We start from the raw sequence: 120316 nt of genomic DNA, 5'->3' as shown, positions 1-120316 counted from the left end.
TTATCACAACTTTAAATTTTATTAACCAGAAATGAAAATATTGGCACTCATACCTTGCCTCGTTGCAACTCGGGCTCACTGGAAATATGTCTGCCTACATTTCTGCAAAACATGAAATACGTTGCTCTAGGTACATTTTTCTGAATTTGTCAGATGACACGTCCACAGCAGGCACTATACACTGTATAATTTTTCTCCATTGCAGATATGGTTTTCGCAATGCTGTACCGGGTGAGCTACCGAGCGAGTTTACTTTAACATGTGAGATGATAAAATGTATGTAAAAGTGTTTTGAGGACATGACAGTATTGTGCAAGGAACCACTTGAAAAATTAAGCCTTTATTTATCGATAATCCACCCCAGTAATCATAATTTGTGTGAAAAGGAACAGAAGTCGTTGGTGTTTTGCTGCCTCTAGTGTTCATTTCACCTGGAAACTGCAGTAAAATGTATGTATCATGTATTTCTAATGAGCCTGGGTTGCCTTTATAATATTAATTTATCTATATCTAATTTATCTTAGCAACTTTTCTGCTCCACAGAAGAAACTATGTCACACGGATTTGGGTCAAATGGTAACTTCCCTTTATCTAGCCAAAATGCCAAACTGACCCATCTTTATTTGATGGTATTTATGAGTCACTAATTGAATTAATTTGTTTTATTACTGTTTCATGTGGTGCTCTAAAACTTACTGTATTATTGACAAAGCTGGATGTCCAGTTAACATTTACCTCTCAGCATTGTATTTGTCCGTTTTGTACAGCAAGGAAAATGTTAGCAAACCAAAATTTAGTGAATGTTATTTTTATATAATTTATATCATTTTATTTTGTTTACCTAGAACAGATGCTTTGGTATTTGTATATTTGTAATTAGTGGTAAAGTCAACATGAAATCAAAACTGACCCTGTTATTTTTTCACACGTTGAAAAATAAATACGACCTCACGTCGTGTCAATCACGTTTACACACTGTCTCCGAAACTTTCGTCCGTCATAAAAAAATCAGATCAGGTTCGAGTTTCTGCGTTTTCGCATGCGTAGCAAGCATTTTGATAGGAAAGGGTGACGAATATGAGAAATACGAAAAACGCATACGAAAATTTCGGACTCGGTGTGCAAGGACCTTTACTATGAACATTTCATCAGAACATCAGAAAAATAACTTAGTTCACCAACATTACACAGTACAACAGCCAAATAGCTAACAGACTTGCTAAAATCTTGGCAGTAGTTTAAATAATTGAACGGCAGTTAATGTAAAAACTTTTACAGAAATAAAACCAAATAACAGCAGTGAAATAACCATTTATTATTATTACTTGATCGTCAGCCTCCAGATCCTGGTCAAAAAGCTTCCTGAAAAACTCACATTTAGCTGAAACCTGGAAAATATATCACATTATGGCAGTAAAATGAGAGATGTGACTTTGTCAAAGCGATTATACCTTAAACCAAATTCACACCATTTAGTTGACGTGCATTGTCATCAAACACTGTTATGGCTTAAAAATCTTCACTTCTATCATGCAACAAGACTGTAACATGTGCAGTGAGTTTATAACTTGTATGTAATGGTTGGAAACATAATAAAGAGCTTGGGCTCGTGGAAAAGAGGTGTATTAATAGAGAGTGGTGATGGAAAAGAAAAGAGAATGAAACTGGAGATATGGAGTGTGGTGGAGATCTGATCTCTGATTCAGAGTTCACGTTTCGGCCGCCGCACACACCTGTCATCACACACCACACAGGACAGAGTTAATACACCGACCGACAAGGAACAAGCTTGTTAATGCTGTTACCTCAACATGACGAACAAAGACAGGTCAACGGTTACATCAGTAATTAGTCATTAGCTGTTGTGAATCTGTAATGTGAGTACTAGACAGAGAGAAGAAGAGCAGCCTGAATATAGAGCCATTTCCACTGAGATATAAAAAATAAACCAAAGCAGACCATTTATTGGGGGAAAAGTAAAGAAAGAAGAAAATGCTCAAAAAAGCTGCATTTATTTGATATTTGAAAAACACAGTAAACAGTAAATATTACCAATTTTCTATTTGAATATATTTCCAAATTGAACTTATTCCTGTGATGCAAAGCTGAATTTCCAGCATCGTTACTCCAGTCTTCAGTGTCACATGATCCTTCAGAAATCATTCTAATATGCTGATTTGCTGCTCAAGAAACATTGGTAACACTTTATTTTGATGGTCCCTTTTGAACATTCTGTTGACACTAAGTAATGTTGCAACTACTTGTCAACAAACTCTCATAAGAGTATTAGTAGACTGTCTGCTTCATATCTACTAACTCCTTATTGTGTTGGTCTCCCAACAGATATTCTACTGACTATAAGTAACTTTGCAAGAACGTGTCAACTTAATCTAACCCTAACCCTACCAGTCTACTAATACACTACTAACAGAGAGTCAGTAGAGTCAGTAGAAATGTAGGTGCAACATTACTTATAGTCAATAGAATGTGTTAAAGGGACCATCAAAATAAAGTGAAACCGAAACATTTATTATTATTATTATTATTATTATTCAAAACAGTCGTTCTGCTTCATATTTTTGTCTGGGCTACAATACATTTCTTTCAGAATTCTTTGATTAATAAAATTTTTTTTTTTTTTTTTTTTTTTAAACTTACTTGAAATAGAAATCTTTTGTGACATTATAAGACTTCACCATCTCACTGAATGTGTGAAAACATCTCGTACCTTTTCCTACGACACAGCCGGTCTTTCTGTTCAGCTTGTAGCTCGACTCGACGCCCCAGCCTCTCCTTCTTTATCTGTAATTATAGAGCAGCATTTCAAGTCAATATCTGAAAGAACGACCACAGCGTTCAGCTCAAGTGATGAAGCGCCTCATTACAGTGCATTGTGTGTTAACAGAAGACACGCCATCATGAGCAGTAATAATACATCTCATTGTCTGTTTAACGTATAGAGACAAATGTAGAGGATCTGCTGAGAAATCTCCTGCTGCATAGGTTTACTATATTTTAATGGAATTGTTCACCCAAAATTTGCTTAAATGTACTCATCCAAGATGTAGATGAGTTTGTTTCTTCAAGGGAACAGATTTGGAGAAATGTAGCATTACGTCACTTGCTCAGCAGTGGATCCTCTGCAGTGAATGGGTGCCGTCAGAATGAGAGTCCAAACAGCTGATAAAAACATCACAACCCACATATCATGGACTTGCATTTTGGCCAAAAGCGACTGTATAAAACTAAAATGCGTTAATGATGGATTTGTTTCTTGCAGACACACAGCTTTTCACTTCACAAGATGTTCATTGATGGACTGGAGTGGTGTGGATTGCTTGTGGATTACTGTCATGGTTTTATACTAAAATAACCAAAACTGAAATGAAAATTTATCAAATTTATAGACATTTTTAAAAAAATTACAAAAACACAAAAATTACAAAAAAAAAAAAAAAAAGTATGAAACGTATCAGAAGTTCAAGAGAAAGAAGCTATTTTTAGAAATGGTAATAGTTTGTTTGACAGGATAGAACTAGACAGGATAGGATTTAGGATTATTTGTAATTGAATCTAATGTTTTAATGCATTCTGTATACACAAATAACCTACACTGATCTATATTTCATACACATTTATTCTCATGAAGACCTGCGGACTATTCTGTGTCTTTCATCAGTTGAAATCATGTATTCTCTGCGAGATGAAGGCTTCAGCCAATCATAACATACATTCTTCTCCCAGAATGACGTACAGGAAAAACATTTCCATTGAGCAAGCACCTGTTGTCCTGTTTCCAGCACCTGTGCACCTGCTGACAGGTAAAGTTATGTGATGTTCTACAGAAATGACTGAACTTTGGACCAATGAAACCTCACTGGGGGTCACGTTATTTAAACATACAGTAGCATGAACCTTTTATAGGCCTATGTATGCCCTTTATAAATGATTTTTTCAATTTTAGAAGCAAGATTAACATTTAACAGCTTGTTATCAGAGCAGTAAAAGCTACATATCCTAGAATTTTTTTCTGAACATTATACTTTAAAAAAGTAGCATTTATGCAGTTGGAACATGATTTCATTGCGGTGTTTGATGCATTTCATCAGTTCACACTTAACAGTAAATGGAAAATGCTTATGCTCCGCGCCAAAATATTTCATAGGTTAGAAATTGCTTTTGGCAAGGACAACGTGTATAAATGCTGGAAGTGAATCCATTAAACAGCAGAACGTCATGTGAATTCATTCTGAATTCAGGAGACAATTCACATGGAAAACCCACATTTCTGGTACTTCTGGTTCCAGTGGAAACAGAGGAGCCTCTTTCCTCGGCATAAAAAACAAACAAACATACAAACTACAAAACTCAGTGCAAAATCATGTTTTAGCAAAGAAAATAAAACAAAACAAGTATTAAATCAATAGATACTTACATGATAGCGCCATGATGTGTGTATAAATGAGTGATTAACATCTAGCTGTCACCTTAAGGTAACGTTTTAACTTTTGGCATTACAAATAAGTTAATAAAGAGATATTGCTTTTACTTCCAGTTCATTACACAGCTAATGGCAGGTTGAGCACATTGCATTGTGGGATACAGTACATAGCACAGTGCGCTTATACACTGAACACTTTGGCAAATGTGGTGCTGCAGCATTTTGTCCATACAGACAATGTGCATACTGTTTATTAAATATGAACTACATACTGCGGAAAAAGGTAGTGTGCTATTCTGAACATTGTGCCTGATGAAGACCTGAGGGTCGAAAGCAGCTATTTTCACTCCCTTTTATTCTGAACATAACCTTTGACAATATTAAGTAACCAAACACTAAATACTATGCAGTATATACACCTTATAGTGCCTATAGAACTCTTTAATTGTTTACTCAAAGTGATGACACACTAGGTATACAACAAATGTTTAAACAGCAGTATGCTACAGTCACATGACACTATATTAAAAGTGTGTTTAATTCAAATCTTGTACAGTTGGAAATAAATAAAGGCTGAAAAGCATACTTTTGTAGTATTCTTACTATTTCCACCATGCAAAGATATGACAGAAATAGTATGCTACTCTAAATTCAACAATATTTTGCACTGTAAAGCCTGACATATGAAATTTATTTATTAATGGAACAGTAAATTAAACCATTAAAACATTTTTGATAAGCTGAAATAAGTTTGCAAATGTACTTTTGGTTGAGTGTTATATTTATTTGATACATCGGGCTTTTATTTATTCAGAGGCTCAGAAACCAAAAAAATATGCATTTTGGCGCAGTTGCTGATATTTATATTTAGAGATTTTATGCTAGTTTCTAAACATATAATGCAATGCAATACAATGATGATTGAGAGATGAACAAACACACATTCCTCAAAAGCCTGATGATCATATTTGAGACTCACATTTTAGCATGATTGTTTTTAAAAAATGATGCATGGATAATCAAGCATAAGTTGTTTCAGTCTAATTAGTGTTCATCTTGAAATATGACTAACAATATAAAAGTTATGTTAACTTTATAAAAATCAGTGAAGATTTCACAACAAAAAGACATGTGAACTACAAGCTGAGGCTGGACATTTTTGTAATCATACTAAAAGATAATAAATGCTGATAATGATAATAATTCTAAATGATAATTAATGATGACTTGGGGCAACTTTACCCTGGACGCATTTCTCCACGTAATTCTTTGTCTTCTCTTCACTATACGTCAATAAAGGAAGCGTGCATGGCAACAAAAATAAAAAAAGCTATAAACAAAACGATAATTGATCAGGATTTGCAAACGGACAGAATGACACTTGCAAGTAAGAGAAGTAGAAAATTTATTGCAGTATTTGTTCCATCAGAGGCATGTGGGTCCCTTTACATTGAGCAGGGCGACCTGTAATCGCAAATCTCCTTCGACACAGCCCTCCTCACAGACACTGCATGCTATACACAATAAATTACAGCCACACGGTGCTATCGTACAAAATGGACGAACAGCTCAACAGAGAAAATCATCGTCATCAGCCAGTAAAGAAGGAGCTAAGCTATAGAAAGCCGCTTGACGCTAAGAAATCCGAAAGGAAAATGGAAAAAAAATAAAAGGAAGAAAAAAAGTAAAAAGATTCAACAAACTAATTCAACATTCAGTATATATTTAAATTTCTTTTATAGATATAAACAATATTTTTATGTTAAACTATGATACACTGGGAGTAGAAATCAAACAACCAGAAATCTGCTGCACAACAGCGAAGGAGCACCCATACAATGTTTCTCCAAACATTTTATTCCTGCGATACGACGATGCACTCTGGCGCAGAGGTCCAAACGTCACCGCCAGACCCAGAGTGCATCAGAGAGAGAAAGAGTCTGTAGTGTAGAAGAGCCGCTCGTGTTTGTGTGTGTTTGGCTGACCCAGGAGATGTTTGGCTGACAGGCATGTTGGTATATGGGAGAGACGATGAGAGAGTGTGAGTGTGAGTGTGTGTGTGTGTGTGTGTGTGTGTGTGATGCATTAGGCTGAGAGGATCCGAGATGGGAGGTATGTATTATTAGCTGGAGTTCCTGTCCTTGGCAGCGTAGAGTGACCGTAGAGTCTGCGCCACTTTGTGGTTGAGCTTGTTGCCACTGGTGAGTGTGATTTTTTTGTAGATGATGTCAGTCTCTCTGATGGTGTCCACCCAAGGTACCAGCTTGCGTCCGTCGCGCCGCTTGGCCTCGGTCCAGGAGCTGGAGTACGATCCCGCCATCCAGTGGATGCTGTAACCGTCGCTGTTCCTCTGGATCACGCGTGCGATCTGCGGCCGGTCTCGGTATTTGGGGCAGTGGATGGCGATGATGTCCAGTGCGCTGATGGACTCGTTCATGTTTGTCGACAGCAGGTCCGCCGAGTCTGCCGCACGCCTCCCGCGTCGAGACGCCTGTGAGGAGAGACACAGAAACAAAACATGAGCAATGACTGGTCAGACGCTCTCCAACTTGTCTACTGGCACTAACAATTTATTTGAATGTGCCCTTATTACATTTATTATTATACAGGGTTTCTGCAGGTTTTATGAAGGTAAATTTAAGAATATTTGTGACCCTGGAGCACAAAACCAGTCTTAAGTCGCTGGGGTATATTTGTAGCAATAGCCAAAAATACACCTTATGGGTCAAAATTATAGATTTTTCTTTCATGCCAAAAATCATTAGTATATTAAGTAAAGATCATGTTCCACGAAGATATTTTGTAAATGTACTACTGTAAATATATCAAAACGTCGTTTTTGATTAGTAATATGCGTTGCTAAGAATTCATTCGGACAACTTTAAAGGCGATTTTCTCAATATTTAGATTTTTTTGCACCCTCAGATTCCAGATTTTGCGAGGCGCAATGTGATGTATACAAACAACGCTTCACACAATATCGTTCATGTAGCATCTAATGTCAGACCTTTCAGACATATTTGCATTGCACTGGCACGTTCACCAGTACTGGTGTGTAACAATTAGTTTACCTGCTGTTAAGAGAACGCAGTGTTTAACTGAACAATCTGCTGAACGATCGGGCCAGTGCTGCTTCCTCAAGAAAATATCATTCTCGCGTGTTTTAAGCCTTGTCGGTTTAAACTTTAAAGTGTTTTAAGCCATTCAAAAGTGAGTCAGTGTGAAAGAGATTTCAGTGCAGTACTCGTGCGCTGTGACAATATGTCTGTTACATATTTTTTAACTAAAGTGGAAATCACTTCACTAAATAATGCAAACTTGACTGACTGCTTCACTTCCACTTTAAGACCCGCAGAAACCCTGCTACAATAATACCAGCAAACTGTGATTACACAGCAACTAACATTGAACCAAAATGTACTCTGTAAAAATTGATTTTTCAAAGTTGTAAATAAAAGATTATTGGAGTATGTTTTACAAGAGAATACTATTTCAGACTTTCCATTTAATTTTGCATTTAATTTTTACACAGAATAAGCTACTAAGAGGATTGGACTGGGTTATTAAGGGTGTGTTATATTGACCAAAAAAATTGGTTTATTGTTTGTTTGTTAACTTGTTTATTGAGCCGTTATATAAAATCAATATCACATTTGTAATCGTGCAGATATTTGGGAAAAACAGTTTGCTTGTGTGACAAAACTCATACAGGAGTATTTTTGCCACCATATGTGGCATTTATGTACCCTATATGTCTGCATGCTACTAGGCTACATTGAAAGCATGCACTCTCAAGGTGTGTTTTATTTGTTTTTTTGCAAAGTGAGTGACATACTTAATGTCAGCTGATAATGTCGGCAATGTCAGCTAATTTCATTTCTGATATTACTCTAGACTACACATATGGCACAGCCCTCTAGGTTGACAGTCAGAGGTCTGGCTGTGTTGTATTGTTTTGCGTTCTCTCACCCCTGGTGTCCTCTCCTCTCCGTCACTGTCCTCATACTCGGAGTCAACAGTGTGGTGGTTTCGGGGGCTTGTGGCTGCTCCCCCCAGCAGTGCCGTAATGGCTTTATTCCTCACGTTTGCACTCGACTCTCCCTCCTCGTCCTCTTCGTCAGGGTCCAGGTGCTCCATCAGCAACTTAAACTGAGAATCAAACAGTGTAAATCAGCAATTCTCAACATTTTCACACAAAGGTCCCCCATTCTCCAACACAATAATTCTTCAAGCACTTCTGCTGTTTTCAAGTGATTTTATTAACAGAAATTGGAATGCCTATATATATATATATATATATATATATATAATTAATTAAAACAATGATCATTACTGGCAAATTTCTTATAATTATTAAAAACAAACAAAAACAAAATATTACTAACAATATAAATATAATATATTTACATTAAGTTTGATTGCTTTAAAATATTATTATTATTATTATTATATTCTAATAATATATTGAAGTAATTCTTCAACAAATATTCTTATGATTACTATTAAAACAATGTTAAATAATATTACTAACAATATAAATATAACATTCCATAACACTTCTTGAAGAAAATTTGTAAAAAACTTACATCGAGGAACTGTTTGACGATCTTCCTCTTCAGCTCGTAGGTCATCTCGTCACGAATCTCATCATTCTGGAGGAAGTCGATGGTCTGCCGTGGACTGAAGTTGACCGATGACTTCCTGTTGACGGCTTTATCGTACACCTTCGCCGACTCTGTAGGAGAGTACTTCTGAATTTTGCTGCATTGGAAGAGAGCAGAATAAAGACAGTAAATATAAAACCTGAAGAGAACAACAATCATTTCAGGGTTGCTGAGATGCATGATGGGTGTTTGTTACCTGTCCGAGAAGCCATAGAGGTTCTTGAGGTGTTGTTTGAGCACCAGCAGTAACAGTATGCCTTGTGATGCCCTAGCAAAGTCCAGGAGAGATGTTGTGTCGTCAGGGAGACGCTCCATAACAGCATCAGCATCCTCAAGGTCAGACTCAGAATCTGACTCTGACTGCCTGGCGCCCTCCGTGGGCTTGGGCTTCCTCACCCGCTGCCCCTCCTCATTCTCCTCATAATCATCATTGTCATACTCTTCATTTCCGCTGTTCCTTTCTCTTTCCTCGTCCTGCTCTCCCCTCTCCTCCTCTGAACCGTTCTGCTGCTGCTGCTGTTGATGTTGCTGTTGATGTTGATGTTGATGATGATGATGATGATGATGATGCCGCCGCCGCCGCCGTCTCCTTTTTCTGCTCTTCCTGCCTGGAACCTTAACGAGAGACTGGGTACAACAATAGCCCGTTTAGAAGTCATGGAGGAACTACGGTCACAACCATCAGCGCATTAACATGACCATCCATGTTTAATAAACAACCGTGTGTTAAATACCGTCATAACAGAGGTTACTTACATATATAAACCTACATATACATTTACATGTATAAACTTACAGCAGTAATTGGAGTAATTGCAAGAATGGAGAATGTGTTGTTTTAAAATCTAAATTAGGTTTTTGGTGCAAAAAAACTGTGATCATTTATCAATTAAAAAAAATCTACCATTCAATATGACTGTTCAAATATAATAATAATAATCATCACAATAATAAATTATTATATATTATAAAAAAATCATTGAAGATATAAATTACTAAAATAACATTGTACTGTAAAGTAAACAAGTATTAATTATAATTGTATTTTACAGAACAGAGAAATTGATTAAATGCTCATACCATTCTCTTTTGGGTAAAAATAGGAAAATTAATGTAATGAATAAATACTTCTCTGTATTTATAACGTACACAAGTTTTTCTCCTGTGTTTTACCACCTCAAGTAGTTTTCATTAATGCACAAAATACACCTCATTATCATGTTCTAACATTGTTATATTTATTACAAAACTTTTATGCCCTTAATTTTGTGCTAATTTTTCTGCGTGGTATTAAAAATGTTATTGAATATCGATATTTTTCAAGGTATCTTATCAAAGTTTCAGTATTACAGTCTAATTACAATACTAATATTTATTCTTCACTTTTAATCGTTGCACATTATAAGTGACCCAAACACAAAGTACATACAGAGATGAGTTTGTTTGCCGCTCTGAGACACTAAAAACACAGGATCATGAGCTGCTTGTGTGTAAATGAACAAAGTGCTGCACTTCACTCGAAAAGCAATTCATGTGGGTCATACTTCAGGTTGGAAAATATGGAAATCCATATGAATATGGGGTGGGACCATATCCCTGATTATAAGAGGATATCATGCATTTTAGTTTTTAGCCTTATAAGACTATCAAGACCATTTTTATCTTTTTGAGTTTTAAAATTAATTGGGCCATTTGTGCTACTATGTACTATGTAAACATCATCTTCCCATTGCAAATGGTCAACAGCGCTTTGTTACGCTCAAACACAGAAATGTGAGTTTGCACTGCTCCATCCTTCAAACACAGCTGCTTCGTAAAGCTGGATTACACAGCGACAGGCTCACAAAACAATCAGTGCTGAAATGTGCTACACCAGTGGTCTCAAACTCAATTCCTGGAGGGCTACAGCTCTGCAGAGTTTAGCTCCAACCAGCTCCAAATCACACCTGCTTGGAAGTTTCTAGTGATCCTGAAGAACTTGATTAGCTGGATCAGATGTGTTGGAACAAAACTGTGCAGAGCTGTGGCCCTCCAGGAATTGAGTTTGAGACCAATGTGCTACACAAACGGTTATGGTTAGACACAAGCACTTGAGAGCACGCTTACCTCTTTAAATGTCTGCAGCAGGTTGCTGCCTGACACAGACAGTGTGATGTCTATATGATGCATGATGAACAGCGGCTCCTCCTGAGACTGATAGGGGAAGTATGCCAGATTATCAGCGATGAACAACAGCATGTTCACCTCAATCTTCTGCTCGGACACAGAGAGACAGACAGATGGAAAAGGTCAGTCTCAACATCACAACAAAGAGCCAGCGTCAGGAAGAGAAAGACACACAAAGAGCGCTAACCGAGCTGTCGTCGAACAGATTGAGCAGAGAGATGAGGAACGCTCGCCGGTGTTGTCTGTTTGCGCGGACCATGCTGTAGAGGTGGGAACATTGAGCAGAATTGGACTCGTCCTGACGGAAACCACGGACCACGGATCCTGCTGATCCCAAGATGGCCTGCTGCACTTGGTACGACATCTTCATCCCTGCTACAGCCTTCATCTGTAGAGTAATTAAAGTTATATGATTTAATAGTAATTCAATTAAATGATGCAATAAAGCAATTTAGCGTTCAGGTTGGTTTAAGCTGGATGTTTCACGGTATAATGTGGTTTTCCACTGTACATTCTTACATTCACAGCTTCGATGTGTTTGACCAGTAGGAATGGTGAACCAGAATTATACAATTTATGAATAAAATAATGATACTGCATGAGACACATATGGCAAGGTGTGTGGACTGGTGCTCACATGGATGAATCCAGTGTATTTCTTATCAATTTCCACCAGCTGCTGGTCCGCTTTGTTCCTCATGGTGGGCTCTGGGTCTGTCCCCATGGCGATCAGATATGGCACACACTGTGATTGGAAGGAGGAAGGAAAAGTGACAGGTTCTGCAGCCAAGGCTGTGACAGTGACGAGTGTGACCGTGATTCTTTTTTTTTTTTTTTTTTACATTTTCTGGATTGTGGAAAACAAAACAAAAATCTATAGAATGGAAATAAAAATCCAAAATGTTGTTCTTTTGAACTTTCTATTCGTGTTTCCATCAAAATATTAGCACTGAAAATAAATATTTCTTGACCAGCTAATCAGCATATTAGAATGATTTCTGAAGGATCATGTGACACTGAAGACTGGAGTAATGATGCTGAAAATTCAGCATCAATTTTATAGCATTACTGTTTTTACTTCATTTTTGATCAAATACTTTGAAAAATCATACCGACGGTTTTGGTGTTGCAATTATAACAAGGAAAAACAAAATAACATGCAAAGATTAATGATTTTTCTTTGCAGGACTAGTGATGACATTGACAATGGGTTTATAATGTCACTGTTGTTGTATAGGGGAGTGTGTACCTGTACGGGATGTATGAGTCCCTGGCTGAGGGTCAGAGCGATGACATTGAGGGCAAAGTGTCGCACGCTGGACTGCGTGTGGAAGAAAGACTCCAGCACCTGCTTCAAATAGAGCTGCATAATGGAACTGCTCATACCAGAAGAGATGTCACCCATCTCCTTCAGATCTTCCTGCTTTGACATTTTTTGCCCTGAAAAGATAGAAACACAACAAGCTTTCTTTAGGGGTGGTACAGAGTTTATAGAGATTTATGGAGTTTGACAATCCAAGTTTCTAGTTTGGCCCAAGTTTTCTGCTGTTAGTGTAGTGAATGTTATTAATCTCAAAATCATACTAGCAATTTTAAAAATGTTGAGCCTACAATGTCATGGTCACTCACACTCTCTGTCAGCCTCCTGCATGCGAGAGTCCTCCTCCTGGAGATACATCTGGAGGTTTTTCAACACCTGGATCTTCAGCGTGATGGAGCACCGCTTATCAGACAGAAGCCCGTTATACAGAGACTTCACCTCTGGAACGAACATCTGACTTGGGTGCATGATGAGCAGGAAACCTACAGAACACGAGAAGGAAAATTGAATTTTTTTAATTTTTTTTTTATTATTATTCAGGAATTAAAATATGTATGAAATCATTTAGAGAACTGGTTCTGTAACAAAATTCTGAGAAAATACACAATTATGCATCTAAGGTATTAAGCATTACACAGTTCTTCTTCTGAAATGTTGTTAGTGTTAAGTAAAATTAAACTATTAAGCACTATTTTCAGTCATTTAAATAAACCTGAAATATAATACAAATATTTAGATGGAAAAAAAGCAAAGGAAAATTAGAAACATTGCCTTGGCAATTAACAAATAATTTTTAGTTGAAGTACTAAAATAAACTAAAATTGAAATAAATCTTAATTAAAGCTATATAGAAATAAAAAAAAAACAATAAATGAAAAGCATATAACAAAATTAATAAAACTTAAAAAAATAAAAAAGGAAAATATAAAAATAAAAGCTCATTTAAAATATGAATAAATACTATAATAGTATATTAAAAATATGAAAACAACAATGAATGTTTCATCGTACCCAACCCAATGATGGCTTTGCATCTAACTTCTTCATCCTCATGATTGGTGAAGTACAGTAATGATTCCAAAACCTTCTCCTTTATTACAACCTGTCAATGCCAGTGCAAAATTCCATGTTTAAATAAAGCAAGTTTCAGCTAAACATACCAAATTAGGCAACACTTTATTTTAAGGTGTCCTTGTAACAAGTTACATGTACTTACTATAATAATAACAACAATAAGTTATGCATAATTACATGCAAGTAACCCTAAGCCGAAACCTAATCCTAAACATACAGTAAGTACATGTAGTTAATTAATATTCTTCAGTACTTAAATGAATAATTACACTGTAACAAGAACGCCTTAAAATAAAGTGTAAGCTCAAGTTAAACTAAAATCATAAAATATCACAGTAATAAAATTGAAAATAAAACAAAATGGGCAATCTTAGAAAGATTTCATAAAATTAATCATTTTAAATAATATCTTTAGATTTAAAAAACCCACTTATAACAAGCAATCTTGGGTTTCAGAAAGCTAAATATGTACATATAATGCAAAAATTAATTATTCATAATTATTATTATTATCATCATCATCATCATCATCTTACAAAGCATCTCAAGTCTTGTTTCAATGTAATTTTTGTTTGTTAATGCTAATGAGCTAAAGTTAAAGAGCAAATAACTACATGGCAATCACAGCTGCGTGTAAACCACATGCAGGTTTATGTATAATGGCATAATTACGTATCAGGAAAGGTTGCGATACCTTAGTGGCGCCCTTGAACTGCTCGAGGTCAAAGTCAAAGTGTCTGCAGAGAGCTCCCACAGTGAAGAGAGATCTGAGCAGGGCTGCTTTGGTGGCAGCCAGAGCCATGCTGTTCGTACCCTCCTGATGCTGTATCTTTAGCTTAGTTAGAGCCCCATAATAACGGTTAAAACAGGCCCATACAAACTTATAATTATGAGTCACTTTATTCACTATCGCACCCAAACAGCTCACACAGTACTGGACAACCTGTGCGAAAAGAAAGAGAGAAAGAACTTAGTGGGGATGTGCAGAAATAGGATGCAAAAGTGTATCTGTAACTACATGTCATCAAATGAACAACCAGTCAGTAGGTTAAGCTAATTTAAGATTAATGAACCATATAAATGAATATCACACAAATCACACTAGAATCATTACTGTCTTTTAAGTAAATTAAATATTAATTCAGCTATTTGAATTACGTATATGAGTGGGTGTGAGCAGGTCACTTACGGTCATGCCATATTTTAAGATGAGCTTCATCAGGTCTTCTTCAATGGTGGTCAGGAAACTCTCGCTAGGGTGATCCATCAGAGGAACCACAAGCTCCAGGATCTTCGCAACATTACAAATCACCATGAAGTCACTCTGAGACTGTGAAAATGACAAACAAATGCATTATGCACAAACACTGAACAAGAACAATCTTCTGACACATATACCTTGGGACAATATCATCTTAAAACACTAGCAATATACAGCCACTAGATGGCAGAATGACCTCAAATATTGCACTGGTAGAAAGTGGCGCTTAACAGAGATCTCTATGAATCAGTTTTTTTTTTTTTTTTACCAAATTTAAATTTTGCTGGATTTTGTTTTAATGGTTAAATAACATTAATAAGCATTTCTGATTATTTAAAATCATGACACTTATACAATTTAACAACAATTTATTTCAGGTTTATCAAAAATTAAATTTAAGGACCCTATGAATTTTTTTTAAATTTGTTTCCCAAATTTCACTTTTTCTGGATTCCATTTATTCCATTTCCATTTTTCTAGATTCAGTTTTATTGGTATTTATTATTAAAAACAGTGGCAATCAAATTCATGAAAAAGGAATAAAACATTAATGAATCTTTTCAAATATAATCAAATGAAAATGTAACAATTCCTTTTATATTTTTGGCAAACAAAGTTACAAACAGCAGGTTTACTGTTAAAATGAAAGTCTGAACTTACACTGCACTTGGTGGTGAGGTAGGGCTGCATAGTCATGGCATGCTTGACCATCAGCTGCGCTCTGATCTTACTGAACAGATACAGAGTGGTGATGCATGCGACTAACCGCGTCGAGTTCACACTCTTGTGCTCTGCACACAGACAGCATCACAACAGCAAATTAATACATTTTGGGGAAATTCGAGATCACAAACTGTAGAGCAAGTTTTTTCTACTGCCTTGATAGATCATGACGGTTTGTTTCACAAATCAGTTGAATGTTAAAGTGCTTTACATTAATTCGTTATTTACATTTATTTAAAATTACATTAAATGCAACTTAAACACCAATGAAAATTTAAAAAATGAAAACTACAAAAAGAGCAACACAAAGACTTCTAGGAAAACTGAGTGATAGTTAAAATGAGGGATGCTGACGATTAATCGACGATAGATTAATTGTCAATAAACATGTAATCAAAATTAATCAATGAAAGCAAAATTACCTTGATCTTTTGACATACAAAATGTCATTGTACTATAAAAACATCAAATTTCAGTTTCAGAACTCAAAACTTTCTTGTTAGTCTAAAAACAACTTATACTGAAGGCAGTCTGAAGGCAGCTTGTGGAATGTACAACTCTATGATGTAATAGTGCGGCTAAACACCGCCTCCAGAAGAGCAACACCTGCTTCTACATCGCTGCTTCTACATGCCCCGCCCACCGGTTCATGCACGTAGAGTAAATAACGAGAGGGGAACGCAGGTCTACGCAGAAACCAAATGATAAAGATGGCTTCGAAGACATCAAGACGCTGTGCAGTGCTAAGATGTGGAAAAACAGTGCCTTTGCAGTGCCTTCCTTCTGAACCCAACGCCAGGAAAGAGTTAATGAACTTTATTGTGATTATGAAATTTGGAATAAGAAATAATTGTGATTATGTTGATTAATTGTCTGGTTTAGGGCACTGACGTTTATGACGATTAATTGTCTGTTTTATGGCTTTGACTTTTTTTTTTTATGCACATTGTTCATTAAATTGTTACTAAGGATTGTGATTAATTGAATGCTTTCTAACTTGTTACTTTGCACCTTTAAATACTGAATTATATATATTTAATCACGATAAAAATAGATGTAGCATGAGCAGTTTTTGATTTAAATTTGATTGTATAATTCAAATTGAAGTATTTTCTGCCATCTCGTCTATTCTGTACTCTCTGCGACCATTCTGGCCACATAAACATTGCAGCTTAAGTACGATATTATCTGAATCGGCCGATAATGGCTTTAAATGTAAATTCTGGCATCGGACTGATATGAAAAATTATGCCGATATGTCTTGCCGATAAGAGGAATGGGTTAACTTGCATGTGCTCAGGGTGTGCTACTGATTAGATCACGTCAGCAGTGTGACTCATTCTTAAAGCAAAGTTGTCTCTGAATGACTGTTTCGGATCGCTGCATTTAATCTGTGAAAGCACCTACAGAATGACATGTTCGGTGTGTGATAGAGTAAACAGTAATAGCACATGCAGCGGCAGCAGTAACAGCCTCCCCCAGGTCCTAACGCCTGTTCGGTAATGAGTTTTAATCTGTAGGGGGCGCTGTTGGCCTACTTCTAATTAAATTAAAAGTAAAATAGCCTACACAAATAACATTTAGACTGTTTTTGATTAAATAAAGCAGTAATTGATGTCATCAAATAATGAGTATGTTTTGATTTAATGGTCAGAAGCAATAGCTTACATGAAAAAAATAAAATAAAATAAATAAATAAATCGCAAACATGACACTTGTAAATTAAATAATTTTATATATACTGATTTATTCATTAATGTGTAATATGTTTTATTTTTTAAACAAATCATGAGCTCTAAAAGATTTTCAGAATTTTTACAACTTTTGTTTTAGACCATCTACAAATGTTAAAACTGAGGTTAACACTGCATCTTTCTGGGGGGAAAATGCAGCGATTGATATAGTTTATTTATAGTTATTTTCAAAGCTTCAATGTACTGTTAATAAAACCTTCATTATTTTTTATTTAATTCTAATAAATAAGTTCTTGTTAAAAACTAACCAAAATTAAAAATAATTTGCTTATAATTTCTGCACAGGAGAGACTTGGTGTTGTTTCCAAACAAAAGGAAATATATCGGTATCGGGCAAAAGGAGTTGAAAAATATCACTGTATCGGATATCAGCAGAATTCAATATCGTGCATCCCTAATGCAGTGTGTATGGAACCGAACTGAACAACTAGTTGTTAATGAGGTTTTTAACGTGCATAGATGTGTCTCTCTTCTGTACGTGTAGTGAATCACAGGGAAAGCAGTACCAAAGCAGTACGAGCCTTGACTCGCTCGTGTGCCAGATCTTGCTAGAAAAATCAGCGAACAAGAACAAAACCATAAAAAACCGAAGTAAATCCAAATGCTTTATGCTGAAAATAAGACCAAAATATAACGACTCGCTTTGATAACTCCATAAACGTGATCGCTTTATGATCAGAGCTTAAAGTCGGCATGAAATCAAAACTGAAAATTCTTATTTTTTAATGGAATACTGTAGTGTTTATTATAAATAATTTATCCGTGCACTTCATTATTTTTTAAAATTCATGTGCCTTTGTAATCTTTAATCAAAAATGTTAACCTCCCCTCCCCCTCAAAATGACTCATCTTCTCTTCCGGTCACGAGTGATGGCGCAAGAGCGGAGCTAGTGATGTAAGGGGTAAAACGCTGGGATAACCGACAAGGGAAAAGCTGAAGCTGATGCTTCACTTTATAGAAATAAATGCATTGACCAGTGCTGACGCGAGCCATGGGGGAGTACACTACTCTTAAAAGATGAAAGGATATTACCACAACATTACTCTTAGGACATCGCAAACTATTTCTTTTTTTTTTTTTTTTATGAATATGACTTATTTCACTCGGATAGACGTCACAGTAGAGAAAAAAAGACAATCGCTTCTTCCGTTTCATGCCGACTTTAAACAACAACAAGCCCAAAAAGTACTTAATGAGTGATCATGGCAACACAGACAGCACGCACTCTGTGAGGCAGCCTGAACAAGCATAAACAAAACACAATGCCTCCGTCCACTGTACTTCGGTTAAACTGCTGAAAATAACGAGCATTTTGTCACTGTAATATTACTTTTGTCACAATAACGGATAATAAACACACGAGACGGCAAAATCATTGCAGTTTTGAGAGTGAGTCTTGTTCCGTACATACATGTTACGATAATTTAGGGGATTCACTCCCCCATTTAAATGCAGTTGTCACTCCTGAAATTTACAGTGTTTATGTGGCTTATATGAATGCGCTGCATTCTTGTGGCTGCTAAGGGAGCACAATAATTGTGGTTGTCTGAATTGACCGCAGTTAGATGAAATAACCGCGATCAGACTGTTATTTAATAAAATCGCGACGGGCCTAAATGTCACAACACACATATTTGAGTGACTGCTTTTATTATGTGGTCACTATTGCGTTGTCTGTTGAACAGATCGTTTGATATGAGTATTTATGTGTTTTAAACCTGAATCACAGCAGCGTCCATCTGCGAAGAACGTAGGCTGGCAAACTATTAGCCAATCATAGCATTGGGCGTTTACTTCCGAGTCTACAATCAGCCACCCCCCTATTCAAACGGAGGATTCTGACGAGGGGGGTTAAAAAAGGACATAAAATAGCCTATTACTTCTTTATGTTTTTGTGTTTTATGTTTTTTTGATGCAAAAATCTTGATAACATTATAAGTGGACCTCAGAGAACAGTAAACAATAAAGAACAAAGGCAGTTCATGACCCCTTTAAAGCTATCGATGGTCGATTAAGCAATTTGGTTTTGGGGTGCGTGCAGCTCATGCGCAAAACACAAGCAGCAGACGCAAAGAAGAGGCTGTGAGTGACAGTGACAGGGTTGGATCTTTTGCGCACATAATTCACAATGTACAAATTAAGCTTTTAACGTGATCCAAACTTTAAAAGTACTTTTAAAAAAAGAAGAGGCTGTATGGTCACCCTGGCTTAATTTAAATTTATGGCCTCACACGCCTATTTCATTTGGCATGAATCCAAATACATGGTCGCGATGTAACATTTGCCTGCTAACCAATCATTTCTCTTGTAAACAAACTTTTGTACCTCACTTGTGTCATAATATTCACGTAAAAATGTTTCATATGAGCAAAAATGTGTTTTGCCGTAGCACCGCCGGTGGAAACGGTTAGTCACTGACCGGCACAGCCCCGGATCATTTTATTTTAAATGGCGATAATGTTAATAGCAAACATTGCGATTGTGTTTTAAAATACAACAACAAGCACCATAAAACCATTTTAAAAAGGCACATTCAGCAATCTCCGTGACAGGATATGAAACAATAATCTCCATTTAAAGTACAATGATCTCAAACGTAACTACGACATGGTCTCTTCATTTAATCACATCTATTCATTTGACAATCCCCTACTAGCCTTTTAGTTTACACTAAAAACCCCTTTCAATCGGGTGAGGAAGGTGGCATTCTGAGTGGCATTTGCACAATCTGTCATGCCGGTGACTATATGCCACTGTAATAGACGTATTTTGCAGTACTAAGGTTAACGATTAACCGATTAATTGATTGTTAATTTAAACAACAGTCGATCATTGGAATTATCGAAAATTGACATCCCTAGTTAAAAAGAGATTCTGTTTTTGATTCAATTAATTGAAATGAACTACCTTAACCCTATAAAGCCTACTCCATCATATTTGGTACACAAATTTCGAAGATTGTATATTTTGGCCCCCACAATAAAAAAACTACAAAGCTTTGAACAAAACTAAAAGCTACCGGAATTTCACACATCAGGCTTTACGGGGTTACTGATAACTTACATTCCCTTACATTAATTTATTTGTGGCGGACCGCTACAATGTCAGAACTGATGGCCACAAATATATTTTCCAAAATAATAATAATAATAATAATTCGTTACATTTATATAGCGCTTTTCAAAAGGCTTTGACAATACACATGAGCACTGCACGTTTCAAAATTAAAATGTTGCGCGTGTTTTTATATGAATGTATCTTTGAAAAGAACCGACCGTCTTCAGAAAAGCTTCGATGTCATTTTCACTTCATCTTTCCTATAATGCTTGATGAAGTAGCGTTTTTGAGAGCGGTGCTGCTTTGATTACAGCTGTTACTGGGGAAACCACTATTTCTGTGCTACTGGGGGAAATGCCGCGACACAGAGTGTAAGTCTGTGGGAAACACTGTAACTCATACGTTAAAAAATAAATCGGATTTCACAAGTCTAGTAGTATGTGCGTACCTGCAAGTGCCTCCTCGTATTTGAGGATGTACTCCACAAGATTGTCCACCAGCTGCACACAGGCCTTCCTGGCTGGCTTATAGGATGAGTCCTCCTCTGACTTTAAAAGCTATAAAAAAAACAAAACACTGAGTTGCAGATCTACAGTCTTCCAAACTAGAGACCGGCAGATGGAAACGTATTTGACTCAAAAATACTTACATTCTGCAGGAGCTGCTCAAACCAGTCATAGCCAGTGTCCCTACAGGCAGCGACCTGCAGCACAGAAAAGAATAAGATCAACTTGGGGAAGATGCATTTCGAAGAAAAGTCATTTTCACACTAGAACTTTAGGTTCTGATTTGATAGATTTTTTGCGAAAGTTGCTTTATTAAAGGTGCAGTATGTAATATTGACAGCTAGCGGTTGAAATGGGTACTGCAGTCCAAATTCAAAATATTGGAAAGAGTTGTTTCTCGTGCCCCTCCTCCTCAGACTTTACCCTCACGCAGGGTTCCCGATTGAGGACACGCGACAGGAATGAGCGCAATTGACAATGGAAGGTGATGAGCTTTACACTAAGTTGATGAGTTGATTTATCTGTGTTTTAATATTGCTCTGGTCATAGATCTTTTTAGATGGGGTAGAATCTGCAATCTCTGACCCAGTTTGTTTGTTAGTATCAAGGCCTACAATATCCGGTGTTTTCCATCAACTGGCAACCCGGGGTGTCGAAATACCATCGGGTTGAAATCAGGAGATTGACTTGGACATTGCAAAATATTCCACTTTTTTACCTTCAAAAACTCCTGGGTTGCTTTTGCTGTATGTTTTGGGTCATTGACCATTTGTACTATAAGAGGCACCGTCCAATCAACTTTGCTCCATTTGACTGAATCTGGGCAGAGACTATATTCCTATACACTTCAGAATTCTTCTGGCTGCTTCTGTCCTCTGTCACATCATCAATAAACACCAGTAACCTAGTGCCACTGGAAGCCATGCATGCCCATGCCATCACACTGCTCCACCATGTTTCACAGATGATGTTGTATGCTTTGGATTATGAGCTGTTCCAAGCCTTATCCATACTTTTTTCTTCCTGTAATTCTGGTACAGGTTGATCTTAATTTCAGCCATCCAAAGAACGCTTTTCCAGAAGTGGTCTGGCTTTTTTAGATGTTTTTTGGCAAAGTCTAATCTGGCCTTGTTTGCACCTTTGTGGTGAACCCTCTGTATTTGCTCTCGTGAAGTCTTCTCTTGAGTGTAGACTTCTACAGTGACACGCCTACCTCCTGAAGAGTGTTCTTTTCTTGGCTGGATGTTGTGAAAGAGTTTTTCTTTATCATGGAGAGATTCTCCAATCATCCACCACTGTTGTCCTCCATGGACATCCAGGCCATTTTATGTTGCTGAGCTCACCAGTGCGTTCTTTTTTTTTTACTGTTGATTTGGCCACTCCTAATGTTCCTGCTATCTCTCTGATGGATTTGTATATTTGTGTATGTGTATATGTGTGTGTGTGTGTGTGTGTGTGTGTGTAGGGCAATAGAATATACGGTCTGTACAGTAGAAAAAGCATTACGCCTATGGAGAGTCCCCACAAGGATAGCAAACCTGACGTGTGTGTGTGTGTGTGTGTGTGTATGTTGTGAGCATTACTGAGTACACACGTGATGTATTGACTGTTTAATTCATACTGGAAGCCGGAGGATGTCCTTGCGCAGAAACTCCACATATCCATAGTAGTAGTAATACTACTGACTACGCACCTTGAAATCCCTAATATGGACAAAGGTATCCAGTTATCGCTGAATAAAACGCACAACGGAGATAGAGAAATTTTAACTGATGAAACTTGAAGACAATAAACATACAATTGCACAAAATTCCAATGCATGGGAGTCTGCTCTCTAATCGCTCTCGCGGTACTTTGATGACATACAGTGATCATTCTGCGCAGCGCTGCTCCATGCTAACGCACCTATTGTCAACAACTAGACTTCATCGTTATTATTGCGGGAAGACATTCTTATCGTGGGGAGAATTTTTACTGGTATATCGTAAACGATAAGTTATCGCCCATCCATACCCAACACAACAGAGTGCGGCGCAGGACAACACTTGATGGGCGAGTACGGGTAGGGCGGGAAGAGACTCGTGAGTGTGCATGGGATGTGGGAGAATAAAATGATCTGCGGGACTCCCGCAAAATAGACATATCTAAACATCAAATATCTAAAAATAAATTGTTATTCATCTATTGCACAAAAGCAACAACAATAACAACTAATAAAACAAAAATGATTAACATGCGCAAGCATAGGCAGTTTCTATTTATAACAAGCAGTGAGCAATGTAGCCAATCACAGACATATCTACTGATTTCAGGAGCGCAATGGCCAATCAATGGTGTTTAAGTTAGAATCCACTCACCGCTCAGAAGTTCTTGCACAGTGCTGAAAATTGCATGCTTACGAATCATCTCATTATTACACACGAAGTGCAGACATTATGGAAGATTTATTGTGCATATATTGTTATAACAGAGCTTTATGAGATCGCGATGAACTGAGATTTTAGTGATAATATGGGAGCGCTGCTCGCATTCTGCCATGCCAAACCATGCACGCAGCAGCCCATGTTTGCTTTTCTGTTAAAAATAACAGTGAACAGTGGTGTGTGAATGTTGATGCTTAGCCTAGCCTAAATAATTTTATCGGGAGCGCCATTAATGTGAGCGCTGCAGGCAGCCGTCTTAGGCCCACCCCAAATGCTCTCATTGGTTGAGACGCGTGATGACGTCCATCCCAAGTCAGTACTGATCAACATCCCACCCCCTCCTGTGACCCATGGTTTGTCTGTATGTGTATTCAGAGCCAGTGAGCAACGGACTTTCAAAATAATAATAAAAAATGCGTGTAAATAATTGTGGGCGTCAATTAATTAACGCGTTAACGTGATAACTTGCCCAGCCTTTTATGGGTGTAATGGTTCACAAAATTCACGGTTCGGTGCGACACAGTGGTGTTACGTTTCGGTACATTTTCGATACGGGGGGTAATTGCTTACGTCGCAATGTTGGAAATATCGCTTTTAAACCATGAAGGTGAGCCAATGGATATCACATAAGCAACGTGCAAACTTTGCGCAAGAGTTATGCCAGTGACCGTCTTAATCTCAGTCAATTCACTATATGCAGAAAGTGAAAGTAAAAATGGAATGACGGAGCTTTCGGCATCTGACGCCACATATTCTGTCAGAGACGACGAGAGACGAATCTACTCCAGCATATGCTGATAACGGTATATAGCTAACTGTTTAAATTTAATCCCTTAATATCTCTCTTGTGGCCCGTACATAGTGAAAAAACAAATGAGAAGAAACGTATTTCGTGTTAAACAGGTTGTTTTTGAAAGTCGGTGCTTGAAATAAAGCTCTTTATTTTATTGATTTTTATTGATGACTGCAGTTGTAGGCCTGTATTTCATTGTATAATAGAACTGTTTTAAAATACCTTTTTTAAAGCATTTTATTGAGGAGTAAATAGCCTAATCTTTTGTCATCCTCGTGTCAGTTATGCGGTAATAGGCCTATTGCACGGCAAATTAATTGTAATTTTAATTTAATAATAAAAGTAACTTCAAAATAATAATAGGCCTAATAAAAATAAGAATGTAACAGGCCTACATTAATTGGAATTGCCAAATCCTCTTAACATTGCCAACAAAATCATACAAAATCATCATCTTTCGACACACCCCAGCAAGGGAAGGGTATCACGGGGCAGACAGCACTTTGCCTGTTACGTCGTTTGGGCTGCCTTGTTGAGCGCAGTGGCACTGAGAACATTATATTTCACACACTTTACGCTCTTTACTTTACTTTTATTTTCCTAATGTAAAAGGATTAGGATTATATATGTGTGTATGTATGTATGTATGTATGTATATGCAATATAAACAGCTGGACTGACCACATCAGTGATGTTGAGAATCTTCCTATTCATTGTCTCTTTGTCATGGCTGGCTGTGGGTGTAAACCACAGCTTCTGGAATGTTTCATTCACCAGTTTCTGCAGGGAGAGAAAGACTGTTAGCTCAAACCTTTGTCCTAAAAAAAAAAACCTATCACAGCAGAAGTTCAGCACCGCATTTATCACGCAAAACAAAGCAGAGATCGGGGTTGCACCTTGATGCCCTCCTCGTCATTGACCCTGCGGATCATCTTCACACACATCTCTGTGATCTTACTGAAGTTGGGCTGCTCCAAACAGATGTCTCTCAGAATCTTTATCACCCTCTTCCTCACACTGATACCAGTGTCCTGGAGTGAAAGCACATAAAAACACTTTAAACTTCTCGCAGATTACATACAGTATTCAAAATAGCAGAAAAAAACACAGTGGTACACATTTTTAACATCAAGACTTTAGGCTAAAATTTACAACAATGTCTAAAGGGAAAGTGCATATTTTAGGCCTTTAAAGAGTCACTTTTAACAATTTTGTTCATTTTGTTCATGTTCACAACTAGTTCTTTTTAAATGGTCCTACAGTATATCAAATTAATTTTTAAAATGACAAATACTGCCTATAAATAATTATGAGGTCATAAAAGTTGCATGCACAAAAAAAAAAAAAAAGTTCCTTATGCTCACATTTATCTGATGGAAAAACAGCAATACTGTGAAATATTATTACAAATTAAAATAACCATTTATTCCTAGGATGCAAAAGCCTAATTTTCAGCATCGCTCCAGTCTTCAGTGCCACATGATCCTTTAGAAATCATTTTAATATGACTTTTTTTTTTTCATTTTTAGAAAACCATTACATTTTTTCAGGATATATATATTTTTTTTTAAGAGAAAGCAAAAAAAAAAAAAACTTTTCTGTAAGATTATAAATGTCAATGTAATCCATTCTTCTTGAGTAAAAGTATAATTTTCTTTAAAAAAATAAAATAAAAAAACCTTGACCCAAACTTTTGAATGGTAGTGTGTACATTTACAAATAGAGATATTGCTCCATATGACAGCAATCAAAGCTTTACATTTTGCTGCCTTAACTTTCAGACAGGTACTGATCTGAAGTGCAGTCATACCAGTATCCTCTCGATGAGCATGTCATAGTACTGCTCCGTCAGCTGAGGTCGACTCAACACAAACCGTCCCAGCAGCTCGACCGCTGCTTCCCTCACACTGGTGGAGTTGTCCATCAACCGCCCGTGAACACCACGCTGCATATCAGACTACACAACACAGACAAGCATACCTCAAATCACAGACATGAACGGTCAACTCTGACAGAATTACCTATAGTCTTGTGCTGCCAGTTTTAATTTAGTTGCAGTTCTTACCCTGGCCAGTATACTGGGGTCAACAGCCACCACCTCAGACAGACACTTCATGGCTTTGGTCCTGACAGCTATGGCGCTCTCCCCTAACACTCTCAGAATCTAAAAGAAAATACAAAAAAAGAAGCATTTGTTAGGCACATTAATACCAGGTGGAAACTGATTTTGTCTACATTTTAGACCCATCTTCTCACCTGTGTCAGGTAGATGTCAAAGCTCTGAGAGAAGGGTCTGGTGGAGGCCAAGTAGCGTACAACAAGGCAGGCATCCTCATAGTCCACAGTGTCTGAATTCATCCTGCCAGAAGATTTACTTGGCATTAATACCACAATATAACCCTTATAATACAGTCTTGACTGAGGCTGAGGACATTACATAATTAAAGCAGAGATATGTGTGTGGTAATACCTGAGAGTAGCAAACTGATTGGGAGTTGAATTAATGACGGAGTGGAGGAATTTCTTGCGAGTTTCTGCACGTTGCAAGATGTCTCCGGTGGCCTGGAGTTCTTTGGCGTGCTGCGTGCCCTCCAAATCATCCTCCTTTTGATTCTGAGTCCTCATGGCCTTCTCAGCCTCCGTAGTGCAGTCTCTGAACCACTGAGCGATGTAAAATTTGCGTGCAAACTACAATACAAAATCAGATTCAGGAATGTGACATGGCAGATTAAGGGTAGAAAAGGGGCAAATTAGTGGTATCTGTATGAGTAAAATGCTAATTTTGTATTCGCTACAATAATAATAATTATTATTATTATTGAAAGCATTAATCATTACAATAAATGACAACAATTATTATTACTGATATCTGCTATCAGTAAAATGTTAATTTTGTGCATGTCTCTGTTATTACTATTATTATTACTACTGTTGTAAATAATATTAATATTTACATAATCATTTAACTATTAATAATAATTCAATTATCATACAGTATCAGACAGAAGTTAAGTTGTGTTTTAATATTACTATTCTCTTAATTTAATGGGATATTACTATTAAAAGTTAAATCTCAAAGTTATAAAATAGCACAAATGGAAATATGAAACAAAATGTAAATTCACTAGGTACATTTAGAGCACCTATATATAATACTAGGGATTTTCTCCACCAAAGTTTACTTATAATTTTAAAGCATAAACCTTTAGTGCAAAAGGTTTTTAGGATAATGAGAAACAAATTCAGTCATGCATTCCTAAACATTTGACTGTTGGTACTGTTATTTACAGGTGTTATATTAAATCACAGGCAACTTTAGATTTTAACACTTGATCATAGAGAAAGACGCATTGCCTGACCACAACTCAACATAAAGGCCGCAGGAAATTAAGAGCATCTGAGCTGGACTCACTGTGAGGGCAGGGTCTGTTTCTGCACTCTCATCCATATAATCCAATAAGGCTTTCTGCAGCCGCTGAGTCTCATCTCCCTCTGAGCTCTAAAGACACATACAAAAAGCATTAAAAAAAAAAAAACATTTAAAATTTAGTGTTTATATGTGGTCCACATGCAGCAGCATGTGTAATGCAGTTGCATGTACCTCTCTGATGATGCTGTCGATGGCTTTCTGGTCCATCCTGCTGGTGACGGCATCTTTCCTCAATCTGGCTGCTACGGTACCCAGATAATCCAGTGATGCCACTCGCAGTGCCATCTCTGTCTGCTTGTTACTGAATTGGTGCACCTAGAGACGGAGCATGAAGTGTCAAGGATCACTGAAGAAGTTAAACCTCTGTAGCAGTGTTCATTTTGATTTAGTTTTAGTCATAGTCTTTTGAATTCATCTGAATTGTTTTTAGTTTTAGTCGACTAAATCTACAGTAAATTTAGTCGGCTAAAATCTAATGGGTTTAGTTACAGTGCATTTATTAAGCATTTCTCTAAAATTTCCAAACTCATTATACAGGTTTGATATTAAGGTTTTATCACGATAAACTGCGATTTAACTGCAGTGACACAACATGCCTTTGTTAAAATTAAATAAAACCACTTCTCATAAAGAACAAGAACATGGTCTTCTTTTTAATGAAATACAAATGGTTATATAGGCTAATTATGCATTCTTTATAACAACTTGTTTACCATATTCTTCATTCTTTCAAGCAGACATATTTATTTCTATAAATAAATTTAGATTAATCTTTAGGGCTACTAAAGTGATTCAGTCAGGAGCAGTGAGTGATTTTCTGTCTTTCTTTTGTTGCTTGATTAACATCAATGACTCGGACAATAGTGACTAAATTAGGCTGCTGTCCCTTTAAAGCCGAATGCACGGATGCAATGTACTGATACAAGTTCTCCCTACTGTTTATGTTCACTTAAGACGTAATCAACTGTGTTTACGTGAATACTCATCAAAACGGACATTTCGACATCATTGTGTGCGTATTTCTCCGTTCATACGACGTGAAAGAGTACTCACGCGCTGTGAGACGCGCTTTCTGTGTGTGTATGCTTCAGTGTCTGCGCTCAGAAAACCGGACTGAATTGAGTTCTCTCTTGCGTCGTCAGATTTATCCATATGCCTGCTCTTCTCTTCACTGCTCTGTAGGTGTTTCACTGCAAGTACTGTTATGATATTTTCTTTCATTACACAAATTGCGTTTTTCTTAATCTTTTACAATGCTATAAATTAGTGCTGGGCGGTATACCGAATACCGGTGTTTATTTTTCTTATGATATGGATTTTTAAAATATCGCAATACCGGTGTTATTTAAATAACGTTCGGAACGCGACACACTGTTTGAGAGGGGTCTCTTTTCACTATTGCATTGTGGCAAGAACACAGCTGTATGTGTTACTAAGCCTGTTCTGAAGCTGTAGAACTAGTAGAACGTGATGACACAGAACTCATCAACAATATCCACCGCCCGCTGCCATCAGCTCCCGCGTCTCACACACACGAGCGCGACTTTAGCACTATATTTAGCAACTTTCAGACCCTTTTAGCGGCTTTTTTCCCATAGAATATACAAACTGACAAACCTAGCGAATGTTTTGGATAAACCTTAGCTATGGTTCAGTTGGAAGATGTCGCCAGTGCTGCCCCGCGAGCGCGAGATCTGACTCCCAGCGCAGCGTCGCGTCTCTCTGCGTCTGTTCTGTGCAGCGAGCGGCAGAGAAGCACCGCATTCATTTGGCCGTACCGCGACTGTTTGGAATTATAAATATGAGCATAGTTCGTCTGTTAATATTATGCACTTTTTTTTTAAGTTTACTCAGACGCAGGCAGTGCGCTGCATGAGACAAAAAAGTAATATAGCCAAAACCACCGCATAGCCGCTCTTTAGTATAACGCTAGATGCATGTTGATTTTATCAGACGATGTCGCGATTATAAATGAGAATGGCTCCTGGTTAACATGTATTAATGGGTCGTGTTTAGTCACTATTTAGTGTGGAATTTTTCTACAATATTCGCTCACCATGACAGTAAAATAGGGCATTCTAAGTCAATCTACTGCAGTTTTTCCTCTCTCAATCAGTAGAAAATGTGGTTAACACCCGATCATGCATGAAAAAAATAAATACCGTCATATACCGTGAAACCGGTATAATTTTGAAAAAATACCATGATATACATTTTTGGTCATACCGCCCAGCACTACTATAAATCTTACAAATCCTATTATTTATACAACAGTTCTATCTGGTCCTCGAATCTGATTGGTGATAAGAGTGTTGATATTAGAGTCCAACAGAACTCTTGCATGCATGTAAACCTGTTTTAGGAGACTCATAAAACAACATTAGCAACCTTAAAAATGGCATAATAAGGGGCAATAATAATAATAAAGGGGCACTTTAAGTAAAATATGAGTAGCTTTTAGTTTTACAATCTATCCATCCATACACACATGCATAATTTTGAAATGAAAAAAAATAAATAAAAAAGTAAAATGTGTAAAGAAATAAAAACAGTAACAGAAATACATCATACACATTATATTTGCAAATCATGTTAAAACTATAAATTGTAAGAAAAAAAAAAATACACTACCAATCAAAATTTTAACAGTAAGGTTTTTAATGTTTTTTAGAGAATTCTCTTCTGCTCACCAAACCTGTATTTATTTGATTCAAAATACAGCAAAAAGTGTAAAATTTTTATTCAATTTAAAAATAACCGTTTTCTATTTGAATATATTTTAAAATGTAATTTATTCATGTGATTTCAAAGCCTTATTATTATGTTGAAAACAGCTGAATATAATTTTTTCAGGTTTCTTTGATGAATAGAAAGTTCATAAGAACAGCATTTATCTAAAATGGAAAACTTTTGTAGCATTATAAGTGTTTTTATCATCACTTTTAATCAAGTTAAAGCATCCTTACTAAATAAAAGTATTAATTTCTATAATTTCTTTCCCAACAAAAAAATATATATATACTGACTCCAAGCTTTTTGATGGTATAGTGTATAATGTTACAAAAGCTTTTTTATTTCAGATAAATGCTGATCTTTGGATCTTTCTATTCTATTTAAATGTTGATAATAATAAAAAATGTTTTTTTGAACAGCAAATCACCATATTAACAAAATGATTTCTGAAGGATCATGTGACACTGAAGACTGGAGTAATGATGCTGAAAATTCAGATTTGATCACAGGAATAAATTACATTTTAAAATATATTCAAATAGAAAGCAGTTATTTTAAATTGTAAAAATATTTCACAATATAACTGCTTTTGCTGTATTTTGGATCAAATAAATGCAGGCTTGGTGAGCAGAAGAGAATTCTTAAAAAAAAATTTTTTACTGTTCAAACACTTTTGACTGGTAGTATTTACACACACGCATTATTATATTCATATAATTTGTGTGTTAATTTTAACTATAATTAATTTTCAAAATTTATTTTATCTAATTTAATTTATCACAAATCGCCTGAAGCTCCATCGTAAACTCCTACGGCTTTTCATGTTTAGCATGGCCAGGGAAGTTAATGCTCTGTTGCAGATAATGTGATTGGCTATGGCTTGTTCTTACCAGTAATCTACCCAGCAGGCTCAGCAGTAATTCTGAAGCAGGCCACTCGGGTTTGTTGACCGTAGACAGCAGATCCTGCACGAAATTCTCAAACAGTGGCCTGTAGTCTTCCTCACCCTGTTTACTGCCACACCTGAGATGTAGCAACAATACAGAAACACATTCTGAGTACTGCACACACACACATGTGGAAAATGGAAAATGGAAGGATGTTCTGACTTTTTGAGGAAGACAGAGAGGAAGTTCTGAGCCGTCCGTCTGGCTGTTTCATACGAGTTGGTGATGAACACATCGTCATCAACCTAAAAAATGGATTAAATCATATTGTTACTATAGCCTGTAAATCTACACCAGACATTATGGCAATAGAGCAAATGTGAGACTAGCTCAAGTAATGTTGGGTGAGTAACTAGTACCTTCTTGTGATCGTCTTCAGAGTCTCTCTCAGAGGGCAGATGGACCACGCACTGAATTAGCTGCAGCACCAAAGCACTAACCATTTGAATGTATATGGGCTCACCCTCAGCATCACTACTGTTCAACCTAAACACACAGACAGAATCGACATTCAGGAAATGCTTGTGTTTATCACAGATCAATAGTTTAGGCAGAACTGCCATCTGAATTTAGGCAGTCATATCAATACCTGAAGTTCCTGAGGCTGCGTTTGCTGGTGGGCAGTCTGGCCAAAGAGGTAAAAATCTCCTCTAGAATTAACTGTCTATGCTTCTCGTAACGAGAGAACACCTGAGACAAAGAGAGAAGTGAAATGCCTCCATTAGTGTCATGTTTTGACAGTTTAATTCATTTAAAAAAAAGTTTCATTTTCTTTGGCCACAAAAGAAGAAAACAATAGAAAAACAATCTCATAGTATTTTTTCTTTTTATGAAATCATGCAAAATAGTTTAATGACGGGTGAGATGCAATTAATCAATGTTAAAAAATGCTTTCAGTTAGGGCTGCACGATATATTGTTTCAGCATCGATATCACGATGTGCGCATCCGCGATAGTCACATCACAGGATGTGCGATGTTTAGTATACTGGTCGTTATTATTTATACTGATTGTTTTATTTGCTCACACACAGACACCATGTCTAAACAGGACGCGACAGCTGTCGTGTTGCGCCACGAACAGCTCGAGGCTGTCTTCACTAGACGCGACAATGCGACCACTACAAATCATTTGAACTTTGTGTCAGTAGGTCATAAATAGTACGAGGCATCAGTTTACTGTCGGGGATTTGTCATGTCACGCCGCATCCAGTGTAGACAACATCACTGATTATAATGAGTTCTATTGTATTTTGTCGCATCACACCGCTCGCGCTCGTTGTAGACACGGTGAGTGCCATTCAGATGCACCTGAGCACTGAATTACGTTCACTTCCGCGTCTATATGTACCTGTAATGACACATATGCGTTAGGGATGTGCAATATCTTATCGTTTGAGATATACTGGTAAAAATTGTCCCCAAGATAAGAATTAGTCTTCCCGTGATTTAACGATAAAGTCTAGTTGTTGACATATTTCTGTGTGCGACAGTGCGGAGAGCCATCGCGGAAGGCAGACGTGAAATTGAGGAGGAGTTGATCGCTAAATGAGGAGCTCAAGCTCCTTTTACAATCTGGAACTGGTTTGGTTAGGGCTGTACAGTCAGTGCTACAAAAAAAAAAAAAAAAAAAAAAATCGATCTGAGCCTTGAATAAATGAATGTACTACAGCAGCAAGTGTACAATACAGTTTTGCATGGGTATAAGCCTGTTTACAAACCTGCTGTCCAACAAAGATATAATTTATTGACATGCTTTTTCTCCAAATTAACTTAACATAGTTGAGTGTTTGAAAGGACTTCTTTTTGTGACCAGACGTGGTTTCATATTACAAAATGATAGATACAGTGATTGTATAATAATTATATACAGTGATAAAGGCCATGTCGATTAGCATTGCATTATAAATATACTTTCCCAAGATATTTGAAGATATACATTATAAAAATACCCAAGATTGCTTTAAGAACACAGATAAACCATGTATTTTGTGCAAACGTATGTTTATTGTCTTCAAGTTTCATCAGTTAAAATTTCTCCATTGCTTTATTCAGCGATAACTGGATACCTTTGTCCACGTCAGTAGTATTACTTCTTCTATGGATATGTGGAGTTTCTGCGCAAGGGTGCCCTTCGGCATCCAGCATGAATTAAGCAGTTAAAACATCACGTGTATAGTGCGTAATGCTCACAACGCCCTATTTTGGTTAAAAATAGAAAAGATAATTATCTTCTCTAAAGAAACAGGATTCCCTGAATTATCGTCATTGATATCGTTATCGCAATAAATACCAGAAATATTGTGATATATTTTTAAGCCCATATTGCCCATCCCTAATACGTGCGGAATTATGTCAAAATGCATGTCTCTGCAAGTATCCTTGTAAACACAGTTGCTTATGGCTTAGGTGAAGGTCAACAATTGAAAAAGAAATTGGATGTGTAACAGTATATTGGTTCACAGCAGTTTAATGTTCCTGCATTCTGTGTCACGAATTTTAATAAAAAAAACTAAACAGAAAAATAACTTTTGTAGCTTTAACACAGATTTATTAGATTTAATTTAGGTGAAAACTATGCAGGGTTATTTTACATCTGATTATTCAATTTCTGTACCTGAATACTGTTAGACTTGCCTGAAAAATATAAAGCATTTACTCACCTACAAAATCACCCCAATCATTGATTATTTTTTTCCAAATAGAGCTTCTTTTTTTTTTTTTTACATATCGCAATATATATTGCAGAAAAACTAAAATAAATCGCAATGCGAGTTGTTTTCCAATATTGTGCAGCCCTACTTTCAATGCATGATAAACCAAAAGCACAGGGTTTTGCTGCTAATCTAAGAAAACATACCGCCGTCACCAGCTTTATGGCACACAGCTGCAGCTCACTGACATTCTCCACAAAGAAAGGAGTAATGCCCATTGAAGAGACCTGCAGAAGAACAAAAACACAGCACGATACAACATACAATAAATGCAAATAAACTATAGAGCATACAAAAATACGCTGCATCGATCAGTTCCTACCTGCAATATTGTTGTATCGGTCAACAGCTGAATTTCCAGCAGCTCTGAGATGTTGCTGACGACATCACACACTTTGTTGTAGAGCATGATGATGACTCTCTGCTTGGCGGTGGAGCACTTGGCTCGCTTTGCTTTGGAGCTCAGCATGGAACCTGAAACCACACATGGGTTCATACCACATCAAGATGTTAGGAAGTAGTTCATTTACTTTTACAAACAGATGACATTTAATCTTATTTAATGTACTGGAAGCAAACACCAATGTAAAATTTGTCAAAAACATTATCACCATCATCATCACTAATTATAATAATAACAAATTTAGCTCATTTATAAAATATTTAATTTTAATAATCCATAAAAACGATTAAAATTACTCAAGATTTTAAATAGAAATGTAGAGTTCATAGAAATATCTTCTATGTCAGACTAACCAAAATACTGTACTTGACTGATCTTTTACATTTTTATTTGTGATTATTTTTTATCATTAAGACATCAGACAATTAATGCAATATACTTTTTTTCTTACTTGAAGGGTACATCTTTTTTCGTCATACATTTGTCCAAAAAAAATCATTTAGGCATTGAATACAGTGAAAAGTTCTAAAGCAAAATCTTTTTGTGAATATTTTATGGTTTTGTACCATTTTAAACACATCAGACTTGGTGTGAACAGGCCTTCAGCAGAAATTAAATGATTTTCAAATAAGGCCAAAAACTGGCAGTTTTTTTATTTTCTTCCATTTTTATTTGTGATGTCATTTTTTTACTTGTAGGGTACATTCTTTTTTTTTTTATTAAACTTGTCAAACAGACATTAAATATAGTAAATAATTTTAGAGCAAAATATTTCATGATTTTGTATCATTTAAATAAATCAGACTTGGTGTGAACAGCCCTTCAGCAGAAGTGAAGCATCTCACCTCCTTTAGGGTCGATTCTGTAGACCGGATCATACTGTGGGTAAAGAGTATTTTGCAGGTGGAACTTAGTGTACTGCAGAACTCTCTCTATCACGTCTTCAATGTACACGGCTTTGGGCATGTGTGATGATGTCATGATGTTCAGTGCTGTCAGACATGCATCCGCTGATTTGGTCACACGCTCCATGATGAGATCCCGCCAGAGACGCTCCTCGTCCTCTACATCGTTATCCTGATGAAGACCAGAGAGAAGACTGAGGGAAAGCACTGAACTACAAGTAAAGGCATCATTCGAAGTGTGAAAGTGTCACTCAAAAAACCAACATGATTAAGGAACAAAGTGATTTTTACATGGTTCATAAGTGTAGAAAGACTGGATCCATCCAGAATGTTCTTCTCCAGAATATTCAACAGCTTCACCAGTTTATCAGAAGGAATCTGGGCATTAGAGGAAAAAACAACAGAATGAGGTTTATAGCCAGTGGATGTTACAAAAAACTGGATTCTTTTTTCTTAATTGTTTTTTTTCTTCACTCTCTGAGATTTCTGTGCACTATATAAATGTACTCTATACAAACCATTTATAATAGAGATGCACCGACTGCAATTTTCTTGGCCGATACTGATTTTTGCCGATTCCGATTTCCTTTCTAAAAACTATAATTGATAGCATATTCAACAAAAATCTATACTTTTTTAAAATGCAAAAATAAAACATAAATTATTAAACATTACAATTCCCCCAATCTGGACAAAGTTACAAATATTATCTCACTTAAACAACTCTCAAAATGAAGTTCTCTGTGACTAGAAAAGAGGTAGAAATAATAATTAACTGAAAAGGAGTTGCTGTACTATTTAAGAAAACAGATGTCCCCACTGTTTCTTGTAAATTGTCATTTTTTCACTAACCTTATTAAATGTGTCATCTTTCACATCAAATTCTAACATAGTTTCGGATGATTCATTCAGAAATGAGGCAAGAGACTATTATCTTTATGAATGGGTTACTGAATCATTGGCTCACTTGATTCGTTCAAAAACGTGAATTAATTCAGTAACAAATCACCGCTGTGTTGCTCGGAGAACAGTTCTGCTTTGGCTTTGATTGGAACTATTTTCATCAGCGAAATAGAGCAAAAAGAGTCAATATTGTGTCTAAAATCTAAGTCACTTAATTTGAACTTCTTGTTTATTGAACTGCTGTTGTATAAAATTACATTGCAATCGCGTTGAAACATTGTGGTCGTGCAATGTTGCGCACCAAAATCATATATTAAGGGAAAAAAGCTGTCCAAACCTACCTGGCCCTACGTGAAAAATTAATTGCCCTCTCCTGTTAAATCATGAAATAACTGTGATTAACCACATAATTTTAGAAAGCGTAGTTAAATATCACTAGCCAAACCCAGGCCTGATTACTGTCAGACCTGTTGAATCAAGAAATCACTTAAATAGAATCTTTCTGACAAAGTGAAGCATGCTTGAAGAGCAACACATCATTCCGCGATCTTAAGAAATTCAAGAACAGATGAGAAACAAAATAGTTGGCGTATCAGTATGGAAAGGCACTTTCTACGGCTTTGGGAATCCAGCGAACCATGGTCAGAGACATTATTTACAAATGGAGAAAACTTGTAACAGTGGTGAACCTTCCCAGGAGTGGCCGGCCTACCAAAATTACTCCCAAGACCGCAACGACGACTCATCCAGGAGGTCATAAAAGAACCCAGAACAACATCTAAAGAACTGCAGGCCTCACTTGCCTCAATTAAGGTCAGTGTTCATGATTCAACAATAAGAAAGAGACTGGGCAAAAACGGCATCCATGGGAGAGTTCCAAGGCAAAAGCCGTTGCTGACCAAAAAGAACACAAAGGCTCGTCTCACATTTGCCAAAAAATATCTTGATTATCCCCAAGACTTTTGGGCAAATATTCTGTGGACTGATGAGACAAAAGTTGAACTTTCTGGAAGGTGTGCGTCCCGTTACATCTGGCGTTAAACCAACACAGCATTTCATAAAAAGAACACCATACCAACAGTCAAACATGGTGGTGGTAGTGTGATGATCTGGGGCTGCCTTGCAGCTTCACGCCGGTTTCACACTGCACGCGTAAGCAGGGCATAAGCAGTGCGTATTTTTTTCGGCGCCCATGTTAACAGATTAGAGCATTCACACCACACGCAGAGAATGCTCATGATTTAATTCATGATTTCGGCAGCGCGCAGCAGGAGCAGAGCAGAAGCGGCAGTACCACGATAGTTTCGGCGCCGAGTCTATTTTTGCTGTGTCACTTACGCTGAATTAAAGCCACAGTGCATTTTTCTTGATAAAAATTGACCTGATTAACATGAAAAATGACACATTTCACCGTAAAATCATGTGAGGTGTTTCACAATCACGGGGTAAAAGGCACACTGTATTGATAAATACTTTAGCTAAAAAAAAAAAAGTGATACTAATGTCTAAGTTAATACTTGTTCAAATCAATCACTTTAGCAAAGTTAGGATATTTTCTGCTTATTTTGATAAATAATGTTCAATATATATACTGTCATTAAAATGTATATATATGTATATATATAAAAATATATTTTAAAATACAGAAACAAAAAAAGTAAAGATTCTGAAAGCATTGAAGGAGATCCCATAATAAGTTAATATAGATTTACAGTAGTAACAACTAATTTTATTTTATGATATGATATGATTAATATCATGTTTTTAAATATGATGGTTTCATTATAAAAATGGTGATTATCTCGAAGGTGGACACCCAACATAATAGGCTATATGATACCATATGAACCATGTCATGTCAACAATTGGAAAAGTTAGCCATCTATTAATTATCATGTTAATTATTGTGCCTTTCGCCCCAACAGCAGGGGAGCTTTTTACCCCAAATACCATACTTTTACATATTCTTCTAGTTATTGAAAAACTGTTGCTTTAATTATCTTAAACCAAACTAGTAATCATTAAGAAGACCTTTGTCTCAAAATATATTCAATAATTTTAGCGATTCTCATTTTCTACTTAAATCTACAACATTAAAAAAAAAACATCAAATATTAGATTTAGCATAGAATCAACTACACGAAAACACATCACTGCCAGGAGTTATTGCCCATTTCAAAGGCCTGTTTAAATTATTAAAACTAGAGGCATTTATTAACTTTAAGATTACTTTTTATCACGTAAACTATATGTACAGCATGTTATACACGTGACAGAGGGGAATTTAGGAAGCAATTACTTTTTTACGTAGGGCCAGGCAGGTTTGAACAGCTTTTTTCACTTAATAAATGAAATTATTTCAAAACTGCATGTTGTATTTACTCGGGTTATCTTTGTGTAATATTAAAATTTGTTTGATGATCTGAATCATTAAAGTGTGACAAATATGCAAAAAATTTAACTTTCACACCACTGTGTATATATACAGTATATACAAGGCCTAAAATTAACACTCGTCAAGCAATAAATACACATGTATTTATTACATGTAACAGTGTCAGTCGCAAGTTGGTGGGTACAACTTTTACGAAATATTACAATGCAATGCAGTGAAAACAACAGCCAGTTTTAATGAGATTTGCTGTTTCCGTGAAAGCGGTATAATTTAGAAAAATACTGTGATATAAATTTTTGGTCATACCGCCCAGCATATATATATATATATATATATATATATATCTATAGATAGTGAATATGTAATTAAATATAGTTATATATGGATAGATATATTAGAGCGGAATGACAGCTACATTAGTTTTTTGCGTTTGCCAGGACAGCAATAAAGCCACAATAAGCTCGCAGAGCGAACTTTTCAGTCCATCTTGATGAATGATGCAGAGGAACGTAAACAGGTGAACACTGACCAATTAGAGGACAGCTTTACTCACATGTGATGTGCATAAACACAGTTTGGTAGTGAACCGAACCAAGAAGAAAATGCAACAATGTAACAAATGAATCCCTGTTTCGGAACAAAGCAAACAATCTACAGGTCTGAAAGCACCCAAGACCTCTTGAAATCATAATTAAGACATTCTTGTACAATTTCAAACTTTTTATGACCTTAAATTGGATACAAGTAAATTTAAGACTTTTTAAGGACCCACGGGAACCCTGGAAAACCGGCTAATTCCGGCCACTGGCCGGTCGATCGGTGCATCTCTAATTTATAATATTACAAAATATTTCTATGTCAAATAAATGCTGTACTTTCGAACTGTTCAAAGAATCCTGAAAAAAATACTCCACCAAAATATTAAGCAGCAACTGTTTTCAACAATGATACTAATAAGAAATGTTTCTTGAGCAGCAAATCAGCATATTAGAATGATTTCTAAAGTATCAAGTGACATTGAAGACTGGTGCAATGATACTGAAAATTCATCTTTGCATCACAGGAATAAATTACATTGTAAAATATATTCAAAAAGAAAACGGTTATTTTAAATTGTAATAATTCTCCACAATATTACTGTGTTTTTGATCAAATAAATGCAGCCTTGGTAAGCTTAAGAGACGACTTTAAAAAAAAAAAGCTAAAAAAAAAAACTGAATAACAGTGTATGTAACGCAACTAAAGTGCATTTAAACTTTGTCAGATTTTAGGAGTGCACTATCATTACAGATGCTCTTTAAAGAAGTACTATCATATAGATTTCATGGGGCTTTTAACAATTGCATAAAAGGAGTAGTATTCCAATAATGCATCTCTTACCCTGCAGGTGATGCCCATGGCTTTTATCTTAGCAGATTCACTACCCAATTCATTTAGCTGCTGTTTCCCTAACAACAGCTCCTGAGGGATCTCATCGTCATCTAAGAACAAACAAATGTCAACACAGAATGGTCAAAAACTGAAAGAGATGGTACATAAAGTCCTTCATCTGCTATAAAAAATTTTTTTAAAAAAAAACTGAAATATTACTAATTATGTAATTATGATCTATATTACTATTACTAAAATTGCTGATTAAAGAAAAATGCTGATTAAAGAATAATATCATGTTCATATTCAAATCATAATTTGTGAGAAAGTGTGATTTGTTAGAGCAAAACAGCACCCTAAAATTAATAATAAACAAGTCTTGGATTTAATTGAGCAAATATGATACAGGGTGGTAAATTCTACAAAAAAATGGATATATTGCCCTAAACTGACCATTAAAGTCCACATCCTCAAGATTCTCCAAGATGTTGTCAATACTCAACGAGAACCTCTTAAAAGTGGAAGAGTCCATCATTTCTGCAGAACAAAAAAAGTGGAAAAATACAGGGATTTAATGAGCATCATTCTGATGGGGGAAATGCTATAAAGGTGAGAAGGTTGAGAAAGAGGTGAAAGAGTTTACCTTCAGGTGTTAACTTGGGCTCATACGCTTTCCTCCTCCTCTGCTTCTCCTTCGTCTTTAAACGTCTTGCAACTGAAAGGGAAAAAAAGAAAAATCTCTAACTCAACCACTAAAAAAACCATTAAAACAAATTTCAGACAAATCTCAAATATGATGACACTATAGCTACTCTAAGTTTTGGAGCAGATCTTTGATTTTATAATTAAATGCTCAAAGGGATAGTTCACCCAAAAAGAAAATGATGTCAACATTACATCATTTACAGACCTTTTTGGATCTTTTACATTTTGGTTACCTGGACTTTCAATGGAGGGACAGAAAGTCTTGTGGGTTTGCAATGACATGAGAGTGAGTAAATACATTTTCATTTTTGGGTGAATAATCCATTTCATGGACACAATAGTTTGTAGCTAACCGTCACTAAGGCTGGGGGGAGGTGAATCTTGGTCAGAGTCGTCATATCGGCTGCCTGAGCCTCTGCGTGCATCGTAGCTTCCTCTGCGATGCTCGCCTGAACTCCTTCGGTCGCGGTCCTCAAACTCCCACGTTCTATCACGATCCTTCTTCTGACGTTTACGAGATGCTGGGGCAGAAAACAGAGACCATAAATGTAAATAAAGTTAAGTAAATAAAACAAGAAATTTTGAAAATAATGTTTCAGCTTTTCTACGTCAATTTCACATTTAATTCAATGTTACTTGCAGTTTCTTTTAGGGATGTAACGATTAACCGCGAGCCGGTTGAAAATTAAAATATGTGACGATTCAAATCGGTTGAGATGCGAAACAAATCGCGATTCAATTAGGGTAGTTTATATGAATGCATGTCTGAGGGGAACTTACTGTCTTTAGAAAAGTTTAGATTGTATTTTTCTTCTCATCTTGCCTCTGTATAATGCATATTAAAGTTCATAAGTGCAGCGCTGCTTTGTTTACAGCGGAAACCAAGGAAACGCTTAAAGCGCCACCTGCTGGCAGAGAGTGAATCTGCGTCTCATTCAGCTCGTCTGCTGTTTCTATGTATAATTTCTCAAAACTGAAGTCATACCATTCTGTTTTTGCTTCAAATTTCGAAATTATACAGTCTAATTTAGGTTAAAAACTGCTCCTGCTGCATGTATGCAGCATCTTTGTTTGGATCATGATTAAAATGCAGTGGTTGCCTCTAATTTTAAATGGAAAGAGCACAGACAAAGCCTTATTTAGTTTTTATGAAGAGATTTCTTTTATTTATGTTACTTATTTATTTGATTTGGGGCTTGTTTTAAAATTTCAGTTTAGTTGTTATTTACATTTACATTATATTTACATTTTGTTATTTAGCAGACGCTTTTATCCAAAGTGACTTACAAATGAGGACAATAGAAGCAATCAAAACCAATAAAAGAGCAATAATATGCAAGTGCTATATTAGTATATTATTATAGTGTTATATTTCAATTTCACAAAGAAATGTGCAGCATTTTGTCCAAGCAATAATAAAAGAACATATTTAATTTATAATTTGTCTTAAATCTCATTTTCTTAAAAAAAATCATGAATCGTGAATCGAATCGTGAAATCAAAATCGCAAATCGAATCGAATCGTGAGTTGAGTGAATCGTTACATCCCTAGTTTCTTTGCAATTACTTGTGAAATTTACTATCAATTTATGAGTGAAAACTCAGGGCAAGGGGGCATCAGTTTGGTTAATATTTTTACTTAATCTATTATTGTTTTTTAATGGATGTATTGGAGTAGAAAGTTAAGGGAAATCAGTCAACAAGTGTCCAGCATGCAAATGAATTTACTACTAAAGCATCCCAGGATGCACCTTGTCAACTTAAGTTAAGACAATGTCCACTTAGGTTATGATTCATAATGAAAAACCCAATTATTATTGCATTTGACTGATTGATTTGGTGTTCCTCTTTGTGTGGAAGCAGACGTTATCATTACAGTGGTGGTACTCACAGAAATCCTCGTCCTCTGAGCTGTCCTCCGCATATTTAGGCCTCTCGTTGACAGTACTGCGTTTACGTTTGTTCATTTTTACCCGCTCACACAGAGGCATGGTGGACTCGATCTCTGCCAGCAGCTCTGGAGGAAGATCCTTCAGCACTGACGGGTCTATTCCACCTGTGCACAGAGACTCACGTTCAACTTGCATCGCCTACAACACACTTCTCCTTTATATTATCAACTGTAATTGGGACTAAAAAAACAACATCTCGCAATGGTCTTAACAAGCTTAAATAAATTGACCACTCGGAATATCAAAAGTACCGATACTTCAGAATACAAGCACAAGTAATAACCCAAACTAAAAGCCAATTTAAGTAACGGCAACATGCAGCATTTCATAAATTTATTCTTTAATAATCAGAAGCCAATGTCAAAAATATTGAGCGTGCCTATTACAATAACTACAGTAATATCCAAGAAGAGCAGAAAGACTGTTTTTGTTAAGTTGGTCTACGAATCTTGATAGTTTTATACTGGACGAATAAAAAGGACGAATTCATAGGGCCATAAGTTTGTTGCAGGTGACAATAGCCTCATGCAAATGTGAATGTTTTCCGTTTTTTTTTTTTTTTTACGGAATAAAATCTTTTTTTTTACATTTAACTACTCTTGCATTCTTTTAATTAATCAATATTTACTTAACTGATATTGCTGTCAGACAGAAATAAATACAAAATCTTAATAGAGAAATGTTGAATAAATGAGTTCAAAAGCATGTTAGATTTTACTGTGGAAAACTGGTTTGGCATTATAGTGGAATTTCGTGAGTGACCATTGCTGTTTTTTATAAACAAACTTTAACAAAAAAAAAGACTTAGACTAACTGAAAAATCAGAAATAAAACGCAAATATTGGAAGAAAAATTAAAAATGTACACGAAATGATACCTTGTCATCTAACTGAAATAAAATAAGTGTAAATTAAAGGACTAAAATAACTAAGGGAATTGAAAAAAAAAAATAAAGCTACATAGAAATTTTTACAAAAATCAAAAGCTAATAAAAATGACAAAAGCACAAAATTACTAAAACAAAAGAAAAATTTAAATGAAAAGCAGAATTATAAACAGAAGCTCATTCAAAATATGAATAAATACAGTAATAGTAAATAATACTAAAATAAAACTGATCATGACAATCGTATCAACAACTGTTTAAAAAACCCCCCCAAAAAAACACCAACTTTTTTTTTTTTACTAATTTTTAACATTACTTTTATAAGAAATAAATAAATACAATAATTTATTTAACAGTACAATTATTACTGTTCTTCCTTTTTGTATTCTATAATTCTAACCCATCACACAACAAATCTGACTATACAAATGAGACTATTTCAAAACAAACTCTTATAAGAGCCATCTCAAAAAAGCGCAAAAAAAAAAAATTATTGGTAACAGTTCAGCTCTTACCAGCTGGAAAAGTCAAGAAACATTTCGCATAACTACCCTTTTACAAGCAGCCAAGTAATACATCTCCCTGCCTGGCTGTTCAATTCGAATCAGAGCAGGAAACAGTCAATCAAACAGGAAAGAGTAAAGATAAAAGGAGTTCCCCTACCTTTCCCAGATCTCCCAGAGGAGAGCCTGTTCTTGCCAGACTTGGAGCCGCGCGAGTCTCTCTCCCTCATGAGCCTCTGAACTTCATCAATGGAGAGTTTCTGCAGAACGACCACAGGCTTTACAGTCTTCTTCACGTCCACCTCAGGTTCCAGTCTCTCCAGCCGCACACACGGCTGCTTCCAGCCTTCTGGAATATCTCCTGCTCCGGGATCTTTCCTGATTTTGGGAATGGTGAAGTTTTTAAGCACTCCCGAACTGGTGTTTTCACCCAGCATGTACGGAAGAAGCTCTGCTGGTTTACTCCCCGACTGAGCCGCACACTGCGTGCCGACATCACCGTGCCGACCCTCTGGTCTGTGTTTCTGCCGCGGGGTATCGGGCTGATGCCGGTGTTCTGGTGCGTGGTCATGCTTGTGTTTGAGGGCCTTCGGAGTGACCCCTTCCTGCGGCTCCTGAGGCCAGCGCTGAGCCTCGCTGGCGGGGATGGGCATGCCCATGCAGGCGTCCTCCACTCTGCCAGCTTGCTCCAAGCTCACTTGCAGGCCTGGGCGGCTGGCGCTGGTGCCGGCGGCGCTGGCCTCCTGAGGGGCGAGCCTGTGCCCGGCGTTAGCCCCTCCTCCTCCACCTGGAGCCCCAGAGCCTGAACCAGCTGTGCCAGCTGCGCCAGGCTCCTGCGGGTGAGAGTCCTGTTTGCGCTTCTTCAAAGGCTTATCTACAGAGAGAAAGAGATCAGATTCATCATTTTTATTATGAAAATTGAGGGAGGGTTCTTATTAATGAAAATAATGTCAAAACATAGGTCTTTAAGGCATAACAGGCTTAATTTTCTTTTCACAAAACACAATTTCTTTTTTCTTTCTTTTGCTTATGCTTTGAAATATGATTTGGATATTTAACTACCATTTAGATTTATTTTTGGCGTTATTTGCCTTTATGCCCATGACGCTATCAGCACCGACAAGTTTGGGTTTTTAAAAGAAATTAAAACTTTTATGCAGCAGGAAAGCATCAAGTTGACTAACAGTGACAGTAAAAACTGACGAGGAGAGTGAAACCTGTGCGCTGAACACTGCTGGGCGGGCGAGCCATGTATATAATTATATGTATATTTTCGACTCGTATTTCTGGCCATTTTTCTCTTTTGGCCGAAAACCGAAAATGCCATTTTCAGCAGCCGAAAATTCGGTGCATCCCTAATTAAGAGATTTTCTTAAAATGTAATAATACTTCAATATATTGCTATTTTTACTTTATTTATTAACAAAATAATGCAGCCTTGTTGAGCATAAGACACTTTGAAAGACAGTGTATAGCTAAACTGTTACTGTTCAGTGTGTGTTCAGCCTGAATATGTCTCATAAAAGGGATATTAGGGATGACTGATTTATTAATAAGTATATTACATAACATAAAAATATTAATCTGCATGTATTGTGTATGTATGCTATATTTATCAGTCAAGTTTCTATATCAGTGCACATATCGGTTTTGGAGACAATGTGTTTACTGACATCCTGCATCATACCTTTATCCTGCACCTCTTTAGCGCCACGGTCCGTTTCCATGGCCGCTTCACTTTCCATCCTTTCTATTGCAGCAAGAGCCTCAACAAGCTCTCCTTCTGGGTCCGAACCGGGGTACATTCCCCCAAGCTCCACCTCTGCTGGCCTGGCCCGTGACTGCCTCAGGATCAACTTAGTGGGGTCTTTTGAAGGCGAGCCCACAATATCATACACCGCAGCCTTATCGGCCGGGTCCCGCTCTCCCTCGTTGGGCTTCAGACCGTGCTGCTTGTCCGGGGAGCCCAGATGCATTTCTTGAGCCCCGTCACAAGGAGGAGTGTAAGGTGGAGATGACTGCAGTATGTGAGACGTGAAACCCGCCCTCATCTGATCCTAATGGTTTTCAGAGATATATACAATCAGAACAGCTTCTTAAAAGAAAAGTGGTTGACCAAAATGTTAATTTTTGTTTAAAATAGTTTAAAATAAATTTAAAATACACTCAAAAGTATTAGTTAAATACATGCACAGCAATTGTTTAAATTAAATGTATATTTATGTTACATCACATTTACGAAATTAGAAATCATTTGAAAATGAATATTGAAACAACATCCTGAACTTATAAAACAGATATGATGGCAAATTCGTGATACTGTAATTCGATTATAGAATTATAACCAACAGTGCCATGGAAATCTTTTTTTTTTTTCTTTCTTTCCAAATCAATCTGCGATATAACGCTAATATATATTATAATCAAAATGCATAGCATCTGCTAAAAGTAAATATATATTTATTTCCATATTTAATTATATTTTTGTATTCCATTTACTTTGTTTAACAGAATGGGAGCTCCATACACACGTGATGGCATTCTCAGCGCTGTCAAAATAAAAGTCCCACTTCTGACACATCAGCCAAACAGAAAAACTGGTGACTCTTGGTCGACTATTAATGTAGAAAAAACTTTTAAATACCTTATTCTCGTGAACATTTCTCATGCCTCCTGGAATCATCGGGCTTGCTACTGAACCTGGAAAAAACAACAAACTTTAAATAAGCCAGAAAACAGAGAAAGGTCTCGATCAATGGAAGAGATTCTCTATGGATCTGCCTATGTGTGCGTCATCGTGCAGACCTTGCTGCAGGTGCTGGTGTTGACTATAGGCTGGAGGGTGTGGGTACTGTCTGTAGCCGGTAGCAGGGCTCTGAGGGGCATACGGGCTGGGCACTGGGCTGCTCTGCTGAGGCAGAAACCGTCCACCAGAACCAGACTGCCCGGGCACAAAACGCCTATCATAAGGAACAGGAAGGGACATGGTCAACAGAGAGTTATTAAATCTACTTGCCAACACTGATTCATTAAAAAAAATTAACATCAAATTATTTATTTAACAATTATTTTTATAATTAGTTTTTAAAGGAATAAACAACATTTTAAAATTCAAAAATAGAAAACAGTTATTTTAAATTGCACTGTGTTATATATGAAATACATAAATTGTGATTGCAAATTAAATTATAATTGTCTAAAATCTAATACTAATAATAAATACCACTAATCAGAATTATTATAATTATTATAAATTCTAATACAATTCTAGTTAATTATAATAAATGTATTACTAAATAAAATTAAACAAAATAAGAAATGTTATTATTGTAATATTTAAATGTAAAATGTTACCCCAACAAGGTGTTATTTTATCTGAAAGCTTCATAGAGCCCTTCAGGTTTCTCTTTACATGCCTGAAAAGATGGTTGGTGCAAGTTGTGTTCCCAAATGCATGTTATAATAGACCCAAACTCAGAGCAGATGTGTAGAGAAGTATTTACTGTGAAATGAGCCTCACTAAGGCACTGAAAACATCAGATTATGAGCTGCTCACGTGTAAATGTGTACAGTGCCACGCTTCACTTGGACACATACAACACATTCATTTAACTCAATCGCAGCCGCACTATGCAACAACAAAATCTCAGGTTTTTATGATTAATAATGACATTTATATCTGTTTTTTCTTTAGCACAGCATTAATGGGTTGATACCAATTCAAATACATATTAAATCATGCACGTTATTATAAAACATACTGCATGATGGCTTTAATTGTAAATAACATAAGTTGTTGGTTAGCTTCATACAATGAAAACAAACTGATCGTGACACAAATAGTATCATAAGTTACTCCACATAAAAACTGAAATAGAAAGCAGGCTCACCCAGAGGGGCTGTGGGACATAGAGGCCTGGTAATTGGCAGAGGCTGGACTTCCCTGCATGGAGCCATGTGTGATTTTATACGGCGGTGCCATTGACTGCTGACTTACACCTGTAAAATACAAGAGTGTGAAAAATACTCTGGATGAGAAACAATACAGCTACTATAACAACATAACATCACTTGAGATGGTTACTGAAAGTTTAAAGATTGGCAAGGTTCCAATGAGCCAGGTAAAACCATTATTCATCTTTGCTGCTATACAGGAAAGTAGCAAAGAATTAAATAATTCAGGCATTAAGTCATTGCAATGAAATCACAGAACTTAAAACAATAAATAAATAAAAAATAAATATTCCTTTTTTAAATGATTCTTTCATGCATTTTTCTGTGCCATTTCCACCACCACGTTAAAGTATGTTGTCCAAAAGTTGACAAAGATTTCTATTTATTTTTAGGCACTAAAATATTATTATTTTTTTTTTAAATAGACAAGTTTGATGTGCTATGCAAACATACTCTAAATTCACACTACAAATCAGCTCAATAGCACAAATCAGCTTGGATTGTTTTGCGATGCTGTCAGTGTAATGCAGACTTTGTAAACAGGCCTTTACTGATGAATGGTGCAGTGGCAACTATATTACATTTGGAAAACATATCCGTTAATATGCTTTTTATATTAACAAAGTTCCTTGATTTAATATACTGATTGTTTTGGCATACATAAACAAAATCTAATTAATTATTTCTCCTTAACATACACATTATGGAGAAATAATTCACTTGGTTTTGTTTCTTTCATCTCCGTTGTTTCATAAATGTTATTTTCTTTGAATAACTGAAGGTCAGAGAAAAACAATGCCTCTTTCTGTAGTTCTGATGGAAAAAAATCACCATGTTCTGGGGAGATGAAAGGGAGGCAAAGTCTGTCTTATCAGAAGGACAAAAGCTGCAAAGATAACTAAACATTCTGCAGGCAGACACAGCTTGGGTGAAAGCAACCTGACAGCAAACTAGCAACCCAAAAGTAAGCATGGATGCAAGTGCAATCTGTTAAGCTTTGTAGTAGTATCAGTTTCCCTATGTGCTCGGATTGACTCTTACCCGCCTGAGCCGGATACTGGGGAGTGCTCGGTGCGGTCTTATTCCTGAAGATGTTGGGGTTCCTAGACAGCAAAAGCTGCAGCAGCACTGGTACATCTCCCTCCAACTCATCACTGCCAAGGCTGTCCTTCAGCTCTCTGCAGAAAAACATAACAGTGTTGATAAACCCACACACCACAGAAAGAATACACAGGGCCCTATGATTTCCACAATGTGGAAAACGCTGTCAGAATCGCAGAATCCGTCATAAATATGGAATTCACTGTATAACACCAGACTGTCAGAAAATTTGGCAAAATTTGAATGAATAAATCAAAAGAAGGGTTGTGCACAATCAAATTGTGATATAGAATAGTGTCTGTGAACATTGAACAGCAAAAGTCTATTTAGATATGAAGACTGCTTGTGTGAATGAGTGGCACAATTTTGTCTACTACATATACTTGATGCTTGTGGTGTTTTCAGCATCTGCCGCCTCATATAAGGACATCAGCATTTCACCCTTTCTATTGTGATAGAAATTTGGTTTAACTTGAAGAAATTATGACAAATATATAACTACTATACAAGTAGAATGCACTTTTCTAAGTAGCAACAATAACAGTCCATTAAAATTATAATTTTTTTTGTCCATGTTTACATTTATACTGTTGTGCAGCACTTTTAAAGGTTCGTTAAAAATTGGAATTGATTACATTTCATTTGATTACACTTCAAAAGATGTATGCATTCATATACATGCGTTATTAGTTTTACGCATTCATTTGATTAACACCGTTTTTGATTAAATCATAAAACACAATTTCTGAAAAATAAAACATTTCATAGCCCCTATTATCAAAAATTGTTTTGTTAAAAGGTTAGTTCACCCCAAAATGAAAATGATGTCATTAATTACTCACCCTCATGTCGTTCCAAACCCGTAAGACCTTCGTTCATCTTCCGCCATTTTGGAGAGTACCCAAGAACGTATTTGACGTAATCAGCGTTGCTTACGTTCGGGGGGGAAAGTGCGAGCATGAACGAAAGCTGCGTAATAAGCGTTGTTTACGCTTAGGCGAAACCGTGTGTATGCATTGTGATACTCTCTAAAACGGCGGACGACGTAACTCGGGGGAGAAGAATGGTTGAGTAAATTGTTATTTTTGTTTTCTTTGCACAAAGAAAAAGTATTCTTGTAGCGTCGCAAAACTGAAGCCGAGCCACTGATGTCACATGGACTGTTTTACTACGTTTCTGGACCTGGGAACATTTCAGTTGCGTTGCTGTATATGGAGGGTCAGATAGCTCTCCGATTTCATCAAAAATATCTTAATTTGTGTTCCGAAGATGAACGAAGGTCTTACGGGTTAATGACATCATTTTCATTTTGGGGTGAACTAACCATTTAAGTAATTATTAAGTAATTAAAGTTTTATGAGTTCAATTGATTAGACATCTTTTTTGATTATTAAAATTTCATTAAACCATTAAAACAGAACCCTGAAAAATGAAAACTGAAAGCAGGCAATTTGGGAAAAAATACAACTTTTTTTATGGAGCAGTGAGTTTGATTTAGACAGAGCAGGCATATAGAGGAGTGGTGTATGTAATGGGCAAATGTAAGCAGAAACTCACATGTGCTCCGTGGAGACCTGGCTGAGGCCGCTGGCAAGCTGAGAGACCAGAGTTTCATCCCTGCAGCCCATCAGATGCCCCACTTCCTCAGCTACACGCCCGCTGTACAGCAGGCTCTTAGTGGTGGTGCCCGGTAAAGGGGAGGGCAGGGGCAGCTGGTTCAACACTGTACACACAGACAGAGTGTGATAAGGCAAAGCTTTCTTTATTACAAGAACTCCCAGGGTAGAAATCTAACAGCTACCTAAAGTGTAGTCAATCTAAAACACCCTCTACACAGCGTACATGAATCAGAGTCCAAGAAAGCAATGTTTTATCAGCTAAACCTGAAGATAATCCAGATTCTGCGGCAAATTATCTAATATAAACTACCGCTCAAAAGTTTGGGATCGGCAAGATTTTTTTGCTTTTGCTGGATGAAGTGAATCCCTTAATTCAGCAAGGATGCTTTAATGGATCAAGTGACGGTTTAAAATGCTAACAAAAGATTTTTATATAAATGCTGATCTTTAAACTTAATGTATGGTTTTCACAAAAAAATAATAGGCAGCACAATTATTTTAAACATTGATAATAAGAAATGTTTCTTGAGCAGCAAATCAGCATATTAGAATGATTTCTGAAGGACCATGACACTGAAGACTGGAGTAATGATGCTGAAAATTCAGCTTTACATCACAGGAATAAGTTACATTTAAAGAAATATTCACATTTAAAAAAGTTATTTTAAATAGTAATATTTCACAATATGACTATTTTTGCTGTATTTTGATTACATAAATGCATCCTTGGTATGCAGAAGTGACCTAAATCTTACTAAACCCAAACTTTTGAACGGTAGTGTAAATAATGAAAACAAAACAACAACAAAAAAAACTATTTTGTGATGATGTAAGAGCTTTATAAAAAAAAACAAAGCATTCAAGTCTCTCATAGCGCATTGTTTAATTACAAAAAATTACTTTAAATTCTGATAGAATTAATTACCCATTTTAAATAGAAGATACACGCATACCTGTGAGTTCAATACTACAGTACATGATAAATTGTTTTATCATACCTAATGAAAAAAAAGCATAAAATCGTTATTGTAAACTTTTTTTCTGAGAAAACCATCCTGAAGACCTACAATAACCTCATATGCACAATGCTTTGATTCCCACAATCTTGTATTTAAAAAAAAAAAAAAAACAACAGTAGGATTTCGGAAGTAAAAACAAATATCATTCATTCTCTCCACAGAAACGGCTTTTAAACAATGTATAAACCATTTAGGAAAAACAAGTATCCAGAGAATGCACAAGTGTGATTTTAACTTCATGTCACCAGGAGGTGAAGAATTATACTACCCATATTTTTTTAAATAGCGCCACCAATGCAAAGTCATCACTGTAACCAGACAGGCCTCTCTACAAGCTAGAAAAAATCTCTACAAACTACATATGAATTGTTCATTTTCAGTTGTGAGCTACGAGGTTGTTAATCAATGGTATATGCTTTTGTTGAAGCCCATTAAGCAGCACAAATAATGTAATCGAGTCAGCCTCCCTTAATACTTAAATATTTGCATATATGCGCATATGCATATTTTGCAATACACTAAAAATACATTGTTTCTACAGATAATTAACATCTTTAAGCGAGTAGTTTTATATTTCTCCACTGATTTTAATTTGATCGTCATTTGCAAAGTTTCATGTGATTGTAGTTTCCCTCACTAAAGCCCTCAAGTCTTGTACCTTTGTTGTTTTGCACAATTTTCCAATATTTTTTGCTCCAACTTAAGGTTTATAAGGTTGTTATTATGTTGGGTTAATTCATGGCTTATAACGCTTTAACAAAATCCTTTTTAAAATCCCAATAGGAAAAATTAATGGAAAAAATACTTCCGGAAGCAACACCGATGAAAACGTGAATTACGAGTAGTGCGATTAGGGTACTTACAGTCAGTGAGACCAGCGATCCCAGCAAGGGTTGTGATGGGCACATGTGGCATGTCCCCATTCATACTGACGGCTGGGCACAGAAGTCTTACGCACACAGAGTTCCACAGAGATATTTATACGCTGACCATCCCTCACATCTCACTAAATCCTAGAGGGAAAAAAAGAGTGTTTAAACGAGGCTGTGATATGGGATGATGTCTAACAAGCTTCATTTGTTACAGAGTCTCAACAATTTTGTGCACAGATCAACATAAATTATGCACTCGTTTCAAGACAGTCACTATGTTTCCTGGCAGAATCAGTCCACTCAGACGTACTGTCTGTAACAGGTGTATTGATTTCTGTGTACACTAACTGCCACGTAGAGGAGCATTATGTGAGTCCGATAACATCTACTACAGTGCAGACAGCCTGACGGACACACCCACTCTGGACAGACAGAGGATGGACCATGGACACACCCCTCATTAGATATGCAAGCCCAACCCTGTCTCCCTCAGGGGACCAATGACAGCTGGGAGATGGTAGGCGCATAGTAAGCACAAAAGAGCAGATGCAAAGAAGCAGACCTCACATAATCAAACAAGAGCACATTTTACACACATTCAAAACAACATACATCATCACTGCTCAGGGGACAACAAGTAAGCAGTGTGCATTTTTGTTTAAACAACTGCATTTCAAATTATAAAAACCTCTTCTAATCTATAGTTTCAAAAGAAAATTCTGCATACATTTCCGCATCCGGGGCTATTTGGAGCGCATTAATATTCATGACTCATTTGCATGTGAAACAGTATTCGAAAGGTAAACAGTCCAGTGCTGAGCTCTGACGGGCAGATTACCGAAGCAAACCGGGGTACATCTGTTGCACTGGCCCTTTAAATGTCAATACTTCACTTTATATTCATGAATCCATTCCGATCACTTGCATGCAGGTTTTATGACAACAACTCGGCAGCTACATTCACATAATGTACTATTTCATAATCAAACCTTTCGTCACTAAAAATTTAAATTCAACAATCAGGAATGTTTTCAACATCTCCAGCAATAATATGTTTATATTTATTACCGAAAACAATGTGCAAGCGACTTTGAGTTGGCTTAAATTCTGAATGCAATTATCTGCCCAATTTATAGTATTATTCTCCAATTCGTTAACGCCAGACGTTATTGAAGCATATAGCAGGTCATACAGTGGAGTGAAGCATCACATTTGTGCAAACAGGGTAACACAAAATGACCAAAAACACAGTGTTGACAAGTCGATCACCACAGAGAGGAACCATTCATCCTCAAAGCGTTTCACTGACGTTTATTCAGCCGTAATGACTCAAAACATGGCTAACACAGCTAAGTTATGAACACCAGAGAATGTAAATATTTACCATAACACGCGTTCAAGCAGTTCGTGGGTTATCGAGAGATGCTCGGAAATGATTTCGACTATTAGCAAAGCGTTAGCTCGGGACTTAATAGATTCCTTGCAGAGACTCGCTAGTTAGCATTGCTCTGATCTGCTACGTGAATTCTTACAGAAACCCGAGCCGCTTGTGTTCTTACTTATTTAAATAACGAATTTAGTTATCTTCTACACGATTTTCTGTGAATAGTTCAATCGTTTAGTCTACTAAACGATAGCCGCCGCTATGCTAAACGCTGGCGAAAGCTAGTTCGGCTACGCACATCTTTCTATCTCCGTTCGCGAACAATAAAAACACTTTTCGCTGTCCTCCATTCTCTCACACACACTGTACGTGACGCGACGAAACGTTTTCGGTCATTACAAGGAGCGTGGGATATCTGTATATAATCCGTTTGAGCTCCCACACAAAAACGCTCGCCAGTGTTTGTGTCGCGAGGCCTCAGCGAGCTCCGCAGAAGCCTCGGACTCTACGCAGGGGGGCGCGCCGGAGGAGAACGACTAGCCGAGCCGTTGCGATGTTCGTCTCCTCAGAGCCGTTCCGTCGAGAAAAACCAAATGGAAATGTGTCGAAATGTGGTAAGGGAACGCGAAGACGGCCTTAGGAGAAATTGTGACAGGGTTTGATATTTACCTTAGCTTGGGGTAACTTCAAAGAAGAAAAAATAAGGGGACTGTTGTTGGGATGAGAGGTTGGTTGTCGGTCTGCTGTAAGTCTCTGGCTCCCCCTCTCTGCTATAAAAAGATCAGCGCGGGCTAGCGGGGTTTGTTTAGCCGAGCCAGCTAACAACAAGCCAACTCTATCTTTATCTGGGGTGGGGGAGGTCAGGCTTTCTCTCATCACACTTTAAATGCGTTTCATAACGGAGCAGAGTTTAATTCAGCTCCTTATGAACTCATCGCGTCAGTGCTCGTAAAACACATTTGCTTACGTCTTTGTTTGCCAACAAAAAGCCCCACAACTGATGCTTTGTCGCTAGTCAGAGGGAATTGTAGGTTGACCGGAAATACAAATACTAATAACGTGATTATTTTCCCGCAGACCCTGTTGACGATTTCCAGCCTTTTCCCATCAGGTGCGAAAAACACGTATAAGACTGAATTCTTCTTTTTTATTCAAGATATCTTTTTTTTTTTTTTACTCTAGTTTGACATCCCCAATCATTACATATCATGTAATAGTGTAATAATCATGTAATAGTGTTCACAATATATTTTATAATTAATACACATGCTTTAAACATACGCATGCATGCATATATATTAATGTATAATCCTCTTTTCATTTTTTTTCATATACATTACATTAATATGCATCGTACTTTCTGTATGCATATGTATATGAAGTATGCTGAGTACTAATTTTAAAGTACATTGTGAATAACGCTATTACATTATATGTATTGATGTGGATATGTATATATCCATATATACACACACACACACACATATAACAAATAATGGGAATCCTTACACTAGTGATACGATCAGTGGATATTACCTTTAAAAGAATGTTTAGGGACCTTTTTGAATAGAATATCGGATCGAATTTATTGAATTGCACATGGGTTTGGGAGGGAACTAGACTTCAGTGTTCTTGTAAGAACTTCTTGTAGGTTATAACTTGACCTAGAGCCCTGTCTTTTGAGCCTTTCTGTAGTTTCACTTCTCACCACTGGATGGCGACTTAGTATAACGATTAAGGCTAGCGGGCACACCTGTAGTTTATTAACGACTTTCTTTGAGAAAAATAATTCTGTGTAGCTATATGAAATATTATGAGCTATAATACTGTGGCTTCCATTACCATTAATTGTCATATATATTCCAGTGCTATTCAAGTCCAAACTAAAAACCTGTGTGCAAGTCTAGCCTTTTTGTTTTTCTGAAAAAAAAGTTTTGTATGAAAGCATCTGCAAAACGTATACATGAAAATTGAAAAATGTATTTTAAAAATGACAATTGTTGTTTTTATTTCTACTCTTTCTTTAGCATGTCTATGTAAAGCACTTTATATTCAAAATGTCTATATGAATCAACTTTTCTTGGAAGTTTTGTTATAGCACAGTATCAAAGACTAGTATGTGGTGACATTCATACACTGTTTTTAGTTTGGAATATATGAAGAGTTTATTTGCAAAAACAGATTTGATTGAGATTAATTGGAATGCACAAAGAAAAAACATGATTTCTGAGAATTGTTTAAAAAGGAGTTATCTGTTTTTGCAAACAAATTCTTCATATGTCAAAGCAAAATGTTTGCTCATTAGCTGTATATTGATATAACACTAAGAGATTTTTAATGTCTTCAGAAATGCAATATATTATACTCACACTCACCTCAAGAAAAAACACTAATGGAACAGGCCAAGAAGGACATGATAAAATTGTGTCAACAAGGTCTTGACATGCAGAGATTAGATCATACATTCTTTCTAAGGCGGTAACACAATGTACTTGATAAATACAGTAGAATATTGAGCGATTGAGAAATGTCAAGGATGACCCATTCAGAGATGATAATGACTGTAATTCTGCAGAACTGGGTGGTGCTACATTAAGGATATAACATTTAACTCCTATATTGTCATTGCAAAGTGAAATTGATTTGAGTTTTTTATTTTTATTTTTTTAAATGAAGGAATAGTAAAAAACTTGCTAATAATGTACTCACCCTCAAGCCATCCAAGATATAGACTAGTTTGTTTCTTTATGAGAACAGATTTGTAGCATTGTACAGCATTGTACAGATTTGTAGCATTACAACACTTGCTCACTAATGTGAATGGGTGCCGTCAGAATGAGAGTCCAAACAGCTGATAAAAACATCACAATGATCCACATCTTGTGAAATGTGTAATGTTGTATGTTTGTAAGAAAGAAATCCATCATTACGACACTTTTAACGTCTAACTGCTGCTTTAGGCTAAAATTAAAAAAAAAAAAAAAAACGAGTCCTCTGTTTATTGCTTCTTCTAGCGAAAAAGTCGTCTTGTCTGAATCAGGAGAGAAATCTGCACAGATCAAGCACCGTTTACAAGTGAAAACAGTCCAAAACCGATCTAAACAAATATGTGGGTGGATTTTGACGTGAGAGGACAACAGGAGATGGACTTTTTCAAGTGTTATGATGGATTTTGGCTTGAAGTTATGGTTTAAGGTTAAAATATCTTAATGATGGATTTGTTTATTATAAACACAAAGCTTTTCACTTCACAAGACGTTACTTGATGGACTGGAGTGGTGTGGATTACGTGTTGATTATTGTGATCAGCTTTTTGGACTCTTATTCTGACGGCACCCATTCACTGAGGATGCAAAACAGGTACAAAATAGGTAACATAAGAATCACTAACCTGTTACAAACAGGTAACGTGAACAGCAAAATGCTCTTTTTTTATTTATAGATTTCTTTATTTTGTTCAAACCGACAGTCATCTATAAAAGTCTTGAAATAAAATGATTACTTCAGTTGAATGTACAGTTTTTCAAAAACAACTCGCGCACGGTTTGACTTCACAGATTCCAGCTTATTCACTGATAAAGGCTGCTGTAGTTGTGTAGCATGGAAACATCGCAGTATACTGTTGTTTCTGGACTCACAGCCTCACTTTCCAACTTCAGCTGCCAAAACTTCCCATGTGTTTCATAACAACCAGTTTGAAAATGCTTCTTTTCAACAATTTCTTCTTTTTAAAAATCATTTCGCTTATTTAAAATAATTTTTTTCCCAGCCCAAGTAGAAGCATCATTGTGAACATGATTTCCATAATGACATTGAGTTTTTCTCTTGAATTAACGAAAACAAACCTGCATCTAGATAATTAATAAAAATATGTCTAATGTAATCAAATCTATTCCACTTACTCTACAATAAAACAGTTCAAAGAGGACCACACATGTCCATCTCTGCTTGAAGTTCAATACATTTGGATGTCTTTGACTTGAGATGAATATCAGACTATGTCTGACTAAGCCACTAGTGTTTGTACAAAAACTCAGTTTTTCCTCAGGAAACAGGCAGTTACATTTTGCTCTCACTGTCAGGGATCTTGGCATTCTCGCACTCGCTCTCCTGAGAGATGAGCTGGTATGACTTCTTGGTCTCGTTCTCCTCCACTACAGAGTTTCCGATCTCGGCGTCGATAGCGCACAGCTCGTGACGTGACAGGTGCGCCACAATGCCAGCACCAATGGAGTCGCCCAAAACATTCGTGGTGGTGCGCAGCCGATCTCTGAAACAGCAGATGAAAACAAACAGATTTATTTTCATATGTGGAAATATTCTGTGCTTGGTCCAAGCACACCACAAATCCTTATCAAAGTCATCTCCTCATCAATGGGGATTTACTTCTATGGTTTACACATCTGGATGTCACATGAGCCTTTGTTGTGCTCTGAGGGCCTCATGTAGCTTCCGCTTCAGAAAAACAGTTCCTCCATCTTGTGTGATGTTTTTGCTGACCCATCTTTCTTAGCATGAATGTTCCTCAGAGTCTAAGGCCTCCTCTAAGCCTCACAATGCCTCTTCTGTTCTGTACGCTGCTTTAACCAGCACGTAATCTGACGACAAGCTCCCTGACTGAACTTGAATTCATCGACTGCTGTTTTGCTCTGAATGCGGTGGGAGTAAAGGCCACAAGAACATGCTATCGGATATGGGTGTATTGTTCAGTGGGTCCTAAACTCATTGGAAGCAGATGTTGCATGGACATATACAATTGGATTATGGGTTATGGAATGTGAAAGTTTGAATATCTTGCTGCTCAGCCCTGAAGTTCTGCCTGGGTCTGTGTGAAGGAATATTACATCAAAGCACCTTCAGATGTCTTCGGAACATCACAAGTTGAAATTCTCTTATTCAGGGTTCCCCCGCAGATTTTGATCAATGAATTTCCATGACTTTTACAGTTATTCTGGATTATGAATGCTGATAGATATATATTTTTTTTAATTATATAAAGGTTAGATAGTGTTTACAGTCACAAAGAGCCATTTCTAGCTGATGAAGCCATTAAACTTAAAACACACACACACACAAAAGAATATTATTATTAATGTAATTTAATATTTCATTATAACAATAAAATATACACTTTTATTAATTATTTTAAATTCTATTCATTTTTACTCATTTAAATTATTTGTATTAATTAAAAAATATTTCATTTATATTTTAATAAAACTTTCTATTACTTTTTAGATAAGTCATTTCCACAAGGCCTAGATATTGTTATAAACTGAACAAAACCTCACAGGTTTCGTAATTCACTGCTTAATGAATTAGTAACTCAAATTAATTAATAAATGAATTTATTATTCATTAAATTATTAATTATACAACTACAATAAGTATATCAAACCTTACCTGGATACAAACGCATGTTCTGTAGAGCAAATCTCAACTGTTTTATAGTTATATTGTCGCAAAATGTAAACTAGCAGATTACTCAGCATTACATTAAAAGTTGAGTATATGTACTATATAGCAAATCTCAACTGCCTGATTGTTTAAATTAGCACAAAATGTAAACTATATTATCGCACATCTCTATATACACTAGGATATACAAAGTTGGATACCCAGTATATTATATCAAACTTTATTCGCATACATACAGTACACTCAAGTAAAGCAATATAATCTATATACTAAATCTCAACTGCCTAATTTTTTGCTTTCATCGTAAAACATTATTGCCCAGCTCTTTATATAAAGTTGGAAGTTTGTTCAACTTTATCTGCCTACAGTATATTCACCTTGAAATCAATCTGAAAATTTTTTATTATTTTTATTTACTTTTTTTGACAGTGGGAACCATGGCTGTTTATTAAAGCTGATGAGTGTAGTAATTCAAATACTTTCTCCTATCCCAGTGTAATTGTGCAAGTACACATTGGTTTCCCTGAAAAGTCATGTGTGTCACACACCAAAACACTTTAAACGTTTGTAACACACAAAAAAATAATACTCACAGGAACCAATCAACTGCGATAATTAGAGTGATGTCATCAGTGGGCAGTCCTACAGAGGTCAGCACTATCACCATGGTAACCAGGCCAGCCTGAGGGATTCCAGCTGCACCAATGCTGGCCGCTGTTGCTGTGATGCTTTAAAATTATACAAAGCATGCATTCATTTTAGTAGATAAATACTAAAATGGTGTGAGAAATCAACTACATTTAGGCAAGACCCTACAGGCAAAACCATTGTTTTTTTATGCACTGGTCATTTTTGAGATTCTACTTTCACAACATGCCTTCTTTCAGACTGGTGGAAAGAAAACATCAAAAATACAGTGTTTATTTTATTAAATTTTGTCTATTTGCATCTGTATATTCAATTACAATACAGTTTTTTAATGGCTGTTTTCTCAAAATTACTTTTTTCAGTCAGAAATCTCTACTTTAGTAGCATTTACCTAAAACAAAATGTCTAGTTTTGTCTATATTCTAAAAACTTTTACAGGTTCTTAAGGTTTTTTTTTTAAATATACAATTTTATTCCTCAACATAGTGTTTTTTTCAGAATTTTTATGACGGTATTTTTGGATTTATGGAGTGTTAAAAACTAGATATCTAAAATCATCCTGAAATAAGAGTCTGCATGTCAAATATGTCAAAAATAAAATAAAACTAAATAAAAATCCTGGCTTTATTCAATGTTCATATTTTTGTTCTGGAAATGTATGCAAATTAGTGTATTTTAATTAGACAATGCCTAATTTGCATTTTTAATAATTTGCAAAAAACATGTAGTAGTACAACATTTAATGTCTTAATGTTCTGTGATTAATCAGCTGGGGAAATATGGAGAAATCTGTTAGTTTTCACTTGTGGTCTCTTGCCTTAACTGAATAAGCTGTCATGGCAAAAGTTCTTTATTTAACCTAACGGTACCTGATGGTTAGGATCTCTCCAAAGTTCAAATCCATGTCATTGACTTGTGCGATGAAGATGGCAGCCAGAGCCTCGTACAGAGCGGTGCCATCCATGTTTATGGTGGCTCCAACAGGCAGCACAAAACGGGTTACACGTTTATCCACATGGTTATTCTCCTCTAGACACTTAAAGGTGATGGGCAACGTGGCAGAGCTACGGAGAGACAAATTCTGTTATCACTCACTGATCATAATTATGTTCCAAAATCGAAAATCTAGACAAAAGGAAAATGTTGACGCAACTTTTTTCAGTGGCGAGTCACGGTGGGATGTCTAGTTCCAACAAACACCTTAAAAATAATCCATATGAAAACATATACAAACAGCATGTAGTGGGTGACTAAAGTATTAATCACATTCTTTTTTGTGTAAACGAAACTTTTTAAACATGTTGTGAAACTCTCATGTTAGCGCTATAGTAAAATAACCCTTAGAGAAATTGATTTACATTTGTATAACCAGTTTTACTACAAACACCCTGGTTAAACTACGGTTAGTGTAGCAAAATCATGTTTTTTTTTGGTTTTATTTGTAGTAAAACCATGGTTTATTTTCGCAACGGAAATCACATTTTACTTGTGTTATGAATAAGAGTTTACAGTCTGTGTTGAATATGATGAAATAAAAACAGCGTACAGGACATAATGACACAAATGTCTTTCTATTGAGTTGTCCTCACATATGCGACCAGCGTAATTCCATTCATGAACAAATTATGCAATTCTCTTATTGTGCAATTCTCTACAGTAATTCAAAACCAAAGTACTACAAATTTAGTGCAAATTCCAAACGAATTAAGCATGAGCCGATACCATGTTCAATGTAATGAATAGCTCAAAAAGACAAGTCTCTGCTATGAATCTGTTTGATGACTCATTTACTGACTTGAATTGTTCAGAGTGGCTACTGAATCAACATATTATTTGAAGTTATCGTTATTTTCAGTTAAATCCGTATCGAAATGATGCAAGCTCTTTGGTAAATTAAATATAAAGTGTATTGCAATGTGTATATATATTGAAAATGATTTCAATTTAAAAGCTCACCTGGAGGAGGTACCGAGTGCAGTGACAAGGGCTTGCAGAAGTCCAGCGATGAACACAAATGGATTTTTACGCGTCACAAGGAAGTAAAGCAAAGGCAGTACGATGACTGCATGTATCATTAGGCCAATGATGACTGTGATGGTGTACATGCCCAACTGGCCTCCCATTTCTGATATATCATCCATCTCAACTATCTTTCCCGCAATCAGGAACATTATGCCGAGAGGAGCGTACCTGAGGTGGGAAAACAAATTAGATAGTTATTACCGCTTCGGAAAAAAATAGCGGAAAACATATAGCCTACAGTGCTTAATTAAGGCAAAGAGAATGTCCTAAGTTGTCTAATAAAGTGCTTTTCCATAGTCATGTTTTGTTTCGCGGCGTTTCAGACTGCGACTAAAATGTTCACAAATGCAACAAAAAACAATGTGCAACAGTAATTTCTAATCTAACAACATGATATCTGAAAGTCGAGGAGGCGTTTGCATGCGTCCACATTGGGTTTCGCCAGTTCACGCAAAAAATTACTCTACTGAAGTGATTCTTTTTAATTGAGACAGTCAAAAAGATTCACAAAACAGATCCAAACTCAATCGTGAGTTAGGAGGGTTTGAATCAGATTCATTGAGTCAGTGAATCACTCAGAGCCGTTATTGAGTTCCTTACTGCAGCATCTGTAATTCTTCCAGTCACATCGGATTCTTACAAGTTTACAGCTATAACTTAAAGTGTTGTGGTCCATACTAAATGTGACCCTGGACCACAAAACCAGTCTTAAGTCGCAGAGGTATATTTGTAGCAATAGCCAAAAATACATTGTATGGGTCAAAATTATCCTTTTTTTTATGCCAAAAATCAGTAGGATATTAAATAAAGATCATGTTCCATGAAGATATTTTGTAAATTTCTTACCGTAAATGTATCAAAAATTAATTTTTGATTAGTAATATGCATTGCTAAGAACTTCATTTGAACAACTTTAAAGACGATTTTCTCAATATCTTGATTTTTTTGCACCCTCAGATTCCAGATTTTCAAATAGTTGTATCTCGGCCAAATATTGTCCGATCCTAACAAACCATACATCAATGGAAACATATTTATTCAGCTTTCAGATTATGTATAAATCTCAATATCGAAAAATTGACACTTAAGACTGGTTTTGTGGTCCAGGGTCACAAATTAGGCCTATTGAGCTATTAAAGGGATAGTTCACACAAAAAATTTTGCAATCATTTACTCACCCGTTGTCATTCCAAACCTGCAGGAGTTTCTTTCTTGAAGATGTTGAACATAAAAGGAGATATTTTGAAGAATGCTGGTAATCAAACAGTTGATGATCCCCATTTAATTCCATAGTATTTCTTTCCATAAAATGGAAGGCTACCAGCAACTGTTTGGTTCTTTAAAATTTTTCAAAATATCTTCTTCTGTTCAACATAAGAAAGAAACTCATACAGGTTTGGAACAACATGAGGGTAAGTAAATGAATGACAACATTTCCATTTATGGGTAAACTATTCCTTTAAGAATTTTTTATTCATGTAAACAGACCCAAATTCAAATGCTGCCCTATACATTGCCATATATAGGCCTATTAAATGTTGCCATTTAAATTGTAAATCAGTGCTAACGATTTATTTAGACTTTAGACACTTTTTTTTTTAACTGACAAACGAATTAAAATATGGACTTATATATTAGCGTCTTAGCAGAGCAATTCATTATTCCATTATTTATTATATGAGGGCCAATTTTTAACTCTCTCCTCTAATTTCATTATATTTTAATTGCTAATGTTCCAGTAAGTCTGCTTGAAATTAAAATTGCAAAAACAATCTGGCAGGTCATGGTTTTCATTAATTAGAAAAAACACTGTTTGTGAAAACCAAGTACATAATGTACAAAACTTTCCCACTCTAAATCACTCACCACATGATAATGGCAACAAGCCTCATGATGGCCTCATTTAGACAGTCAAAGAAATCCCGTAGTGGCTGACCCTGTTCCTTCATGCTCCCAATGATGAAGCCAAAGCACATGGAGAAGACCACGAGTCCGAGCGCGTTGATTCCATTAACCGTTCCCAGCACTGGTATCACCTCTTCACGTTTGAGTTCCTGCGACCCGTTATTCAAACTGAACAACGTCTCGTTCACCAAAACCTTAACTGTGACCACTCGCTTGCCATATTGCGTTTTAAACTGATGAACGTAGAGAGAATAGAAACAGTTACTTGGTTGTGTTTACCATCTTATAGGAAACTAGATTTTTAGTGCTTCTTGTGCATTAAAAACATTACCTGTTGAGTACAAGCTTGCACTAAATTAGGAGGAAACATGTTTCTATTAAAAATAAAAAAGAATATAAAGTTAGACAAAAAAAAACAAACATAATAATATTGTAAATGAAAAATTTACTTCACCATACCTGATGAGATCGAGGAAGGCATCTGCTGGACTGACTTGTTCTATCTTCTCCTGTCTGGTGAATTCGTCTTTAGAGCCTCTTCCCGGATGGATGATGAGCACCATGACGATCCCAATGAACACAGCGATAATAGTGGTGGTGGTGTAGTAAACTACGGCTCTCACACCCATCTTCCCTGAAGCTCGACTGTCCAGAGCAGCCATACCTGCACATAGGTGACTGCAATATTAGTTTGTTTCAGATGATTCTGTGGATGCATGTGCATATAGTAATGCAAGCAACAGCATAAACTGGATATACAACTGCATATACATACAATGACAGTCAACAGGTTGGAAACACCTACTCATTCTACACTCGCATACAAACATTTAGGGTTGGTAAGATTTTTTTGGTCACACTTTAGTTTAAGGTCCAATTATCACCATTAACTAACTATTAACTATGACGTCTCACCTCAGTAAACTAATAATTTGCTGCTTATTAATAGCTAGTAGGGTAGTTGTTAAGTTTAGGTATGAGGTTAAGGGATCTAAAATATGGTCATGCAGAATAAGGCATTAATATGTGCTTTTTACATACTAATAAACAGCCAATATGCCAGTAATATAATTGATAATAAACTACTAGTTAATAGTGAAAATTGCTTCATTTATTTGATCAAAACTACAGTAAAAAACTGTAAAATTGTGAAATATTATTACAATTTAAAATAAATGTTTTTTATTGTAATATATTTTAAAATGTAATTTATTCCTGTGATCAAAGCTGAATTTTCAGCATCATTACCAAAGTCTTCAGTGTCACATGATCTTTCAGAAATAATTATGATTTGCTACTCATGATACATTATTATTATCAATGTTGAAAACAGTTTTTTTTTAGTATTTTCTGGAATTCTTTTTTTTTTTTTTTATTAATTAATTTAAAGGTAAAAAACAGCATTTATTTGAAAAATAAATCTACAACAACTTTACTTACACATTTTATAAATTTCATGCATCCTTGTTGAATAAAAGTATTAATTTCTTTAAAAAAAAAAAAAATTTCTTACTCACCCCAAACCTTTGAATGGTAAAATATATTATTACTATTTTAGGCTTATTTGGATATTATTTAATCATCAAATCTATGAAATAACACAAATGGCAAGAATTATCTTTTGACTCCAAAATGTGAAACACTCTTATTTAAGCTTCTTTGTCTAGATTTTTGGCTGATTTTTCTTCACACTTAAGTATATAGTTGTTTATAGTAAGTTTTTAAAGACATACAATTTATATTTGTCTACAAAAGACACTTTCAGACCAAACATAAAATCAGTCAAATTCAGTGTGAAATTCAGAAAGAAAGAAAGAAAGAAAGAAAGAAAGTCTCTACATTGATGATCAACAACAATAGCTTGTGTATAGGAGTCAGACAGTATATTTCCTGAAGGTCACTGATCATGACTGCCATTCAGCATTTCTCTCTATAGGACAGAAACAGCCATTGTATTGAACTATGTATGTCTTCCATTATTGTGTATGGTGCATGTGTGTGTGTGTGTGTGTGTGTGTGTGTGTGTGTGATCCTAAGTAGTGATCTCACTGCCCCCAACCCCATAAAACCCCTCAGCTTTACACCCCACAGTGGCCTGGGAACCTTCTGCACAGGTCATGTTCTAGTCCTGCTGTTCTCATTAGTTCTCGTCTCTATGGTAACGATGACTTCCCCGCCAGAGTCTTATAAAGTCTTATTCTCCTATACCGCAGAGTAATTACCTCACATATACACACACACACACACACAGTCTTCAAAGACCAATTGTGTGTGACCCTCACAAAGAAACTCATCTAATGAGAGCTCAATCTCAAGCTCAATCAGCGAACGGCCAGAATTTGCTGAAAAACTAAGTCTGTCTGTTCCATCAAGTTGCTGTTTAATCAAAAACTTAAATATTAAACTGCAGCGGGTGATTTATTCAAATTTTGAGAAAAGTCTTAAGAAACTGGGTTTATGATTTTTACACAGTGAACAATAAAGTGGGTGGAAAAATAAATTCAAACCACATCTAGAAATCAGAATATCACAGATTTAAAGGTGGACTTTTTGGTCTGACTCATAAACAACCTGTATATATAGCAAATATTTGATGAATAAAAAGTTAAAAAGAACAGCATTTATTCAGAATAGAAATCTTTTGTAACAATATAACAAAACTGTTCAGGAACAGTAATTTCTTTCTTTTTTTTTTAAAGAAATTAATACTTTTATTGAGCGAGAATATGTCAAACTGATTTAAAAAAAAGTGGTAGTAAAGGCTTGTATTGTTACAAAGGTTTCCTATTTGGAATAAATGCTGTTCTATTTTACTTTTTATTCATCAAAGTCTAAAAACATTCTGAAAAACGTATCACATGTTCCAAACAAATATAATGTATTTTGGTCAAATAAAAGCAGCCTTGATGAACAGAACATCAAAACATCAAGTCTTACTGATCCCAGATCATTTTTTTCCTTGAGTTTTGGTGACTGTTGAATGTCAGAACACCTTTGCAAACACCCATGTTGGAGACCATATAGTCATGTTTTCTTCAGAAAATGCAAAGATTTTTTAGTTTTTCTACTTAATTTCCCTCAGGTTATAATGCATACAATATATAGCAATAACAACTCTCTCTGCATGGCATCAATTTACACATCAAACTTCGTTTAAAGTGATAATACACTACATTTTTAATCACAGTGACAAATCCAACTCATTTTTGCTTTGTAACTATATATTATTCTATATAAGCTGTGTTTGTGCCACACGGCAGCCATCAATCTGCCTTTGGAAAGTGTTTGCGGCTTTATTTAGAAAGCAGCAAATGCTATTTATACACAGAGAATGTGTGTGTGAGAGAGAGATGACTGAAAGGAGCTTTTGTTCATTTCTCTGTATGGTCACTTTGACCTTTGACCTCTTGTCTGTTTGTAAAGTGACCATCAAAGCACTGACCTCACACACGCTCTCACCTGCTCTATGTTGAACCTACTGTATGTTGACCTTCCTCAAGATTTATTTTTAAACAAAACAGACCTAGAAGCTGAACTAGGCTTGCTGAAGATCTCAAAACTTAATTCGTCTTAAAACTATTATATTCTGAAGCGTATATGGTTTTGCAAATACATTTACAGCTGAAAAAACAGGATCGCTTCAGCTGCACGAGTGACATAACAATATCTGCTGAGCTGTCCCATTTGAGCCTGACCCGTCCCCTTCCCCTGTATCATGTGTTTGTCTCAGTGCCTGGTGGCGCCGCAGCGGCCCGTACCTGTGATTAAACTGGACACCAGCAGGGGGAGCACCAGCATCTGCAGCATTCTCATCAGCAGCTCTCCGGGAAATGAGAAGTACTTCACCTCTCGATAGGACATTTTATACGGCCGCAGTCCGAATCCCAGAATTATACCTGTGAGAAAAACACACATGCACCTTTAATTGATCTGTAAAAAAAACATTTGCATTTAGCTTTCTTTCTTTTTTTTTAGCTGGAGTGTTTAGGTTGTTATGTAACAAAACAAAAAAACAAAAAAATGAATGTCATGATTGTGAAATAGTTTAAGCGTGTTGTACTGTGTCCATGCTAAAGTCAGAGCACAACACTGTCTTTGTCAAAACAAACCTAAAGAAAAGCTAATGGAAGTTCCATCACAATTTGGAACTAATCATAATGGGATACAAAGAGAAACAGGATATTGTATTTAAAAAACAAGATTCAATTTAAATGTTCAGTACTGCTTTATAATTGTTTTTTAAAGGCTAAGGTTCAATGTTTTATGATATCAAATGCAAAAAATAAAATCTAATATACAAGATGTTGTTGAATATGATGATGGCATAACAAAATACGTGCTAAATAATGCTGTATGACATTAAATTTTTTCCCTGAAACATTAATGTATGAAATGTAAATTAGATTCACAATTTTATAATTTAACACACACGCATATATATATATATATATATATATATATATATATATATACAGTGGGGCAAAAAAGTATTTAGTCAGCCACCAATTGTGCAAGTTCTCCCACTTAAAAAGATGAGAGAGGCCTGTAATTTTCATCATAGGTATACCTCAACTATGAAAGACAAAATGAGAAAAAAAAAATCCAGAAAATCACATTGTAGGATTTTTAAAGAATTTATTTGCAAATTATGGTGGAAAATAAGTATTTGGTCAATAACAAAATTTCATCTCAACACTTTGTTATATACCCTTTGTTGGCAATGACAGAGGTCAAACGTTTTCTGTAAGTCTTCACCAGGTTTTCACACACTGTTGCTGGTATTTTGGCCCATTCCTCCATGCAGATCTCCTCTAGAGCAGTAATGTTTTGGGGCTGTCGCTGGGCAACACGGACTTTCAACTCCCTCCAAAGATTTTCGATGGGGTTGAGATCTGGAGACTGGCTAGGCCACTCCAGGACCTTGAAATGCTTCTTCTGAAGCCACTCCTTCGTTGCCAGGCGGTGTGTTTGGGATCATTGTCATGCTGAAAGACCCAGCCACGTTTCATCTTCAATGCCCTTGCTGATGGAAGGAGGTTTTCACTCAAAATCTCACGATACATGGCCCCATTCATTCTTTCGTTTACACGGATCAGTCGTCCTGGTCCCTTTGCAGAAAAACAGCCCCAAAGCATGATGTTTCCACCCCCATGATTCACAGTAGGTATGGTGTTCTTTGGATGCAACTCAGCATTATTTCTCCTCCAAACACGACAAGTTGAGTTTTTTATTTTGGATTCATCTGACCATATGACATTCTCCCAATCCTCTTCTGGATCATCCAAATGCTCTCTAGCAAACTTCAGACGGGCCGGACATGTACTGGCTTAAGCAGGGGCACACGTCTGGCACTGCAGGATTTGAGTCCCTGGCGGTGCAGTGTGTTACTGATGGTAGCCTTTGTTACTTTGGTCCCAGCTCTCTGCAGGTCATTCACTAGGTCCCCCCGTGTGGTTCTGGGATTTTTGCTCACAGTTCTTGTGATCATTTTGACCCCATGGGGTGAGATCTTGCGTGGAGCCCCAGATCGAGGGAGATTGTCAGTGGTCTTGTATAGGGCTGCAACAACGAATCGATTAAATCGATAAAAATCGATTACTAAAAGCGTTGGCAACGAATTTCATAATCGATTCGTTGTGTCGCGCGACGCGGAGACGTTTGATTATTAAAAAAAAAAAACTTTAGTTGAGCGGAGCGAGTGAACACACTCGGTCTCTCTCGCGCATGGATGCTAGCAGAGTTTGGCGCCTCATAAATAAAAAAAAAAAAGTAAAAAAAAAAAAAAAAACGAGCGGAGGTAGAGGAAAGATACATGGCGGAGGCAGAGAAATCCGTGCGACCCAAGTCATCCAAGGTGTGGGAGCAGGGGCGGCGGTTGCCATACCCTAGCCCAGTCAGGTGCTGTGAAAAATTATCCAAACTTGAGTCGCTTATAATTCGTTTTATTATTTTAAATCAGAGAGTTTTAAAAATAGTAAACCAATGATAAGCATTAAAATAACTTGTCAGTAAAACTTAACGCCATTGGATCATCGAGCTCTCAGCGAGACCTCGTAACTTCACCCGCCTCCGTTCAGATTGACGCGCGCACAGCCTGGAGAAGATGAGATCTCTGCTTTTTCGCAATGCAAGGGTGAATAAATAATTGGTGTTTGAATAGTACAGCGTTTTCTTTACTCAAACACTATGTCAGTAAAGGATAATGTTTTGTGTGTTTGAAGAGTGGAGAAGAATTAGTTATTTGCTGTCTATATCGTTTTAAATATCCTGTGCATTATGTGCATAAGCGCTTAATTTGAGATTTTGGCCAAGTGTATTAAACAACAAGAAAAACTAAGCGCCCATATAGCTACAATCAAAGTTATATAACCTGTAAAAGTTGATGAAAGCATAATGCACTTAATGCACTTATGCACTGCATAACAGCCGTTCTAACGACAGACAAAACACTCCATCTCCGTCATTCTCTGGTCAAAAACATTATTAACTCCATTTGAGCTTGATTTTCATATAATGTTAAGTGCAGGTGTCTGATACAATACCAACGCTAACGACGCAGTGTTGTTAAATTATTTAATTTTTGCACTTCCCAAAAAGTCTATATATTTGGCAGATGTAAAGCATACATGTGTATGTTTTTGTGTTAGTCCATTTTATTTTATTTTATTATTATTATAACAGCTCAGGGATGTTCAAGGAGCAACATGTTTGTGCACTTTCTAAAGATTTTAGTTCTGTTTTTGAATAAAGGGTTGGAAATGAATGCTTTTTTTTTTTTTTTTTAATCCGATTCATCGATTAATCGAAAAAATAATCGACAGATTAATCGATTATTAAAATAATCGTTAGTTGCAGCCCTAGTCTTGTATGTCTTCCATTTTCTAATAATTGCTCCCACAGTTGATTTCTTCACACCAAGCTGCTTACCTATTGCAGATTCAGTCTTCCCAGCCTGGTGCAGGTCTACAATTTTGTTTCTGGTGTCCTTTGACAGCTCTTTGGTCTTGGCCATGGTGGAGTTTGGAGTTGGACTGTTTGAGGTTGTGGACGGGTGTCTTTTATACTGATAACGAGTTCAAACAGATGCCATTAATACAGGTAACGAGTGGAGGACAGAGGAGCCTCTTAAAGAAGAAGTTACAGGTCTGTGAGAGCCAGAAATCTTGCTTGTTTGTAGGTGACCAAATACTTATTTTACCGAGAAATTTACCAATTAATTATTTAAAAATCCTACAATGTGATTTTCTGGATTTTTTTTCTCATTTTGTCTCTCATAGTTGAGGTATACCTATGATGAAAATTACAGGCCTCTCTCATCTTTTTAAGGCTCATCTTTTTATTGGTGGCTGACTAAATACTTTTTTGCCCCACTGTATATATATATATATATATATATTAAGGTTATTTTATGTAATGTTAAACTTATAAAAGTGTGAATTCTAAATAAATATTTTGTAATATGCATTTTTTTCTTATATTAAATTAGTTTATTCATTAATATTACATTTTAACCCATTTTATATAACATATATTTATTTTATTCCATTATAATATTATTTAATTTAATTGTATGCAATTTTTAGTTTATATTTATTTGCATTTTGATTCAATTCCAATATTATGTAAATCTACATTTGTGTGTTTTCCCCTTTCAGAGTAGTAGGCACAGATAAGACAGTCATCTCACCAATGATGACGGCAGCGACCGTGAAGACGACGAAGGCATTCCGCCTGAAGAAGCCTCTGACGTCATCAGTGGTGATGCTCTGTACGGTGTTGCGCGCCCGCTGTGAGCGCTCTGTGAAGCCGTCCCGCAGCTGCTGCACTCTGCTGCGCTGCAGACGCGTCTCTCCGTTACTCTGAGTCATGCCTGATGGGGGCGCCACACCGGACACACCAGACTCCGCTGAACGATTAACGGGAAACAATCCACTTCAGGCAATAACTGCTGAGAACAACATACAGGTAACCTCTCTAATGCAATATCCAGCTAAGTAATAATAATATTAGAGGGAACTAAATTTTTACATTTTCTTACGAAATTGTGAGTACACCGAGAGAGAGAGAAAAAAAAAAGTGGTGTAGGATTTACATTGAAATAATTGTCACTCAGAAATTACTAGTAAATTTCACAAGATACAGCAGTAACGTTGAATTAAACGTGAAATTTTAGAAGGTTTTACAAAAAATGCCACCACAGTGCTAGTATGTTGTGAGGAGCTGAAACTGTGTTTGCATCACTGCACTGTAAAAAAAATATTTTGTTATACTTGTAGATTTGTAAATAAAATAAGGATTATTTTTAATTCAGTGTGTTACTTGCAGTTTCTCTGTATTTATTTTGTGAAATTTCCTACCAATTTCTGTGTGAAAATAGTTTTTACACCCTGGTTCGTGTTTTTACGGTAGATGTCTGCAAATCAAAAGAGATTAAACGATTGGATTGGTCTGTGTCATGTTTTAGCTTGTTTTATCATCCACAAAGTGAAAATCATGAATCAAAATATGTAATAGCACAATTCTCCTTAACAGACCGCAAGATTTAAGGCATCAACGGTGCATGCCGTATTATTATAATTAGTGTTAGTGGTTTGTTCAAATCACTAACCTTAAGTATGAGCAACGATGATAGCGATGCTTGCCTAAAACTAAAACACTTAAACAAATCTAAACTGTAAAAAACATATATATATATATATATATATATATATATATATATATATATATATATATACATATAATTTTTCACTGTTTAAAAACATTTCAAAATTTCACGTTACGTTCCGTGTTCTGTAATTATTCGTGAAATTTACTAGCAATTTCTGAGTGAAAATTGTTTTGACACCATTTTTTTAAAAAATGTAACCTAAATTAAATTAGTTTTTTCACTCTTAAAAAATAAAGGTTCCAAAAGGGGATTTCGCAACAGTTCCATAGAAAGAACTGTTTCCCAAAGAAAACTGGCAAGTTCCCAAACTTTTGACTAATTTCTTTTTTTTTTAAAACATTTGATAATCTAAAGAACCTTTTTCCACTATATAGAACCTTTTGTGCGATAGGAAGTTTCTATGAATATTAAAGAACCATTGATGCCAATAAAGAACCAGTGTATCCAAATTTGTGCCCTCTCAGTCAGAACATTAACTTCTTGTACTATTTGCACACAAACAGTCACACTGCAAACATGTGTCCAAATGATTTCGTTACAAGTGACTTTAGCACGTCAGCACAGGTCTCTGAAACCCAGCCAAATGCATCTGCGCTCAAAAAGTTACAGAGTACTCCTGCTATCTTTCCACGTGTGCTATGAACACAGCCAGACCAAACACTACTGCTCTCCCTCTCACACATGGTCTGAGAAAACTCCCACATTTAGAACAATAACAGTTACTCACATCAAAATAAGGGATTCGGTCCAACCCTTCCTCTGACGAAGATCCTCTGCGCTGAGAGCCTGGAGAGAAGTGTGTACTTAGAAAGAAAATCGCAGGAGTTTGCAAGGAAGGGACTGCAAGTGTGAAGGGTGTGAGTGAGAAGGACAGTGAAGAACCAATAACAGAGTGGAGGGAAGATGAGAAGGGGCGGAGCATGCTGAAAAAGAGAATCTCTTTCACGCACTGGAGAGGAGCAACTGCCAGCTCGACTGTGGGAGGGGCTTTGGAATGAGCTCCTCCCACTTTAGATGAAGAGATGGAGGGAAAAGCATGTGTTTGTTTTCACATGCAGTTTGAGCCACATGGTCTGAGACCACTCTGCATGACAAAAATTTTCCCCACAACTTCTAACAAAAAACTAATTTGATCACCTAATGTGAACATCTTTGAGATGTTCTTTGGATCGTTTTCAAGTCGTCTGGAACACGATCATCAAGTCTTGTAACAACTTGTCGGCTACTCCGAGTCAGTTTGATATTCACAACCCATTTCACTTGCATAATCTGACATATTTGGGTAAAGCAAGGTATTCAACAGAAAAACTAATGTAGCAGTGAGGTGATTTTGGAGGCGGGGGTTATTAGAACATCGAAGTTGTGGAGCTTGTTTTTGCTAAAAAGATAAATTGATGAAAAAAAGAAATGTTTTGAATGTATAGTTTATGAATAATTGTAGAAGTTTAGCAGTGAAAGTGCTGTGTGAGCAAATTATATTGTAAAAAAAAAAAAAGGCTGAAAATGTGTTTCTTTGTTTAATACGTTTATTGTTACAATGAAAAACAGAGACCTGTATGAGCAAAAATTAAATATATTTTACATTAAAAAAAAAAAATTCATTATTTTAATTAATTTATGTAAGTACATGTTATGCTGTAATGAAAAAGCAGTTACTTATCTGCGCAAATATTAAATATAACCTACATAAAAATATTTATAAAAGAAAAGTTTTATTTACTTGATTATTTATTCATGTCCATTAATGTATATTACATAACATTAAATATATATATTTTTAAAGTTAAAAAAACTCTTTTTTTTTTAAATAATGAATTTATTTATTCAGCTAATACATGTTTGTTGCTGTAATGAAAAAAAACAGTGATTTGTATGAGCAATCATGAAATATATTTAAAATACTTTTTAAAAAGTGTATAAAAGACCAGTTTTATTCCTTTGTTTATTTTTTCATGTAATACATATTTATTTTTTAATGCTTTGGTAACATTGTGCTATTCGACAGTCATGCCAGTAAAGCTCATTTGAAATGAATTTAATTGAATCTAATATGATTTAGTTTTTAATACAATCCATGTTTTCTGTGAAGTTTTATTGTGTTTCTGAAAACTTTCTTGGTTTTGCGTCAGTCCATTTGTCATTTAAAACTTGCAAACGAGCTGAGTGGGATGATATACTGTATGACATTGTGTGGTTTTGTATTTGGCACCAAGAGTGACTGGAGTGAAATCTGGCTGCTGATCAGATAAGATTCGCAGCTCCGATTGCACCGGCTCTCTCTTCTTTCCAGGAAGTCCAGGAGTTTCATCATATGTTTGGTGAAAAGGGAAACTCACAGAGGAACTGTCTATGCTAAGAACAGACACTCAGAACAGAACAGAGAGGTTAATGTGAGAATTTAACTGTAATTGATTTAATTGATTTGAAAGGAAACACTGGTGCTTTAAGAAATTTGCACAACAAAGAGTGCTGGAATAGTTAGTGTTTGTGTGTGTGTGTACAGGTTTATATATCCTGCTGGGGACCTGAATACACACAGACTCATGGGGACTCGTGTCACGGTGGGGACCTAAATTGAGGTCCCCATGGGTACAAAAGCTTATAAATCATACAGAATGAGTTTTTTTGAGAAAGTAAAAATGCACAAAGTTTCCTGTGAGGGGTAGGTTTAGGTGTAGGGTTGGGGCGATAGAAAATACGGTTTGTACAGTATAAAAACAATTACGCCTATGGAGAGTCCCTGCAAGGATAGCTGGCCAGACTCTGGTGTGTGTGTGTGTATTCTCCTGTGTGTGTTACTTTCAACACCTTTTCAGCAGCGTCTGCCTCACCTGGAGAGAAACTAGCTCAGGTGAGCAGAATAACTCTGAACACTGTCTGCTAAAAGCCCTAAAGGGGCTCATTACAAGAGATTGGGCAACCCTGAGTGATATTATAGTTATTTCACCTGATGATTGTGATGGTGGTATCAGGTGACTCTGCAATGCTTATTATAATGGAAATAAAGTTTTAGTCAAATGTAAGCCTGCTAAGTGTAATTTTCTAATTTTCTGATGTTAAAATACTTTCTCCTATCCCGGGTTAATATGCAAAGACAAGTGGGTTGTTGGTTAATTTCCCTTAAAAAGTGTGGATCTTTTTTTTTTTTTTGGTGACACAGAAATTACACACTTCAGCTTTAAAACGTGGGGGTAGAAAATTACTCTGTAATGAATTCTTCTGTTTTGGCATCTATAATTCTTAACCTTTTTTCATTATATTCTATTCAAGGAATGTGGTTCTCTACATGAACAAATAATTAAATATATTTTAATTTTAAAAAGAAAAGTTAAAAAGAAAGTTATTTTATTAAAAAGTTTTCATTCTCACTCATTCATTCATTCGTCCATCAATGTAATACATGTTTACTAGTCTGTATGAGCAAACATTAAAATAGATTTTTTTTAATTATTACACATTTATTATTACTATTATTTACATTTACATTTATTTTATTTAAATGCATTAAATAAAAGATTCCAAAGACATTGATTGAATATGAAGTGAATAAATACAAACTTGAATCAGTGATTATCAGTGAAAATCTATAATGCTGCATAATCTAATACAAAAGCCAAACAGTTATTTACAGTTTATTCTAGTAGTGTTTAGTGTGTTATAATATCTTGTGCATTATTTACAGATATTTTTGTACGTTAAGTTACCATAACATATTAAGATAACCATAATTGTTCAGATTATTTCAGTTAATTTGTTCAAATAAAGTATCTGACACAGTAAATGGACATTGTATGTCAAAAAAAAAAAAAATTGTATTGTATGTCAAAAAAAAACTGGTGGTAAAGCTCATTTCTGAGCCTGAAGTAAAGGCAACTATAGGTGGAGGGGTGAACGCGGGGTTAAGAAGTCACTTTGATAGAGTTTGCCATTGTAAAGTGTTTGAGGGACCCATACAAGCACACAGCGGGTCAGGGGCACTTTGGGAAATGACAAAAGAGGGACGTCTGAATTAGGAGCTGAGTAACTTAGATTTGGAGTTTCCATGGAGACACTGGTTGGGAACGACTGGCAAGACTGGGAAACATCTGCTTGTGTCTGCTTTCTGTTCAGCTTTTGTTACTGAATGCAGAAGAGAAGAACCGGTTATTAGGAGTTTCAAAGCAGAATTTTCTTACTCATTTTAACAGCATGAGTCAGCAGAGGACACATTTGTTTTGATAGATGTTAGGTGAATCACGTAGGTAAGAGGTAGGAGGCGGGCTTGCCTGTTTTAGGCCAGGGGATGTATGGGAAGTGTGACATCTTTGAAGAGTGAGTGTTTATCTGTGGACACATGACTGCAGGCGAACGCCAGCTAATTTTGAAGCATGATGTGTAATAAAAGCCAGGAATCAGTTAAGTCAGATAACAGTCCCACAATAACATAAAAAAACAAAAAAAAAAGTTTCTTATGCTTATCAAGGCTGCATTTATTTGACCAAGCGTACAGAAAAAGAAAAAAAAACGTAATTTTGTGAAATATTATTGCAATTTAAAATAACAGTTTTCTATTTTAATATACTTTAAAATATTATTTATTCCCGTCAAGCAAAGCTGAAATTTCAGCATCATTACTCCAGTCTTCAGTGTCACATGATCCTTCAGAAATCATTCTAATATGCTGATTTATAATCAATGAAGGAAACAGTTGTGCTGCATAATATTTTTCGGGACCTGTGATACTTTTTTCAAGATTCTTTGATAAATAAAAAGTTAAAAAGAACAGTGTTTATTCAAAATATAAATTTCTACTACTATTCAAAAGTTTGGGGTCAGTACATTTTTTCTTTCTTTTCTTTTTTTTAAAGAAATTAATACTTTTATTCAGGATGTTAAATGGATAAAAAGTGATAGTAAAAACTTATTTTGTAGATTTCTATTTAGAATAAATGCTGTTCTTTAACTTTTTATTCATCAAAGAATCAAAGAAAAATGTAGCACGGTTTCCAAAAAAACTAAAATAAAATTCAGCCGCACAACAGTTTCAACACTGATAATAAATCAGATTATTAGAATGATTTCTGGAAGATCATGTGACACTGAAGATGAAAAATCAGCACTGTGTCACAGAAATAATTTATATTTTAAAGTATATTAATTTAGCAAAGTAATAAAAATTGCAATAATATTTCACAATATTAAATTGTTTTCTGTATTTTTGATCAAATAAATACACCCTTGATGAGCATATTAAAAACATTAAAAATCTTACTGATCTCACTAAATATTTAAATCTTACATGTATGCATTTTTTCAATTGCTCTATAGTTTGGAAGGTGAAAAGGAAAATGCATCTGATGTCTTATCGCTCAGGTCTGTAGCTCAAACAGTGAGGGCTACACTCTGCATCAGAAGTTCAAACTTAGGGTTAGAGATCTGCTCCAACTCCCAGGGAACATTACATCACTTTCGTTCACTCTCCGTCCCCTCCAAGAAGACCTTTAAAACCTGTCTGCCTCTCTGCTGCATTATGGCCATGTATCTCAGACCGGTGAGACAGGGTGGGGGTTTCTCAGGGGAAAGGGCTGTATTTGGGGCAGGTGATGCGATCCGTTCTCCTCTCTACCCTCCAGAGAACAGAGACAGTGGGAACGCAGGGAGTTATGGGGCGGCTTTGTGCGGCCGTGGCATTGTGCGCCGGGGTTCCCAGGATCAAACTTCAAACATAACCTCCCCATGCTGCTGCACTGTTGTTATGCTGCATTCGCAGGACAACGAGAGCTAAGTACATTGGCTCTGAATGGAAGGAGGGAGATCAGCTCACTAAAACACTGCTTGTGGACCGGCGCTCACGCTGAAACACCATGTGAATTAAATAAGCATGACTGATCCCGAGTCAGAAGTCTAGCGTATATGTCGTCGATACGATCTCTTTATGAGTCTGTGATTTGTTTGCTCGGTTTAATGTCTGCCAGATATCTGCTGCTTATGCATCTGCATGTATTTGTGTTTAAACGAGTGCAGTCTGAAAGATTTGGACACCAGCTCATTATTATTATGACTATTATCAACTTTTCAGAATACTACAGCAATCAAAACAATGAAACACATGGAATTATGGGAATTACATTGTGAACATAACATTTTACTTATAATTTAGCTTCTTTTTTCAAATGGGATGCTATTTAAACACTTGGTCACTTTTTGGTTGCTTTTTGCAACAAATCATCCATTTCTAATATATATAGTTTTTTAAAACATCAACATATATGTGACCCTGGACCATAAAACCAGTCATAAGTGTCAATTTTTGAAATTGAGATTTATACATCCTCTGAAAGCTGAATAAATAAGCTTTCCATTGATGTATGGTTTGTTAGGATCGGACAATATTTATCGGAGATACAACTATTTGAAAATCTGGAATCTGAGGGTGCAAAAAAATCAAAATATTGAGAAAATCGCCTTTAAAGTTGTCCAAATGAAGTTCTTAGCAATGCATATTACTAATCAAAAATAAAGTTTTGATATGTTTACGGTAGGAAATTTACAAAATATGTTCATGGAACATGATTTTTACTTAATGTCCTAATGATTTTTGGCATAAAAGAAAAATCATTAATTTTGACCCATACAGTGTATTTTTGGCTATTGCTGCAAATATACCCCAGCGACTTAAGACTGGTTTTGTGGTCCAGGGTCACATATATTGTACGCTATTATTACACATTATTGTTAATTGAAATAACACTGAAATAAAAAAATATAAAACTAAACAAAAAATCTAAAAATAGATAGTATTTAATCTTAAATCTAAATAGTAATATTAAAAAAATGAATCAAAATGACAAAAGCACCTATCAAAAATGCAATAAATATTAAACTAAAATTAAACCTGAAAACATAAAACTAATAGCTATATTAAAAGGGGGGTGTTGACTGTTTATGTTGAAACACTAAAATTACTAACTAAAAATAACTAAAACTGAACTAAAAATAAAGGCTAATTCGAAATTATACAGTATAAAACAAATGGGAAATGTTGCCTTATAGCAAATAATTGTTTAAGCTGAAACACTTAAATTGCTAATTGGAAATAAATAAAAACTAAAACTGAACTAAAAATAAAGCTAAATAATATTTAAAAGCTAAAACAAATACATAAGCACATAACAAAAATAAACTAAAATTAGAAAGTCTTCAATAAAAGCTAATTCAAAATATTACGCTATAAAAACTAAAATGGGAAATGTTGCCTTGGCAAATAACATTTTAAATGGATAGTTCACCCACAAATGAGAATTTGCTGTTAATTTACTCACCCTCAGGCCATCCAAGAGGTGACTTTTTGTAAAGAGGATTTTTAGCTAAAACCTTTGGTCCTTGGTGGTCAGCGGCAGCAAGTTTTTGAGAATAAAAAAGGCATATAACACAAAATTAATATTGAGGTTTTATGAAGCGAAACGATTGGTATGTGCAAGAAACTGAACTTTATTTACAGCATTATTACCTGAATGTAGCCTAATCCATAGCCTCAGGAAAACGACGAGGTCCAATTCTTTTCCACGAACTGGTTCTTACGGACAGTTCATTTTAATAAACTGGTTCAATTCAGTTCAATGAGGTAATGAATGCTCAATTATATTAATAACATACACAACCGATAATAATGTGAAACGTGATGTTCAGGCTATAAAATGAATAAACTTCATCTGTCTTCATAGCAGAATTTTCTTACTCGTTTTAACAGCATATCTTCATCTGTTCACCCTTTTACCCTAAACAAAGAGAAACCATAAAAACTTTGATTTCACCCCTTCATTGAAGTGCTCGGTTCACGCATGCGCATATCAGCGGTTCATTGGTCTTCGGTCCTCGGTCCGAGTCGGAACTGATCAGGATCTGGAGCGCTAAATGAGTTCATTCGTCAAGGATATTTTTGGCACATTTCGAGCCGAAAATGAGTTTTGGTTGAGTAACTTGTAGATCTGTTCTGCTCGAGCCGCGAACAGTTTCAGACGGTTCAGTCCGATTTCGTGAACAAAGAACCGGTTCAAAAGAACTGAATTATTGAATCATTCGTTGAATGATTCGGAGAAACACTAAAATTACAAAAAAATAAAATAAAAATCAACTAAAATAAAACTGAAAATATAAAAATATAATTAAAACTATAATAAATGTATAAATACTAATCTACTAAAATAATAGCTACTTTAGGCTATGTTTCACAATTCGCACGCACTTTAATTTAGAGCAGCCCAGACATTAATAAGGTCTAAATTAGTGCAATACGTAGTAAAGCTGTCGTCTGGCCGGGTTAACAGCGGTTGTTGTGTGGTTCTTCACCAGTTTATAATGAAGTGCTGTGACTTTGTGATCAGTCTGGCTGCTGCCAAGCACAGAATCAGGATCAGTTTGCCGCAGCTTTTGTGTGCTGCATGTTTTAGGTTTCCTTCTCTAACAAGAGCGCAAAAGCGGCTTCCTTTATTTTTAAACGATGCGGTTTGACGTAGGCTATTTCATGTAATAAGCCAAGATTAACAATAGCAGTTTATAATGGAGAGAATATAAAGGCTGCTGGTGTAACAATAGCACTTTATGGATCTTCTCAGGCGTCTGATTTCTTTGTCATTCATCAGAGAGATCCTGAAATCCAGCCGTGGGAAAGACAAAACCGACTAAATGGATGAAAGTCATTGTAGAGGTGGAACATGAAACAAATTAATTTTAGAATAAAAATAGATATGCATAACAGCGCATTTTCATTTGGGACAAAATCAAAACGCTAAAAAGCGCCATCTAGTGGACAGATCAGACATGCGCGTCCGAACTTTAGTGATGAAACGTGTACGTGATATTTATTATAAATATCGCCACCTAGTGAACAAGTCAGGCAAAGAACACAATGTACCAGCAAAAAAAAAAAAAAACTTCAAAATGCTTTTAAATGGATTATTTAGAATGGCTAGTAAAGGAAAATCACCCAACAAATATCCATCATACATTTTCATCCTTCAGTAGGAAAAATAACACAAATATGAAATATTAAAATGCATTTTAATTCTATCTATCTATCTATCTATCTCTAATTCAAAGGGAAACAAGCACATAACAAAATTACTAAAAAATTAAGCTAAAATTAAAACTGAAATTATAAAAATAAAAGCTAATTCAAAATATTAATAAAAAAAATGTTGCCATGGCAACTAACTGTTTAAAGTTGGAAATACATAAAACTGGAAATATATAAAAATTAAAACTGAACTGAAACTAATACTGAAATCATTTTTTTTAAACATAAATAGAAATACATTAAAAAATGGAAAAAGCACATAACAAAAATACAAAAAATTAAATGAGGACAAATGGAAGCAATCAAAATCAACAAAAGAGCAATGATATGCAAGTGCTATAACAAGTCTCAGTTAGCTTAACACAGTACACATGACGTAGCAAGTTTTTTTAATTATATAATTAAAAAAACGGAATAAAAAGGACAGCGCAAGCTAGTGTTAGAAGCCTTTTTTGCTTTTGTTAATTGTATAAGAAATAAAAAGAAAACATAGAAAAAAGATAGAATACAAAAATACTTTTTTTTTAGTTTTTTTTTTTAAGGAAACAAGCAGTTAGTAAATGAATAGAGTGCAAGTCTAAAAGGGACAAGTTAGAATAAAATAGAATTAGAATAGAATTAGAATAGAGAGTGCTAGAGTTAGAGGGTCAAATAAAGATGGAAGAGAGGTGTTTTAGCTGATTCTAAAGCTAGTCCAAATTGTAATAAAAATTGTAAAAATAGTAATATTTAAAAAGAAGAAATGACAAAAGCATATAAAAAAATCTTTTTCTGACACTACTATTAAATTAAAATATGCAAAATAATGCACCCTTGATACTTTTTCATAAGTGAAAACAAACAGCAAAATAGATTTTAAAAAAAACAAGGAAACAATGAAATGCTGATATTATGATGACTTCATGAGGCTTTGCCCTGTCTGCTGTTAAAGGGTTTAGGATGAGAGGAGCAGATGGCTTTAGCAGCTGCACACCTGTTACGCTCAGAGAACTGCCACAAACGCTGAGCTGACTCCTTCCTTCCCGCTTCACACAGTGCTGGAGGTTATGAAGATGATGAGCGTTCAGGACTGGCTCCAGTCTGCTGACGTGCTGCTCTCTCTGCTGCTGGACTCTCTGGAGAACACCGACTACATGGAGGACTGGGATCTGTGTCTGAGGTTACTGGAGAATCTGAGTTTGGATCTGATCGGCCAGGTGCAGTGTTTGCTGGAGGACCGGGCGGTGTGTGTTCAGTTTCTGGGCTCGTTGTGGGCAGATGATCTCTCCACCTGGGCCTTTCTGAACATCTAGACCAGTGGAGGATGATTTTTCCAGAAGATTTCACTGCAGCAAAGCATTCTGACTGACTCTGATATTCTGATATACTCTGCTCAACATTCACAAATATAAAAAAGAAAGGCTTAATTTGCTGTGCATTTTTGATTATTCTTGATATGTAAAGTTAAAGATCAAGTCAAGAAAATTAACTTTGCACCTGTCAACTCTCTATATAATTTCTTTGGTGATATTTGTAATTTTCATAACGCTTGTATTCACTAGAGTAATATGAAATACAAATAAAGTGAGGGACCTTTAATCATCTCATGTTTACAATTTACTTCGGAAAATTGTAACAAAAAAAAAAACAGTAATTAAATGTAAACATAGTAAAATTAAATATAAATACTGAATTAATAATTATTTATAGTTTAATCACTCTTTTATTGTATTCAATATAATATTAAATAATAAACTGAGGGATCTTTAAACGCTACTTTTCTGTGTTACTAAAACTAAAATTTACTTTATAAAATTATTAAAAAGTGAATAAATGTAAAAACAGTAATGTGAAACATTATAAATATTTATTTACAATTTAATGACTATTTTAAATAAAATTTTATTTAATAAAAACAGTCAAATTAAAAATAAACAGAGACCTTTAAACGCTAAATGTTTGTGTGTTCCTAATACAAAAATGTAATTTATGAATTAAAAAAAAAAAGACCTTTAATCCATAGACTGCTTTAATCACCACATTTCCATGTTAATAAAACTAAATTTGACTTCATAAAATGAAATAAAAAATATATACTTTTTTACTAAATCTAAAATGTACTATATAAAAATAGTGTTGACTAGCACAAAAAAATAAATAAAATAGGTCTACGGAAAGGTAAAACTCACTGATCTAAAACTACATTTCCCATAATGCATCACGCGAGAAGGAAGTGCATCACTGCTCAGTTACGTGTCACGTCAAAAGGTTCTGTACAAAAATATCACGGGCTGCTTAATTTTTTCCACGAGATGTGATCGTTCTCAGACATCGGACCTACACTCCTTCTTCAGATATCGTCCCGAGTGCCTGTTTGAACTCGTAAGTTACTGTCCAGTAATGTTTGATTGACGGTCAGAGGATGAATTGTAGCGGAAAAGTCCTCCGCTAGCAGTGACAGAACCTCTTTGACACTGTACTATTAATTACGCAATGAATACGTGTCATGAAATAAATTTAGCCACCGGTATTTTGCGATACTCAAACATAACGACATAATTTCAACCTTCCGTTATTACAGCGATAGTCATTTAAATAGTTTGACATCAGTTTAACTTGTGTTTCTGATACTTTCTTTTTACTGTATTTTCTTTATATCGGTGTTTAGCTCATAATTTAGTATAAACATTAATCAAAACGATGAAACTACTTTAGACGGTGTTTTTGTTTATATTATTTTATTATTTTGTTTAATTATACGTGATACTTTTATTATTAAATACGACATACTTTATATAATAAGATGACTCGATTTTTATTTTTTATATATTTTATTTAGTTTTATCTATCACATTTCATTTTCTAAAAAGAAAATTAATTTATTTTCCCCAAATTTCATTACAGTTATATATTTTAAAAATTGCAGTGGTCTTAAAAATAGGCTTCATCTTGATGAAAAATATAATTTCTTATTTTTTTTCTTTTGGTTTTTGGGTAAAATTTAGCCTGGGAATTTCTTTAGGAGATTGTCTATGAATCAAAAACTGTCAGACACATTCCTGCCAGTCTGGCTCCGATGAACTTGTTATTAATGTCAATATTAGATGTACATTTGGAAGCTTGATGAAGTTGCTCTGCCCAAACAGTGCTTGTGTTGATGGAGTGTCTCGTGCCCGTCTGACGGGTTTCATGTGAGACAGACAGAGCAGTCAGGATGAGTGGCGTGGCTCTCGCGCTGGAGGTGGTGGTGGTGTTCTTCCTCGCGCTCTTCCTGCTCCACCGATATGGAGATTTTCGCAAGCAGCATCGGATGGTCCTGTTCGCCACCCTCCTCGCCTGGTTCCTGTGCTTCCTCATCGTCTTCATCCTCCCGCTGGACGTCAGCACGGTGAGAGCCCCTGCATGTGTAGAGATGTGGGCAGAAACATAAGAAGTGTGCTCTCAGTGTGAATTTAAGTGCAAGATAAATGCATTCATAGAAAATCTGTTTCTGTACTTTTTTTGGCGTAGTCTCTATAAAATTATATGATTATTATGCAATAACTACGATTAAATTATTGTGAAATAACTGTGATCAACTGTAAATATCATAAAAGTTTCTGATGGTCTTAAAAAGTCTTAAATTCATAAGCAGAAATTCGTAAAGTCTTGGCATTAAATGTTGCATACACTGCAAAAGAAAATGAATTTTTGTTTTGTTACAAATACAAATATCTAAACATGCTTGAATAAAGATTTACGAACATTTACGTAAAATGCAGATGAAAAATTGTACAAGTTAATGATCAAAACAAGAACAAATATCAGAAAAATCTACTTAATTCAAAGGGAAACACTCTTCTTGTCATTTTGCTTCTCAAGTAAATCTTGATTTAAAAATCTTAAGAAATTTGCAACGGAAAACAAGACAAAAATCACATTTTGCAGTGTGATCAGAAGTTACAGTAACAGTTATTTCCATATTCTAGTGGTTGGCAGAGTTGTTGTATTTTTGTAAAATGAATAAAAAATTAATGAAGATCTATTAGAAGTTATATTTTCTAACTATGAAGTGTTGCTAATACAAGACTTTACGTTTAGAGAACATATTTACATGTTATGTTCCATTCATTTTCTTTACTTGGTCTTAAAAGCTTATAACAAGTCTTAAATTAACCATCATAAAACCTGCAAAAACCCTGTGTATATAACACATTTATAAGTAGTAGAATTAGACTAGGGAATAATAATGTTTGCATTTATGATTAAGGCATTTAACATATGCTCTTATCTAGAGCCATTTACAAAACCTGCTTTAGTGTTTGCATGACTGCTATGATCAACAGATGGCAAGCATGCAATTCAGAACAAAAAAAGCGCTGTCTAAACACAAATAAGGTGTAAAAGCAGTCTGATTTTGCTTTCTATTCTCAATCCCTGTTATGTGTTGCTTCCACAGACCATATATAACCAGTGTAAGATTGATAATCAGGTCCACCAGGCAGCGAGCAAAACTTTCAGCCGTGATAATTCCTCCAACACTTCGGTCTTTCCAACACAAAGGTAAACACGCTTGCTTTGTTGTAATGAATAGCACTACGAAGAACCCTGAAGTGTGTTTAAACACTGTTGTATAAATAGTGCTAAGACTTTTATGCTGAGTTAATATGGTTATACATTAACCTTTCAACATCATTCCACCTTTTCCTGATTATAGGGTCGTAAAGGCTTGCCATAAGCCGTGGAGTTACATCCCAGATGGAATTCTGCCTGTGTTTTGGAGGGTGGTGTACTGGACGTCACAGTCCCTGACATGGTGCGAGAGAAATTACGTCATTCCCCTGGTTCTTCACAATTAAGAGCAAGAGTAGGGTTCTGTTGACAGGCCTACCATGAGCTCTGATATTGTTAAATGATGTTTTAAGCCACAATAGTCTAGGTTAAACTCCATATTGAATTTAACACTGATGAAAACGAGGCTGTGAGGGAAAGACTAAAAGTCTTTACAATGGCACACACTGTATAGAGATCCTAGATCATAATTTTCACCAATACACAACTGTTTTATGGAACTTTTATTTTTTCCGGAAAGACATTTCAGCAGCTGAACCATCTTTATGTTCTTTAACAACGGCACTAACGGAATGCTTTTTTTTTTTTTTTTTATTCTAAGTCAAAAATTAAATATGATACTACTCTGACTAAGGTCTGCAATGTTTTCACTTTTTAAAAAGTAATTAATTTGAAATGGACATTACTCCAAATAAGCTCAGCAGTGAACGCGAATTCCAATGAAGCATTGCAAATCATGCAATCAAGTACACAACTTAATATACACAATATTTGTATATGTTTAAATATTTTGCAACAAATTCACTGCAAAAATATAGATTTTTTAAGCTTTATTATTATTTTTAATGACTACAGTCATTAATTTAGTATTGACTAAATACTACATGATTATTTAGTAAATGAACTTTATTTATTAACTTGAATTGTTGTAGTAAATTAACTAGTAAATTTAGTAAATTATTATTTTTTTAATGATTAGTCGTTAAATTAGTATTGATTTAGCATTGTTTCTTTGCAGCGCTTCAAAGAATGAGTAGTTCATCCCCTCATAAATTAATTACAGATATTTTCATGTACTTTGAATTAAAATGATTAATCTTGCAGCTAGTTAGTTTGGTTTATGGTTTAGAACGTTTTACTCAAATTTCCTTGAGGAAAATGAATGGGGAAAATCATTTCTGTTTTATGACATTTTCTTTGTAATTACAAATTCAGTGACAGATTTTGCTTTCACTGAGTATAAATGATTTTAAATGTCTTGTTTCCATGTGCGCAGGCTCTTGATTCCCTTCATGCAGTCGTATGCACGTTCAGGAGGCTTCTCCATCTCCGGAAAGACAAAAACAGCTCTGATAGAGAACGCTATTTATTACGGCACATACCTGCTCATCTTCTGCTCCCTGCTCATCTACGTCGCCGTCACTCCGAAGTGGCATCTCACCTGGTGTGTGTCCTGCCCTCATCTTTCCCTTTTAACCAATCACAGCACTCCTTTCATTTGTAGACCAGTGCACATCTAACATGTGTTACTCAATTGTGTTTTAAGGTCTGACTTGCGGACGATCGGCATTACCGCCGCCAACACCTGGGGGCTGTTCTTGCTGGTGTTGTTGTTGGGATACGGCCTGGTGGAAATCCCACGCTCCTATTGGAGGGCATCGTGCCACGGGCAGCTGCTGGCAAAGACATACTTTAAAGCAGCAAAACTGATGACGGAAAAAGCAGATGCCGAGGAAAACCTGGAAGACGTCATGGAGGTGAGATCATCAATTCTTTGGTCAAAGTTCATGCATTATCTTATCCAAAAATAAGTGCATACTTAAGTATCCACACTTTTACAGGATGTCAGAACAGTCAATGAGAAGATCAAATACAATCATCCACTACGCAAATGCATTGACACTATTCTGAAAAAGGTAAGTTTAATTTAAACTGCATCCTACTGACTGTGCATGTGTAAATAATAGTGCTGTCAAACGATTAATCGCATACAAAATAAAATTTTTGTTTTCATAATATATGTGTGTTCTGCGCACACGTACATACAGTATATATTTTGAAAATATTTACATTTATGTACATGTCTATATTTATATTATAAATAAATATATTTAATAAATAAACATAACCTATTTTTCTGAAATATATACATGCATGCGTGTGTATTTATATATACATAATAAATATACACAGCACACATACATATATTATGCAAACAAAAACATTTATTTTGGATGCGATTAATCGTTTGACAGCACTAGTAAATATGGAGCATTAACAGCCTCCGTCTTTCCCAGTGTCCTGCAGAATACCAGGAAAAGATGGGCAGGAACATGGACGATTATGAGGACTTCGATGACAAAGGAAACCCTTATCCTAGTAAAAAGAGTTTAGTCAAATTACATAAACAGGTAAAATCACTGCATCCTTATATAATATATAATATTAAGCAAATTAACTGACTTATGCCTTAATTATATATATATATATATATATATATATATATATATATCTAATTAATATAAATAATTGATTTATGTTAAACATAAATAGTAAAAAATTATTATTATTTTAATAATTAATAATAATAAAATTATTATTATTCAAATTATTGATATGTAATGGAATTGCATTGTACTAATATCTCCTGTCAGGTGATCTATGCTGTTCAGAGGCATAACCGTACGCAAGTTCAGTGGCAGATTTTATTGGACGAGGCTTTTCACTTGGAGGATGTAGCCAAAAATGAGACAAGTTCTACCCACCAGTTCGTTCACAGCTTCCCCTCTGCAGAACCGCCTGGATGGGTCAGCAAGTACCTGTACACGCCCACCGTAGGTAAGAAAACATTCGTGAATACATTCAAACTCTTTTTAAAATAGCTTTCTGATCTTACTACAATAACACTTTTAAAGCATGAGGGACTATTCACAATGAACGTGCCGACAAAGAAGACTTCAAAACAATGCATTCCCGTTCACCCATTCACACCCACTTTTGTCTTTTAGGTTATTTTTTATGCATAATAGAAAAAGTGCTTCAGTATGAAAAGGTCTATAGGAAAGCATTGTTGTATGGACTAACTGGAACCACCTATAAGGCCCGTTCAATCAAATAATCTCGCTCAATCTTTTCTTTAATACATGCTTTATTTGGGTGATATCAGCAGCTTTGTTTCACAAGAACACTGTAAAGCCAAAGTGTTGCACAAAAACACACAAGTCTAGCAAGATAGCAATGTTTGTGGAACAGTCTTTTGCTGAATACTGACAGAAATAGCATTAGCTTTATCATCAAACGTCAAGCCACTTTTAAAGACTGGTTAAGAATGGTTACTTCATTTCAGCACACACACCACTAATGTCACCGAGCCGTGACCTTACAGTACAAAAAGAAGTTGGTTGTCTGGCCGAGGCTATTTTTTTTAAAGAATGGATGTCAGTGGAGGAGAGGCTTCACTATGCTGAATAAACCGCTTTTGTGGGACAGCTTCTCATTTAATGAATCAACACAACAGCCTATATAATGTTCAACATGTTTGCAATTAAACATACATTTTGGATTGACCTATTTTTAGAGTTTACACTGAAAAAAAAAATGCTGTTTTATAAGACAAGTCACAGACATTTTTGCGACAGGTAGGATTTAATTTATGGTAATTCTCATTCATTTCAATGGTATCCACATGCAGTATTTGACTGTTGTACAGCTCTCACAGAAATTCAGTGACTTCAAGGCTATAATGTGATTGGTTATCAAGGCACACATGATCCAGTTTATCCCTTACGCTTTTTTTCCCCCAATAGTAGAACTACAGACATTGGTATATCCCAATAATAAAACAATCTCTGCTTCCTTCAGTCGAAATCTGTGGGATTTTTGTCATCCAACAAGTCTGATCGCATATTGTCAACAATTCGAGGTGTCATTCATGTCTGAAGCACAAACGTTGCACAGTTTAAGTTGTATAATTAGGGTTATGGGTTTGTTCAAATCGCTAACCTTAAGTAATGAATGTTGTAAATGAGCAGTTTGAATAGGTCGTAACCTCATGCATCTCTCTGTCCGTCCTGTAGAGTGGTACTGGGAGTGTGTTTTCCGGCGGTGGTGTTATCGTGTGCTGGCTGTGGTGTTGTGCGTGTTTTCTGCAGCCGTGGTCTGGTCTGAGTGCACCTTCTTCAGCACACAGCCCGTTCTGTCTCTCTTCGCCGTCTTCATCCAGCTCGCAGAGAGAGACTACAATTACGTTTACATAGAGGTGAGAAAACACAAGCACAAATATACACATGGGTCAATATCACTGTAGGGTGCCTTTTGGTGTCCTGTACATAAATAACTCATTTGCCATGATAACTTGACATAAAAATGACTATGAAAGGGTGTGTTATATTAGGCTAAGTTTTTATATTCATAACAAAAGCATTACTTGGTTCTTTAGATACATTTTCTAGATTTTTGTGTAAGTGGATGCATGTTATTTTGCTTTGTTCCATGCACTGCTCATTAAATTTGAATGGGAGTAGAATACAGTCAAATATTAAAATTTTAAAATGTTGTCCTCTATTAATATTTTGTTATTTTTTTGTTAAACTCAATTTGAGTGTATTGATCATTTGGTCATAAAAATTATATTTTTATTTAATAAAAAGGAAGAGTTTGTCCACCCTGTCGTATTGGGAAAGCCGCCCATTTAAGAAAAGGCCGTCCCCTTTAGTGACATCAGGACAACAGATTTTTTGTCTCTTCAATGGCGGGAATTTCAACTGCTTACGTGAATAAGTTGGTGACTTTTCAATTACAAATTTTCTTCATCTGAGTTTGCTTACTTGCTTTTCCTAACATGTCCACCCTGTCGGCATAAAATATGCCAGAAGTGATTAGAATATAGTATTTTCAAAATATATAAGTTTAAATATACCAAATTCTCTTCAACAACCAGACTAAATATTTAGCTAGTCACAGTTTGTTGTACACTAATTTGCTAATTTAAGCTCAAAATGTCCACCCTGTTGTTGTTCCAAAATGTCCACGATAGAGTGGACATAAACACGACAGGGTGGACTGAATGAAAATGAATGGGGAGGGGGGGTATATCAATGTGATTGTAATCATATTTATTATTATTATTATTATATTATTTTTCAGAAGTTAAATAAATGTTTCATTTTCATATTTTGTCATGATTTGTGTGTTCTGCATTATGTGTCCACACCGTCATGTGCTGGTCCACCCTGTCATCTTGATATTTTACAATAATATTTAAAATAATAATTCAATCATATCTATATAATCCAGTGTGTCCAATAGCTAGGTGTGGGGGCAATAACATGCAAACAAAAAACTGCATTAAAATATCGCAGTTTTCTCCAAATAAGAAAAAATACATGTGTGAATTGTACGAGTTTCTTTAAAAACACATGGTTTACATAAAATCTTTTATGTATTTATAATTTGAAAGCAAACAAATAACCCTGTTAATTTTGCAGTGAAAACGTATTTAACAGTAATGTATATGTCCATGACAGGGTGGTGGTTTATGCTTTGAATAATGGCCCACAATTATCAAAAAAAAAATGTGTGGGAGCTCAGCTAATATGTTTCTATAGTACTTGAGTGTCTACTGGTTTATGATATGACAAAGCGAATGGGAAATTAAAAATTTTAATTTTTGAGTATTGTGAGGGTTGAAAGGCACTCTATGGTGATATTGACCCACATATATTGGAGAAGGCTGCATATGACCAATCAGAAAGCTGCATACTGCCGTTAACACGGCTGAGAGCTGAAGCCAGGGTCCAAAATGAACTCCAGAATGAAAATGTACTGGCCATAAAACCAAAATTTGCCCTATTGGGATTATTTATTTATTTATTTAATTGTGTAGGGACAGTAACAGTACACTTACATATAAATACAAAGAACAATCAACCAATGCAAATAAAAGTGTTTGTAGCAAGAGCTGATTTGCAACACTGGTCCCTAGAAGGCTTTTATAAACTGCAAAAATGAAACCCTATAAAACTGTAAAAAATGCCTATATAAATGAATTACATTTTAGACATTTTAGATCAAATGTGGGTTTTAAATGATCCATCAGGGTAACAGTTTGAAGACAAGCAGGTTTTTATTTGAACTTGTGATTTGTGAGTAGTAATTTCTCTGCTTAAACTAAAACAGAGATTATGTTTGTAAACCATTTTACTTGCATAATAAATTATTTCATCTAATCACAATAGTCCTTAGAAGGTCTGTAAATGATCACTAGGGCTGGATGTTATTTCAATTTTTTTCTAGTTTTTTTATCTTGAAAATTTTGATCTAAAATGGTTTTTAAAGGTTTTTTCCCCCAATCAGAATATAATTAAAATTTTATGCTTAAAAAATTTACAGTCTTAGGTCTGTTGTGAGTATTAATAAAAACATATACAATTTGAAATATGTAATTTGAAATTACAAATATTTATTACAATTATTATTAATAATGAATAATGTATTATTATTTCAAATTATATATATGAAATGGTGTTTGCAAACCATTTTACTAAGTGAATCAGAAACAGAATTCAACAATAAAAAGCATGTAAACAACATGGCTTACTTACATCAACTGGGAATTAATGATAAAAATGGTTTGAGGGATTGTAAAACTAAAACCTGTACATTGTTATTTCGTCTTTGTCCACTAGATGGCGTGTTTTGTCACCATATTCTTCTTGTGTTACTGCGTGTACTCCACTGTGTTCCGGATCCGAGTCTTTAACTACTATTACCTGGCCCCTCACCACCAGACGGACGCCTACAGCCTGCAGTTCAGCGGCATGTACGAAACACCATGGGACTGTTACAGAAATCTCCAGGTTGTTTTGATTGGCTGTTGTATCAGTATTCTGCATGTAACTCTGATTGTTGTGCAGGTTGTTTTGCCGTTTGACCCCTCCGCTGTGTCTGAACTTTCTGGGTGTGATTCACATGGACTCCACCATCTCCCATCAGAAGAGACAGCCGACAGCGTACAACTCAGTGAGTCACGCACCACTCTCACAGATAAATATGATCATGTATCCATCAAATTAGCAACAGTAAGTAATGCACCAATAAGGATTAAATTAAACAAAGGTTAGAGCTAATCTAGTCATGAGCTAAACACGGATGAACAATGATTAGAATTCCAACCTGTGATTAACACCGTGATCTGATTTTAAACAGAATAAATATAGTATAATAGTAATACATGATAATAATAATTTTTAAACAGGATTAAAATGAATCTATCTTGAATGTAAATTAAAATCAGAATCAAAATGGTGATTTAAATGTAAGTCTGCTTATTTTTAAACAAAAATGTAAAGTTTTTTGCAACAGAATTATTAGATAAATCTAGATTTAAACTTGATGTTTATTGGTGAAACCCACCCTAAGATTTGAATCCTGATCATTAGGGCGATAGATATTGCTATAATAATACATATCCATATTTTTTTGTCCTTTTATTCAAAATATGCTGAAATAGCTTAAAATGGTGTTTTAAATGAAAACATTAATTTATATTTTATTTATAATTATGTATGTAATATTTATATATTTAATTTATGATTACATATTTTATACTTATTTAAATGTATCAATGTAATATTACTTGGTTAAAAAACAGCAATATAAACTTCTATGAACACTTTATTTACTGATAATGCAAATAAAATTCTGAATTTGTGTTTTGAACTTTCAGTCTTTTTTTATTTTTGGGGCGGGGGGGATACTCGGAGACAATATTAAAATATCCAAGTCGTATAAGTCTAATATATCTTTAGGAAAACTAGTCGGCCATACAAAAGCAAATTAAAATTAATTTGTGGATCAAAATGATGAATTAATTTGTGATGGTTTTTATAATTTTATAAAAACTTATAACTTTATAATTTGTTTTTAAAATAATTTTAGATCATAATCCAGCCGTACTGATACTTATGGCCACTTAAATTCATAATCTCTCTTTCTCTTTTTTAGATAATGGGATCCATGCAGGTCCTGTCATTCATCGCGAATGGATTTTATATTTATTATCCTATGCTCATCGTTTTGCTATGCATTGCAACTTACTTCAGGTAAGATTTCACTCCAACACAGATTCTCACGTGTTTGTTTTTTAAATATTCTAGAGACTGTTGGAAGGCTGTTAGCTCTTTGTTTTGCTTTTGTTTTTCTAGTCTGGGCACACGCTGTCTGAATTTGCTGGGCTTTCAGCAGTTCATGGGTGAGAATGATCTGACCTCTGACCTGGTGGACGAGGGAAGGGAACTCATCCGGAGAGGTACTACAGACTCCAGCCCTTCAGTTTCCTATTTATAGACCAGTGAATTCAAAATTGGACTTGTTCGTCTATGTTAATGCATTCTTAATCATAGATAAGATCATTTTAACAGATATACACTTAAAATAACATTAAAGGTTTTTTTAATTATTTGATGTAATTGCAACATTCCTAAGAAAGATTGTAAATGATTAATAGGACTGGATATTGTTGCTAATTATACATATCACATGTTCATCTTACAATTGCTCTAAAAGTTGCTTTTGTTTTCAGAAAGAAGAAACGGCAGAGAACCGAGGATGGTGAGAGCAGACGGAGAGTGAGTTTGTTTCTGGCTGAACTGCCTCAAAATTATTGCTGAGAACAGATGCATGCATGTAATCACTGCTGCCTGTCTGAACCCTGTTCATCATGTCTCTGTCTGTCAGGAATGGAGGGAGCGCTATAGTGAACAGAGGGAAAGATACGGCGGGAGGAGCAGAAGTGCGTACTCCGAGCTGAAGGAGACGGATAGCTCCGGCACAGACACTGGCAGAGGTGAGGAGGAAAACACTCCTGCAAGATGCTCTGAGCTATAATCAAGTTCTTGGTCAGAATAGCATTGCGTTAAAAGACAATTAATATTTAGTAATCCTATTTATTTAACTGCACTGACACTGATGGTTGAGAGCAAAATTTGAACTGAACTGAGCTGAATCGTTGAGATTGTTATTAAACACTGACACAGCTATTGAACCGAACTGAAACATTTTTTGAAACATTCGAAAATTGAAATCTTCTATAGAGCTGTTGCGTGTTTATAACTGATGAATTTTACAATATTGACACCGTTATGTGAAATGTGACTTGTTTGTGTGCAGCTCAGTCCCGTAGAGATCGAAGTGACAAAGCTGAGTTACTACAGGATGTTGAACCGTTAGACTTCACTGGAGAAGAACAGCTGGAAGCAGATAACAGGAGGTCTGTATTATTATATCTATAAAATAAATGCCTTACTTTCAGTTATGGGAACCGAACCAGAACTCAAAAATAATGTTTTTCTCATGCATTTTTATGCTGTAATACTCTTAAATATTTTATTGCTAAGATGATGCACCTTGAACATAATATATGTGTAGTTAAGTGTTACGTTTATTCAAATATTTCGTTTTTATTTTGTTCTTTAATTTATACAACACTTCTTACCCAAGTAAAAGAGAAAGAACGATTGTGACAACTGTCGATTTTATTTATTTATTTTTTGGCTGAAAATGTTTGCCCCAATTATAATTTTATATATATATTCTCATGTTTAATATTTACTGCATAATTAATTAGCATAAATAATGAAATATTTGCATGTGACAGTATTGTGTATAAATACAGTAGACATTTCTACAGACATTACTGATCCAGGGTAAAATGATGATAAATATTACAGATATCACAAGCAATTTATCATAAGAGCCAACATAATATATCGGGTTTCTTCAAATTTTATAAAGGAACATTTATTATTTAAAACCTTTTTTTGAGACTAGGTAAAGAGTATTTAAGGAACAAATGAAAGGAAACACAAATATCCACATGTTCTCTGTATGTAAATGTCAAAGGAGCACACAATGAGTTGTATTAGCAAAACTTCAATGTTTGAAAATACAACTTCCAACCAATCTCCATTACTTTTAATTCATTTTAATTAGCTTAACTACAAAACAGAAATAACTTTTACTGTGCCTTCTGATCACACAGCACAAAACTGATGTTCTTCCTCAGTATTTGTCTTGTTGTCCAGTGTAAATTTCTAAAATGAAAATCTATGTGAATGAAAGTGAATTTATGATAAAAATTCAAATAGCTGCCAGTGGGCTCAGAAAAATCAGCTTAACTGAAAACAAGTAATGGCCAACTGACAGGTATTTGTTCTTATTGTAAGCATGAACTCACTTAATTTAGTTAAATTTCTCAAATAAACAAGATTTCATATCTTCATTTTGCATCTAATCTAAGAAGTAATTAGTAATTTGTAGTGGATTACTTTTTTTGAGTAATTTACCCAACACTGGCCATGACTTTATAAATTTAATACTTTCTGCTCTAATTTAAGACCTTTTAAGGCTTTTTAAGGGACCTTTTAAGGGCAACTTAAGACTTTTTAAAGAGCCACAGAAACCCTGGCATTTTCGAGGTTTACATTGAAGTTAATGGATTTGTGTCTCTGCAGGTACGCTGGAGGACATTACCTCTCGACCTCTGCATCTCGTGCACGCATCTTTGATGATGTTTGAGAACAAGGAGAACAATGAAGGGAAACTGTTTGCACTTTTTAATCTTCACACTCTTCCTGAAGTGTCCAGTGAGGGACTGCAGCTTTAACGCTTCTGTCTTTCTGTAAAGTGTTTTTTGTGTGTGTGTGTGTGTGTGTGTGTTTTGTCCTTACCTTCCATTGCCCCTTTACTTCCAGATGAAGCCAAAACAGCAAACAGAATATAGACAGCCGTAGCTCGTTGAAGGTGCTGCATCTTCTGAGCAGTGATGGTTGGTCTTCATGTAGAGGATCATATCATGCGGCTGAAAAGGGAAAGAAAAGGGTCACATTTTCATTATTAGTAACCTAATTTGAAGTTTAAAGATTTTTTTAAAGATTGTATTTACTGAATACACGAACAAGGGATTTTTTGGTCACCCAGATGCATGAGGTCTCACTGGGTCCTGACCTGTGTGCCCTGCTTTGACCTCTGACCTTTGACCCTCAGGATGGGAATGTGTTTGACCAGTAAATGACCTACATGAAATACTTTTGTTTGACCATTTTGTTCAATCGTTCATTATTTAATAGATCAGAGCTTAAAGTTATGGGTGAGATGATTCGTAACGTCTCATTTAGGTTATCATTTCTTGTTTTGTACTGTAAACTTCAAATCTCTTTAATCAAACCATGAAAGATGTCTGAATGCATATAACATGAAAACTGTTTTACTTTTCATTTATGTTCTATTTATTATGAATGTCCCTGAATTAATATTAAATAACTGCTCAGAGCTACTGACATGTTGAATGATGATTTGAGCTTTTTTGGGATGACACATACATCTGTATAGCAGCTATTTTAATTATTTTCCGTTTTGGGTTCTTGTTTTCATTTCCTCAATACCTCAAATAAAAATTCCTGAGATCTTAATTACATTTCTGTAACTGAGTGAGACCAAAAAATGTCTTGACTTTTAATGCTACTCTGACAGATTTGGCTGTTCACACCAACCATAACTGAGAGTTTGAACTGAAGAAAAATAATACAGGTCTATCAGTGTCAGGAATATGAAACTGTTTAATATGTTCTTACTTCATATGTCAAATTCATTCAGGAAAGACAATACATTTCTCAATTACAGAATATAGCATGAATTAACAGAGAACAGTATTTAAAGTTCTTTAGAATGTGTAGAGTGAGGGAAAGGCAGTAAACATCTATGGGCCATTTGCTTCCAAAAAACTTTAATTTCTGATTTTTTTTTTTTAATACTTAATCTAGTAATACATATTTAACTATATTTAAAATCTGTACTGGTCAATCTCAGGTAACTTTATTTCATTTTTAATTGGAAGATGGATGTATTTTTCTCAGTCCTGTTTTCAAAACTCTTATGTCTTTTAAAAAGCATGTTTAAAAATCTGTCAACTAATTCATGTTGGTTTCATGGTCCAAAAAAAAAAAATTATGAAAGAAAATCTATTTATCTACACAGGGTATTTATCTAAAGCACTTTTTTTCATTTTAAAGTCGACTCAAACCTTAAGCTTATTAATTATGATGCAATTTATTAAACAATCGGATAAATGATGGAGTGTTTTAACTTCAGTGTTTTTTAAAGAAAAAACGATCTAGTAACAGGAATGAAACTGGGTAACAGGAACGAGTATCTATTATACGTGTATATAGGTTTGACTACACTTGTGAGTATATGATACTGATGTAGTGAAGAGTGTTGAACATCAGCTAGTGAGCTGGGCCTCATTGGTTAAAAAAAGAAGCCAAATCATGTTTCTATTCAAATCTAGTGGTCTGCAGAGGTTCTATTTGACATGCGTTAACTGAGTGGCGCAGTCTGCTAAGCCGCTGGCACTGAAACCTGTCATGTTGTGGGTTTGAATCTGGTGTCACACATGTCCAGACCAGGCTATATTGTGTGCGTGTGTTTTTGTGACATATGAGGACACAAATTTGTATAATGACATGGGTATGACATAGGTATTACAAGCAGAAGGTGACTTTTGAGGACATTATGTCCCCATTTTTCAAAAGGCTTATAAATCATACAGAATGAGGTTTTTTTGAGAAATTAAAAATGCACAAAGTTTCCTGTAAGGGGTAGGTTTAGGTGTAGGGTAATAGAATATATGGTCTGTACAGTAGAAAAAGCATTACGCCTATGGAGAGTCCCCACAAGGATAGCAAACCAGACGTGTGTGTGTGTGTGTGTGTTCATTATACTCACTGCTGTGTGTGTGCACTTGGACAGGTTAAATGCAGAGCACAAATTCCGAGTATGGGTCCTTTCCTTTCCTTTTTAGGCAAGGCAAGTTTATTTATATAGCACATTTCATACACAGTGGTAATTCAAAGTGCTTTACATAAAATGAAGTAAAAATTATCACAACAATAAAACCAGAAATTTAAAAACATTTAAAATGAATTTAGAACAGTTAGAAATAAAAATGATTATACATAAAATACAGTGCAGTCGGACGTAGCACAGTGAGTTTTGAGTCTGGATTTAAATGTGGCTAATGTTTTAGCACATCTGATCTCTTCTGGAAGCTGGTTCCAACTGCGGGCGGCATAATAGCTAAAAGCGGACTGCCCTTGTTTTGTGTGAACCCTTAGTATTTCTAACTGACTCAATCCTAATGATATGAGTGGTCTGTTAGGTTTATATTCAGTGAGCATATCTGCAATGTATTTAGGTCCTAGGCCATTGAGAGATTTATAAACGAGTAAAAGTACTTTAAAATCAATCCTAAATGTAACTGGAAGCCAGTGTAAGGACCTGAGGACTGGTGTGATATGCTCAGATTTTCTGGTTCTAGTCAGAATCCTGGCAGCAGCGTTCTGGATGAGCTGCAGCTGTCTAATGGTCTTCTTTGGAAGGAGACCATTACAATAATCCACCCTGCTGGTGATAAAGGCATGAACAAGTGTCTCCAAGTCTTGACTGGACACAAAACATCTAATTATTGCAATGTTTTTTGAGATGATAGTATGCTGATTTAGTTACTGCTTTGACACGACTACTAAAACTAAGGTCTGTCTCCAGAAACACCCCAAGATTTTTGACTTGATTTTTAGTTGTTTGACCCCTAGAGTCAAGGTATGCATTCACCTTGAGAACTTCATCTTTGTTTCCAAATGCAATGACTTCAGTTTTCTCCTTGTTTAACTGAAGAAAGTTCTGGCACATCCAACTGTTTATTTCATCAATGCATTGGCAGAGGGAGTCAATGGGGCTGAAGTCATTTGGAGATAATGCTAGGTAAATATGGGTATCATCAGCATAGCAATTTGGTTCTTTCTCAATATTTGACTTAGTGGGAGCATATACAGGCAAAACAAGAGCGGTGCAAGAATTGAGCCTTGTGGGACTCCGCATGTCATGGCCTTCCACTTAGACTTATGCTCTCCTATACTCACATAATAACGACTCCCTTCTAAATATGACCTGAACCATTCGAGTACCATCCCAGAAAGCCTGACCCAGTTTTCCAGTCTCTCTAGAAGTGTTATGATCAACAGTATCAAACGCAGCACTAAGATCTAGTAGTACCAGCACTGATATTTTGCCAGAATTTTATTTAAATCTCGTGGTCTGCAGAGGTTTTTGTTGGGTTATGTTTAAGAGGGTGGGTTATGAGAATATATAAATAATGAAAAATAATATTAATGATAAAATATCATTAACCTGATTAAAAAAGAACACTGGAAGTCTATTAGTTGTCCTCACTAATATAGTGAAACACGTGTGCCGGTGCATTTTATGTTTTCTTTTTTATGTGTCTGTGTTTGTACTAAAAGCATATGTTGGAGACAAATTTGTACCCAGAAGTGAGCTAAACCTGATAAAATCCCCTAAAACCTCCTTTTGGGGACATCCTCATTTGTTAAAATTTAATTTATTATTAAATAAATATAATATTACAGTGTTAATATGAAGAAATTTTCTGCATTGATTTTTTTTTACAGGTGTTTTACCTGTATTTTTAATAACATTTTACTATGGATATCATTTTCTTACAGTGCAGGTCACACTCAAACACCATTTCATGTATAGGTCTAATATATAATCGCCACAGGACAGCAATTGCAAGTACATTTTCTGTCATACTTGCAGGAATGTAATATAAAACAATAACGCAGGAACAACCATAAGTTTTCTCTGGGCAAAAAACATTGTCTCAGTGTGGATAGAAGGCCAAAACTTTGAGGAAAAAGCTGCATTTTTTTTATTTTTTCTAGATTCATATGGATATAGCCTAATACTTATATTAATAAATGAATATACCAGATGACACCACTCACTCCTGTTACTATATATTAGTATAGGATATATGAGTATATGAGTAACAGGACTGAAAGAAACAGGACTGAGATTTTCAGATAAAATGAGCAAATATATAATATAGCCACATGGGGTAAATACTCATTTTATGAGGATACTCAGCAAATTATAATGATTTATCAAAGGTTTGTATTTTAAAAATAAACAAGTAACATCTAAGAAATAATTTAGGTAACAGGAAAGTACATTAATATTGATGCTCCCCATCATTATAAAGAAAATGAGACCACATGCTTTAGGTCATACAATGGGGAAAAACATTATTTGATCCCCTGCTGATTATAGTTTTGCAGCAAGGTTACAGACATACAAACTACACAACAATAAAGCCAACAAAATATACATTGCAAAAAAAAAAAAAAAATCTTTCTTTGAAAAGTTCAATAAACCATATGCCTCAAATACAAAAAAAAACTTTAAATAATTTTGTTCTTCTGTCAAAAAAATAGGAAATAATCAACTGGAGGCTGGCAGGGCTGCAGTTGAAACAAGAAGTTTACATACACCTTGCAGAATCTGTCAAATGTTAATTATTTTACCAAAATAAGACGGATCATACAACATGCACTCCAATACAGTAGGTGGCGGTATGTACTTTTTTACCATGATCTTTAACCTTTAACCCGCCGGTAAAAAAAAACCGAAGAAGAATTTGAAATATTTTGCGCGCGCTTCACGACATCCTCAGATCACAAAGACGGACGCTGCGCACTTTTTCCTGCTTCATTTAAACTAGGCCTATATTTTTACTCACATAAGGTAACATTTTAACACAAAAAATATCATTTACAATATTTTCTAAAAAAAAAATTGGATAGACAAAAAACACTGCAAACACCTATAACGTTACCTGTAACTTATCTGGCAGCTTTCGGTTTTCAAATGCTGTAACGTTAGGCTAAATGGGAGAAAATGTATATGACTTATGAGTGAGTGAAAGAAAAATAAAGAAACGTACATTGCCGTGTTTAAACATTAAGTGTGGTAAACGCATTGTCATTAAATTGTTTGGATCAGTGGTGTTTTGTTCGTGAACGAATCACTTTCGTTAGGTGTTTGTCTCCATTGTGAGGCGCATTAATGGCTTTTTCTCGCATCCAAAGGCTGGCAGGATTTATGTGTCTTCTGAGGAGAATGTTATTGGTTGGCTTTTAATGAATAACGTTACGTGCTTCAATGAAGGATTCAGAGCTGAGCGGCTTTCATGAATGAGGAGCTGCTGGACGACAGTGAATGTGTCCGCAATTAAATGCTCGCTTAATTACTGAATATAGTGCTGTAAGAGATAATTCTGCAGAAATGTCCACTTTTGGTATGGCAAGATGTCTTCAAATGGATTTCTTTTTCTTACTTTTAAACTTAGTCCACATTATTAGATTATCTTTTGCCTTTATGAATACACATAAATGACTTAATAAGCTTAATGATTTTTAAAAATCTTTTTTGTGCATTTATTTACCCATAAGGAAGGTGACAATTTTCAAGAAAAATGCATTTTACAAAATGGCTGTTGTAAGGTATCAAACCACATGTTTTCAATCATAAATTAAGTAGTTTAATCCATGATTTGTATTCTAGTTTTTTACAGTTCCATAACAATAAAGGTAACAAACGGTAAACACCAGTGACACAACTCCAACGGACCACTACATCATATATTTGATAGTTATGAATACATATTGTATTTTAAATGGTACAAAAACCTGTTTTAGACCTCAAAATAAACCACCTTTTCTCTGTACATGGCTGTGGGGACGAGCTGTTTTGTGTTGCTTTGGATTCTATATAATTCATTAAAAAACAAACATTGCCACATTGGTGGCTCAAGAAGGTGTAATTGTTCTAATTAAATATTGCTTCATTTGAAATTGTAACCTTAAAGTGTTTTTTAAGTGTAATATTTCTGTAAAGGCTAGAGACAGAAAATTGACATTTCTATTGAATGACCTAAGAGAGTCAGATGTAACTCATTAAAGTCAACGCAAAGGAACAGCGTACAGTGCGCGATGCGAATTTTATCATCGTTATTGTCGTTGGGCTCATCATTTGTATTTGTCCTCTTCACAGAAACACTGAATTGCCAACATCACTCTTGATCATCACCATGAAGAAAATGAGTAATAATAGCATTCTGAAATACTTTGAGGTGAGAAAATGCAAAACATTAAGAAGCATGGATTATATATCTTATTTATAAAAATGTTTTTTAATTTCTTAGCTTGGGTATTTAAATTCTTATGTTGATCATTGTATTGAATTGTTTAGCCTTAGTGTGATTGGTTATAGTGAAGATTGTCTATTTCAGAAAAGGCAGCCTGACAGTGACACGACAAGGGTGTCACAAACTGCTGAGAATGCTCAGGTAAGGCCATGATATTTAAACAATAATGATTCAGGTCTAAGAAGTTATAGTCCCAGTCCTATGAATCCTGTGTGAGAATCAGACCAAAATGTAATTATTACAATAATAATGCCAAATGATATATATATATATATATATAATTTTTTCCTCTCTGCATTTGGTGTTGCATACATATTCAAAGCTAGTGTATGGCTTTAGATGACTTGCAATATAGTAAGGATGACCTGCCTTTTCCCCCTCTCTCATATTTGTGTTTTTATTTTCATTTGGGCGTCAGAGCACATCTTGAGTGAAATGGTGCATGTTACAGAAACTGAGAATCTTTGAGTGCACTTTTGTTTAATTATGCGTGGCAATATTATAAAATTCAATGCTAATTTAGTAAATTTTGTTAATTGTTTTTGACTCAAGTGTATTTAATTGCTAATATTAATACATATGCTATTTTAATATTGCTATTGCCATTGTTCTAGGAAAGACATCACACAAGCAAGAAAAACGAAAAGGGGCTTGGTAATAATGACCGTAATCCATTAAAGGTATGTTGCATACTGACATATCACTGAATAAATTATTTATGGGTGCTGATTAAAAAGTGTGTGTGCAATTTTTCTACAGAAATGTTTTAGGAAGACTTTAAATATCCATATTGTTTTTGCTCATCATTCATAATGATTTACAAAGTGATGGTAAAACCATTTACATTGGTGCTTTCGCATTAGCAATTTGATGACATTTCGTATTCATTCACTCAGGAAAGAACAAACAGTTTTTGTAAGGAGGAAGTCAGAGAGCGACAATCAAAAAGTCATCTGCAACAGGTATGAGACTTTAAATAATTGAGGTGAGACATCTCTTGTAAGTGAATAAATGTACCCTCATAAGGTGTTTTGGTAACCAGGGTTATTATTGTTAAATCCAGAAAAAAAAAATTTTCATAACTTGAAATAAATTAAATATTAACAGAAATAAATTAAAATATAAAAAAACTAAACCTTTTTTTAGTTCACAGTTCTCGTCTTTATTTAGTTAAAGTACTAAAGTAACTTTAAACTAAAACTAAATAAGACTAAACAATAAAACTTAATAAAAAACTACATAGACATTTAAAAGAATTACAAAAACATAACAATTACTAAAACTTTAAAATTAAAATGTAAAAATGATATATAAATAAAATCTACTTCAAAATATTAACGAAAACGATAATAGTATATCATTGATACTAAAATAACACTGCTTGGTAAGTTACTTAACAACTGCAATGCATATTATTGTCATATTTTAGGCTGGGTTATTAAATAAGAAAAATACAGTTTTCCCAACAACTAGTGATCATCTTTTAAAAAATTCTGATAATTTCTTAAAATCTCAAGACTGATCTTTTAATCTAAAACAGTTTCACTGAAAATTACTAGTAGTGCACCTCTTGTCCTGCAGTCTGTTCCACTTTATGAATAACATGCCTACATTAAATACTTTTTTAAATGAAAGTGCACAATATGCACCGATCATTGACTTGAATTGAGAGCTTGTGTAAAAAAATGTAATCTGGAAAATTATTATTTGTATACATTATATTACTCAGTATTGCTAATAATTTTACCGAAGTCCCTTATTCATAAGTGTTTAAATAAATGCTTTGTCTATTACTGTTCTTCTGAATTCAACAGAGTGCTGAAGGGCAAAGCAACACTTTTAATTTCTGCTACAAATCTGAGACACATGCCGTGGTGTGCAATACATCCAAGACTGTGCTTGATGCTCTTAATACAAACAAGAATTTCAGAGAGTTTAAAAAAGACAACATGGAGAAAGAAATAGTGATCCAGAGACGTGAAGGAGCGGTTCCTAGAGCGGCTGTGAAGACTGATTTCCCCTGCTGTCTCATTGAAAGAGATGAGCTCTTAGATATAACCTTCATCAAAAAAGGTGGAAATGTTCCTTCAAAGAAAAAAACAACTGAAAGGCTTTCATTCTCTAATGAACCAGAAAACTTTGTAATCTTTTACATTAAAACAAAAGGAGGGAAGAAAGTGAAACGCTTAATGAAAAACAATGAGCTGAGGATGAAGGTTGATGATGTTTGTGTGTACGCATCCAAAAAAGACAAACTGACGGCTGCTCTGCGGCGTGATGGGCGATTCACCAATGCCATATTCGACAAGCACTGTGTACTTTCTGAGTTTGGGAGCAAAACAATCCATGATATGTCAAGAACTGTAGAGCATCTTGATGGAAAGCATTTTGAGATCATTGTTAGGAGAGACAAAAAACAGCCAGATAGCCAAGATGATGTCTTGAGTGATGTTAGCGCTGAAATGAATGAAGCTTCAGCCGCTGATTTGAAAGGAAATGTTGATCCTAACCAGCATCCCATCAACACTGAACAAGAAGAAACACAAAAGAGAAACACAATGAAATCCACAAATCATTCCACTGATTCTCCAAAAATAATTCCAGACTCTGAAGAGATTCTGGGAATTCTGCGTAATCAGTTTAAAGATTTACTGGAGACATTAAAGCAGCGAGAGAACCTAAAGAAGAACTCTATGTTCCAAAAGTTCTTCAGAGCAGAATATGATAAAAGCGTTCAGAGTTTCTCTGAGGTGTATAAAATAAAGCGGCTCATGAGACTCTGTGACTCTGTGTGTCAGATTCGAGTGGAGGGATCCGCCAGAGGAACCGGCTTCTTACTCTTTGGGCGATTTGTTCTAACTAACGCACATGTTGTTAGGGACTTTCTTGAGTCTCCAGATAAGCTTTCTTCTACAAAGTATTTAGAAGCGGCATTTGATTTTGAACGTCTGGATTCAAAGGTGAAGCTGGTGCCAGTCAGGAAACGGCTTGCTGCTTACTGTTTCATAACAGATGTTAATAAAAGACGGCTTGACTTTGCTCTTCTTGAACTGGATGAAGTTGATGAAATCACAGGCCGTCCTGGATTGCTCAGTCGATACATTTGTGGCTCCCCTCCTAACCGAGGTGGGATCTGCATTGTGGGACATCCAGATGGTGGGATTAAGAAAGTGGACCCCTGCTTAATTGTTGAGGATCTACAAGAGGCTGAATATAAACACAAGTCTGAGAATGTCCATTTCATTCAGATGATCACAAAGAGGAGTTTAGAAGATAAATGGGCCGTTTATAAAAACCAGATTAATTATAACTCTTGTTTCTTTCATGGATCTTCTGGCTCTCCAGTTTTTGATGAAGACTGCTATCTGATTGGTGTGCACACCGGTGGATATGTGTACCCTGGAGAAAGAGGTAAAACTAGAAGCGTTGTGGAATATGCTTATTCCATGCAGCCCATTCTGGATATGATCAGAGCACAGGCTAAGATAAAAGGTTTGCATGACGTCGTCAATATCTTAGAAGCGCACAGCAATAAAAGCGATGAGTCTGGGACCACAGAGCAGGAGAATCAGACCGACTGCGAGATGGAAGTTTCTTATTGAAGTGTCCACATGCCGCCATTTCTTTGGCTGACATGACTGCAATGGTTTCAATTCTTAATTTTTTTCAATGTCTTTTACAAATGCCTATCCGTTTTTACCTCTTTTTTTTTTTTTAGAGATAGCATGTTTAAAAGCTGAAGTTACTCTCGGTTTCTCTTATTTTTGATAAATGTAAATACATGTATCTTACAGGTGATAGTGGGTTCATTAATTTGGTTGAGACTAAAAATACATTTACAGTTCATTCTTTATTGTATTTTCTTTTTGTTGTTATTCATACATAAGTGTTCGTTTATCCATACACACTCATTTGTAGCTTTAATGTTTATTCGACTTACATATACAGTATTATTCTATTAGCATGTCCCTTGTGTGATTCATGTGTTGTTTTGATTGCTCATGTTGAGAAGCGTCTCGGATCTTGAGTTTGTTGGGTCTGAAAAATGTTTTGTGTATGTCCTGTAATTAGAGAACTTTTTTTTATATATATATAATAAATCTTTCTGTTCAAACACTGAATGAATTGTGTTGATCTGTTTCCCAGTAAAACAAGACATTTGGTACACACTGAAAGTAGTTTTTTTTAGGTTAATTCATTCAACTTTGTGGAGAAGGCTATAGAAAGAGAAAAAAGAGAAAAGAATTCTCCAGGTCCAGCACATTCATTAGTTTTCCACCATTTTGAGGTTTTTCCTAAAGACTATTGTGCAGTTTTACTGCTCAGGACAAACAAGGGATTCGCTATCACAAAACAAAACAGTTTTTAACAATTTTAAAGTAACACCACAGTATTAATATTATACATTACAATATGTCTGCAGTACCAATTACAAATACTGGTGTTAGTACCAATTGCGGGACAGATTCCAAAATTGTGATGATTGACACAGTAAAAAGCCATAGCAATGAACAAGACAGAAAATCTGAGGTGTCAGAATAGATCTTTACATTTAGTCCTGGAGTATAAATGCAAACTAATAGACCTGCTACTTGTTCTGCTATGTGTAGCTCATTTCTTTGTACTGTAAATGTCATAATAGACCTTTGTAAACCTATGTTTACTTATGCTAATGTTTCAATGTATTATTTACTTATTAGTAGCATTTAACTTTTTTTTCTCAAATAGTTAATATGATTCTCAACAAATAAAAATTTGGACCACATTGTTTGGACTGGATCCTTGGATCGTAAGGCTGGAAGAACTTCAGATACTTTGATTTCCTGAGATACGGGCAATACAAACGCATACGGACATCTGTCTACACATCACATAGAGTGAAGATGCAGAAAAGATTCTTTCTGTCCTGCACTTCCTTCATATTTGCTCCTTCTCTCCACTTCCTTCCCTTTACTCAGTTCACTAATAATGGTTATATGCAAAATATGTTCCATGTAAATGCATGTGATTTTTCAGTCATGTTTGCCATCATTTTAAATGTTTCAGTGCGACTGGTACAATGGTCTCATGCCCAGAGAAATAGACTAAAAGGTAATAAAGGTGCAGGATATCAGAACAAATCAGACAATTTAAAGGGGTGGTTTACTGCGATTTCACTTTTTTCATTTTAAATAGTGTGTAATGTTGCTGTTGGTGCATGAACAGTATCTGCAAAGTTGAGGTCGCTGAAAGTTCAGCGTAAGCGGAGATATCGTCTTTTAAAAATCAGGAAGTTTAATGCCTACAAAAACGACTCATATGGGACTACAACGAGATACTTCCCGGGTTGCATACGTAAAAAACCCATCAACCCCTCCCTCCGGAACATGCCAAAAAGGGGGCAAGGTCATGTTCTGCGGCTTTGTCGAAGAGGAAGAGTTATAGTGGAGAGTTGTAGTCATGCCGTCGAAACGGTGTTATTTTCACCCAGCTGTCAGGTCTTCTGTGTTCGGGCTTCCTACGGACGCTGTAGTTCGTCAACAATGGTTAAAATTTATGTTTGATTATGTTCCTGACAATTACAATCCTAATTTAGCTCTCTGTGCTGCGCATTTTACGGAAGACAGCTTCCAGAATCTACATGAGTTCAATGCCGGATTCACACAGAAACTATTACTAAAACATGGAGCGGTTCCAACTTTAAAACCAGAGGCAGCAGTTGTTGGGCCACAACCTGTAAGTAAGATTTCATCATTTTAAATGTATTTGCATGTATAATTTCAGACGTAATGTTATAGTTTTATCAAGGACGTAAACGAATGCCAACGCTGGCTTTAGTAGCCAGTTAGTTAAATGATGTTTCGTGTGTCTTTGACAAACGCATACAAACATTTTGGACCCGAATTTGTAATTATGTACTAATTTTGTAAATGTATTTTCCATGTATACTTTATGACGTAATTTTTCGATTTGATCAAGAACGTAAACACAAGCCAAAGCTGTTTGGTTATAGTAGCCAGTTAGTTCGATGCTATTTTGTGTGTATAAGACAAACGTGTACAAACTTCAAAAATGATATGTAATCACAACAGCAAACTTCATTCAGAAACGTTTGTAAGAGCCGTGCTTGCGGAAGTTCTGCTTGACTCTCTTCATTACCGCTTTCTGGGTCTGATTCTGGCTCAAACTGATACGGCAATATTGACACCATTATTTACATTTGACCGGAGCACATGCAGCGGTCGCCTGTAAAGGTAATGGGCGGGACGTTTCCGGACAATGTGCAGTACGCGGTTTAGCCAATCACAACACACCGGCCCAACTAACCAATCTGAGCCCATTGCCTGTTTCTGAGGGAGTGATTTCAGAGAATCAGGAAGTCAACCGGTCGTTCAAATGACAGAGGAGAAAGCGGCTTACAATAAAGGTGAAATATATGAAAAATAAGGTGTTTTTTAACAAACGAAACGCGAAGACATGTTATATTGCACCCCATAAACACAATCAAGCAAAGAAAAAAAGCAGTAAACCACCCCTTTAAGATTCGTTCAGAACGGTGTTGAAACAACCCAAAGAGCCTAAATTCCACAAAGAGGCCCAGTCGTAAATCAGTCCATGATACCCTGGTGCCACGAGTCCACCAACTAGCAGCTTTGAACAGCTTGCAACATTAACACAAAAGAACACTTATTGATAATTCCAATTTAGGAAGGAGATTGTCCATTTTGGGGCAAGAAACCCAAGAGACAACATCATGACAATCAAAAGTAAAACCATGAGTAAAATCATTTGTTGACACTTCCTCAAGACGAAGATCAGGCTACTTCTAGACCTTCTGACCTTTCGTTCCTCACAGAACATGTCCTCACATTCACAGAACGACACAGAAACGGTCTTTTACATACAGTATGTAGATGCACCAAAATGATCCTATAAGGACTTCTAAACAAATATCAGTCCATTGCATAACTTCATATCATGTATGTAACCCACATATTCGACTATCATGCTCTAATCACTCATTGTGTATGACATTTTGAATAACTATTGAATAGTTTACGGGTTTATAGTCATGTTTAGTATGTGTATGTTTGAATATTCTTGCTTAAAACATTTCTATCAAGCAATTCTTTATGAATTGGACAAACCATCGTCCAAATTATACTCCGCAAGAGCAAAAATATCGCAGTCATTATTGGCGATGTATCACCTGCGATTATGAGTGTGATATTGCGTAGCTTGTCCATGAACTATGGCTCTGTGTAGTAAATGCCGCTCCATCTGAAAGCATGTGATGGAGATTTACTACTAATCACAGAACCGGCTTTACTGATGAGATGCGCATAATCATCGCTTTCGATTATTTGCACAGCCCTAGCTCATAGCAATGGTTAATTTATTTGTTAATCATTCTCTCAAGAAGAGAAAACAGTCTCTCCATTCTCTCCCTGGTCTCCTGTGCGCTTCTCTCCTCGGTCTCTCTGGAATTTGATGTCCTCCCCGAGTAGCTCCACCAGCTCATCACTCACTCCCTCACCTGTCCCAGGACACTTGCAATCCTAAGGCAGAGTAAATAAACCATGCCTGTTAACAACAACAGTACAATTAATTTCAGCAAAAATGTGTATTAACTTGCTTATTTTGTATTTTTTAAGTCCTTACCCAGCAGGCTCATTTTCTCCAGAATAGTCCTAAAACAAGAGAAAATGTTAAGAAAAATATTAAGACAGGTTTGCAATTTTAACATTAGAAAATATGACACTGCAGGACATGCATCCAAAATACTGAAGTGCTCAAGTTTGGTTAAAACATTTATAGACAAAATCTTGCATGACAGCAAGTCAAGTCAAGTCACCTTTATTTATATAGTGCTTTTAACAGTACAGATAGTGTCAAAGCAACTTTCCAATATCAAAATAGTCAATAATGTAAAATGACAAGATTAAACACTCAATTTTCAGTTAAAGGCATTTCATTATTGAATTCAGTGATGTCATCGTCCAGCTCAGTTCAGTTTAAATAGTATCTGTGCAATCAAGTCGACGATATCGCTGGAAATTAAGTGTTCCCAACTGTGCAAGCCAGAGGCGACAGCGGCAAGGAATCAAAACTCCATCGGTGACAGAATGGAGAAAAAACCTTGGGAGAAACCAGGCTCAGTCGGGGGCCAGTTCTCCTCTGACCAGACGACAGCAGTTCAATTCCAACCGCAGCTTCCAACAGCACTACAAAAACACAACAAAGGGAAAGACTGTTATCTTATATAGTGGTTGTCTTATTGTTTTTGGGCTTTGTGTAAAAAAAACCCTGGCTATTAACACTTGTTTCGCTAGGAGTTTGAGTAAATGAAAACACAATACTTACATTTCAATGTGAATTCCCCCACAGAACTCTCACCCACCATGTTCTTTGAATATAAATTCCATCGTCATTCTATCAAGTCTTGATGAGTGCATGTTTCTGTCCTGTGTTGATGTAATTGCTAATGAAACAGGAAGTTTTCATGGAATCAAAGCTTAAAATGTTTCAAATGGATGTTTTAATGTAAGCAAAATGAATCAGTTTAGTGACTGGAATCATTCAATGAGATCATTCAATCACCAAAATAAAAATATATTTTTTATGTTTATATTTTAATTTGAACTTTTGTTTGCCAGAAAACTCTCACCACTGATCTCTGTTGTAGTGTGTGTGAGATCACATATTTATTTGTTACACTCACAGGAAGCTGGTACTGTGAGGATCCCTCCATCAGGTCCTGCAGAAAGGGATGCTGGGACAGCGTGAAGAAAGGAATCTTCTCCTCACCCTTAAAGCCCAACTCCTTAAACACCTTCAGCAGCTCCTGAACACACAAAACAACATGAAACACATTTCCATACAGACCCCTTACACCATCTACTGATCTACAGAAACGTCACTCTGTTCCAAAACTAAGTGAAATACTTTCCAGTGAACACCTACTGGACACAAAGATTTCACAAATAGACCTACATTTATGAGACAGTTATAAGTGACTAACACACACACACACACAAACATATTGATTGTTTAAGTATTTCTGAAATAAAATTTTTTCCTATTTGTTTATATTTTTCATTAAAATGGTTCAAACGAAGTAGGGTGAAGTTGGGATGCTGGGATCTTTTAGTTTTGAAGCAGAGCTGTTATATTCTACCTCTCTGAGTTCATCTCTGCTCCTGCGGTTTGGCTGGAAGCGGTTCAGACGTGAGGAGACATGATCATCTCCATGACCCAGAACTCTGAGCACATCATCCACAGACACACCCACTTCATCAGACTCCACCCCCCTCTCCTCGTCTTCATCAGCGTCACACTCCTCAACTCCAGCACCCTCCATATACAGCACAGACTGTGCAATACAGTAATAAGAATAAGTAAATTAAGCAAGATTAATGTGTTTAGTTGAATTAAAAATAGTCACAGTGCAAATCTTAAAGGTTCTAAAAACAGGATTCTCTTTTTTTAATTATTTTGGGGTGAAATATGACTCTGACAAGTTCTCTTTAAACTCTTCAGCTCAGAAGAGTCTGTTGAAGAGTCCTTTTCATACTGTGTGTACCTGTGTGAGGGGGCTGGTGTGTTTATAGTGCAGTGTGTGTCCGATCACGAGGCTGAGAGCTCTGGTGAAGCCCTGAGCCGGTTCAGGATGGCAGCAGAAATACAGCAGCATGCTCAGATAGTCCAGCATCAGCAGAGATGAGCGTGTGCTCGCAAACAGACTGAAGAAAAACTACACACAGAAATGAGAAAACAACACATTTATGTTTATATATAGATTATCTGTTCAGAACATCTTTTGGGAAACATGATAGTTGAAGTCAAAGTTAAGGGAATACTTCACTCCAAAATGAAACAGCACCCATTCACTGCAGAGGATTCACTGCATTGATGAGCAAGTGATGTAATGCTAAATTTCTCCAAATCTGTTCTGATGAAGAAACAAACTCATCTACATCTTGGATGGCCTGATGGTGAGTACATTTTAGCAAATTGTCCTTTTGGGGCGAACTATTCATCAAATTTATTTATTCAGGTATGTTTCACTGCAAAGGGGTCAAATCATAAAATTATTATTGATCTTTTGAGATATAAAAGCTTGATGTACTACTATGAAAACACACTAAATTCACAATAAATCTTTGCAAAGAGGCAAAAGGATGGAAGATGTAGACATCTGTGGCAAAAAAAAAAAGAAAGGAAAAACTGTATATGACCCCATTTAAAGTTAAAAATCATTTAACCTTAAGATTGGCTAGTCTGTCATAGGGCAGAGGTTCAGTTGGGTCATCAGGGACAGGAAGATCTCTTTCACTGAGAAACCACAATTTATTCTGATTATAGAACGAAGCACATGCTAAGTACACTGTAGTACACTGTCCTCACTGTTTTTTTGTTTGTTTGTTTTTTGGAGTGTAGGGAAAAGCCTTAAAAACCTAGTCATTATATGAAATATAATGACTAGGGATAAAACGCCCCTACTGTTTCTCCCAAAAGAAGCACTAGATCAGGGGTGTCAAACTCAGTTCCTGGAGGGCCGCAGCCCTGCAGAGTTTAGTTCCAACCCCTGCTCCGACACACATACCATGTAGCTTTCAAATAAGCCTTAATGACGTGATTAGCTGGATCGGGTGTGTTTAATTAGGGTTGCATCTAAACTGTGCAGGGCTGTCACCCTCCAGGAACAGAGTTTGACAACCCTGCACTAGATTTAGTATATTTATATATATTTTTTTATAACTATGTACTATGTTGACAAGAGTGATGTAGAAGTACAACCCCTGGCAAAAATTATGGAATCACCACACTTAGATGTTGTTCACCCAATTTTTTTTACTTCATAGCAAATAAACGAATCACAGATAATTCAACATTCTGGTTATGCGAAACATACCTCAAACAAATGAGATTAAACTCTTTTAATTAATGGGAAATTATTTTCCATATCAAGTACAGGAAAAAATTATGGAATCATTAACCAAAAAAACACAATTAGTACTTTGTTGTTCCTCTTCTGGCATTTATGACAGCTGGAATTCTTTAGGGCACGGAGTTCACTAATGAAAAACAATATTCATCAAGCTGTCTCCAACTTTCTTGAATAGCGGTTGACAGATCAGTTTTGCAAGATGGAGCTTTGTCATGGACGTTTTTTTTTTTTTTCAATTTCCACCATACATTTTCAATCGGATTGAGATCCGGACTGTTTGCTGGCCATGTCATTGAGTTGATATGCCTTTCCTGAAGAAAAGCTTTAACACTCTTTGCTGTGTGGCGAGGTGAATTATCATACTAACATCATCACCAAACTTCTTTTCTATTGACGGAATGAGAAAAGTGTCCAAAGTTTCGATGTAAACCTGTGCATTGACTGTTGAGGTAAGGATACCCATTCCCCCTGGTCCTTTACCTGACATGCAACCCCATATCATAAATGAGTTGGGAAATTTGGTTGTTTCCTTCAGGCAGTCATCTTTATACATTTCATTAGAACAGCACAAGACAAAAGGTTCAGCATCATCTCCTTTTCCAATGCAGATTCGTGATTTATCACTGAATATCACTTTCATCCAATCATCCACACTCCATGGCTTCTCTTTAGCCCACTCTAATCTTGTTTTCTTGTTTATGTGTTAATGCTGGTTTTCATTTGGCCTTTCTACATGTAAATCTAGTTTCATCCAGCCGGTTTCTTAGTTATGTCACACACATCGACTCCTGTTTCTGCCCATTTCTTCTTCATTTGTTTCGTTGTGCATTTTCTATTATCAAGGCAAATTGCTTTGAGTTTTCTTTCTTGATGCTTTGATTTCTTCCTTGATCTGCCTGTATGTTTTCCTTTTATAACCTTTCCATTTTGTTTATACTTCCACCAAATTTTAGAAACAGCTGAATGAGAAGATCCAACTACTTTTGCCACATGATGGATTTCCATCTTGAAGGAGACTTACAATCCTTTCCATCATTTCAACTGATAGCTCTTGTTGGGGACATGTTTCCTTACAATTCCTTACAGTGTGTGGGACAAAACGGCCCCGAGCTTGGTGGGGTAAAACGCCTCCAGGGGGCATGGCTTAATTACTGTAGTTACTCTGTTCTGAACATCAAATCCTTTGTTTTTCCTCAAATGTATTCTAACTTTGGTTGAATAAAAATATTTGGACTTTATATTTAAAAATGGCCTCAAGTTAGCCTCAGCTAATAATATTTTTCAAACAGGCTATTATAATTTTGTAATTCATAATTATTGATTATATTCAATAATTCAATAAATATACAGTATTTAATTTTATGCTAAAACTGCCTGTAAAAATTGCTTTGTCAGACATGGGGGACAAGTCACCCCCACCCCCACCCCTAATAAGATGAAAACTCTGGACATCTTTCATACTTGGTTTATAATTGATGTCATTGTCACTAAAACTATTATAACTATTGTGGACACATTCAACTTTTGTTTCACAGAAAACAATTACGCAGTTCTTAGGGGGGCGTTTCCCCCCACTCTACCCTACATGTAGTATTATGAGAGATAATAAGCAAAAGAAATGTAATAACTTAATACTGATCTTCATCATGTTATGTGCAGGGAAAAACACATGAACTTCTGCGAATCAGTATGAACAGAGAAATGTCCGCATGGCACGAACTCTTTAATACCGTGCTGTTTCGTCCCACTTTTGGTGTGTTTGGTATCCCATACGGTACTTTGATTTAAAAGCTTTTATTTAGACGCTTATTCATGTAGTTATCGCTGCAGTCCGGAGACCTGCAAATGGGAGGAGCTTACGCCAAGACCAGCAAGTGGGAGGAGCTTGAGAACTGCAAGTGGGAGGAGCTTATGCCGCAAGTAGGCTGGATTTCATCGTAGTTTAAAATGATATAAATATAATGCATTTTCATAGTAGTTTAAACTGAAATTCTTAGTTTTGTCATTATTGTGTGTATCCAATACCATTCACTGTCAACATTGAAATCATGTCTTTACACCTTTTGCCATGCTTCATGACGGTGTCATTTTAAATCCTTTAACTGTAGTAATTTAAGCATATTTCTGGATATTACATTTTACTTCTACAATTCTTCTACAGTAGCCTACCAAGGAACATTAAAGTGAGATGCAATTGCACTTAGGAGGTAAATGTGTGATACATAATCACATTTGCCTGTACTGCATATTTTTTATTTTGCATATTTTTTCAATCAAATTACAGCAAATGACATACTAATGTTCTTCAGAACATGTTACACAAATCAATGTATTAATTTGAAATCTCAGGGTGGGTAAATGGTAAATTTTATTTCTGATGAATCAAATCATGTACAATCATTCATTCAGCACAATAGACTTGCATGCAGTGGACACTGCAAAATCCCGGATGCATTGCTTCCGAGTAAATTCCACGGAGCTCGCCTCACTTGCCCTTCCAAACATAACCTGGTGGGTACACAAGAAGCACAATGAGCATTAGGGTTAACCCAAATTTAAAACATTCTCCCCATGCCATCCAATATGCATGACTTTATTCTCTTGTTGAAAATGTACAAACATTTCAAGAATAATTTCTCAGCTCTGTAGGTCTATGCTATGCAAGTAAATGGTGTCCAGAAATGTTAAGGGATGACATTAGGCCAAGTAAATTAGACTTTATTACTATTTTTAAATGAAGTATTCCTTTTAAAAACCACTAGACAAAATGCTAGTTTATTCACCATTAATTTACACAAAACTGATTATTGATTATTATTAGTATTAAATAAAAATAAAATGTTATTTAAACAATGTTTTAATTATATTACATTGTGGATTAGGAGGTTAGGAAATGTGTTCTAATACTTTTGAAAATGTATTATTTTTTAGAAAATTACACTGTAAAAAGTGAACAGTTGGATCAACAACAACAACAAAAAATACTTCAATTGGTAACACCTAAAAAAATTAGTTTTTTTTCCCCAACTTAATTTATTACCTTTATTTGTAATAAATTAAGTTGAAATATTTTTTGTCAGTTTGTCTGTTGGGGAACCATCAAAATAAAGTGTTAGCATATATTTAGCAGACATACTACTAATACTCCAATGACTGCTAGTAGACATGTAGTTGCTGAGTTACTTAACAACAGCTGTCTAAAGGGTACCATCAAAATAATCAAACTGATATTAAAATAAAAATAGTTCAAAGCATTCTGATCTGATATCTGATCTTATGGCTGTTTGAGAGAAAAAAAATATTACTATTATTATTACTATACTTATTGTATACTCATTGATGGCTTTAAGTAAAGTAGCATAAGAAAGGTGGCAAGACATGACACCTATAATACATTATAACTATGAGAAATATAATCCACTGTAACTTAAGTGGATGCAACGTGTTCACTGTGTGTTATAAATCATCATACTCTTAAAAGCTATAACCACTAATAAGTAAATATTATAATACATTAAAACTGTTCTTATGAATATTCATAAGATGATATAACATATTATAAGGTTTTTTATAATGCATTATGCATTAATTATAATGCCTTAAAAATACCCTTGTAATGCATTATAAACATGGGCTTCATAGAAAGTGTTACAAAATTACAATGCCATGCAATTACATTACCTGCTTATGGTCTTCGGTATCCATAACCTGTAGGGGAAAAAAAGATCTTGTCAGGCACATTACAGATTGTAAGCTGTGTGTGGTACTAAGAAAACGTTGTACAAAAGCCACCAAGAAAATGCACTTTTCACAGCTTGTAATATTTTTTACAAAACAAACAAAAAATGTACATCCACTCATCTACCGTGCCGCCGCTGAAAGTCGTCTTCTTCGTTTTTTTGACAGATCGCTAAAAATTCGCCCACTTCCGCCACCAGGAGCGTGAACCGATACTACAACACCCTTGACATTAAACAAACCAATCAAAATCGGCTGGCCCACCCATTTGCAGCTGGCTCCGACCTCCGTTTATACCCATCTGCGCTTATTTGACTGGGTGTTGTTGTGATTACTGACTGGTGAGATCGTCACTGAGTGAACCACGCCCCTAGGTGAGGGGTTTGTACCAGAGGAGTTTCGAATAAAGTTAACTTACGCACCTGCTACGAGGGTGATCAGTTCAGTGGCGGATTTAGCAAATTGGGGGCCCAAGGCGAAGGTATGTATGGGGCCCCCCCCATCCAATCTTTAAAAAGAAAGTACTGACTAAATGGTGGATAGGCAGGTAAAGCTAATCTACGGGGAAGTAAAGGTTGGAGAGGAGAAAAAAAACCTTCCCCTTTAAACCCTGCATACACTTTACTCCAAAATGAAGATGGAAAGCAGAGAACACAGTGTAGCACAATACAAACTAACAGTCACGATGGAACCCAACAGAGAATAAGGTTTCAGATAACACGTCTTTGCCAAAATGCCAGGAAACCAGCACTGTTTATTCTTTTTTTTAAGATCAAATCAATATAACCAGCAAGAAAAGTTAGGGTAAACCCCCACAAACAGTCATATACTTAACAAATACTGTCAAGACGAATAATTTACTTTGTATGTGTGAGTGAGTGAGTGAGGTTGCAGTTGGTATTACTTGAGATTGACATTTCAAACATTCTACAAACAAACCTATGTACATGATAGTGTGTGTGCAGAGGCGTAGCAATAGGGCAGGCAAGGCAGGCAATTGCCTGGGGCCCCGCATTTTGAGGGGGCCCCCGACAGCTGACCATTTGAACAATCGGAAATGTCATTATTAATAATATACACGTAACATGGAGCAATATATCTGCATCCCCTAGGGGCTCCCTCTCGCGTTACGCTGGATGTGCTAAACTATTTATGTTATATTATGTGTTTTGACTACTTTTTGTATGTTGTATAAATATATATCTAGGTAACAAAGGTATATTAACAAAATAATCTTTTAGAAGGGCCTCATCTATTAATTTTGCCTGGGGCCCCCACTTCATCTTGGTTCGCCTCTGTGTGTGTGTGTGTGTGTGTGTGTGTGTGAGGGAGAGAGGGCCATTGCATAAGCAGACCCATGTACAGGATGCAGGGTATGACAGAAAGTGTGTGTGTGTGTGTGTGTCTGTCTGTCTGAGTGAGTGAGTGAGTGAGTAGTGAGTGAGAGGGGGTAAGAGGGGCGAACTGGGGAGAGGTGAGGTTGCATTTGGCTCCAAGCAAATCCATGTATATCCACGTGAGTGTATGTGAGTGAGTGAGAGAGAATGAGACCGTTTTACATGTAGAAATTACATGTTTTTTTTCTGTAGTATTTACTTCACCACAAAATCATTTGTATTAGGGTATGGCTAGGGCTATTACTAGCAGAAGTAGGCATTTGACTCACCAAAGCCCCATCATCGTCATCATCGGTGTCAAAATGGCCATCACTGGACAACTCTTCCACCTCATCTGTGTCAAAGTCGATAACACTGTCGGTGACGGCGGGCGGCAACAACGTGATGTCCTTTTCATTGATTTCTTGGTTAATGTTATCCTCAACTACAACTAGCGCCACTTCACAGCTAGCTGTTGCTGATGCTGCTGTAGCGGCATGTTCAACGCTTTGGGCTGTCTGCATCCCCAACCCCAACAACAGTAGCCGTAAAAAAAGTGTGTCATCTTCAGCAGCGTTGCCAAATACTTATCTGTGTCTTTTCGTTTTTTTCTCTAATTTGAGCCGCTTGGGTAACATCGTTTCATTTTCGCGTCTTGCTTCGTCTCTGTTTGTGTACTTCCCAGTCCTCCTGTCACTGTGTGTTTATCTTTCGCGCCGCGCACCGTCACGGACTGGTCCATTTCATTATGAAAGTAGGGGGTGTATGTGTAGGGACAGATAACCATGAACTGGACATTTTAACTACTACTTCAATGTTTCAACGTATTTCTTAAGAATATTAATACAATTCACCATGTTTTTGAAGCGTTCATGATGATAAGGTTTTTTTTTTTTTTTTTTTTTTAGGTTGGTTGGGGGCCCCC

General features: G+C 35.7%; 5 protein-coding genes across 9 annotated transcripts; 2 read left to right on the top strand and 3 right to left on the bottom strand.

The window, feature by feature from the left end:
- Positions 1–5829: 5829 nt before the first annotated feature.
- On the bottom strand, positions 5830–54931 carry nipbla (NIPBL cohesin loading factor a). Of its 2 annotated transcripts, none has more exons than XM_058774450.1 (45): positions 54649–54931; positions 52587–52736; positions 50643–50808; positions 49026–49162; positions 47921–48029; positions 46836–46990; positions 46675–46730; positions 45718–46087; positions 44191–44904; positions 42581–42745; positions 41043–41210; positions 40628–40699; positions 40438–40521; positions 39994–40094; positions 35607–35693; positions 35256–35487; positions 34330–34481; positions 34154–34234; positions 31884–31984; positions 31654–31780; positions 31457–31539; positions 31238–31370; positions 27786–27929; positions 27597–27683; positions 26655–26872; positions 26441–26543; positions 26250–26348; positions 25995–26141; positions 25081–25215; positions 24866–24964; positions 21112–21165; positions 20911–21019; positions 15588–15718; positions 14856–14996; positions 14361–14609; positions 13604–13694; positions 12901–13074; positions 12521–12711; positions 11909–12016; positions 11459–11659; positions 11212–11358; positions 9302–9732; positions 9028–9202; positions 8411–8590; positions 5830–6932 (listed from the first exon to the last, which is right to left on the bottom strand). In XM_058774450.1, exons 2-45 carry the CDS (start codon positions 52648–52650, stop codon positions 6564–6566), a joined length of 7140 nt encoding a protein of 2379 aa, XP_058630433.1. In that variant the 5' UTR covers positions 52651–52736; positions 54649–54931; the 3' UTR covers positions 5830–6563. The 2 variants fall into 2 exon arrangements, with proteins under 2 accessions (XP_058630433.1, XP_058630434.1); XM_058774451.1 differs by lacking the exon at positions 54649–54931 and adding an exon at positions 53980–53997.
- Positions 54932–57404: 2473 nt separating this feature from the next.
- slc1a3a (solute carrier family 1 member 3a) lies at positions 57405–73598 on the bottom strand. 2 transcript variants are annotated; one of them, XM_058774453.1, is made up of 10 exons: positions 73368–73598; positions 71660–71920; positions 67731–67868; positions 64432–64636; positions 64304–64346; positions 63934–64205; positions 62002–62235; positions 60915–61109; positions 59991–60125; positions 57405–58249 (listed from the first exon to the last, which is right to left on the bottom strand). In XM_058774453.1, the coding sequence occupies exons 2-10, from the start codon at positions 71838–71840 to the stop codon at positions 58039–58041; spliced, it is 1614 nt and encodes a 537-aa protein (XP_058630436.1). In that variant the 5' UTR covers positions 71841–71920; positions 73368–73598; the 3' UTR covers positions 57405–58038. The 2 variants fall into 2 exon arrangements, with proteins under 2 accessions (XP_058630436.1, XP_058630435.1); XM_058774452.1 differs by having other exon boundaries at positions 71660–71917; positions 73368–73597.
- Positions 73599–83903: 10305 nt separating this feature from the next.
- Positions 83904–97561, top strand: lmbrd2a (LMBR1 domain containing 2a). 2 transcript variants are annotated; one of them, XM_058777404.1, is made up of 18 exons: positions 83904–84056; positions 84821–85062; positions 86113–86216; positions 86371–86469; positions 87502–87669; positions 87772–87982; positions 88067–88141; positions 88523–88636; positions 88880–89063; positions 90302–90483; positions 92912–93045; positions 93140–93245; positions 94230–94327; positions 94430–94533; positions 94791–94852; positions 94962–95070; positions 95394–95493; positions 96737–97561. In XM_058777404.1, the coding sequence occupies exons 2-18, from the start codon at positions 84889–84891 to the stop codon at positions 96798–96800; spliced, it is 2088 nt and encodes a 695-aa protein (XP_058633387.1). In that variant the 5' UTR covers positions 83904–84056; positions 84821–84888; the 3' UTR covers positions 96801–97561. The 2 variants fall into 2 exon arrangements, with proteins under 2 accessions (XP_058633387.1, XP_058633384.1); XM_058777401.1 differs by lacking the exons at positions 94791–94852; positions 94962–95070; positions 95394–95493; positions 96737–97561 and having other exon boundaries at positions 83911–84056; positions 84875–85062; positions 94430–94586.
- A 4180-nt stretch (positions 97562–101741) lies between these two features.
- On the top strand, positions 101742–107462 carry LOC131540912 (serine protease FAM111A-like). Of its 2 annotated transcripts, XM_058776289.1 has the most exons (6): positions 101743–101885; positions 103194–103272; positions 103432–103488; positions 103962–104027; positions 104244–104309; positions 105162–107462. In XM_058776289.1, exons 2-6 carry the CDS (start codon positions 103231–103233, stop codon positions 106947–106949), a joined length of 2019 nt encoding a protein of 672 aa, XP_058632272.1. In that variant the 5' UTR covers positions 101743–101885; positions 103194–103230; the 3' UTR covers positions 106950–107462. The 2 variants fall into 2 exon arrangements, with proteins under 2 accessions (XP_058632273.1, XP_058632272.1); XM_058776290.1 differs by lacking the exon at positions 104244–104309 and having other exon boundaries at positions 101742–101885.
- A 3279-nt stretch (positions 107463–110741) lies between these two features.
- Positions 110742–114740, bottom strand: LOC131540812 (sperm flagellar protein 2-like). The gene is made up of 5 exons (XM_058776072.1): positions 114645–114740; positions 112910–113080; positions 112505–112699; positions 111995–112171; positions 110742–110885 (listed from the first exon to the last, which is right to left on the bottom strand). The coding sequence occupies exons 1-5, from the start codon at positions 114738–114740 to the stop codon at positions 110742–110744; spliced, it is 783 nt and encodes a 260-aa protein (XP_058632055.1).
- Between the last annotated feature and the right edge of the window lie 5576 nt (positions 114741–120316).

The sequence above is a fragment of the Onychostoma macrolepis genome, chromosome 05 (assembly GCF_012432095.1).
Source record: "Onychostoma macrolepis isolate SWU-2019 chromosome 05, ASM1243209v1, whole genome shotgun sequence".
Classification (NCBI taxonomy): Eukaryota; Metazoa; Chordata; class Actinopteri; order Cypriniformes; family Cyprinidae; genus Onychostoma; species Onychostoma macrolepis.
This window is presented reverse-complemented; position numbering and strand designations above follow the sequence as displayed.

Coding starts and splice junctions, on each gene's coding strand:
- slc1a3a (XM_058774453.1), bottom strand. CDS start 71,840: ATGACTCAGAGTAACGGAGAGACGCGTCTGCAGCGCAGCAGAGTGCAG. Junction 67,869..71,659: donor GGTCGCTGCCGTCATCATTG/GTGAGATGACTG, acceptor TTTTTCTCACAG/GTATAATTCTGGGATTCGGA. Junction 62,236..63,933: donor CTTGTTGCCATTATCATGTG/GTGAGTGATTTA, acceptor TTCCCACCTCAG/GTACGCTCCTCTCGGCATAA.
- LOC131540812 (XM_058776072.1), bottom strand. CDS start 114,740: ATGGGTATCCTTACCTCAACAGTCAATGCACAGGTTTACATCGAAACT. Junction 113,081..114,644: donor AAAAGAAGTTTGGTGATGAT/GTTAGTATGATA, acceptor TTCTGTGTGTAG/TTTTTCTTCAGTCTGTTTGC. Junction 110,886..111,994: donor CACTACAACAGAGATCAGTG/GTGAGAGTTTTC, acceptor ACTCTGCCTTAG/GATTGCAAGTGTCCTGGGAC.
- LOC131540912 (XM_058776289.1), top strand. CDS start 103,231: ATGAAGAAAATGAGTAATAATAGCATTCTGAAATACTTTGAG. Junction 103,273..103,431: donor GCATTCTGAAATACTTTGAG/GTGAGAAAATGC, acceptor TGTCTATTTCAG/AAAAGGCAGCCTGACAGTGA. Junction 104,028..104,243: donor ATGACCGTAATCCATTAAAG/GTATGTTGCATA, acceptor TCATTCACTCAG/GAAAGAACAAACAGTTTTTG.
- lmbrd2a (XM_058777404.1), top strand. CDS start 84,889: ATGAGTGGCGTGGCTCTCGCGCTGGAGGTGGTGGTGGTGTTCTTCCTC. Junction 85,063..86,112: donor TCCCGCTGGACGTCAGCACG/GTGAGAGCCCCT, acceptor TTGCTTCCACAG/ACCATATATAACCAGTGTAA. Junction 94,328..94,429: donor TGCATTGCAACTTACTTCAG/GTAAGATTTCAC, acceptor TTGTTTTTCTAG/TCTGGGCACACGCTGTCTGA.
- nipbla (XM_058774450.1), bottom strand. CDS start 52,650: ATGAATGGGGACATGCCACATGTGCCCATCACAACCCTTGCTGGGATC. Junction 40,700..41,042: donor TCCCCCCAGCCTTAGTGACG/GTTAGCTACAAA, acceptor TTTCCCTTTCAG/TTGCAAGACGTTTAAAGACG. Junction 26,349..26,440: donor TTGACATCTACCTGACACAG/GTGAGAAGATGG, acceptor ATTTTCTTTTAG/ATTCTGAGAGTGTTAGGGGA.